The sequence below is a fragment of the Talpa occidentalis genome, unplaced genomic scaffold (genome assembly GCF_014898055.3).
Source record: "Talpa occidentalis isolate TD23 unplaced genomic scaffold, MPIMG_talOcc4v2.1 talOcc4.4, whole genome shotgun sequence".
In the NCBI taxonomy this organism is placed as follows: Eukaryota; Metazoa; Chordata; class Mammalia; order Eulipotyphla; family Talpidae; genus Talpa; species Talpa occidentalis.
The window spans coordinates 118,283,469-118,420,011 of NW_023604295.1; the positions used below are offsets into that span (position 1 = coordinate 118,283,469).

General features: G+C 40.0%; 5 protein-coding genes across 11 annotated transcripts in view; 4 read left to right on the forward strand and 1 right to left on the reverse strand.

Moving 5' to 3' along the window:
• Positions 1-12,660, forward strand: part of HOOK3 (hook microtubule tethering protein 3) — a 122,842-nt gene extending 110,182 nt beyond the window's left edge. For all 4 annotated transcript variants that reach the window (XM_054700941.1, XM_054700942.1, XM_037526172.2 and 1 more), the window contains 7 exons: positions 47-134; positions 3,803-3,837; positions 7,955-8,037; positions 8,941-9,041; positions 10,149-10,253; positions 10,403-10,474; positions 11,850-12,660. In XM_054700941.1, coding sequence (XP_054556916.1) covers positions 47-134; positions 3,803-3,837; positions 7,955-8,037; positions 8,941-9,041; positions 10,149-10,253; positions 10,403-10,474; positions 11,850-11,990 — 625 coding nt within the window. In that variant the 3' untranslated portion in view covers positions 11,991-12,660. The remainder of the gene's footprint in view (positions 1-46; positions 135-3,802; positions 3,838-7,954; positions 8,038-8,940; positions 9,042-10,148; positions 10,254-10,402; positions 10,475-11,849) is intronic.
• Positions 12,661-24,298: 11,638 nt separating this feature from the next.
• On the forward strand, positions 24,299-46,705 carry FNTA (farnesyltransferase, CAAX box, alpha). 2 transcript variants are annotated; one of them, XM_037526180.2, is made up of 9 exons: positions 24,299-24,518; positions 26,625-26,710; positions 32,728-32,842; positions 36,278-36,382; positions 39,836-39,962; positions 41,371-41,519; positions 44,736-44,798; positions 45,624-45,795; positions 46,075-46,705. In XM_037526180.2, exons 1-9 carry the CDS (start codon positions 24,322-24,324, stop codon positions 46,195-46,197), a joined length of 1,137 nt encoding a protein of 378 aa, XP_037382077.1. In that variant the 5' UTR covers positions 24,299-24,321; the 3' UTR covers positions 46,198-46,705. The 2 variants fall into 2 exon arrangements, with proteins under 2 accessions (XP_037382077.1, XP_054556920.1); XM_054700945.1 differs by lacking the exon at positions 24,299-24,518 and adding an exon at positions 24,845-24,995.
• A 4,375-nt stretch (positions 46,706-51,080) lies between these two features.
• POMK (protein O-mannose kinase) lies at positions 51,081-64,114 on the forward strand. The gene is made up of 4 exons (XM_037526182.2): positions 51,081-51,123; positions 58,618-58,712; positions 59,689-59,991; positions 61,364-64,114. Exons 3-4 carry the CDS (start codon positions 59,710-59,712, stop codon positions 62,132-62,134), a joined length of 1,053 nt encoding a protein of 350 aa, XP_037382079.1. The 5' UTR covers positions 51,081-51,123; positions 58,618-58,712; positions 59,689-59,709; the 3' UTR covers positions 62,135-64,114.
• Positions 64,115-66,921: 2,807 nt separating this feature from the next.
• HGSNAT (heparan-alpha-glucosaminide N-acetyltransferase) lies at positions 66,922-94,357 on the forward strand (the record flags this gene model as incomplete). Its single annotated transcript, XM_037526679.2, has 18 exons — positions 66,922-67,039; positions 70,177-70,292; positions 71,261-71,397; positions 71,619-71,740; positions 73,103-73,172; positions 77,005-77,074; positions 77,735-77,841; positions 79,324-79,400; positions 80,130-80,160; positions 82,443-82,603; positions 83,743-83,858; positions 84,491-84,612; positions 84,949-85,075; positions 86,478-86,564; positions 87,311-87,388; positions 88,035-88,105; positions 88,200-88,312; positions 89,465-94,357. Coding segments are annotated over 18 exons (1,905 nt in total), but the record flags the coding sequence as incomplete, so codon positions are not given.
• A 2,965-nt stretch (positions 94,358-97,322) lies between these two features.
• Positions 97,323-121,644, reverse strand: INTS10 (integrator complex subunit 10). Of its 3 annotated transcripts, XM_037526185.2 has the most exons (18): positions 121,438-121,644; positions 120,827-120,894; positions 119,540-119,643; positions 118,700-118,839; positions 116,872-116,953; positions 116,263-116,403; positions 115,688-115,859; positions 115,086-115,255; positions 114,477-114,610; positions 113,364-113,517; positions 111,507-111,589; positions 108,786-108,938; positions 106,849-106,957; positions 105,108-105,187; positions 103,843-104,005; positions 102,845-102,938; positions 99,871-99,948; positions 97,332-97,721 (listed from the first exon to the last, which is right to left on the reverse strand). In XM_037526185.2, the coding sequence occupies exons 1-18, from the start codon at positions 121,564-121,566 to the stop codon at positions 97,565-97,567; spliced, it is 2,211 nt and encodes a 736-aa protein (XP_037382082.1). In that variant the 5' UTR covers positions 121,567-121,644; the 3' UTR covers positions 97,332-97,564. The 3 variants fall into 3 exon arrangements, with proteins under 3 accessions (XP_037382080.1, XP_037382081.1, XP_037382082.1); XM_037526183.2 differs by lacking the exon at positions 99,871-99,948 and having other exon boundaries at positions 97,323-97,721; XM_037526184.1 differs by lacking the exon at positions 99,871-99,948 and having other exon boundaries at positions 97,323-97,721; positions 120,827-120,986; positions 121,438-121,475.
• Between the last annotated feature and the right edge of the window lie 14,899 nt (positions 121,645-136,543).

Here is a 136,543-nt window from a genome sequence, read left to right on the forward strand (position 1 = left end):
GAAGTTAAGTCAGAACTTGGAAAATAAATATACATTTGATTTCTAGGTTGGTGAATCAGAGACTTTTAGAAGTACAATCACAAGTTGAAGAACTGCAAAAGTCTTTACAGGATCAAGGCTCAAAAGCAGAAGATGTAAGTTTTAATACGTCCCAACCACCATCCAACAGTTTTACAATGTCAAGAAAACCTTTAACTTTTGTTTTTTACATGATGATCTCTATGAAAATAGTATATAATTATATTGGTTATAGAAAAGAAACTGTTTTCCTTTTACTAACATTCCTTATTAAAAGCGCCAATCTTTTTAAGATTCACTCTGCCAAGAATTAAAAGTTCATATGTAGCTATCAGGTAATGAATTAATTGAGGCTTTATATTTTAAAATCTTCAATTTAATAGTATTCAAAGTATAGGGTTTTCCCCTCTGATCAAAAAAAAAAATTGGATTTACATTTGTAGGACCTCCTGCTCTCTGTGTAAATAGAGCGTATTCTGTACATGCACTTGATAGTATACGGTAGAGCTATGACTATACAGTGCTCAAAAATAATGTAAAGAGGGGGGAAAGCCTAAATTTTAGTAACTGCACATTGCTTCATCCAGTTGAGTTATTTCTGTTTTTCCTATTGCCATTTGATACAAATCCTTTGAGTGTAAACCTGTTTGGTTTGGTTGTTCCCATTGAGGGAGTTGTTTGTTCCCATTGATAGAGTTGTTTGTTTCCATTGATAGAATAATTTTGGAAATCAACTTTAAAACATCACAATACATGCAATGTCATCCAGCCTTATTAACATAAATGGGAATAAAAGCAAAAGCAATCAATAAAGGGTATTCAAACCAGAATATTACTTAAAATCTGAGCATAGTACATAAAACAACACATCAATGACCTAATTTTATGAGTTTCTTAAATGTATATTGAGCTTATATTGATCAGGAGCATGTTCTTTCTAAGACTGGTGGTTTTACAGTCCTTTAAATTAATGTTTTGGTAGTCCATCTTAGATTCCCAATTCCTAAATCGGTCACCAACATTTAAACTACTTTATTCCCTTATGACAACGCAACTAGTTTGAAATGTCATGGTTATTGTTTTAAACATGCTTTTATCTTGAATTCAAAAATACAAAGAGAAAAAAGAAAACCCTCATTAGTTTGTTAAGGTATTAGTAAGCTTGACTGAAGTTGTCTAAGACCAAAAGGGGTAATAGTCCTTAGTTTAGTGAAATCACTACATCCCTTACTCTGCAGCTCATGTAAGCTTCATTTTGGTTTATAAAAGTTGGAAGGAAATGTTTTTTGCTTTGTTATGGTAGAGAGGAGGGGAGGGTGAGTGGTACATAGAAAATAAAACTGATACAATACAGTACCAGCTCACACTTAGTGTTATGGCAATAACCATTGTACTTACTTCTCATACTAGTATTTAAAAATATGTAAAGGGATTTATCCTATGAAAAATAAAATTTATTCTGTAAAAAATAATCTGATTTAAATATTATTGTTAATTCTAATTAAATATGCCGTGTGCCATTACATGCTTTAGAAATGAGGTGCCAAATTTATACAGGACTATTTGCATAATTTAGTCAATTTATTTGACTGTGCAAATAGTAATGATATGTCTTACACTAAAATCTTGGAAATTATCTCAGAGTTCCTTTCTACATATAGAAATATTCAGATAGAAACTTCCCTATTCTAAAGATATGCCTCAGACATAGCTAGTGTGGTAACAAAGATGGAGTTCTTTCTCCAAGCACATTTTTGATGTTCTTGTCTTTTCTCTTTCACTAACCTACAGTGTTGCACCTCAGGAATATGTAATATGTAGAACAACCTGCCAAATGGAACTGGTCCCCTCTGCAGAACAACATAATTTCTGCCTATTTCTGTTAACAATCCACAGTCCTTTCATGTGATCTTAGTCAGAGTAGGATGGTTTGCACATTTTTTTTTATTATTTTTATGTCATTTATTTTTAGCATGGAAGCAGAAAAGCATTGTTATATCCAGTGATATGGATAATTTGGGCTAGCCACAGTATATTAAACTCCAGAGAACGAGACAGAATGAGGAGACCATACATAGAAGAAAGAAAAATGTACATTTTTGAAAAAAAAATTGCATATCTTTTACTTCTATTCATGAATTACTAAATCGTTCCTTCTATTGGCTGCTGTGTTTGCTTCATACTAATATGTCCTCTCTGTCTCTTGGCATGGGTTCTGCTCAAGGCTATTGTAAGTATGGCTTCCTATTCATTTCTTTATAGTGAGCAGTTTTTTTTTTTTAATTTGCACATTGCTGCCATCATCTTTTTTAATTATAAGAATTTTATGCAACATGAACATACCAATCTACTTGGATTATAGGTTTATGTCCATTATAACTAATATACTTAAAGGATATAAAAAAACAAATACAGCTAAAAAGAATTATGCTCTTTTTTTTTCCTCCATCTCATTCCTGCTCTGTCCCGTTATTACAATTAGTTCATTTTTGACAAAATAATTTAAAACTTGCTTCCTGTCACACTTGAGCCTCCTCCTGCCACAAACTTTGTGGTGACAGTCTTCAGTGGGAGAGCATTGTAGCACAGGAAGCGTGGAAGTGGAGATCATGCGCAGAATTTGAACGCTGGCAGACCTATGGTTTAATTTTGGATCTGCTGCTGAATGTCCCCTCAACCCCACCTCCTTCAGCCATCAGATGGGCTAATGCTACTCAGTATTGAGCAGTTGGCATGAGACAATGTCTATGACGTTCTGTAGTGTGGTGGCTGGTATATTAAGTAATTATTGTATTTTGAATTATTTCGAAGTTAAAATTAATTTTGCTAGTGCCTAACATAAGTATAAAGTCAAAGTTCAGATATTTAAAAAGTATTCATATTATCCTTTTACTAGAAAATTAAAGGGATCGTTTTTTGTTTTTTGAGGAAAGCACTGATAGAGGACATTGTGGTCCACTGATATGTAGTTGTCATGCTGAACAAAGAAATATTGAAATACTGCTGAGCTATGTTAGAATTAACTTGAATAAACAATAATGTGATCATCAATAAGATGACTGAAAATCAAAGAATTAGTATGAGGACATTTTTCATATCAATGATATTGAGCTGTAAGACTTTTAATTCAGTGTCATTCAATTAATTAATCATTTACTTCAAAATGAAATGTTTCATAAAATTCATTAATGATATGTACCCTATGAGTATAAGTTTTATGAAACCTAGTTGTCTTGTATAGAATATCATTATTATTTATGTTTATTTTAGAGCAAATCTGATCTTTTCAGGAGACTTTTTTTTCAATGCTCAGAGCTGCATTCTTCAGCATATTAAATTCTTTACACATAACATTTGTCATATTCTCATATCATCAAATAAATTATTTACAAGCTGTGCATACTCAAAAATCTCTAAGTTAAGCATATATTGAAAATGAGTCCCGATTTCATTATGATACAAGGAAAACAATATAGTAGATAAAAATTGTCTTAGGAAAGTCTGTTTTTATTAGCATTCTACCTACCTCTTGAGTCCAGGTCTATACATAAATGACTTTAATTCATTTCCTTGACTATATATAGAAAATTCAAATATGCAGCTTTTGGGTATTTTTTACTGATTAGATACTCTTCCTTATGAAAGAAATGAACTCAGATACATTGTGTGTTTGAGCTTTTGTACTAGAGAACTTATTGAGGATGCTCTCCCCATTAGTTATTACTATTAATTTTTAATAACTAAAATATTATGTAATAATCTATTTTTTATTTTCCATTTTCAGTCTGTTCTTCTAAAAAAGAAGCTGGAAGAACATCTGTAAGTATAAAAATTAATTTCATTCTTATATTACCTGGTGAAACAAGTGTTTTATGTTAAGTGGCTACAGAGTTTCTAGGCAATGGCATGGGTAATCCTAAAGAAATCAAACTTAAGATATTTTAGGGTCTCCCCTGGTGGCACAGGCCGTTGAGCGCCGCACTGTGAAGCTGTCTGCAGCCTCTGCAGCACCTGTTCCATCCTGGCCAGCCAGTGAGGGTCCCACATGGCGAAGCAGACCTCGCCTGTCTCGCCCACTGCTCCCCTCAGCAGTGTATTTCATCAGTCTGCCTGTTCTGTTCCCTGCTCTGACTCTGGTGAATCCTCTCACCCTCCCATGCATCTGGCTGGTACCCCAGTTCTTGTATAAATAAATAAATAAATCTTTTTTTTAAAAAATCAAACAAGATATTTTAATAGTGTCTAAAAAGTCATCTCCACTCAAGGCCCTCAAAGCAAAACAATTACTTATTTAGAACTATTTTCTCAAATGGGATTCCAGGGTTTTGTATCTTCACGATGGGAGTTTGAGACACAAGATCAGGCATCAGGGACTTTTTTCTATAAAATGCCCGACAGAATTAGGCTTGTAAGCCAGGGTCTGTGTCACACCAGTCAGCTCTGTGATTGTCACTTGGAAGCAGCTATCAGTTATACATAGACTGATGTGACTGTGTTCTAATAAAACTAAATACAAAAACAAGCATCATGGTGAATTTGACCCATAGATTGTAGTTTGCCAGCTCTTAAGCATGACCAGCTGAATCTTCCTTTTTAAATAAAATTTTTAAAAAGTGTTACACAGCTTGGGGCCTCCCCGGTGGCGCAGCGGTTGAGCACTGGGTTGCGAAGCCGCCCGCAGCCTCTGCAGCGCCGGTTCGATCCCCGGCTGCTCCCGGGCCTCCGGAGGAGGGTCCCACATGGTGCGCAGACCTCTCCTGCCGCCCGCTGCTCCCCTCAGCAGTGTACTTCGGTCCTTCTGCCTGCTCTGCCCCCTGCTCTGGCTCTGGTGAATTCTCTCACCCTCCCGCCCTTCTGACTGTACCCAGTGCTTGTATAAATGAATGAATAAATAAATAAATAAAATACAAAAAAAAAAAAAAAGTGTTACACAGCTTGTCAGTAGCAGATTTTTGAACACTTCTTTGAATTGCAAACATCTGAACATGACTTTAATCTAGAAGATGAAACTTCTAAATATTACATATTTTCTCATGAAAAAAAAATCTTCATCTTTATGTTTAGCTGAGTTGACTATATGAGGAATGTTTTGGATTTTTTTTTTTTGCAACCAGTAACAACTTTAATCTCTCCTAACACTTTCTAGCAAACTGTTGGACATATTCAATGCATATGAAATATAGGGTGACCATGAATTGCTAGCCTGTTAAAATATTATAGTGTTACACTGTAGTGAACCAGACATCCTTAGTATTACAGAGATCATTTTGTCTTGTTTTTCTGTGATTGGAAAGAAATTCTGTTGTCTGACAGTTTGCCCCACTCTATCCATTTTTTTAATGTGGAAAAAGTGAGATAACACCTACTAACTGACCCTTGCTGACAAGTCTAACAGTGAGCAGAGTTTTAATGTATTAGAAGAACAGAAAATGTTTCCTACAGCCATTGTGCATTTACCTCAAACTGGAATTCAGTCCTGAATTTGGTCTCTGTAGGATACTGTATTTCACAAAACTGACTATTACTATGTGTTCAATCTTATACATGGTAAAAAAAAAAAAAATCTTAACTAAAACTAATTTATTCATGAAAATGAAGCCTGTATTCACTTGCTGTCATTGCCACAACAAATTACAACAGCAGGGTAGCTAAAGACAGAAATTTATTCTCCAATAGTTCTTAAGACTGTAAAACTGGTTCTTCCCAAAGATTCTCAGGGATAATCTATTCCCTATATCTCTTCTAACTTGGGCTGCGAGCAACCCTTAATGCTCCTTGGCTCGTAGCTACTTTGTTCCACACTATTCAAATGACCTTCTTCTTTCATTATGGCTTCCTTACAAAGATTCCAGTTACTGGATTTAAGGCCCACTCTAATTAGATCTACAAACACTATATTTCTAAATAATGTCTCATTCACAGTTACTGGGACTTAGTACTGCAACATATCTTTTTTGGGAGTCACAATTCTCAACCCACAATTGGGCCCATAGACATCTCAAAAGATGATTATTCACATCTAAGTTTACAACTAAAGTGAACACCATCTTACATCAAATAGGTAAAATTTCAGAAACTGTCATACTAAGTATTGCCAAACATGTTGAATAGTGATGTTTTTAATCCATTACAGTTGTAAGAGCTTACTTAGTAAATTTGAGTGTGTCCATACTCTGTGACCCACTGGTACCACTCTCCCCTATAATTACGCTAGGTTCCTAGAGGTGCTGTTGTCCACATAGTATGAGAAGACTTATGTGTTTGTAATCACAGAAAGATAGAAATAGTACAAATACCACCAGCTATAAAATGATAATGTGTGGTATAGTCTAACAGTAGAACACTATATAGTGGTAAAAATGTATAAACGAGGGCTAACCTATCAACATATGTGATGCTAACGAACATAATGTTAAGTAAAAAATTGAAGTCATGGAACAATGTGTTTAATATAATTAATGTATTGAATAAAAATTGAGCACAATTAAGCAATATTATTCTTTAGGATGCATACAAAGATCCATTACAAAAATCACAAGAATGAGTAAGATTCTGGGTCTTCATTACCTCCGGGAAAGGGGATAGAAACACATAGCACTTTCTAGGATAGTTAATTTCATGACATATTTTCTCAATGGGCTTAGATTTTCTTATTCTTTAAACTGTGTAAATTTATTTTGTGTGTATGCATACCTTCAGAAATGAATTTGTTGAAAAGGAAAAAGATACATTAAAATATTATGCATAAAAAGACCAGAAATAAGACATTAAAAGGATCTACTTTCTCTTTAGTCATTTTTTTCTTTTCCAATTTTTTCCAGCCTTATTTCCCCCGCATATTACAGAATGCCATACTAAATAAATATATTAGGAGAAATACACAAATTATGTAAATAGCAGAGGAAAAATTATGTTCAGTTAATGCATTTTTATACATTGTATTGGAATGTAATTTATATACAGTGAAGTGCCCAAAATCTAAGTTCCTAAGCCTACAACTTGATGAATGTTTTCCTGCATACATAAGTAACTCAGAATAGTTCTAGCAACCCACCAAAATTCCTCAGTCCTCCTTCTGTTGATTGATTGCATCCCCAAAGCTGACCTCTGTCACCTTTCATTAGGTTTGATACTTCTCGACTTCAAATAGAATCAGGCAGTATTATCCTTCAGTGTCTGAATTCCCTTTATTGAACATATTTCTGTAAAATCTAGCCATGTGGTTGTATGTATCGATTTAATCTTTATTTTCGGTGTCTAGTGTTCTTTCTTATTTTTGGAATTTTTTTTTGTTAAAGATTTATTTTTTATTTATTCATGAATGTAAGAGCTGGGGTGTAGGCCAGAGGTACAGGGGTGGGGAGGGATGAGAGGATTTACCAGAGACAGAGTGGGAACCGAGTAGATCTACTGAAATACACTGCTGAGGGGAGAAGCTGGTGAGACAGGAGAGATTTGCTGCTCCATGTGGGTTAGCTCCATGGCTGGGGACGAAACTCTTGGATGCAGTGGCTGCTGATAGCTTCATAGTACTGAGGCTTAACAACCCTTGCGCCACCAGGGAGGCCCTTTTTTAGAACTTTTACTTTCTTTGCAATAAGATTTTGCATTATGCATTATAAACCCTCTGCAAAGTTTTTAATTTTTATAATATCCCATTCCTAGAACAGAAAATAAAAATCATTAAGCTTGTTTATCCTCTTGTGCATGTTTATGTAAAAGAAATGACTGCTGATATTTCAGGCTGAGGTTTTATCTCTGATTTTTAATTATTTTAGAAAAATATTAAATTTATGTTGGGATTAGTCTTTTTATCTTTGTTTCATAGCATTTGTATTTTATGCAATTCTAAGAATAAACAACTTAGCTCTTTCATTTGAAGTGGAAAAAATGCAAAACTGTAGTCAGTGACACAGTGTTACATATTTTCTCACAGGGAGAAGCTGCATGAAGCCAATAATGAATTGCAGAAGAAGAGAGCTATTATCGAAGACCTCGAACCAAGATTTAACAACAGCTGTGAGTTATCCTAATTAGCATAGTTCTAAATTGGTTATCACAGTGATAATGAATTTAAATAAAATTGGTTTTTTTAGAAGTAGGCCCTGTTACATATTCTAGCAATGAAAGAATTTGCCTTATTTATAGGAAATGTATATAATCATTTTTACAGTATTTGTAAAATTTCTGGTTATAGTTGTTTTTCTCTCAACTGTGAATGTGAATGAATACTTTATGAAATTGTTTTCATAAAGTAGTTCCATATAAAGTTAGCTAAATTCCTCTAATAATATTTATACATATAAGTAACTTGAATTCATTTTTTTGGTGTTGAGTTGGGAGCAAGACATAGACTTATACCTTTTTTGTAGTGTTTTATAGTAAAATATACTTAACATACAAATGACCACTTTCATTTCTAAGTACACAGTGCAGCGGCATTAAGTACATCCACATTGTTGTGCAACCACCGTCCATCTCCAGAACTTTTTCATCATCCCAAACTGAAACTCAGCACCAATAAACAGTAACTCCTCACTCTCACTTCCCTCCCCATCGTATCATAGCCACTGCCTTACTTTCTCTGTGACTTTGACTATTCTCAGTAACTCATATAAGTGGAATCATATGATATTCATCCTTTTATGTCTGTCTTCTTTCATTCAGCGTGATGTTTTTCATTTTCATTTAGTGTAATACCTCTACCTTGTATCATGTATCAGAAAAAGCTGAACATTGGCTTATATGCATATCCCATGGCTTCTTCCTCCATGGATACTTTTTATTTTGTACATTTCCATACTCAAGTTTTTGTTTATAAGGAAAACTTTATTTATGTATTTATTATTTTGTCAGTTAAAAGGTTTTAAAAGTTGCTATAATCTTTAAAAATATATTTTTTTTTTACTGTCTCATCTGTAGCCTTAAAAATCGAAGAATTGCAAGAAGCTTTACGGAAGAAAGAAGAGGAAATGAAACAAATGGAAGAGCGATATAAAAAATACTTAGAGAAAGCCAAAAGTGTAAGTATGAATTTGTGGGCAACTCACTCCACTTTCTGATCATGTTTTACTGATGTCCCAAGATATGGTGTGTATCTAGTGACTTTTGATGCAGAGTTATCAGGAGAACAACTAGCAAGAGGAAAATTAGACCTCCCTGTTGGTTCCCAGGAAAATGAGATTATTGGAACAAGTTAAAGAGTACCTTTAGGAAGTCATCAGATAAAGCCAGAATTTGGGATAAAAGTCACTCTTAATGAAAAACAAAAATTGTCAATGAAGTGTGGGGGAGCACAAGAATCTGTTCAAATTTAAGGAACCTGAAGAGACCTAAGTGCCAAATTCAGTGTGTTAATCTTTGAGTTCTGGATTGGGGGCAAAAGAGGAGATTATAGAAGACATTTTGGAGATACCTCTAGAAAGGTGGATTTGGACTGAATAGTGGTGATTTATAGCATTGTCTGTTTTCTTGTAGATAATGATATTGTCACTATATGTGATTGTCCTTAGTATCAGGAGATGCATGTTGAAATACTTAAGGGTTGATATTATAAGGACTGCTGAATATTAAAATAGTCTATTGTGTGTGTACATGGGGATATCTGTGTGTAGAACTCCAATGTAGCAGTGGAGCATTTGGTGAATCGGGATTAAAGGATTCTATTATTCTTTTCTTTCAAGTTTCCTACAGATTTCATCCTTTTTTGATAGTAAAAGTACTGGTACTAAAAACCAAAATGACCCTTCCCAGAAGACCTTTAGTTGACCAGAGAGAATTGCATCACATGCCCATGCCTCCACCAAGCCATGGGGAGAGGGAGTGGGGTCACAATGAAAGACTTGTAAGCCATCTGGACCTCCAAGTACAAGTCTGGTCAGAGGCAAAGTGCTCACTGAACTGAATACGAGAAAAGGAAAAGGAAAGACAGTGATATGATTTATTAATATTAAGCCAGAATTACTTCTATAATTGATTCTTTCACATTTTATATAATTAAAATTTGCAACAATTGAATGTTATTTCATATATTCAAATTTTAAATTATCCTTTTTAAGAACTGTTTCCATAAATTGTATGTTCTTTTAAGTTTGAGGCTTTTAATTTTTTTCTATTATTACTTTTCACAGGTTATCCGTACTTTAGACCCTAAACAGAATCAAGGAGCAGCACCAGAAATACAGGCTCTTAAAAATCAACTCCAGGAACGAGATCGACTGTTCCATTCATTAGAGGTGGCTGTCTTTACTATATGATGTTTGATTTTTGATTCTTTCCTAGGAAACTTGCTATAAAGAATTGTACCTATGAATTTAGATAGTTAATTATGGTTATTTTATAGATATTGAATTGTTTTTCACCCTTATATGTGCTTGTTTTTTAGAAAGAATATGAGAAAACGAAGAGTCAACGAGAAATGGAAGAGAAATACATTGTTAGTGCCTGGTACAATATGGTAAGAAAATAACACTTCAAAAGCTATTTCAAAGTGCAATGAATATGTATTATCATACTCCTTTTACTATAAAAGTAATTCCACCAAATGAATCTGAAAGTAATTGCTATTTTAACTCACACTAACAAAACCTTAATGCTAACTTTACAACTAAAAGCAGACCTAAGAACCACCATAAATAGGATTGTTGCATTTTGAACTCATTATTATTCCTAGAGGTTAGAAAGATAAGTGGCATTTTAATTTTTCACTGGAACCACTTTATTATAGGGGAAAGAGACTTCAATAACACCTAAACACAAACGCAGTAGCTTTTATTTTGTGGGACTATTCCAGTGCCTTTTGGGAGTAGGTAGTTATAATGAGGATGATTTAATTCTCTCTTGGGATTTGAAAAATGCTCATGGTATTAGATCCTGAACCACTAAAGATTTTGAAATGGAATTTTCCAACAACAACAAAAAAAAAGCCTTAAAAGTATTGCAGGGGAAAATGAATTAGCAACTTTCTGGGTTTCAGTAAGGTTGTCTACCTATGAAAAGCAGTGGATTTTGAAGAATGTTGTACTTTCTTTGCTATTTTTTTTTCCCTAGATTTTTTTTGCCTTATTCTTAGTTCTTCTTAGTAAGACCTAAGGGGAAATGTGTCAGAACGACACACTTTACTGTACCTAATCATTCTCAGTGTTTCTCTGGCTGGGTTCTTCGGCTGAATTATTAAATCATTACCAGAACCACTTTTTCCTGATCTACTTATAGACTTGTCCTTGTTTTAGTGCCTCCCCCAGCCCAGGTGTCTTCCCTCCAGTTAAGGTGCTCTGGGCCCTGCAACTGAGGTTCCTCTCACCTATAAGCTAGTAGGCCATCCTTCTCCAGTCTTCAAGAAAGACCCCTTGCCCTCAGTTGGGCCCTCTGTTGTGGGATGTCAGGAAGTGTTCTTAATTTGTTTGAGAATGCAAGTCTGCCTGAGGTGAAGAAAAACAGCGTAGTGGTATGTATTTCATGTAGTGTGGTGTTCCACATTAAGAAACAAGTGCTTTTGTGTTTTCCCTTTGCAAATAAATGTCTTGAATCAACTGCTACCAATCAATTGCACTTTTTTCTTGGAAAATCACTACACTTGATTGAATGGGAAGTGTGTAATATATGCCAAAATATATTTCCAGTTACTGTAAATTCAGAAAATTTAACTAATTTTTCCAAAGGAAGATTTGGAGTGGTTGGATCTAAATGTCAAGATTTTAATCTGTAATGAGCAGTATTAACATTCTAAATTGTGCCTTATGTTGCGGTATAATAAATTCTGCATGATGAAACTCTCTTTTATGAGAATGTTCCACTGGTTTTTTGTTGATTACTTTTTTTTTCTGTTATAGGGAATGACTCTGCACAAAAGGGCAGCTGAAGATAGGCTTGCTAGTACAGGTTCAGGGCAGTCATTTCTGGCTAGGCAAAGACAGGCAACCAGCGCAAGAAGATCATACCCGGGCCATGTCCAACCAGCCACAGCAAGGTAGACAAGTCTTGCCATTAGAACAAATCACCCTGCATTCAAAGCATACTTCTGTTACATATAACATTTCAGGAAATTCAGCCAGCTTTTATTTTGTCTCTACTTTATGTTAATATTTAGTTGTTTCTCCTTGAGGACTTTTTCTCTCCCTTATCTATAATGTTTTCATTCTTGATCATTTATTGTGTAGTCTTTTCAGTTCCTTTTAATGTGCCAAAAATTTTTAAATGCCCAATTAAAAGTGTTGTATGATAGTGTAGTACTTTTCTTTGTATGAAAATGTCCTTTCCCCATTGGTGTAGGCTTTGTAATGAATTAGATTTTCTGCCAATAATTGGTATACAATTTATATTCTTTATTGTGCCTCTGTGTTATCATGCTTTATAAGAATGTCTTTGTTTAAAGGAAATTAATCTTTTTATGATGTATTAATCTGTGTTTTCAATTGTTTTCCAAATGCACTTCAAATAACTTGCATATTTACTATATAAAATGGTTGGCAAGTATACTTTTTGCAAAGACAAATACATTGGCTGAGGTGCTAATCAAATCTTACCTGAGGCACCTGATAGACTTACTTAGAGGGGAAAAATGAGTTTTCACATTGTTTTATAGGAAATTAAATTTGTCTGAAAATTTGGACTTTTTTAACATCATCAATACATAGAATTTCATTATTTCCTGCTAGTTTGCTGGTAGAAGTGAATGCATTGTTTATTTTGAGGGGAAATTAACAGAAGAAAAAATAAGGCAGTGCATTAATTTTTTTATTGTTTTGCAGTATCACTGTAATTGATCAAATTCTAGCAATGTGGCTGACATTAATAACTTCAGTTGCCTGTCACATAAAAGATTTACTTTCCCATACTTAAAAGTAACAGTCTTCTTACCTTTTGGGCAACTACCTTGTTGACTTGCATCTTACTTATTTTACTTTTTCTTTAATATAATCCCTTCTATTTCCCAATAATTCCTAACAGTTAACATCCTAATATTAGTCTTTAAGATCGTTAAGTAACTTCTTGTATGTGATGTTCTGACATATCTCTTTTACATTTTTTTCCTAATTCTATGTGTTAGACCAAGAATTTGTTACTGAATAGAATCTCTTGGGTATTTGGTTGCCTCAAAGTGCTTAGATTTGTTGACAGATTGTAAACCATGTTTATGTATATTAATGAATGACTGTCAAGTAAAGTAACGATCATAAAGCACTTTGACTATATTAGGTGCTATATAAATGCAAAATATTATTCATTGGAAAATGAAATGCCTCTGCCTAACTTTCCATATTGTCTAAGCATATGGTTTCATATTATTTAAGTGTCCCTCCACCTTTTTTCTTAACACCAGTACCCATTTTTTAAAGTAGAAATTACTAAAATTATAGGTCAGTTTTTGTTTGGTTTTGTTTTTACATAGGTCACTTAAAATGAGGGTTTTATTTCATGTACTTGCTATTTGAAAGTTCAAATTTCTTTTAATTCCTTATATTAAATACAAATGAGTAACTTTAAAACAACTTAAAATTAGGAATTATCAGAAACTATATTCAAGTATTTTAGTCCTACTACCCTTTTTATAAGAACACTTACCTAAAAATTAGTAAAGTTTTCATTTGTCCTCAGAAACCATACTTGAAGAAAAGTATTAGAATATACACATAAATGACTCTGCATTGTGCTAATTTTTTACATTATATACAGAGAAGTCTGAGTGCACTGTGAATGCTTCTACCTGATAAAATCAAAGCAGGAAGAATTAGTAATAATGGAGAAAACCATGTGAGTAGAATGTGTTGTGGGGTTTTAGGAGGCTAAGCGGACCTAATCAACATGGAAAGTCTTGACAATGAAGATTAAAAACTATTTAAGATAGTTATTATTCCCACCCCCTTATTTTACAAATAGCGTAAGGATTGAACTATTTTAAAACAGGGCATGAACACTAACTTTGGTAAAGGTAAAATTGTTGGGGAGTTATACCCACAGAATAAAATAGATGAAACTCAGAATTTATGAACCACTCATTAAATGGATTATAACCCATGAGATGAGTGGTTTTAAGTTTAGTTCTCTGGTTACCACTCCAGTTCTGGTCTCCTACCCACCCATCTATTTAGACACATTTCCCTAAGTGGGTTGGAAAGGCACCAGGCTTTTGGAAGGTTTGCTTCTGATTCTTCTTTAGCATCTGTTGCGTGCCCTTATTTTAGTGTTTACATTCATAATCTCCATTCTCTTTTCTTATACCTTTAAAGTTCAGTATATTATTTTCATTACATAGAAAAAATTGTATCCCTGAACACTATGATTTTTTTTTTAACCAGGAATAAAATTTAGCTGAAACAATGACAACTGTTTCCCTTGTCCACATTTGGACAGGATTTATGAAATTTTATTTCTCCAGCAAAGATTAATAATTTCTCGGGAGGTTTATGATAAAGATAATATCCTTGTGCTGTATTTTCATAAATTCCTTGTACACAGTAGCTTCATGAAGCCACAGTTCTCTTAAACAGTGGAGCTAATCCTGGCATCAGCAATGGAGTAAGTACAGTGTTAAATTCGAGTTAGGTCGAGGTGAGCCATCACCCCAGTGTCTGGATTCTTATAAACAAAAAAGCTAACTGTCTATTTCCCTTCTAACCAGGGTAAGACAATACAAAGTAAACAGCTAAAAAAATATTAAAGCATAGCATTTATGTTCTGCAGTATATGTTTAAGAAGTTTGAAATGGGGAAAAGAAGACAGCAAATATAGTAGTTTACCATAAATAAAATAAGAACAATGCAATTGTGAGTATCTTAACAGAACATTCAAAAACTTGATCATATCTTTTTATCAATTCTCTACTTAACTTGATAAAAACTAAGAAAAAGAAGTCCCTAAATAAAGGACCCACAATCCAAAATTGATCCAGATTGAATTATTTCTGTTAGATAACCATAGCCTGGGAAAAATTGGCTTCATGGGTTTTAGATTATAATAAGGATAATATTGTCCTCTCATTTTGTTGAGATTTTATTATTTTATTTATATAATAAAAATTCAGTAGTACAGAATTAGGCTGAATGTTACCCAGTCAGAAACATCAGCCTGTATATTTCATTATTCCTCACAAAAGCATGAAAAATTAGTGCTGCACAAATAGACTGGAGTAACTGACAAAGTGAAGAGGAGTTAGATTGAAAGGAGGCAGATTTTATTTATGAACTACTTTACTCACATCTCCTCTACAATAGCTTTGTTTATTATAATTAACTAATGATATAAAATACTCATTTGTGTCTATTCTCAAAGCAGCTTTCAATCCTTTCAAGGTAGCACCATGCTAAAAAACTTGAAAATATCCCAATATAAGAGTTATCTTGATGATTTTTTAAGTTTTGTTCACTCTGTGCATTTAATCTCTGATTGTCCAGATCTCAGGTTCCAGGATTATTATAATTATCCCCAGTTGGAACAATGTGAGATGTATCTGAGAAAACATCAAGAACCCACGGCTAGTGTAAACCTAGCTAGTTTATAGCCACAGGGATAAGAACTTTGCTCCTAAAGTGAGATGAAAGTGCTTGGCATCTTGCTTTTGTTAAGGGCAAAATAACAACAGTTGAGATAAAATTGTTTTTGTTGCCTATATTTAGAAAAAAATTTTGATTTTCTATCCTTATGAAGGAACTCTGCATAGAAGAGACTGCCAATTGATGTAGCATTGTCCTTAACAGTGAAGGCCCAGAGATACCCTAAAGTAGCATGAAAGAGTATACTGCACAAAATAAAATGGGATATTAAAATATTCAAAAAATTATTTTAGTATATCTTTTATTTTTCCCTTTTTATAAGTTAAAAGGGTTTCTATTCAATAAAGATAATATCCTTTCCTGTAGACCCAACTGCCAGAATGGCAGTTTATTTTGATAGCTGTAAAACCCAGTTGCATTACATTTAGAAAGCATTTGAAAGCTTATTCTTTGAAACTATAAATGATTCAAATATATCATCAAGTTTTTATATAAGGAAAGGTATTCTCAATTTATGTGTCGTCCAGTTTTTTACTTTCTATAAAGCATATTTAAATAATAATTGGTAGATGTTCCTTTTATTGAAATTTGGAAAATATTTTTTGCCTAATTTCAGCACAATAATTTTGTTCTAAAGTTTTGTTCAGTTCTCAGAAGCCTAAAAATAATGAAATAATTTGCTGCTGATACAGCTGATCTGTACCTCTCCAAACCCCCCAAAATTCTGAAAGTATTAATATTTAGCTTCCTTTTTATAAAATGAAGGACCAACAAATGTGATGACATACCTGCCTATGTTCTTGGGAGGTATATACTGATCATTTTGTTTTCAAATAGCCTTTTATTAAATCCAGTTCACATGTATTATCATCATGAATATAAAAATTTTTAAAACATAATGTTTCTATTATCTTGAAACATGAGTATACTTAGGATTCTTTTAATTGCACTGAAAATGACAGAGAAGGGACATTAGCTTATTAGAGAACAGGACATATGAACCTAATTGCAGCAAGTATATGAGTTTTTGCAATTTTGAAGGGTAATGTTTCCTGGTACTTACATATCAGCAATTATGTGTTGTCTAATTTCACTGTTTTTGTGTTTTTTATTTACTGACTAGATTTGTATGTCATATATAAATGAGCGTAGAAATCTGAGAAAGTAGCAGAAGCCTGTTAAAGCAAATCCATTCCTAGAGAGTAGGATGGATTATCAGGATAAGAAATGACCTAATTATAAATACTCAGAAATAAATATTCAGATAGATAGAACTGTTAATACAATTCAAGCTCAATCTATCTTAACAAGCATTCCTAAATCAGTAGATTAAACAAAATTTTGTCTGTTACATGATCATTCAGGACAAACACTAAACAAACACATAATTTATGTTTTAATTGTCCTTCCCTTCAGTGGGCATTCACTAGGCCAACAGTATTAGTTTTCTGGATGTACTACTTTATCTGATTTAGAAACCATAGGCCCAATTTTCTGTTCACCTTAATAACACATAGTAACTCAACACAAAATTTTGTTTAAAATGGAAGCAAGAATGGACTTAAAAAAAAAAAAAAACATTCAAAAAGAGCCTTTATGTACCTAAGACATTACTGCCAGGCCCTGATTTAGATGCTTTCAGTCTGAGGGTGAACTCATCAAAGAAGGTATCCTTAGCCTCAAAATTTTAGGTCCACAGGGCTAACAAATATCAAATTATATTTACTCAGAGCTTAAAGGGAGAATTAAATATGAGAAGAGCAATCTCAAAGTAAGAAGAAAAAAACTACCAAAGCATGCTGAGGCTTTATTTTATGGGTGAGACTTCTAAGCAGGCATTATCACTTTGGAGATCTCTGAATTGATGAAGTAAAAATAGTGTAGTAATTGTATTATAAAATTAATAAAAGGGATTTGTGTTTATTCTTAGTGTATTTGTCAACCTACAGGTAGTGATTACATACATTTTAGTGTGTGTTTTATATATGTTACTATTAAAACAAATATATTGGTATTATTTACTATTGTTTCTAATCACTATGCATTATTTATACTTTACTGAAGATTCACAGCACTTTACTAATATTATTTCCCCTCTACCTTTCTGTGGCATTTCTTACTAATATCTTTTCCACTAGCATTCTTTTCCTTATTTTGGAGCACTCCTTAAGAAAAACATAAAATACCACCAAAATGAATGAATTTTGTATTCTTCCTGAATTTTTTAAAGTAAGAGCTTAAGTTTTAAGTCTAAAATTCTATCAGACACTGGGTTGGGGCCACTGGGCAATATTTACAGTTTGTATTTCACATTAGTAAAACTTTTTAATATTTATGAAGCCAAGTTCTCTCAAATGCAAACACTTTAGAAACTTGTTTCCTTGAGTTGTATTCATAAAAACTGAACAACCTTCTGGTTAATCAGATGTTCTTATCGTTGATTTGCCTGTCTCCTAAAATACAAATCTACGACCTGTCCTTAATAGTTTTTTCATCATTGCATATACCCAAAGACAGGAGTGCAGTGATGGAAAATACACAGTAAAAATGGCAGAATACTATAGAAATATTCCTACTTCTACTATAAAAGTTATGCTATAAGAATTTGACCATTTTCTCAAGTACAAATACAGCTAAGTTTAGACTCCGACCTTTGAGGGAAGAGTTGTTTTTGTCCTCCCAAGATTAAAAAAGGAAACATACTCATACACAGACTAACACACACAAAATATAATGTTTTAAATACCTACTAATTTGTTGTTGAATGGATAAATCTCCTTGTAAATGTCCATTATCCCTTGGCTTAGTAAGAGTAGATTCTTGACCTGAATTACCCAATTCCATAGCCGCTAGCCACATGTGGCAATTTAAATGAAATTTCAAATTCAGTTCCCTGGTCACTTTATCTTCAATTTAAGTTCTCAGTAGTCACAGAGAGGCAGTGGTTACCACATAGGACAGCACAGAAATAGAACATTATAATCATCACAGAAAATGCTTTTGACAGTACTATAATGCCCGAGAAGAAAGTAAGGCATTTGATTAATATGTAACTCTTGGGTCTTAACACCATGGTTGAAGAAAGCTATTTTTTCCTTAAAGACCTTGGAAAAATCAAAACCCTATTCTTTGAATTTAATTTTCAACATATTTTTTTAAATAGATTCTCATTTCATAAATCGTAACTTAGTATCTTTGGTTTTTTTCCTTTTATGTAGTCTTTTAAAATTGAGAAGACATAATTGTCTAAAATTTAGCAACAGAAACTGATGAATGTTAAATTTATTTTAAAATGAAAGTTTATAAACATTCTATTGCTTTTAAATCTATATAATAATAAAATTTGCCACAATTTTATTTCTCCATTTAAAAATTTCTCCATAAAATTTCATTTGATTATCTTCTACCATAAACGTACATCAAGATCCAAATAATGTATTTGGTTTTCTTCAGTTTCCTGCTCTTAATAACTTGGATTCTATATCAAGTTTCATGTATGAAGCAGTTTATTCCAGTGATTTAGTTAATAAAACATTTTTTAATATTTGTTAATTTACATGGCCTGTTGCTAAAGTGCTTAACTAAAATGATCTATACCTTTGTATCATTGAATTTATTAATGAAAATAAGGGATGAATCATAATTCTTTGAATCAGCTTGGTACTTGATAAAAGTGTCCTTTTTGGAAGTCATGATGCTGTCCTCTTCCTCTTTAAACTTTTTAAATCAAACAGACTTGATCCAGTTGTTTCAAATTCCACACAAATTATGATGAAATTCTTGTTGTCATTCAAGATGCATGTCTTAATGATTATGATTTATATTATTTTGTTGGTGCCCTATTTTATATGTGGTCTAGAAGAAGACTATTATTTAAGGGAAATTTTCACTGTGCTTGAAATAAGAAAATAGCATTTTGGTATAAATACAGAAAATGACTATACACAAATGCCAATCAATGATTTGGAGTCTTTTAATATTTTTAATAGCCTTAGTTATTTAAAATTCAGACGCACTAAAATGTCATTGCTGTCACTAACTTTGCTGTTTGCAGGTTATATATAAATCAGAATGCTTTGTCTTCTAAAAGAATAATTTCTAGGTTGATTTTGTTTTGCAGTTTTCATGTGCTGACAATTGCCCCACCATTTAGAACACCCAATTTTTAGGTTGTGTAATGAATAGCAAAATCCAAGCATGTTTAATAATTTAATGGTTTGCCTTATTTTGACTAATTCCATCAAAGATTTGGGGATTGAAAGAGGCTTTTTTTTTTCCTATGGTATTTTTTTAAACTTTTCAGATGAGCTGGAAAACACCTTAGTACATTGGAGTTGGAGTTGTATTGATTATACAGTCCCAGCTCTAAAGCCTTATACTCATGTCTTAAGTATTATTGATTGTTCTGTGAATTGTTGTCAGTTCGTATTTGACTTTGTAGTTATCTACCTTCATTTTAACCTTGCAAAAAGGATATTGCTAAGTATGTTCTTATTTCTGGTTGTCTATTGAATTTATAGTTTCACAATTTTATTCTTTATCATTATAATATGTAAATGAAATCCACTTAAGACTAAATTTCTCACTTTACAAATGGAATCAATACAGATTTAGCAACATTGTACATAATGGCATACAAGCTTTTTTCCACCTGTTTACTGAATTAACGGTCCAACTGCTATATGTGTTAGATTGGTGAATTTTCTCATTGTTTTTCTGAGGTGAGTTACTTATTAGACAGCCTCAGTAAGAAATTTTCACTAAAATCATAAAAACATAGTCCAAGAAAACACCAGAAGACAGGTTTTTGATTGTTTTGAAATCTTGTATTTCCTTTTGATATCACTAATTCATTTTACGACTGCCAACTTGTTATGGTATTATATGTATTTGTTTATATGTATGCATATAATATATGTATATGTATATGAAGAATAAAATTAAGATTTGGTCAAACTATATTTTCCCATTCAAGTACAAAAATGTTTTCAAGGCTGCAAAAAGTGTACAGTTGTTAAACAAGTTGTAAATAAAGACTTATATAAAATTCAACTTAGATTTTATTTCCTGCTCTTAAATATATGTGATGTACATATATTTAATAATTGTCTAATCATATGCATTTTTTTTCAAAGATTTATTTATTTATGCATACAAGACTAGGGTGTAAGCCAGAGGTGCGGGAGTGGGGGTAAGAGGATTCACCAGGGAGAGTGGGGAGCAGATCAGGCAGATCCACCGAAATACACTGCTGAGGGGAGCAGTGGGCCAGATGGGAGAGGTCTGCTGTGCCATGTGGGTTGCTTCCTGGCAGCCCTAGCAGTAGCTTGACAGCGCTATCTTTAACCCCTGCACCACCAGGGAGGCCCTATTCACATTCCTTTGGCACTTTCTGTCCTGTCCTATCAACTGAAAGGTTTTGCCACTGATTATTGTAAATTGGTAATATTTTATTTGAGTTTCTTTGCAGAACCTATGACAGATTTTGTTTTGCTTTAGGCTGGTACTTAATATTTACACATTGATTGTCCAGAGTTCTTGGGGATAAAAGTTAAATATGACTTCTCTCTTAACAGTTATCATACCGCAGATTAATCTCATATGGACAGTACAGCAGAACCAATGGCATTTACTTTCCTGAACAATATAAAATATTACTGTTAATGCATCCTATTTAGGCAACATAAGTTCCTTTCCTGCTAGATCCTAACAGTTTACTCTTTTCCCTGCCTTACCATAAACATTATTGAAATATGGTATCTTCAGTAGTATGTAAAGGATAGTAGCAATGTGGAAATTAATTATATTAAAGCAATCAACTTGGTAATTCCAAAATAAAGCTAGCAAAATAAAAGAACTAGTATGCACATAACCAAAATACTGCCCATTTAAAAGAGCATCTAATGTAACATTTTAATGTCAGAAAGACAAATTAAGTCTTCACTCCCTAGCATGGAGATAGCCATATTTAAGTTTAGCATTAATGGAATTGCACAGACATTTAATATTCAACAAAGGAGAAGGGAATTAAATGTTTCTGCCTTAAAGGATTTGTGTTATCAAATGGGGCAAACAGTAAAAAGTTCCAAAGAGAAGCCAGCTTGTGTACATTTAAGTTACTGTTCTGGTTATTGCTGCATCACACACCATTCCAGAATGAAATGACTTCAAACAACAATATATTACCTCTCACAGGTCTAGAGACAGACTCAGTGGCTCTCAGTCAGGGTCCCTCATTCAGCTGCAGTTAGATGGTGGCCCAGACAAGAGTCTCTTGAAGGCTGTTTTCTCTTGGGTCTGTACCCAGACCAATGTGATGGAACACTTGAGCACTGATTAGCTTCTTTCCAGACAGCCTGCTGACCAGGTTGGATAATCTCACAAACTGGAGCCTTAGGGCAGATGGACTTACATGCGGCTAGTTTCCTCCAGCACAGTTCTGAGAAATACAAGTGAAAGCTTGAAAGCTTCTGGGACCCAATCTCAGAAGCTACACAGTATCATTTCTCATTTATTTGCCAAATTAAATTTGACAAAGTTAACCTCTAGGGTTGGCCCAATACACCTCTCTGTGGAATAACCAAGTGACCACAGCTGCCATTGTTATGGATTCAAAAAGAAGGAAGATTTCTGCTGTGACGATCATACTTTAAAGTAAAGATGTCTCATTTTCTAATCCCTGTTATAGCCACCTTCATAGTGATGCACAATGATCAGGTACATAACTTCAATGAGAAAAAACCCTGAGATATATACCACATCAAATGCCCTTAAATTTGAAGCCACAAATACTTCTGCTTCCTTAACAGGCATCTTCTTGTGTGTAACATTACTATAAAATGTTTATATTCTATTCTGGGACTATATTTTAAGGATTCCCAAATATGAGACTCTGTGTAATGATAACTGTTCATGTTGCCAAAGTCCTCCATTTGTACAAGTTGAGTTCTCCTAAAAGAACACATTTCTAGAGATTTTCACCCCCCCTTCACATAGTTATTCCCCCTCTACTAAATCCCATGAAGCTAGCAAAATAAAAGAACTAGTATGCACATAACCAAAATAGTGCCCATTTAAAAGAGCATCTAATGTAACATTTTAATGTCAGAAAGACATTAAATGTCAGATAGGCTGCTGTCCTTCATGTCTTCAATGTGTATTTATTGTGTTATTGTTAATTTTTAAACTGCATTAAAATTCTGTTTACTATTGAAAAAATAATCAGCAAAAACAAAATTCCCTTCTCCCTACCCCTTACCCTCTTCGCCTCTAGTAACCTCAGTTTAATTATCAGTTTACACTACATTATTTTTATTTTATTTTGTCTGTACATCTGCTTTCTTCCTTATATCCCCCATATATGTGAGATATCTAATATTTGTTTTTATCGTTCTTGATAACTTTGCATAATCCCTTCAATATCCTTATGCTTTGCTGCAAATGGCAAAATTTCATCTTTCCCAGCCTTATAGCTAAATAGAATTCCATTCTACTTATAAGCCACATCATCTTTACTCAGTAATCTATCAGTAGGCACTTAACTTGCTTCCGTATCTCGGCGATTGTAATAATGCCATGGTAAACATTGAGAAGTGTATAATTTTTTGAGATGATGATTTCATGTTCTTCAGACACCAGAAGTAGGACTGCTGGATTGTATGGAATTTCTACTTTTTGGCTTTTTAAGAAAGGTTCAGTCCACTTTCCAAAATAACTGCACTAACTTATATCCCATAAACTGCCTATTTCCAAAGTGTACAATTTCATCATTTTTAAACTTGTGATGGATCCATCCAAGAAATCAAAATAACGCTCATCTGTCACCCCAAAAAGCTTTTTCTTGAATTCTGACACACTCTCCCATGTGCTCTTTACCCATTACCATTTCTAGACAACCACTCCACTTCAGATGGATAAGTAAATGACTTTTAGGAAAGATGAAAGTGTCCTAAGAGGAATGGATGGGATATACAGTTTGAGGAATGGGAATGGGTGGGATATACAGTTTGAGGATTGGATTTATGACAAACGAGTTCCTTTTGGAGGATCAATCTTTGATAAGGGAAAATCAGAATAAGCTGCTCCCTATGTTTCCTGATTTTCAAGTGCCTACACTTCAATATAATACACTAAAGTTGCAACTGTGGGTGGCAGAGTCAGCTACCCTTCCCTAGAGTATTATTACTCCATGACTGCATACTCTATAGCCTGAGCAAGCCTGGCATGTAATAGGTGATCAATAAATATTTGTTAAACGAATGTTCACCTTTCCTATTACATATACACATACTATATAACTAGAACTTTAATTACAAAAGACAGCCCTGAATTCCTTTAAGTCTGCGCTTGAAACTCAGTATCCAATCCAAAAAGAGGGGAAAATTGTACAACATAAGGCCCTTAAAATGTCAATGCAGCGCACTGGTGGTTAGCTCCCTGCAGGTGGCCAGAGGAAGGGGTTGGGCTTTGAGTTGTGTGTCGGCTGCCCTGGTCCACAGGAGGTGCCAACTTCCCTCTGAAGTGATGCTGTAACACTAGCACGAGCTCCAAGCATCAAATGCCCCAAGGCATTTGAAAAAGCCCACAGAGGAGATGACCTAAGAGGAATCCGCGCGCCCTCGAAAGACCCGGGCGCACCCGGCCGTGGAAGAGCGTCTACGCAGCGTGCGTAGATCAGCACGCGGCCTGGGCCTCTCTGGCCCGCGTCTCTATGGTAGGAAGGGGAGAAAACCGGAAGCGGGTGGCCGGTGGGGGCAGGGCGCGAGGGGCGTGGCGCTGGAGGGGCGGGGCCTCCGCTGCGGACCTTGGCGAGATGGCGGCCACCGAGGGGGTCGGGGAGGCTGCGCAGGGCGGCGAGGCTGGTCAGCCGGAGTCGCCACCGCCCCAGCCGCACCCCCCGCCGCCCCAGCAGCTGCAGGAGGAAGAGATGGCCGAGGCCGGAGAGGTGGCGGCGTCCCCAATGGACGACGGGTTTCTGAGTCTGGACTCGCCCACCTATGTCCTGTACAGGTAACGCCCACGGCAGGGCCGCCTCGCGGGGCCCCCACCCCCAGGCTGGGGCTCCGGCCGGGCGGCTGCCGGCGACCCGGGCTCTGGCCTCGGCGGGTCTGGCAGAAGTTTGCGCGGCCTCGCTGCCCCGGCCGACCGCGGGGCGCGCGCTGCGGGGTCTCGGGGCCCCTCGGGGGCCTCCCCGGGCTTTGGAGTTGCGGTTCCGGGAACTGGACGGTCACCGAGGGGCAGAGACGAGTCTGGACCCGGCAGCACCGGCGCCGGGGCGGCGTGGCCGACCCGGGGGCTCTCCCGCTCTCTCCCGTGCTCCCACTAGGCTGGCCTGCTAATGAATCGGACGGCGTGCGAGACGTTTAGGTGGAGTTTCGATAGTCTTGGCAGGAAGTGATTGTTTAAATAAGGTCCAAATTTACTCAGTTTTTAAAATCAAATTTTATTGCTGTACTCTTCGTTGGACTGGCTCACTTTGAAAATGAGGTAAAAGGACCTCTCATAGTTTGTTCTGCTGACATGGAGAGAGCTGGGAGTAGATCTTTCAGGACCCGAACATGTTCATTTAGTGCTTTAATGCCTAGCAAGTGCCTGGCACCGAGTTCAGGCTGTAAGGCTGAAACAGTGTTTGTTCCTTAAACTCTCTTACACAGCCTTCTGTCGTCACGTACGTCAATACAAGTGCTGTGTAGTGATGGGTGTTGCTGTAACTAACTTTCTTGACTTTTCTCCCCATCTTTGCCAGCACTTTGTCCCATCCCATCAGTTCTTTACTTTCTGATAGTAATGCTGAGTCTCAGCTCCGCTTGGACTTGCAGAGACTCTTGGGAAGTCCTGTGTCTTATTTTATCCTTCTGTAGTTCTAGGTAAACCCATTAGATGGCTTATTTCCCTGTTATGAATGAGTGAAAATCACTTTCCAGATTTTGTTTTTGGATAATGTTTTACTGATTTAAACTGGTTGTGATGGCCCATGGACCCTCAAACCTCCTTTCTGAGTTGCAAGATACTCAAGATTCTGCAGTTAACCATGTCTGATTTCCCCATGACCACATGACAGCCTTGCCTTTTTTATGTCACTCCCCCAGGTTCTAGGTCTCAAATTTCAGCTAATTGTTTTCCCCTTTTTCCTATGTATGTACACAATTTCAGGATTGTCTGAATACCACAGAATTTCTGCTGTCAATAGCTGGTCAGTATAGAAAACTAAAAAGTGGGTGAAAGGGAAAACTTGTAAGTAAATAAGTGGTTAAAATAAATCTGATCACACTTGGCAGTTCATACCAGAATGATTTTAGGCATCCATTGTTGTCACAGTAATGTTATTATTTATTTTTGTAATGTTATTTTAGCGTTGATATTAAATGCTTGTTCTAAAATTTATTATGCTATGTTATATATATGTAGCATACATATTTAAGCATTGTAATATAGTAGTATGTTTACTATATGCTAGTATATGTATATTAGTATATATGTAGCATATTTACTATATCTTATATGCTTATTTTTATGTACATTTTAAGTGCTTAACATGTTATTTAATCCTTTCAACAGACTTTTAAGGTTGGTTGGTAATATTATCATCTCCATTTTACAAATGGAGAAATTGAGGTCCAGAGAGGTTCACTAACTTTCTCAAGGTCACACAGTCAGTAAGTGGTAGAGCCAGTATTACAACTCAGACAGTTGTCATATTCCAGACCCTTCTCTCTATGACCACCTGGGCCACCATTCAATATATAGTAAACTAATAATATTTGCTTTGGTTTTAAAATGTCAGTTCCTAGTAAATTGTTAGTTAAAACTTTTTAATGCTAACTCCAGAGGCTGATTTTTAATTGACCTTAAATTATTAACTAATTTTTGGAAGATTATTCAATCTTTAAAAGTTTAACATGTAGAGCAAAATGGCAAAACTTGATCATGAAGAATCGAGCCATGATTATATTCAAATATTGATAATTTGCTAGTATTAGTCTAATTATTGCCATTTTTAAAAGTACCAGAGTTCTTTTTTTCTTAAGTATTTGAATAGAATTACTGAAACATACATACACATATATATGTCAATATGTGTGTGTATATTTATATTTATATTTTCCCTCTCCCCAGGGATAGAGCAGAATGGGCTGATATAGATCCAGTGCCGCAGAATGATGGCCCTAATCCAGTGGTCCAGATCATTTACAGTGAAAAATGTAAGTTAATTTTTATTAAGAAAAGATCTGTTAGTCAAATTTAGTGGCAGAGTTGAAATTCACAATTATGAGGCAAGATGGATCACAGATTTTTGTCTAATAAAGATCTGAGTGACTTAAATAAGTGACTGTTGTTTTGTCATTTATTTTCATGGTTGAAAGTTTTCTTTGTTCAAAGAATGGGCATATTTTAAGTATAAGTAATGAATGTTACATTATACAACACAACAGGTACTATTTGATTTAGTTCATTTACATGTTAAATACAGTATCATTGAGTTAATGTTATATTTAAAATATACTTTGGTTAATGAAATGTGAACATTTTGAAATATATTGTGGCAGTATGGTATTAGGATCAGTTGGAATACATTTACTGGTACTAAAATGAGTGGATTCTTTTCTTTGACAAAGTATCATTCTTTCATAAGGAATGTGATAATGCTTTGTAAATTGAAGGTCATTCAAATGTTAATTGTTAGTTCTTCTAGGAAAGGATAAATGAATAAAATGGAATACTTGTGCTGTAACTTTGTGTATGTGTGTATATATATGTGTATTTATTTCAGTTAAGATTTTATTATCCAAGATCATTCCTTTTTATAAAAGCATTTATTGTTTTCTATGATTATGAAATATGAAAATGGAACTGGTACAGAAATAGATTAATGAGGAATTTAAAAATTTATCATTAGTATAAATGGGAACTTAATGAAAAGAGCAGGTGATTAAACGGGCATTTCATCTCTGTATGAAAAAGATGGATTGATCAAATAAATTTTGCAATGATTGGCTGTGCATTTGGATATAAGCAGAATTATATTCCCATTTCATACCTTGCATGAAAAGAAATTACAGATGAAATAAAGTTCTAAAACCATTCTGTACACATGCTCAGATCAAATGTAAGAGGGTATTTTTTCATCCTTGAGGCAAAGAAGGTATTAGGCAAGCTGTAAAACTCAGAATTAATTAAGGAAAATATCAGAAGATATAACTTCTGATATAAAAAGGCAAAGCTTCCTCACTCTGAGAGATACTGTGTGTGAAGAAAATTCACTCAAAGAGATAGACTATCTGTGATAAGATATTAGCCTCAATAATGATCAGAGAAATGAAAGCTATAACTTTTTCAAATTCATAAAATACTTATAACAAATATATTGAAGAAACTGATAAAATCCACATTTCTCTTGGGATTAAAAATAATTTAATAAAACCTTTTTTGCAGAGTCAGAGAAATCAACATTTTAAATTCTTACATACTTTGTATTAGAAGCCACAAAGAAATAGAGAAGTAAGACTTACTGATCAGAGATTGATAGTTGAATATGTCAAATTTATAATGTATGCAATAGATAACATGAGGAGAAAGTAAAAAGGCTAGTAGTAATACAGAAGAAGATACCACATAACAGAGGATTGTTATTCAGGAAGTTGTAAGGAATCCCTACAGAAAGTTAAGCATACAAACTAGTAAAAAGTATACAAAGCCAGTTCACAGAAGAGAAACTTCCACTGACTATTAAATAGGAGGGAAATCCCATTATCATTAGGAATGGAAGATACACAAATTAAAATGGTAATGCCATTTTCCACCCATGAATTAAATAGCAAAGTTTTAAAAACTGTCTTATGAGTCAGGTATTAGGATATATGAACAGATCCATACATTTCATAAATGTAGCAATTTTGGAAATTATGTCTGGTAAAACTGGGAAGTGTTTGCATATCTTAAAACCTTGAAATGCCTGGGGCCTCCCTGGTGGCATAAGGGGTTAAGATGCAACCTGTGAGGCTATACACAGCCACTAAAGCACGAGTTCAATCCCCAGCCAGGGAGCAACCCACATGGAGCAGCAGACCTCTCCTGTCTTGCTCACTGCTCCCTTCGGCAGTGTGTTTCCATCGATCTACCTGTTCTATTCCCTACTCTGTCTCTGGTGAATCCTCTCACCCACCATGCCTCTGGCCTGTACCCCAGTTCTTGTATGCATAAATAAATAAATCTTTTTAAAAAACCAAAACCTTGAATTGCTGCTTCTAATGATACGTTCTGGGTTCTCTCTGGCATATAGGATCGAAGAAATGTACTAGGAGGTTAAGCAACAGAGTTCAGAGCCACTTCATGTGGTCAAATTATAACTTCATCATTTTACTGACTCTGTAATCTTGGATAAATTATTTATTCTTTGTATTTCTGTTCCATCCCACGTAATTAAGTGAGTGAGTTACACACAAAATAATAGGACAGTGTCTGACTCACAGTAAGTACTGTATGTGTTGCTGTTACAATTTGCAGCATTTTTTTGAAAAAGCAAAATGTAGGAAACCATCTCTACATCCCATCCATGTTATAGGGAATGGATAAATAAAATGTATCCTTGTCATACAATTGAATACTGTATATCCATTTAGAGGCCCTAGAGCTGTTATAACATGGACTGATATCAGAAATAATGTTGAGTGAAAAAACGCACATAGAAACTTTGAAGGTGACAGAATATTGAATTTGTAATTTTAAGTCAAAGGATATTTTAATAAGATAACTATAGAAGAGGCTAATGAATGTCAAATTCTATTTATATAATCCCAAATTCATTTATGATCCTGTAGATTTGAAATCTATAGCTCTAAGGGTGAGTATTTTATTTCCATTTGTTGAATTCTATTCTGCAAGAAAAAAATAACATTGACATGTAAATTATACTACATTATAGAATAGTGAAAGAAGAGTAATGTAGATGTATATATACTGGCACAAAAGACCGTATCATTGAAGGGGAAAATACTAAAATAAAAAGCAGTATGAATAATAGTTATACCTAAGCACATATACATTTATGTGCTTGGGAAAAATGCCTGGAAAGACACATTGAACTAATAACAGCATTACCCTTGACAGATCCAGTGCTTTGGGGAGTGGCATGGAAATGGGAGAAATTTCATGTGTTTTTTATTGTGTACCCTGTTTACATAGAACATAGATTTCTCTTTAATAAAAAATGGTTTTTGGAGTAATACGTGCTCATTATAGAAAATTCAGGATGTTAAAGAAGAGTCTTACCATCCAGAAATAATAACCAGTTAACATTTGATCTTTCCACTTACTCCTCTGCAATTACTTTTGGACAGTGTTGGTTTCATACCACATATGTGCATAGGTGTATTTGTTTCCTATAAATAGGTGTGTGTGCTTATAAAATAATGTGTATATACATTGTAGAGTTGACACATAAGCATTTTGTTATAAATTTTAAATTATTTGGAGACTTAGTTCTTGATGACTTCATACTATTCCCTAGTCAGTTGCCATTTATGTTTCTAAGTTTTACTCTGTATGAATTAAATTCAACTTTTTATAGGGATTATTTAGAAATTGGTGACCTTTATATGTCTCAGAATTTGTGAAAAGCTATAATATTCATATTCTCATTAGATTATTTCACTTTTGGGTCTGTCTCATGCACTCACAAAAATATATTTACATGTTTATGTATATATAAATCTTAATGAAAAGTCATTGAAATGAAAGTGATTTTTTATAAAACAAAATTTTGAAAACAATCCACTTTGCCAATAGTAGCAGAAAGGGTAATCAAACTAGGTTATTATTTTTTTAATTATTTTTAACATCATTGTTCTTTTTTTTTTTTTTTAAGAGGCATGTCTTATTTATTTATTTATTTATTATTTGTTTGTTTGTTTGGTTTATACATGCACTGGGTACAGTCAGAAGCGCGGGAGGGTGAGAGAATTCACCAGAGCAGGGAGCAGAGCAGGCAGAAGGACCGAAGTACACTGCTGAGGGGAGCAGCGGGCGGCAGGAGAGGTCTGCACACCATGTGGGACCCTCCTCTGGTGGCCGGGGAGCAGCCGGGGATCGAACCGGCGCCGCAGAGGCCGCGGGTAGCTTCACAACCCAGCGCTCAACCGCTGCGCCACCGGGGAGGCCCCATCATTGTTCATTTTTAAACAATATTTGCCAAACTATTATTGACATTGTTTTCATGCATACTGATCTGTGAATGGTGTCAGTACTGGAAAATTATATGCTTAAGAAAAATAGCATATCCACATAAACTTTTAGTCATGGAAGTATTTAAGATACTTAATGTATAGGGAGCTTTGTTTGTGTGTGATAGTCTGTTTCAGGTCATAATCTGTTCTCTACATTAATCTGTGCTATGTTATGAAGGCATTTCAGCTGCAGTGTCTACCAGTTCATTATGATTGGTAGCATGGCCTTTGGTGTCAGGCTAGATTTAAGTTTATCTTGTCTCCAGGATACACTGGACTATTGTGAAATTGTGAATCTGAGTCTCATTTTCTATTGCAGAAAATGAAATAAAACTGATTAACAGTTGCAGTGGTCTAAATTTTCACTTAAGAGATTGGCAAAGGTCAGAAATTTTGATGCTATGTCGGCGGTGATGTGGAAAAAGGTGTTTTGATACTTCTTCCAGGGACTGTATATTGATCTTTTTTTGAAAGGATAATTTGGCAGTGCCTTTCAGCAGCCACAATGGGTATAATATTGATCCAATATTTCCACTTGGAGGAATTTATCCTAGAGATATGCTTTGTTTATACTGGTGCACAAAAACATACAATGATATTCAGGTATGCAAAAGAATGAAAACAATGTAAACATTGATTCATAGGAGATGAGTCAAATAAAGTCAGGGTACCCATATATTGAAATGCTATGCACCTATATGAAAAATGTGGTAAACTTTGTCTTCTTTCCAAATCTTTTCCTCAGACTAGTGTATTCATAAATAAATATGATTTCAACTAAGCAAACAACATGTTGCTCTGTGCCTTATTTTTTCACTTAACGTATTTTATCATTTGTTCCACATTATTATATAACGGAGCATGCTCCTTAGTATTAGCTGCATAGTATGTCAATGTGTGGATGGACCAAAGTGCATTTAACCCATTCTTTACTAATGGCAAAATCTGTTTTTTCCCAATTTTTTTGTTTCTTATGTATCCAAATACTGCAGTAAATTTTCTTGGATGCTTTGGGCATGTATGGGTGTGTATATGTGTATATATCTATATATCTATTTTTTTAAAGATTTATTTATTTATACAAGAACCGGGGTGCAGGCCAGATACGCAGGAGAGTGAGAGGATTCACCAAAGACAGAGCGGGGAACAGAACAGGCAGACTGACGAAATACATTGCTGAGGGGAGCAGCAGGCAAGACAGGAGAGGTCTGCTTCGCCATGTGGGACCCTCACTGGCCAGCCAGGATCGAACCGGCACTGCAGAGGCTGCGTACAGCTTCACAGCATGGTGTATGGGTGTATATTTTTACTAGAAGTAGAATTGTTGGCTTAAAAGTATGTAGATTTTCATTTTTAGTAGATATTACCAAGTGGTTTTCCACAGGGGTTTGCACTAGTACAAGTGAAAAAAGCGAGGCTTGGAATAGGAGTGTGATATGACCTCATTCATTTTTGAAAAATGGGAGGATGGAATTAGAACACAAATTTGTATATGCATACAGTATGCACTTATGTGTATATTAATGTATATGCATAGAGTGTATCAGTTAGTAGTGCTTGTTTCTGGGGAGGAGGTGAGAATTAGTGGAATGAAAATTTAGTATGTACCTTTTTATACTATTCTTAATTTTCTACCACTTTGTCAATTAAAAAACTGAACAAAATAAAAATTGAGAAAAACAACTGAGGGAATACATTTGACAGTGTACTCTTGATTTTACTTTAATGCATAGGTCTTTCGGAGTTCTAGAATCTGACATAACCCCTGTGTACGTACACATACATGAGTGTTAAGCTCAGTTGCAGATAGAGAGTGGCTATGATTCTATAGCACTATGATGGAGGCAATCATGCAGTTACTTGACTTTATGTTGTCTATTATTATAAGTGATACACATGTAATGAAATGTCTTTCCTCATAGGGTAAAAGAGTATTTTATAGTGCTAGTTTTAAACAAGAAAAATTGTCCTAATGCAGTTGTGTGCTCTGTCTCCAGTTAGAGATGTTTATGATTATTTCCGGGCTGTTCTGCAGCGTGATGAAAGAAGTGAACGAGCTTTTAAACTAACCAGAGATGCTATTGAGTTAAATGCAGCCAATTATACAGTGTGGTACGTAATACACATCGTTAATACTCCCTGTTTAAATGTCTCATGTTTAGTATGAATGGTTTTTCTTTTTACTTACTGAAGTAAAATTTAATTTTTATAAAATTTAATTTTATCATATTAACAACTCATGTTTAACTTTTAAATGTGTTTAAAAGTCAGACCTTGAATGAAAAATAGCAATTTCTACCCCATTTCTTCTCATGCACCAGAGCCCCATTCCTCAGAGTTAATAGCTCTTTGCTGTTTTTTCTTTAATTAGCCTCTATATTCTAAATAATATGCTTGTGTTTTTATTTTACCCTCTTAGATATTAGCTATTCCTTCTATGGAAGCTACAGAGTTCATTCTCCACTACATAATCTCCATCACAGTTTTTACTTAAATAATCAGGTTATGCCAACCAACCCTCATTTTATAGAGAGAGAGAGAGTGTGTGTGTGTGTGTGTGTGTGTGTGTGTGTGTGTGTGTGTGTTACTATATAAAGGGTGTGTATAGTAGTACATGCCCTTTAACAGTTTTCTTTGTGCCAGTGACTAATTAGTATTCCAGACTCTGATGTATGTAAAATGTCTCATTATTGGTGTACACAAGGGTAATCCTTCAGTTTGTTTTTTTCCCTTCTTCATCAAGTTTGTAACTGCACATCTATTTAGTCTTTACCTCTTCCATATGTGAGATTCACTGTTCACTAGATCCAGCGGCTTTCTCTTTCTTGATTTCCTCTTCATTTTGAGAGACTACATTCTTGAGTAGAAGAAAACTTCTAAAAGGCTTTCTGGGAAATCAGTTTTGAAATTTTACACATTTAGAAGTGTCTTTAGTTAACCTCTCAACTATATTAATAGAATTCAAAATTGAAATTGTTTTCCTTCAGAATTTTAAATCTTTTTCTGTTTCTTTAGCCGATAGTGAGATGACTCCAATTCCTTAAGTTAAACCATTCTTTAGGTTTGGGGACATTTTCTATGTTTTTTTATAGTTTCATCTCTTTTTACTCTTGTTTTCTCATTCTGGAATGCCTTATAGTTGCACATTGTACCTCTTTTTTTTTTAATTTACCCTTTTTTTAAAGATTTACTTATTTATACATACAAGAACTGGGGTACAGGCCAGAGTTTTGGGGGGGTGAGAGGATTCACCAGGAACAGAGTGGGGATCAGAACAGGCAGATCAACTGAAATACACTGCTGAGAAGAACAGTGGGCAAGTCAGGAGAGGTCTGCTGTGCCATGTGGGTAGCTCTCTGGCCAGGGAGCAAACTTGTGCTGCAGTGGCTGTGGCGAGCCTCACAGATTGCGTCCTAACCCCTTGCACCACCAGGGAGGCCCTGCACATTGTACCTCCTTTTTTTTTTTTACAGATTTATTTATTTATTTCTACAAGCACTGGGTACAGTCAGAAGCGCGGGAGGGTGAGAGAACTCACCAGAGCCAGAGCAGGGAACAGAACAGGCAGATGGACCGAAATACACTGCTGAGGGGAGCAGCGGGCAGCAGGAGAGGTCTGGGCACCATGTGGGACCCTCGCCTGGCGGCCGGGGATCGAACTGGCACTGCAAAGGCTGCAGACAGCTTTGCAGCCCAGCGCTTAACCGCTGTGCCACCAGGGGAGGCCCTGCACATTGTACCTCTTAAGTAGCCTTTTCTTATTTTTATTACTTTGTCCTTTTAAGATATTTCCTCAACTTTCAACTATTCTGTTGATATTCATTTTTGATTTTAAGAATTTTTTTGGTTCTCTGAATATTCTTCTTAAATAGCATCTTTTAAAAATTTCATAGATGTGATATATTTTCATTATTCTATCTGTTTTGGTCATTTTCTTTTGCGTAAATATTTTTCTCAAATAATTGGTAATACTTGGCTCTCCTTTCATATTGATACTGGAGTCAAGAAAAAGCCTGATTGGAAGCTTTCAGTGTTGCAGGACTTGTCAGCGAGAGGGCTTCATTGTGAGCTTGGTGAGTGGCGATATTGCTGTTTTTGTGTGAAATCTTCACATGTCAGTATTTCTAGGTCTTTTCTCTTAGTTACTTCATTGCTCCAAAGAGGAGTTGTCTGATTATTGCCTGAGAAGTACACATTTGACTGAGACAGTTTTTTTGGGGGGAGGAACATGGTGTCAGACAGAAAGATTGGGGAATGGGACTATCACTGTTTAGTAAATCAGTGTTTTAAATTCTTTTTTTTTTTTTCTCCCATCATTTCCTCACCCTTCCACTGTGTCAGGTATTCCTTTCTGGTTCTGATTTTCTCCCAGAGAATAAAGCTAGTATCTCTTGCTCAAGTCACGAAATGCTGTGTCTCTGCCTGGGTTAAAGGTGGGATCTTGACCACTAAGGAGTCCCCCACTCTTGACTCCAAATTTTGGAACACCCCCAATGCCTGTTTTCTCTGTTAACAGATTTTTAGACATTTTCTTTTCTAAGTCACTTAAAAGTCTTACCATATTTCATAATTTTGTTCATCTTTTCCAATTGTTATAGTATCCGCTTGTCCCCAGTTCTCTTTGTTGTTACGGATTTCTGTCACTTCTTATTCCTTACCAGTGTTGTTCCTTCTTATTCCTTACTGGGGAGTGAGGATAAACTTATTTAATCTACCCTGTTTAACTGGAATTCTTAATAGGGTCGTCATTTTATGCCTTTAATGTATCCTAATTTTTAAGAAGTTCCTGACTATATAGCACAAAGCAACTTGGCATGCATTTTTCAAATTTCCTAAGTTTGCTGTTTATTTTTTTTTTAAGTAGTATACTTGAAGTCATTGACCATATAAACCAAACTGTTTGCATGTACATGTTCTATGAAGCATAATCTTCTGTAAATTACTAATAATAAGAGAAATATATTGTTATTTCTTCTATTTAGCATTTCATTTTAAAGCCGCTCTAGAACTGTTTCTCTCATATATTGAGTTGAAATTTTGAAGTAAAAAATAGACCACAATTAATCATGTCTTTAGGGAAAAGTTTTTTTTTTTAGTGATTTGACTATACCTATGAAGAAATTAAAAGAGAAACTTGTCTAATTTATAAGTAGTCTTTTTGTGGTGGTTTGAAAAGTAAAATATTTGATAATGTCTGTAATAGAATTAATTATATGAATAACGTATCGAAGAAAATAAACTATACCATACAGGGTTAGAGGTGTTGTCTTTGATTCTCGTATTATAGAACACTAGCCAGAGTATTATCTGAAAATAATTATGAGTTGTCTTTTCTTCTATCTCACATTTGTTGCTTTTCATCACTTTTACTTCAAAACACTTGATTCTTCTAATCACCAGATAGTTGTATGACTTTGGACAACCATAAGCAGTTAAATTGCTAAATTATTGGTTATATGGAATACCTGCCAAAAAAGGTATATGTTGTTGTAGCTTTTTTTGCTAATGCAGTATAATGACATTTTGAATGCTTCATGTTCGTTGTAGGCATTTTCGGAGAGTTCTCTTAAAGTCTCTTCAAAAGGACCTGCATGAGGAAATGAACTACATCACTGCAATAATTGAGGAACAGCCTAAGAATTATCAAGTTTGGTAAGATGAAAATAGGATGTATGCTGTAATATTTACGCTAATAATATTTGCCAAAGGTGATGAGATTCCAAGGAATCGTTTTGTAATTGTAGTACTGTGCGTTGCAACTAGTATTATCTATCTCATAGGGTTGTTAGGAGAATTAGATAATTTTATGTTTAGTGCTTGAAATGATACCTGATCCTAGCTGATACTCAAATGTTAGCTGACACTAAATTTAAAGTTTCACCATGAGCACTATAATACTGCTAGAGTCAGAAAAAAATTTTTAAGGATGGGGAAGTTGAACATAGTGGGAATAAAGAAGTTATAGAGCAGGCAAACAGATAACAAATAGGAAGAAAATAGAGTTTAAACAGTACCTGGCATATAGTGAGCACCCCACAAATGGTGCTTTGGCTGCTGTTATTGTGGTGGTGGAGGAGGTTAGTAGGTGGTATTTGTGTTGGAGTGAAGGGAGGAAGGAGGTGGAGACATTGGTCTTGGTGGTGGTAGTGATGAAAGCAGTAGAGAAAGGGTGGTGTACATCAAGCTCTCTGCTTTGTGTACCACTGACTGCTCACAATGCAGGCATTACTACTATTGTATTTTTTTCTAATGTAATTACCAACACATACCAGCCCTATTTTATGTGTCTTAAGATTTAAGGATAATTTCTGAGAGGAAGGACTTCTGTGACAAAATATTTTGGGGAGAGGCATGAAAGAGCATTATACATTCAGAGAACTGTATATAATTCCATGTGATTCAAGTATATTGGGGGAGTAATGGGATAATTATAAAGGGCCTTAGGAATATTGCTAAGAGGAGTGGACTTGATATTAGTGGCAATGGAAAGCTATTGACAGTTTTTAATTGAGGAAGTAACTTGATGAGATTTGTGTCTCATAAGGTTTAAGCTGGCTGCAGGCTGCAGAAGAGACTGGAGTAGGTTCACAAGGCTGTGAGCCATTGCAGTGGGGTAAGTTAGGAGAGTGGAGTGGGCCTATGTTTATTGCAGCACTGTGTACGTAGCCAAGATATGGACACAACCCAGATGCCCCCAAATAGATGAATGGATCAAAAAGTTGTGGTATATTTATATAATAGAACATTACTCAGCAATCAAAAAAATAAATAAATAAACTCATGCTATTTGTGGCTACATGGATGAACTGGAAAGGATTATGCTAGCTGAAATTAGTCAGAAGGAAAAAAGATAAATAGTGGATGATCTCACTTATATGTAGAATATAGAGAAACCAAATGAAATGTCAAGAAAAAGTCAAAGACTAGCAAGCCGACCGTAGAACTGAGGCATATAGCAAAGGAGGTGGCAGGAAGGGGGCAAAATAAGGGAGGGAAGAACACAAGGAAATATGGTGATAGTTCACGGGTGATAACGGTGGCAGGAGAACTGTGGGGATTACAATGATGTAAGAAAAAAATAAAAACTTTTAAAAAGGAGTGGATGGGCGGGCGGTATAAGAGAGAAGGGTAAGTTTGTGAGGGTTTTTAGAGCAAGAAGCAACAGATTTTGAAGTTTAATTTATTGAGAGGGTGTTGGAAGGAAGCTTGACTTTGGGTAAATGGTAGTGACGATTACTTGGGGGGTCTTGGGAAACAAAGTAGCACATTTCTGGGGAAAGAAGGATGGATTCGGTATTGGACAAGTGGAATTGATGTGCTTGTGGAAAACCTATGGAAAGCTTTGCAGTAAGTAGTTAATAATGTTTATCTGGAATTGTAATCATAGCTGTACATGAGGATGCTCAGGGAGAATCAGAGGTGAAGATAGAACACTGGTAAGCATCAGTTAAGAAGCAGAGAAGTAATGAGAATGACTGGAAGGAAGCGAAGTTATTATTACAGAAACTAAGAGTTTCAAGAAGAAAGAAATGGATGACAGTATCAACTATGCCAAGGGGTCGGGGAAAGAGAGGACTAAAAGATGACATGTGGGTTTGTTAACTAAGTGGTTGTTAGTGAGTGATCTTGGTGTGAGTAGTCCTCCCACGTGGCAGTGGGTTGAATCATATGTAGGAGATGAAGCTTGGCTGTTGAGGAAAGAAACATTGCAAGCAGCTAGTTAGGGCTAAGTTTTTTTTTTATTTTGTTCTTCTAAAGTAAAGTGCTTGTGGCGAGGAGAGACTATTAACAGAAAAAGAGAGATTGAGTGTCTGGAGAGAAGTGGGGGTTAAGATTTGCTTGGGAAGGGCTCCAAAATATAGGTCAGTCTTAGAAGAAAGAACACACACCAAAATGAGAACAGATGTTGAGTTTCTGAAGTAATTGATTACTTTTTTATTCTCACTGTGAAAACTTATGCTGTAAGATAAATCCCTGTATTTAATACTCTTTAAATCACAGTACACCAGAGAGAGTTTCTTAGAATTTTGTGCAAAGAAGTCAGCTTGACAGCCAGAGGACCTAATTCTTAAGTTTTTCCAAAATTAAAGAGTTTTCCAACGATTTGGAAAAATAAAATATTACCAGTATTCACTTACTTGGAAGATTTCTGAAATTATTTGGAAATATTTCCCCCTAGAATCTTCTTCTTGGTACTACCATGCTTTCTTAATATTCTACAAAAAGATTTTTAAATTTTCTATGCATATAGAATAGGTCATTCATTACATGTTAAATTTCTCCCCTATTTCCCATCACCTCCACTCACTTTTAGGATAATCAATGCTAACAGATTTTTTTTTTTAACCACTTGATTGAGATACAATTCACATACCATGTTATTCAGCTAGTTAAACAATTCGGTGGTTTTCATATATTTACAGTTATGTATAGCCATCACCACAATGAATTTTAGAACATTTTCACTAACAGAATTTTACAGATGTTTCAGCCAAAGAAAATAATAGAAAAAGAACCCAATTGAAAACTCTGTTGAAAAAAGAAGAAAACTCTCTAGAAGTGTTTTCCAGCTGCAGAAAACCCCTCTTTTTACAATCTTGCAACTTGTCATACTTAACTTACCAGAATGAAAGTGAATTCAGTTTTGCCCACTAACTGGTGGAACGAGCCAGTTGCTTGTTTGTAACACTTCTGACAGCCTGTTTATAAGCAGAGGAGCATCTATACTTGATAAAATCATATCCCATTTCCTATAGTCACATTATGCCATCTGGAAATGTTTCATCATTATTTGACAGAATTTTGTGTTTGTCAAAAGATTACATACTTTCAGGTTTAAAAGTAGTTTGAATAAATTTTTAAGCCCTAAGTATCCAATTTAATTTTACATACAAATCAATGTTTTGTGTTCCTCATCTCTTACTTGGTATCTTGCGTTATTTTTTCTTACTGTTACTTTTGTGTTATCATTTCTCCCCACTAGAGCCTGGAGATTAGAGATGATTATTTCTTGAGTGTTTCCTACATCACCTAGTACAACACATGTAGCTGGTACTTTACATGGGAAAATTAACGCAAAACTTCTCTCTTTTTCACTGGCTTTAGGCATCATAGGCGAGTATTAGTGGAATGGCTAAAAGATCCATCTCAGGAGCTTGAGTTTATTGCTGATATTCTTAATCAGGACGCAAAGAATTACCATGCCTGGCAACATCGACAATGGGTTATTCAGGTATTGCCTTTCAACTCTTACCAAGGTTTTTCAGATTTTTATTTTTTAACTGAATTAAATAATTAAAATTACTATTAAATTATGAGTATACTACTGAAAAAAACAGATATGTCATTCTATGCAATATGTAAGGATTAAGAATTATTAAGAAGCTTAATTAAAACCTGACATCTTTCATGTTGCCTCTGTAATTTCTTTGGAAATGCTTGTGAGTTACTTCATCTTAATGAAAATAATAGTAACTTTTAAATATTTTTCATTTGAATTGTGTCGTATCTAATATTTATTACCAAATTGAGTAGAAAAGTAGTTGTAAGCTTTTAATGCAACTGTGTTATTTTAATTAATAAGGCCAAATTACATATTAAAGTTTTTGTGTACATAAACTTTAGGATATGATTTTACAGTAACTTTCAAGTATTCTATTTCTGCCCATTTGTTAAAATTTTATGCTAACTGCTGAATAGAAAAAAATAGTTCTAACTCCCACTCTGGACATTCTGTTTATTCTGGAAAACAATTCTAGTGTTGTTTCCTGTGAATTATTTCCAGTAATTGTTACTTTTTGTACTTTTCATTATACCAGGAGCAATTCACCAAAAATGTTTTTACTTAAAAATGTACACTTTTCCAAATTTAATGGAAAGGATACATTTTCTAAAACTATTATTTTTAATGAAATTCTACTTGGTTTGCTGATTATCAGATAAGAACTATAGCGCCATTTATTTTTTCATAGTTAACATCCCTTTTGCAGCATTTCTGAGTTTTGACCATTCTCTTTTTTCAAGTTGTCTTTATTGCTCCTCTACTTTCCATAATTTTTATTGAAACAACTTTATAATGTAAAAATTTATTCCTTAATCCAGTTATGTATATTTCTGTACATGTGTTCTGTACATGCAGTTTTATCATATATATGCTTTTTAAGCGTCCCTTTTACTTAATATGTATTGATATCAAATCATGCCAAATTAATATACTATAATTAATCATTTTCTTTTGCTGAGTTAGAGTTTTGCCTTTTAAATTTTCACCATGAACAGTGCATAAATACTTAGACATTATTTTTTGTATTTGATCTTCGTCCTTTAGAATAAATCTTGGGTCAATAATGTAAACATGCTTTTTGGTATCTAATTTGCTTTTTAAGGAGATGGTACTGAATTACAAACTACCTTGGCTACTCTCTCTTCCTGATTTTTCTCCTTCCTCATGACCGTTCTTGTCTTTGATGATTCTCCCCCACCCCATTTCTTTGATCTGCATCTCTTAACTTTCCTTCAAATATGTGAAGAATGTCATGTCTTTAGTTCTGCTTATGTATCTTTGTGAAGTTTTATTTTTACTGTTCATAAATAATGGAGCATTTCTAGTTGGAGGTTTTTTTTGTTTTGTTTTTATTTAGGAATTTAAACTTTGGGATAATGAGCTGCAATATGTAGACCAGCTTCTCAAAGAGGATGTGAGAAATAACTCTGTCTGGAACCAAAGATACTTCGTAATTTCTAACACCACTGGCTACAATGATCGTGCTGTATTGGAAAGAGAAGTCCAGTTAGTATTTTCCTTCATTTGTCCACTCACAAAATGAGTATTTGTATAGCTGCTAGATCTCAGGCATTGAAAGTACAGCAAAGATCAAGACTGCCCTAGTCCTACCTTCATGGAACAAATAGGTCAGAATACTTAGGTGAAACAGAAGGTGATAAATTTACAAATAATCTAGTATGCCTCTACTTTGTAATGTCTTAAGTTTCTTGAAATACTGTTGCTACTAGCGATTGAGATGAAATCAGATTGCATTGTATCTAGAAACTTTACTTTAAAATATCTCATTAAATTTTGTGCATTTTAGATAATAGTGTCCACTCTAGTGGGGGTTTGGGGCCAGGTAAGTTTCTGTTGTAGGGGACTGTGCTGTGCACTAGCAGCATTCCTGATCTTTATGTGCCGTATATGTATATATTAGTAGTGTTCCCTGCCCCATATGTGACAGAGAAATTTCCCCTTACATTGCCCCAAATCACCTCCAATTGAAAACTAGTGCTCTAGCATACAAAAAGCTATTATAAGAGCTAGAAATTTCCGAATTTGCATGAATTTCTATTTTTGAATTTCTATAACCATACACCTTAATAACTGTTTCTTTTCTGACTTTGTCTATTTTGTCACAGTGTCTGTTTTATAGTTTGAACATGTTTATTGCTACTATAATCTGATGAGATCACAGTCATAATTGGAATTTTAAAAGTTGGGGTTTTTTAAAAAGATTTATTTATTTATTTATGCATACAGAACTGAGGTATAGGCTGGAGGTGCGAGGGGTGAGAGGACTTACCAGAGACAAAGTGGGGAGCAGAACAGGCAGATTGACTGAAATACACTGCTGAGGGGAGCAGCGGGCAAGTCAGGAAATGTCTGCTGGGCCATGTGGGAAGCTCCCTGACTGGGGATTGAACTCGTGCTACAGCAGCTACAGACAGTTTCGTAGGTTGCATCTTAACTGCTTGCACCACCAGGGAGGCCCCTAAAAGTTGTTTTTTAACACCTTCTGAGAAGAGCTGATTTTTATGATACTTCTGCTTCTCATCTCCCTTTCCCTTATTTCTACTTGGATTGGGGTGACTCGCTCTTTCATCTGTTTTAGAATTCCGGTGATTTAAATTATTACAAGTCTGCAGTGTAGGGTTCTTCATTAATCCTGCTCCGGACTTCTTTCTGGAGCAGCTGCATACCTGTCTAGCATACCTTATGCTTCCTTTTTACTGCTCTACTCTCCAAAGCTGCACTATTATGGTCGCTGCTAGCCACATATGGCTGCTTAAATTCAAATTAATTAAAATTACATAAAATTGAAAATTCTTTTCCTCAATTGCACTAGTCATATTCTAAGTGTTTAGTTACCTACATGTAGCTAGTGAAGACCATATTGGATAGCACAGATGAAGAATTTTTATGTCATCATAGGAAGTTCAGTTGAATAGTATTGCTCTAACAATGAACTTAGTGAAATAATTGTAATATTCTAAAATGTAAATGCTGGAACTTATGTAGAGAAAATTCAGACTTGATTTTAGCATTCACTCTTACTTGTTACTTGCTTTTCTTTTAGAATTGGTAGTCTGTTTTGAGAATTAGAAAAAGTACTCTGAAAGAAAGCAATGCATTTGTCCTTTGAAAGTTCAATAGTTTTCTTGCTAAAAGGTAGAATGTTTCAAGTCCTACTCTGAATTAATCTAATTAATAATTAAAGATTTCAAATATTATGTATTCCTTATTTACTGAAGCATACTTCATTAAATTAGGTATAATAAAATATTAAAAATTTTAGTTTTAAGTGGTGACAATTACCAAATCATGAAAATTATTATAAAAGTGTTACATAAGCTAGTTTAGATTCTAAGTTGTCAAAGTTAAAATTTAATATCAAAAAAATAAAATTAAGAAGAGTTTTAAACATTGCGATGTCAGGAATTTTTATTTAATTCTCATCACATCTTTGTCAGATACCTGACAAAGAACTTGAGTTCTGTAATATGCTAGGAGCACATGGAAAATGACTGATGGACTAAGATTTGAAGTTGAGTGGTCTCACCTTAAAATCCATGCCCTAATACTAAAATGGAAAATGCTTTCGTGCGCATGTGTGTAAATAAGTTTTTTTAAGTATTGCCCAAATGAAGCATCTTCTTATTGTTACAAATTACTGAAGACATTAGGTTATATAAAAGTAGTTTGGAAATAGTCTTTTCATAATGCTGACTGAGTCTGTTACTCAAAAATGCTACTATAAATGCACTGCAGCAAAACCAAGATTACTAGATTTTAGTCTGTGACTCACTTATTTGACCAAATATATAGGGAAACAGTTCTGTAATCCCTGGGATGTATTGTAATTGGATGTGAATTGCAGGTAATCATCTGGTTAAGGGATCTGGCTGGGAATCACATAACTTACTAGTATCTTGTTTTAGAATTATTAGAAATATGTGTCCTGGCTTTTTATTTTTATTCTTTGTCTATATAATTTCCATTGTGTTTATTTTTTTTAAGATATGTTTTATTTATTTATGCATACAAGAACTGGGGTGCAGGCCAGAGGTGCAGGGGTGAGAGGATTCACCAGAGGCAGAGTGGAAAGAAGAACAGGCAGATTAATGAATGAAAACACATTGCTGAGAGGAGCAGTGGGCAAGACAGGAGAGCTCAGGGAGAACAGGAGAGTCAGCTAACTATGTGCGTTAGCTCTCTGGCCTGATCAAACTCACGATGCAGTGGCTGGCAATAGCTTGATAGTGCTGAGACTTTAACCCCTGCACCACCAGGGAGACCCCATGCTGTTTGTTTTTTACTGTAGATTTTAAGATTATGTAATTCTTTTTCAATGACTAAGGATTTGTTGGGCATAGTAGATCTTAGACTTTTCCCAATGTTACTTTACCAATGAAAAGAAAGACGTCTCCTTTTAACAAGGGGAAGCCTAAATTAAAGAAAATCTCTCACATTAATTTCTTATTGTGAATTGAGCCTTTAGATTAGTTAAGTCAGTTGCATGCAGTTATAGAGGAGGGCAGGACCTATGTAAGAACTGACAACTGCAGACTTGAAGGGTTCTCTAATTTAGACATACCTAGCAGGTACCAAAGTCCACTAAGAGAACAGAGTGAAAGCCTATGTCCAAGCTGTGTAAGATCTTATTACAACATCTCTTATTTTTGCACGATTCCTTTAAAACAATATTGAGATCTACTTGTGGTCTTTTTCTTACAGATACACTCTGGAAATGATCAAACTAGTACCACATAATGAAAGTGCATGGAACTATTTGAAAGGGTAAGAGATGGTTTTTCGTGTTTTGTATAAAAAACAACCACCTAATATTATGATGTGTTAAGGAATATGTTCCATAATCAGAACCCAAAAGGATACTGAGAAATTTTTCATTTAAGAGCAGAAGTAGATCAGTGTTATGGTAAAACTCAAGAACAATGCTCTCTACCCTTCTCTTCACCCACGCACATACCAACACAATTTTTAGAATAGTCCATGCATACAGCTTTAATTGTGATTATGAATTCTGTAGTTTTTATGTAAAAGAATGGCATACATATTTTCTGTTCAGCTCAGCAACACAGTATGACAAGACAGATCCTTTACAAGCAGATTGCACAAATATGTGGCAGATCTTTCTGTTTTCATAACTAATGACTCCTGTTATAAGTCTCATTCTTTGAATGAAAAAAGTTTCAGTTACCTGGGCACTCACATAACTAGGCTCCGTGTCATTCTTTACAGGCTCCAAGAGCACAAAGTATAGAGTCCAGTTGCATGTGGAGATGGGTTGGGGGTGCTTAATATCTGGAGAGCTAAAGGGATAAATAAAGAATCATTCAAGAAGAAATGGGAATATTTCCCCTGTTTTTTCCTTCTCTCTTTAATTTTAAGATGGTTTATTTTCTGCTTTAATTTTATATGGTACAAAATTTGAATTTAATTAATTTTACTTAATTATTTGTGATAGTGCTCACAAATGAAGATTTCATTTCAACTCGACTCCTTTCCTTGCTTATCTTACTTTTGCTTATCTTACTAGGGTCATTTTTTTCTCGATCTGTTTTTATTCTCTTGGCAAAATTGAGGGTAATTTTTATTTTTTAGGATTTTACAGGATCTTGGTCTTTCTAAATATCCCAATCTGTTAAATCAATTACTTGATTTACAACCAAGCCACAGTTCCCCTTATCTAATTGCCTTTCTCGTGGATATCTATGAAGATATGCTAGAAAACCAATGTGACAACAAGGAGGACATTCTCAATAAAGCATTAGAGGTAAGCTGGGGGCACTCGGTACTTTTCTTTTTGGTATCAGAATTAGGTCTACAAAGTACCACTAATATTCATTCCTCTTTTCAGCATAGTTACAGAATCCACTGCAGGGCCCTTTCTGCTGTTGGGCAACACCTGTGTCACTAGTGAACTTAGTGTACAGCTTTAGCAGTGTATCTCATTTGAATATGTTCTAAGTTAAAGTGTATTTGGCTGCAATGCTTTTGCCCTAGAAATTGAATTACACATTTTATTTAACGAATTTTTGTTTTTCATTTTCAGTTATGTGAAATCCTAGCTAAAGAAAAGGACACTATAAGAAAGGAATATTGGAGATATATTGGGAGATCCCTTCAAAGCAAACACAGCACAGAAAGTGATCCACCAACAAATGTACAGCAATAACACCATCTAGAAGAATTTGATGAAATGCTCTTTTTTTTTAAGAGACTCTAATGCAGGAGTTTAAAGCTAGAGTGACCATTCCTTTTGCCTGTGGTGTAAAACATGCATTACACAGGTACTGCTTTTTAACAGAACTAAGTGTGATGCTCCTTGGGTGCTGCTGCTATTCAGCAAGTTCTAAGTAACTTGGTTCTTTCAAAGCGAAGTTATTTGTGGAGAGGGAGAGGAAACAGAAAATCCCGTAAAGAAACTTTTGTAGTCTTATCAAAAGTTACTCTAAACCCTTAGTATCACCTTCTTCCTAAATAATATGTGTGTCAGGATTTGCAGCAATAATGATTGCAGGTAACTTGTATGTAATGGACGTGAGGTAACTTAAATTTCGGTTCAGTAAGCGGGGAATGCTATAGTTATATTAGAGCTGCTAAGCGACACTCACAGTATCTTGCTATCACTGTAACCAACTAATGCCAAAAGAATGGTTTTATAATAAAATTATAGTTGTATCCTAAAACAATGCCACAGTAGTTTGATTTTTTAAAAAAAATAACATTTAACTATATACAAGGGACATTATGTCAGCCTAGAAAAGAAATTGAAGAAGAAAACATTATAAAAATGTAGAAACCAGAAACATAATGATTTAAGGGAAATGTTATTAAAATGTGAATTGGTCAGTTCTTAACTACAAGCAACAAAATGCACTCAAAATAGTTTTAAACTAAGCTCTCCTACCCACCTGTGACTGCAGGGACTCTGTTTTTCTAATAATCCTGTGCTGTTAAAATGTAAAAAAAAAGTTTAAGCCCACAGGATTTATTAAAGTGTGTGTGTGTGTGTATTATGTGTGTGTATATATATACCATATATACACATAATATATATTATGAACTGTATATATACATTATATATATAATGTATATATGTGTACACACACACACACATACATATATACAGTTCACTGAAAATTGCCTGCGCTTCTAAATCCCAAAACCACACTATAGGACTGTAGGCTGTTGCCTGTGCTGGGATCAGGAAACCTGCTGAAGGGGACACTGCCGCTTTTAGGACTGTTCATCTCTGCCGTGATCCTTGTGAGCTCAATTGCTTCCCTGTCCACATGAAGCTGCTCCAAACCAAAGATGCAATTTAAATGCATCCTCTTAGAACCTAAATGAAAGGAATGTGGGAAGCGTAGTTCATAGCTTCCCAGCCTCTAATTCAGGAAGATGTGCTAGGAGTTGAAGTGCTGAAAAGTTAGTCACTGTACCTGCACATAGTTCAGTCTCATTTTATTGATAAAGAATTTTTGCTCATTGTTCAAAGCACCACACTACAACTAAAGAAATTATATAGTCATCTCAAGAATTTAGGAAATACCAACATTTTAATACTTCTGAACAAAAAGTATTTTGGGGGTATTTTTAGCATTTTACAAGTTAGTTTTTGTTGTTTATATACTCCAGAAATCTATGATTTTCTACTTAAAATTTTCATAAAGTTCCATGCCTGTGTAGACAATTTTAAAGTCCATAAGGAATAAAAACTATATAGAGAAGTTTGCGTAAGGTAGCATTTATCCTCAGAAATAGCCTCATGCGTTCCAAAATTCAGGACTGGAGTCAAGACTGCTGACTTGACAAAACTAATAGAGACTGTTTAATCACAAAAAGCACAATGAAAATTTACTAATTTACATTGAGAAATACATAATTGAAATATGTAATTGTAGTGTGTTTCAACCCAGCCACTAAGCATTTTCTGCCTGAAGTCTAGATGGCAATTCACTTATCAGAAGTTTGCTTAGTAAGCATAGAATCAGGTGAGGACCTCTCAAATATTTTAGTCTAATAATCCTAATAAGGGCATCTCCTGACAGGTAGCTGGATACATAGACCCAGCAGCACACTTCTTTCATTGGGCCAGCGATTGAAAGTATCTGTGGAGGTCTGTCAGTTCAAAGCTTTTTGCCTAATATTACCACCACTGTGCTGTTACTTACAATGTTGGTGCAAAAACAATGGTGTAAAAACTGCTGGTGTCTTAGCACAAATCAAGGCAGTGGTATTCAGTAGTTATTGTATTCCTCACTGTCACGCATTCACTGGCAAATGTCCCTGATGATCATTAGTTACATACTTTATTCACAACACTGGGTCTGTCTTAATGTATTCGTGTGACTGAATGAAGTATACATGAAGCATCTCTTTTTGGTTGTCTTGAAGAAAGCATTTGTGCAATTATGTAAGTTATGGGCAGAATGGACTGCTTTTCATGAACACCATATTTATTTGAACAAACAACTGTTAAGCTGGTTATTCATACTTGGATGACTGATACATTTTCTCAAAAACAAAGTGAGTTTGTCACTTCAAGGACAGCAATTGTTGCCAATGACAAAATTTGATGTTTCAAATGAAATTTTAAGATTTCAAGGGATATCTCTGTAATTAACCAATCAATATTTTCCAGATGACCAATCCATGATTTTATGGTAGCAGATATGGATAGTCGGTTCATGTCACAGGATATAACAGTACAGGAAGTTCATTGAGAAGGTTGTAGAATTCATACTGCAATTAAACTTTGAGAACCTACCACTTGTCAAATATTGGTGTAGTATCAAAGAAGAAAATCCACAACTTAGGAAAAGGCTATATTCCCTTTCCAACTGTATATCTGTGAGTATGAGTCTGGATTTTCATCGTATAGTTTCAACCAAAATACTATGTTGCAAGAGAATGAATAGAGAAGCAAATGTCATAATCTAGAGGTGTTCTATTAAGTTGGAGTGAAGAAACTTGCAAAAATGTTTTAAAATGACATTTTTCTGTTTGGGGGGGAAATATTTCATAATGTAATTTTTGTTAACATGTAATGGGTTTATTGCTTTATTAATGAATTAATAAAAGTTTAAATTTCAGATATGGTAAATACCAATAGCTACTACCTAAATAAAGAAAAGATGGAGTTAAAGTATTACAATGGACTACTACTCAGGTATAAGAAAAGATGAATTTTTGCCATTTACAACAACATGAATGGAAATGGAAGGGATTTTTTTTTTACACCATGATCACATACGCACACTCTATAAGCAACCCAGCCAGCTATTTTGCTCATTACCCAGAAAACCAAACTCTGAACCATGAGAATGGAGGATGTCTTTTCACAAAGAAGTTATTCAAGATAGTCACCAACATAGTTTTGGTGACATTAACACCCTATACTAGCTCCCTGATTGATGAGTGCTGGGATTATGTAAGTGGGGGAGGAATGTGAGGATGTACAGGACATGAAGGGAGTGAGGGTCTGCTAATTCCCAGGGTGCTGAAAATTGACTTACATCACTTAACAAGAATTCTCTGTGCCCCTCTGAGGTTGACAGTAACATCAAGGACAAACATCTGGGTTTTTCAGGCTGAAAACCCCTCCAAAACACCCCTGAATGCCCTTTGCCTCCTCCACCTGGAGGGAATTATTCTAAGTGAAGTAAGTTGGAAAGAGAAAGACAAATGTGGGATGATCACACTCATGTGAAATATAGAGAAAACACAGGAACTGACACAACTAAACCAAAATAATGACTAGAAATATGACTGCAGAGTTGAGGTCACTAGAGGAGGAGGGAGGCTGGGGGAACACAGGAGGCGGCCCAGTGGTCTATGCTGAAGAACTGCATGCTTGGGTGGTAGGGATGGGTTGGTAACACATCTGTCAAGCTGTGAACCTATTCCTAAATCCTGTACAGTAGGTAGTAGCATTCTTTGGGCTATTTGCCAAAATTGCAGGCCAATAACTGCTGGTTATTTTAATTTTCATTGTTTGGATTAGCTGCAATGGATTAATTTTTAAACCACATTGTTCTCTTGATTCCAAACTTGGAAAATGTGTTAATGTGGAAGAAGATAACACTTGTAATTTTGATAAAATGCTATTGAGGGCCTCCCAGGTGGCACACTGGGTTAAGTCAGCACTGAAGCTATCCTCAGTTCAATCCCCAGCCACACTGCGCAACAGACCTCTCCTGCCTCGCCAGCTGCTCCCCGCAGCAGTGTATTTCAGTGGATCTGCCTGTTCTGCTCCCCACTCTTGTCTTTGGGAAAACCTCGCCCGCCCCCCCCCCACACACACACCTCTGCCCTACACCCCAGCTCTTGAATGCAGCATAAATAATAAATCTTTAAAAAATAACAAAAATAAAATGATATCTTAAGCCAGACTTGATGTTGCAACTCCCCACCCCTCATTTTCCACCAGATACAAATGCCTGCATATGTTGGGGTCGTGTTTAGCAACTTCCATTCCCTTTTCCAAATAGTACTCCGCCTTTGGGGCGGGTTGGAGAATTTCTTGCCGGCAGGTTGGAGAAACTCCACTCAATTTTCCACTTCTGGGCTAAGCTAAATGAGTTTCCCTTCTCCTAGAAAGCGATTCTCACCTTCAGCGGCATCAGCAACACCCGGAGCCCTTGACAGATTGCTGGACCCCATCCCAGGTTTGGGATGGGAGCCGACAATATGCATTTCTAACAATTTCCCTGGAGATTTTGAGCAGTATCCCAGAAGCATCCAGTATCGGGCCCTTGGACCACACTTCGGAAACCACCGTTTTGCAATGACTGGGAGCTCTTTGAAGGGCGTATGTCTTACAGCTCCTCTTCACCGCACCCCGCACCAGGCTGGGTGTCCGGACTAAAGCAATAGTATGTCAACACCTCGTCGTGCTCACACTGTCGGAGAGACGAGGCCGGAGCGCAGGACCGGCGTCCGCACCTGGGCGGGAACCCCGACGCGCTCAACCTCGGCGTCCAGCTCCGGGTGCGCGGCGGGAAGCGGACACCAGGGGGCAGCCTCGCGCTCGCGCTGGGGGGCTCGTTTCCGGCCGCGCCGGCGCAGGAGGCCGCATGCCGGGCGGAGGCCGCAGGTAAGCGGGCCGGGTGGGGGCGAGGGAGCCGGGGGTCGGGGCGGTGGGCACGCCGAGGCCGAAGGCAAGACACCGCGGGGTGGGCGGGCACGGAAGGGCTCTCGATCTCCTGCGGGGTCCGCCCCTGGCCCAGCCCGTCCTGCCCCGCAAAGCCCAAACCCGGGCCCGGGCCGTGCCAGGCGGGCAGTCTAACCCGAGGGCCCTCCGGCCCGGCCCCGGGCGGCCAGCAGCCGGCTCGCCCCCCGCGCCGTCCGCGCCCCGACAAATGCCCGACGCTGCCGGCACAGGCTTGAGCCCCTTCCCTGCGTTGATTCTGCCCCGGCTGCATGGTGCCCGCGCTGCCCCTGGGTGATGTGCCAGGCATGGGAGTAACCGTGTGCTGCTATTTTAGAAAGCAGGTCTTAGCTGTTTGATTTAGCCTTTTATATAGTCTTGTCTTCCCCATCATTTACCATTACTATTGAACCTTAAGGCTAAGTAAGCGTCCGAAATATTTTAAATAGTTATCTTAATGTTCCTTGTGCTCTGCTGACCCTAATCTCTTTCTTCCTTAGTGTAGAAAATATTTTGTGAATGAGAATTTGGAAATGGTTTTGTACCATTGTTTTTCTTTTTCCTTTTTAAAAGTCAACTGTGAATATAGAGCTGTGGTTTCGTGTGTGTGTGTGTGTGTGTGTGTGGTGTGTGTGTGTGTGTTTTGTTCCACTTACCAGCTTCCCTCTCAGTGTCAGAAACTCCTTGTGTCTAAGCAGTACCCGAATTTCTCCTACCCAATTGGCACCATCAGTTATTCTTTCAGTTGCAGGGTATTTTTCAGAACCAGTAATTTTCAGTGTCTTCTTGCTCATTTCTGGGCAAAAAAATTCTTTCCTTCACACAGCCTTATCTCAGGTTCTGGGTAACCTACCAGATAGAGACTTTTAAAAGAAAGAAGCCAAATTGGTATTAGGGTAGACTACAGCTTTCTTGAAGAATAGTCACTCTCAGTGTCCACTTCCCACCTCCTCTAGGTCCAATTCAGTCCAATCCCTGAGAGTTGCAGAATTTAGAGAAAGAATGTGCATTTGAGACCAGAAAACTTTGTTCCTCTGTGTACAGCTTAGTAACCCCTCCCCCTTGTGTTTCTTATCTGTGAAATGGCAATAATAGCGATTATATCTGACTCACAGAATTGGTGTGAGGTTGACATTGCATAAAAAAATTAGCTGTTTTCGGATGAGTGTTTTTTTCTGAGAGGATTCAGAAGAGGATGTGAGGACTTAGGGGTAGATGAAAGGCTACTAGGACATACACAGTGACATCAACAAGAAATACATTCAGGGATTGTTGGTTAATGATGAGGGTCTGATATGAATTTCTAGACTCCTATAGGATTTTGTACCTGATGTTGACAGGTAAAAACGCTATATGCTTCAGGCCCTCTACAACCTGAATACACTTTTGTGGTAGGATCAGCAGGACATTAGAGACAGAGGATTTAAAGGTTGAAAGGATGAAACATGGGACTTGGACTGGTAAAATCAGACTGGAGGAAGATGTGGAGACAGTGTTGGGGTGCAGGTCATGAAGAAGAAGAGCAGATTTGGGGTGAGCACAGGAGAGAGGAAGCAACATGTGAGGCTGGCTTCATGAAGATGGGAAGTCCTGAGATAGGCTGTCCACAAAATTTTGCTACCTGCTATTGGCTGGCCACAGGGATCCAGGGGTGCACAAAGCAGAAAGGCAGCCTGAGGAACTCACAGTCGGAAGAAGGACACCTGGGCATCCCAGAAAGGTGCCCCCACAGAGAGAGGAAGCCCAGACTGGACTGTGAGGTACAGAAGGTTAGGAGAGGTGCATAGAGGCTGGATCTCAGGGCCTTATAGCAGTTTGGAATTTATCTCGAAGGTTAAATGTTTTTAAGCAAGGAATGATTAAATTTGTGCTTTAGAAAGATCACCCTCCCTGTACGAGAAACTCCAGCACAAGCACAAGGAAGTGTGTATAAAACTCGTTGTTCAGTTGTCATACAAACAATTGAGAATGATGAACTAGAGTTTCTTGTATGCATAAACCTTGAAAACAATATTTAGCTGCTACAAAAAGCAAGTTGCAAAAGGATAGATATTTTACAAGTTACTTATATAAAACTTAAAAGACAAATACTTTATGTATTATTATTTATGGGCACATACTGAGGTGGTGAAAATACAAAGCATGTATGGGCGTTCTATACATCAGTAGTTCTTAAACTTCACCTGGAACACTTGTTAAAACACACATTTCTGGGCCCCGCATCAGAGTTTCTGAATCAGTACATCTGAACTCAAAAATTTGCATTTCTCACAAGTTCCCAGGAACTGCTGCTTCAGGTCCAAGGACCACAGTTTGGGAACTACTGACCTACACCAACTTCAGGATGGTGATTCCTTCTTGCGAGGGAGCGGAACAGGACTTGGAGAACCAAAAGGGGCTTCAACTATATTTGCAGTATTTTATTTAAGAATCCTTAAAAATACGATACTTTGTGACTTGACAAAGCTAGACGGGTGGTCATGATTTTTGGTTTTCTCTATGCTTAAAACATTTTAGGAAAGATATAACCTATTTTCTGTGTGGAGAATGGATTGGGAGAGGAAGAAGTAGGAGACCATGTGGGCAATGGTTGCAGCAGCCCAGGTAGGAGACACTGGTGGCTTAGAGCTGGGTGGCATGACATGGAAGTGAGGATGTAGGTGACAGAATTGACTGGGTAGTGACTGGCTTAGAGATTAAGGGAGAAAGAAATTAAGTTACCTGTTCTGTGGCTTGAGCAAAGGGTGGATTGTGTGCCTGTCAGAAAGAACCCTGGGGAGGTGCATGCTGAGGGCAAGAGTGAGACATTGGGGACACCACAGACCTTGAAGAGCCCCTGAGTGAGGTATAGACAAAAGATCTCGAAATCCCTTTGTTTACATGATCAATGCCTTGTGCACAGATGCAGTTACATAGAGCATGTGTGGGATGCAAAGAGGACCTGTAACAGACCAGAATATTATCATAACCTAAAGCAGGACTTGGCCTGCTCCTCATCACCCCCCATTTTTGTGATAGCAGTTATGAGCTAAGCATGCTTTTTACCTTTTTAAATGTTAGGGGACAGAATCAAAAGAATAGTCTTTAGTGATACTTGAGAACTTTAGAAAATTCATATTTCAGTGACCATAAATGAAGTTTTATTGGAACATAGCCACACTGTGTGGGCTGCGCTCACTCTGATGGCTGAGTTGAATGGACACACAGGACGTGGCCCTCACCGCTTTGCACAGCACTGCGCTTGGGTCACGGTGTGGTCATGACTCTGTTTCAACTTTGGATCCTTAAATATTTACTCCCTGGCCCTTTACAGAAAAAAGTTTGCAGGTCCCTGACCTAAGGTCTAAGTTGAGACATACTTGGAATATTATAGAAAAGAAATGGCAGTTACTTTCTCTAGTTCTTTGAGAGCCCCCTCTAAGGGTAGGTCCTGGTGGAGGTCGCTCAGGGCCTGAGTGGTGAAGATAGTCATAGTGTCACATAGTGTCGTTTGAAGTCCTTGAAGATGACAGGTGGGATGAGCAGGAGAGAATACAGAGTAAGGGCTGGTGTCTTCCTGAGAAAGTTGAGCAGCACTCAGATTGATGACCGTGACTGGGACGACCTCAGGGGTGGCGTGAGCAGAAGATCATTTCAAGAAAAGAGGGATGTTGCGTGAAGTTGGGGCAATTCAATGGAGCCAGGGTTTACCGAGCAGCTCTTCATATATATTAGAGTTTACTTATTTATCTATTTATGCATATAAGAACTGGAGTGTAGGCCAGAGGTACGGGGGTAAAGTGGGTGAGAAGGTTCACCAGAGACAGAGTGGGGAGCAGAACAAGCAGATCTACTGAAACACACTGCTGAGGGGAGCAGCGGGCGAGGCAGAAGTCATGTGGGTCACCTCCCTGACCAGGCATCAAACTCATGCTGCAGTGGCTGGCCATAGCTTGATAGTGCTGAGACTTAACCCCTGTGCCCCCCTTACCAAGCACCTCTTAATGACAACAGAGGTAAACACAGCAGCATGTTTTCTTTTATTAGTTACCTTGACTTACAGAAGATTCCGGTATTTCTAACATCTCCTGCTCATAGGAGGCAGCTATTGAGCTGACTGTCACCTGCAGCCTCAGTGGCCTGGGTCACTAGAAGAAAAGAGTTGTCACTCACAGAGATCATGAAAACCAAAAAGTGGGTGTTCGGGAGGGGAGGGAGATATTGAGTTTGGGAAGTATTTTTGTTGTTCTTTTAAGTTGAGAGATAATTCACATACCATAAAATTTGCTGTTTTAAAGGGTCAAATTCAGTGACTTTTAGTATATTCACAGGTTGCATAGCCATCTCTGCTATCTAATTTTAGAACATTTTCATCCAAAAAGAAATCCTAAACACACTAACAGCTACTCCCCTCTTTTCCATTCACCCCTGGCAACCACCAGCCTGCTTTCTGTCTCTGTGGATGTGCCTGTTCAGGACATTTCATATCAGTGGAATCATATGTCATATAGCCTTTTGTCTCTGACCTATTCCGCTTAGCCTGTTTTCTAGGTTCATCCATATTATAACATGTATTATTAATACTTTATTTTTATAGCTGAATAATCAGTTTAATTGGGTGCATCACATTTTATTCATTCATCAGTTGATGAGCATTTGGGTTATTTCTACTATTTGGCTGTTATGAGTAATACTTATGAACATATACATGTACAGGTGTTGTTATGTATGTATGTTTTCCATTTTCTTGGATATATACTAGGCAGTAGAATTAGTGGGTCATGTGGTAACTCTATTTTTAACCTATGAGAAACTTCCAGGCTTTTCCCAGTGGCTGAATCATTTCACATCGCCACCAGCCATTTATGAGGGTTCCTGTTTCTCCACATCCTTGTCAACACTTGTTATTATCTGATTTTTTTGTTCTAGTCATCCTAGTAGGTGTGAGATAGGTTCTCATGGTTATTGACCATTTTTATGTTTTCCTTGGAAAAATGTCTGTTCAAGTCCTTTACCCATTTTAAAAGTGTCATTTGTCTCTTTACTCTTAAGTAGAAATATTATATTTGAGTTGTCCATTAGACACCCAAATAGGGACATCAGGGAAGTGACTAGAGTTCTGAGGCAGCTGGGATTGGAGTTTTACATCCAGAGCCATCAGCAGGTGGAGATGGAGAGTCATGGCTGGGTGAGATCACACGGGGAGGGGGAGTGGAGAGGGTTAGATGAGGCTGAACTACTCCAGCATTGATAGGCAGCATGGAGGAGCCACTGGAATGCAGGCTCCTGGGAGCCACGTCAAGAAGTTGTTTCAAGGAGTAGGAAGTGATCAACCATGCCACATGCTGCTGAGAGGTCAAAACTGGGGCTGCAAGTAGACTGTTGTATTTAACAATTGGAGATGACCTTGACATGGTCAACCTGGGACGAGTGGAGTGAGTTTGAGAGAGATGAGTTCAGGAGAAAGATGGAGACGGAATATAGCCTTTTAAGGAGTTTACCAAAAAGGGAAAATAGAAATAGAACAATAGCTGGATGGGAAAGTGGGGTGAAAAATGATGGGAGAAGTCAGGGTCTCTGGTTGTGACCAGGAGGAGAGGAAAGGACTGCTGGCGTGTCGGGAGCAGGTAGGGGGGTGGCAGTCTGCCTGGTTGGGGAATGGGTTGTGGGGCCAGTTTGCTCAGAGTCCTCCCAGGATAGAAGGGAGAGGGGCCCATAGCATTGCTCTCTCAGATTGTTTTTTAGGAAAATGGGAAACAAAACCATCAACTGAGAGTGAGGTAGTGGAGGGGATACAAGTTTGAAGAAGGGGGACTTAGACCATAAACCTCTCAGGATCTTGGAGCCATTGCAGCCAGCAAGACCACACAGTGGAAGAACCATTGGAGGAAAAAAGAGAGCTCTTTTAGACTTTGGGGACGTTGGAGTTTAGGCAGGATTGGAATGAGGCTGTGTTTTGATGGGCTCCAAGCCAAGTGGGGTTGCTTGTATAGTGGTCACGATTCAGTCTGGACCACAAAGTGGACCCCAGGGTCCAGATTCCTAGAGACTGTGGCTCACATAGATGTGCAGTGTTGTCTCCAGAACCTGCTCGACTGCAGCACTGCCCCAGCTTGGAAATAGAGGCAGTTTCTCTGTGTCAGTGACTCAGCTCTGCTAGGCAAGAGCAGAGACTTCATTCTTCTTTACAGGACTTAAAATTTCTGATAGTCACATTTCAGAGAACAGTTTCTCGGTGAGTGAGAAAGCTGTCGTCATTCAGCGGCAGAGGTGGTTTGACACTTCACAGTGTCTAGAGCAGCTGGGGCTGGAGAAGCATCGCATGTTAAGTGCAGGCTGAAAGATGAGTGGCTGGGAGATAGTGATAAAGGAACCAGACTGAGACCAAAATTGAGGCCCTGGGAAAATGGGGTCTGGGCTAGACCAGCTGACAGGGCTTCAGCGATGGCCACTGCGCTACAGGAAGACTTCCCTGCAGCTGCTGCCTGTCCTGGGCTCAGAGCCTGAGGGACACTTGGTGCTCGGAGGGCCCCTGGAGAAGATGGATCATTTGTTATTGTTTTAAGTTAAGGTAACATTAGTTGACGACACTGTATAGGCTTCGGGTATACAGTCTCACCACGCCCACGACCAAATGCCTGGTCACCATCCACGCTAGCCAGCTGGCCTTGCCTGTCCCTCACCCACTCTGGCAATCACCTGCCCGTTTATCAGCCTTAAGGATTTGTTTTTGTTTTGTTTTGTTCCATTGCTCTCTTTCTTTCTATTTCACGAATGAGTGAAATCAGGAGGTGTTTGTTCTCTGGCTTGTTTCACTTATCATAATCCCCTGGAGGTCTTTGACTAAGTAATATTCTGTCCTGTCTATGTTTTGTAAATAGCGCCACAATGAGCATCTCAAGTTACTTGAAATAATTTTTTTTTTTTTTTTTGATGGCAGGAGATAATTTATGCGATGTGCCTGGCACTCAGCAGGGTTCTAACCCCACCTGGGATGGGGAAGGACTTCTAAACAAAGCATCTCAGCAAGGACAGAGAGAGTTAAAAATTTACATATTTCAAGAAATAACATACATGCAATTAAAGGCTAACCAACTAAAAAACAAAGATTTTCAACAAGTATAACAAAAGGGGTTAATATCCTTGTTATATACCGAGCGCTCTGACAAATCATTAAGATAACACTAACACTACTTGAAATAACTTTTTAAGTTCATTTTCATGTTCTTCAGGTACTACCCAGGAGCAGGATTCTTGGATCACAGGGTAGATCAATTTTTACTTTTTTGAGAAACCTCCATACTCTTTCCCACAGTGACTGCACCAACTCACATTCTTACCAACAGTGCAAGGGTTCCTTTGCCGCACACCCTCAGAAGGCAGGTCATCTGCATTGTTGCCTTTTGCCTGTGTGCAGAGTTCTGATTATTCAACTAATCTCCTTTTTGGACTTTTTGACAGAGAACTTTCAGACCTGTGCCTCAGACCAACCAGAGCTCTGACTGCCCCACGGTCTGCACAGAGACCTGAGTGAGAGGAGACAACGCTCCTGGAAGGTAACCTGTTTGTCACAAATGTCTCAGACACGGGAAGCACAGGGTCAGCCGGTCACTCTTGTCCCCCACGCATCCCTGCGCTGCCATTCAGCCAGCACACACCGGCCGTCTCCCTCATCCAAGTGTTTGATGCACTTTGCTTTGATTCTTAAATAGCCGCTGCCTCGAGTGCCCAGTGTCCCAGCTCCTTCTCCAGCCCTTTCCCCTTCTGACCCTTCTACCATCCCACAATTAGTGCCTGTCTCTGCCACAGGCCTCACAGCTGCTCCAGGGCTGGAGTCAGAGCCATCCTGTTGGTGAGTGACCACACCTCATCGGTGGTCACCTAGGGTGAGGATGGCCTCTCTGCCATCCTCTCACCATTCTCGCCATCGTCATTCTAGCTCCTGTGCTCATCAGCTCTCATCCTGGACTATTTACTGGTCTCCTACCTGCTCTCCCAGCCTATCCTCTTTGTCCCGATGCACCTTTCATACCTGCTGAAGAATATCCTTTGCTTCTTCAAAATGTTTAGAAGTATCTTCCAAGAAGAACCTCAAGCCCTCATCCTGGCTTTAGAGGCCCGATTGCTCCTGCCTCCACCCACCACTCTAGCTGATCTCCATCTGCTCTTTATCCATCTTCTGCGCCGACCCCACTGGACCAATAGATTCAGTTTGCTAACTACTCACTGAACTTCTGTCTACAAAATGTAGACTGCTGTGGGAAAGACAGAGAGGCACAGACCTCCCTTCCAATCAAATTTAAAGTAGTTAGACCCAGGCTGTAGTTTGTAATAAAAAATGATTATAGGCACAGCTAACAGCATGTTAATAGTGTGAGCCCGGTATTCATGCCTCCTTTTATCCCCACAATGACGCTTAAGCACATCAGCGGCATGAGAGGGCCTGTTGCCTTCAGTCCTTCCTCATCAAAATACCTAATAGAAAGCAAAGTAGACTCTGTTGTGATTTCTTGTTGCATCTTGACATTGTAGGAAATCACAGAGAATGACAACATGGAGCAGAAACCCCAGGATGGTAGAAAGGGCCCCCCTCACCGGGAAGTGCCCCCCATTGTGGGCCTGCTGCTTGCCATGGCCCTCATGAATGTGCTCCTCTACCTTTGCCTGGATCGGTTCTTCATCTCCCCTCGACGTTCTGCAGTGGACCTGGATCACTGTCCCCAGGGATACTTCCGAATGGGGCAGATGAAAAACTGCTCTCCTTGGCTGACCTGTGAGGAGCTAAGGACAGAAGTGAGGCAGCTCAAGCATGTGGGGGAAGGCGCCGTGAAGAAAGTGAGTTGTGCTTTACTTCTGCCTTATCGTCAGGATGGTAACAGGTGGACTGTGGGAAAGCAGCTTCGTGTTATGTTTTAAGAGCCATTGAAATATGTCCACCTTAAGCCCAGTAATCTCCATCTGGAACTTTATTCTAATAAAATAATCCAGTGGCAGGAAAACAGCCAAATGCATAAAGGAGGACTTTTCTTTGTCATTTATAGTAATGAAAAGCTAGAAACGATAACTAGGGGGGATGGTTAATTACTTTATGGTCCGGGGGAGCAGGTGGGAATACAGGCAAGAGGAGGCCCAGTGGACTGTGGTGGGGGTTTTAGTACTTTGGTGGTGGGTGTAGTTTGATAACATACATTTGAAGAAGTATAACCTGCCCTCCTAAAACAGGTAGTGTTGTTAACTAGTGTTCCTTCAAATAAATGAAAATAATAATTAAAAACTGTAAAAAGAAAGTTAATGTCCAATCCCTTGATAGAATATGCTTCACCCATCGAGTTATAAGTGTGGAGTTCTCTGCAGCAATATGAAAAAAATCATCATCCTACTTGTGATTTACTATGGTACCCGGTGGCGCAACGGTTGAGCGCTGGGCTGCGAAGCTGGCCGCAGCCTCTGCAGCACCAGTTCAATCCCCGGCCACTGGCGAGGGTCCCACATGGCGCGACAGACCTTTCCTGCGGCGCCCGCTGCTCCCCTCAGCAGTGTGTTTCATCAGTCTGCCTATTCTGTTCCCCGCTCTGGCTCTGGTGAATCCTCTCACACCCTCCGGCGCTTCTGACTGTACCCAGTGCTTGAATGAATGAATGAATGAATGAATGAATAAATAAATAAATAAATAAATAAATAAATAAATAAATAAATAAATAAATAAATAAGAAAAAGAAAATTAATGAGCAGATGAGTGTGTGATGGGCTGACTGGGCTCCACCTCTATGTAGGGTTTTCTAAATCTTGACTCCCTCTCCCTCCTACTGCTCCAATCTCCTTCTCCACACTTTCTTTTCCCCTTTGTGGAACTTGGAGGCTGTTTGCCACTCTGGCTTTTCACATGTATTCCCCTCTGGGAATACTCTCCTGCACCATTGCCACCTGCAAGCTCCCATCATCCTGTAAGACCAACTCCTGGGAGCCTTCCAGCACCTTGCAAATGGCCCGCAGCATCCTGACCAGAGTTGGTCCCTCTCAGCCCTCCTTCTGCCCAGGGCCCTCGAATTCTGTGTCAAGTATTGGCTTTATAACTAGAGTCACTGCAGGGCTGGGTCTATGTTATTCATTTCTGTGTCCTCTGTATGCAATGACTGTTGAGTTATTTTCCAGCTTAATAACAAGGGTGAAAGCTTCCGCTTTGATGTTCCCTGTGCCTGTGTTTCAGGTCTTTCTGTCTGAGTGGAAGGAACGCAAAGTTGCTCTGTCACGGCTCACCAGCCTGGAGATGAAAGATGATTTCCTCCATGGTCTGCAGATGCTGAAATCCCTACAGAGTAAACATGTCGTTACGCTGGTTGGCTACTGTGAGGAAGACAACACTATTCTTACTGAATATCACCCCTTAGGTTCCTTGAGCAACCTGGAAGAGACCCTAAACCTTTCAAAGTACCAGAATGTGAACACCTGGCAGCACAGGCTACAGCTGGCCATGGACTATGTGGGTATCATTGACTACCTACACCATAGCCCACTGGGCACGCGGGTCATGTGCGACTCCAGCGACCTGGCCAAGACGCTGTCTCAGTACCTGCTGACCAGTAACCTCAGCATTGTGGCCAACGACCTGGACGCCCTGCCCCTGGTGAACCACAGCTCCGGGACGCGGGTCAAGTGTGGCCACAGGCAGCTGCATGGGGACTTCGTGGCCCCAGAGCAGCTGTGGCCCTATGGAGAGGACGTGCCTTTTCAGGATGATCTCATGCCCTCCTATGACGAGAAGGTCGACATCTGGAAGATTCCAGATGTCTCCAGTTTCCTTTTGGGGCATGTGGAAGGGAGTGATATGGTCCGGTTCCATTTGTTTGACATTCACAAGGCATGTAAGAACCAGTCGCCCACAGAAAGGCCTACTGCCCGGGATGTCCTGGATACTTACCAGAGGGTCTTAAATTCACTCAGAGACACCCTGATGTCTCAGACAAGAGAAATGCTATGAAAACCCATTGCATCAGTGAAGAACAAGGATGGGGTTTCAGGAGCAAATGGAATAGATACAGCAATTCTGCTCCAGCAGTGAGTTTTTGCTGTTCAATCATGTGGTTCTTTTTCCACATGTGGATTTGAGCAAATTCTACCTCTCCTGGCCAACTGGACAGAAGGTGCTAAACATGAGAAGCTCGGCTTGAAGTCTGGCTTCAGTTTCTAAAGCAGATTACTCCGGGTGAAGATGCAGAGGAGCAGCTATCTACCAGCTACCAGCTGTCTGAAGGAAGTAACAAAAATACTACTATGGAAAGGCTTCACCTACCCTAATAACAGAATTCACAATCTGCATACATTGGTGTATAAAGGGGCTTTCTAAATGACAGTATGTGAAAGAAACGTGTAGTAGTTCTCCAAAGAACGTTGTGCTCCCTCATTTATTTTAGATGGTAATCAATGTATCTAGGTCTTGGGATTTTTGTGGGCTATCAGTGAGGACTGTCTTTACTGTTTAAATAATTGTTCTGTGACCTCCCCTGCTATCCTCTTTCCAGTAAGCTGGAGGAGAACTCTTGACAGTCTGCTCTCTGAAATTTTGGGTGGATAGGGATATTTAAAAACAGCAAGTGTGAGGAAAAGTATATCTATGTGACTGCATACTTTCCTTCCTGCTGGGTTTTCTGTGTCCAAAATGAATCGTTGTGAACATTTTACATCAACGGTGTCACTCATTGCTGGAAAGTGTCAATCTCGTCCAATTAAGTTGCATGATTGAATCCTTCAGAGAGCTCCTTCAGCTGTGTCAACATCATCCTCCGTGCAGGGGATGATCGCTTTAGGGCATACTAACCAGCACTGAGAAGGTGGTGAAAGCAGACATTCAGGGGCAGAGATGCTCTGCCTTCCCCTGAGCTTGAGCAGGGTCAGAATCACGGAATCACAGGAACGGGCCCACCCCAGGGTGTCTGACTCAGGAGGTCTGGATGGAGTTTGAGACTTTGCATTTCTAACTGGTTCCCAGGTGATGCTGGGACCACATTTGGAGAAACACTGCCCTAAACTTTATCAGGAGGTACTACAGGCAGCAGGATAGGACAGTGTTATCAGTATTATTCCCTATGCCACTGCCTGGGGTTATTGGTCTTGTGGCTAATCAGAGACTATGTGTGTCCAGTTATTTCAGTTGTCCTTTTTTATATTAAAATTCTGCCACAGTGCATTAGGATAGTGGTAATCAAAAGGATGTGGAGAATTGGAGCCCACATGCATTACTGTGGGTTTGTGAAATGGGGCAGCTGCTCTGGAAAACAGTCTGGCAGCTCCTCCAAGATTAAAAAAGAGTTACCATATGAGCCAGCATTTCTACTCTTATCTGTGCCAAAGAAAATTGAAAACATGTCCACACAAAAGCTTATAGCTACACCTTTCTCAATAGACGAAAGATGGAAATAACCCAGATGTTGATGGCTGGTGAGTGGATAAAGAAAATGTCATATATCTATTCAGTAAGCTATTATTCAGTCCTGAAAAGGAATGAGTGTTGATACATGTTGCAATATGAATGAACCTGGAAAACATGCTAAGTGATAGAAGCCACAAAAGACCACATGATTACATTTATATGAAATGTACAGAATAGGCAAATTTCATAGAACTAGAAAACTGATTAGTGGTTTCCAGGGACTGGCAAAGGGGCGCTTGCTAATGGGCACAGAGTTTCTTTTTGGACTGATGAAAATGTTTGAAATTGTAAAGTGGTAATAGTTGCACAATTCTGTGATTATACTAAGTAATACTGAGTTGTGTAAAAGGGGCAAATTGTATGGAATGTGAATTATATCTCAATAAAACTGGGGGAAAAACCCCACCTCTGTGGCAAGGCCTTGTATCCCTTACTCCCTTATCATTCAGCACAGGTAGTTACTGTGTGGAGCTGCTGTCATTCTTGTTTGAGGTTTTCCTTAGATTTTATTTTATTTTTTTAAGATTTATTTATTTATACAAGCACTGGGTACAGTCAGAAGCGCAGGAGGATGAGAGAATTCACCAGAGCCATAGCAGAGAGCAGAGCAGGCAGAAGGACCGAAGTACACTGTTGAGGGGAGCAGCGGGCGGCAGGAGAGGTCTGCGCACCTTGCCAGACCCTCCCCAGCGGCGGCCGGGGTTCGAACCAGCGCTGCAGAGGCTGCAGGCAGCTTCGCAGCCCAGTGCTCAACTGCTGCGCCACCGGTGAGGCTTTCCTTAGATTTTAGACTTTGCATTGGAGCAAGAGTATCAGCTTCAAACTAATTTGTTTTTAAATATTGACACAAACTAAAATAAATGCCATGATGTGGGGAAAGGACAATACTAAGCTCAGAAGACCTGAGTTACAATCCTAACTCTGTCTAATTCATCACATGGCCCCCAAACAAACCAGCTTTTAAAATGAGAGTTTTGGTGGGAATTGTTGCCAACTTGCTCTTTGCCCTTCTAACTTCTGTCTGATGCTTCTAATTCCTGGGCCAGACAAGCCGGCCTCAGTTTCCCTCAGCCAATAAAAGGAAACAGTTTGAGGAAAAGGAAAGTGGTTTAATTTGTTGACAAATGAGGAGGGCAGCAGACCCAAGTCTGAAAGACAACTGTCCTCTTTGGCAGAGTGCAGGGGTATTTATACAAAGGAAAGGGGAAGATGGGCAAGGGTCAGCAAAGGGAACCGTGAAGAGGTCAGGCCAAAGATGGGTGTGCCCAGCTTGCTCTTTTCAACTCCTTGGAATGCAAGAAGACAAACCTGTCAAACAAGGGGGGAATTGCAAGAAATATAGGAAAGACAAACTTGTTAATGCCTATCTGAGAGTCAGGTCATAAATAAAGCAAATTTGTCAAATAAGGGGGAAATTGCAAGAGATGGGGGAAGACAAATTTGTTAATTCTTATCAGAGAGATCTGTCATTTGTAATTGCATGGGGTGGGGGGTTCGAACTCCTGCTGCAGTGGCTGGCAATAGCTTGATAGTGCTGTCTTTAACCCCTGCACCACCGGGAAGGCCCCATGGCAAATTTATTAAGGAAAAAAAAAAAAAAAAAGGAAAGAGAGACCCGCATAGACACAGATGGACAGTCCTAAAAGGCAAGATCTGCGAACTGCCAAAGAAAGGGCTATTCTTTTATAGTTTTTCTGATAAAATCACTGTGGAACTTACCACCTTGGGGTAAAGTTGAGTTGGTCTTCTATGACTGATAATCCCCCCTGCTTCCTCTGGCTGATGAGCTCTTCTGACCCCACCTCAGATTCCTTCCCTAAACCGTATAGTTTAAGTTTCCTTAATCATCCCTACCCCCACTTCTGGGGCTCCTCTGTGTGAGTGCTCCAAGCTAAATTTTTCCACTCTAAGCTTCCATCAGTAGGATCTTCCAGCAGATAACTAAGGGGCGGAACTGCGAGATCACTATGCCTGGCCTTCAACATCATCAGGGGCTGGCAAAGCTCTCTTCAGAGTGGTGGCATTGTAACAGGGTGGTCCCCAGGAAAGGGGGAGGTTCCAGGTTCCTGCCCCACCCAAGGGAGGGTGGAGCTGAGCAGGAAGAGGAGAAGCTGCAGAAGAGACTGAGGAAGGAAGGAAGCAGAATGGAGCCAGGAGACCTGGAGGAGGCGCATGGAGCCTAGAGACACATGAAGAAACTGCGCTTGTCTTTTGGTCGTGGACTGGGTGACACAGATGTGGGTGAGACCCGTGGGGAGGTGACAATGGCAGCTTTTATCTTGATGTTGATTTTGCTCTTTTCCTTCCGGGCTTGTCTGGTTGTTTCTGACCCTTTTCTGTGGGTCCCCACAGGAAGATGCTTTAGACTTGTGGCAGACTTTGGGGCCTTGCTCTGGGCCAATCTCATATGGATGGACTTTTACCCACGAGGGGATGGGTAACTTTGGGTGCTTCATTTAAAAACTAGACTCTTTGCCTTACCTGTATTGTTTCCTAGTTTTATTAAAGTTCCTTCCCATTAAAGTCTCCTATGTTTTGTGTTGATGTGGTGGATGGCAGAACCCATTTAGAATAGGCAGGTTTGCGGGGCTTGGGCTGCCCCTCTCCCTGTCCTATAACAGATTTGGCGCCCAACGTGATTTAGGACAGAGCCATCCGTGGTTAGTCAGCCCCATGGGGAAATTGGGCTTCCCTATGGCACTGGCTACCATAAGCGCAAATGTACCCCTCTCCCTGTCCTATAACAGCATCTCTCCCACTGGAGACGGGGGCCTTGGGGGCCGGGGCTGCCTGCTGCGGTTACCATGGCATCTCCCACGGCAGGCAGAGGACACAAACACTCCCTTGCATGAACGGCTACATGCAAGAATTTAGCAGAATATGGCTCCGTGGGGAGTGGAAAGGGACAGGGAAACAGTGAGTTCCCCTGTCTCTTTTCTGGAAGTTTCTCTCCCAGTACAAAGAAACACGCGGAACGCGAGAGACCCCGGCCCCTCGCGGCGCTCCCCGGCCTGGGCCAGCGCGGCCCGGCCCTCGGACCCTCCCGCGCGCCCGCCCCCGCCCCCGCCCCCGCCCCCGCCCCCGCCCCGCCCCCCCCCGCCCCCGCCCCGGCCCCGGCCCCGGCCCCGGCCCCGGCCCCCGCCGCGGCTCCCCCGCCCAGCGCGCTGACTCAGGCGGCGCGGGTGACGGCAGCGGCCGGGGAGGCGATGACGGGCGCGCGGCCGCGAGGCGCGGGGAGGCGCAGGACCCGGGAGCGCGGCCGCGGCGGCGGGGCGGCGGCCGGGGCGGCGCGGGGGCAGACGCGGCAGCCCGGGGCGGCGGCGGGCGGCATGAGCGGGGCGCGGGGCGCGGGCCCGGCGCTGGCCGCGCTGCTGCTGGCCACGTCCGTGCTGAGCGCCGCGCTGCTGGCCCCGGGGGGCCCCCAGGACCCGGGCGCCGAGGCCGCGCCGGCGCGAGGTGAGTGCGCGCCGCGCCCCGCACCAAGGCGCCCTCCCCGGCCCGGGCCTGCGGGGCGGGCGGGCGCGCGGCGCGTCCGGGCCGCGGCCGGGACCGTCCCCTCCCCCGGGGCGCGGCGCCGCCCCCTCCCGGGGCCGGACGCGCGGCCGGCGGGCCTCGGGAAACACTGCTCCCCGGAACTGGAGCTGGGGGAGCCTGGGCCGGGGATCCCGGTGTGAGCCCGTGTGGCCGCGGGCGCCGGCGCCGCGGGGGCGGCATCGTGGGACAAGGGTGGCGGGCGCAGGGGCGGGGTCGACCCCCACATTCAGACGGCACCCCCCCCCCCAAACGGGAGAGCGCGCCGCCGAGCTGGCCGGGAGGGAGGGGACCCCGGACGCTGCGAGGGCCCGGGGCAGGGCAGCCCGCGCCCTCCCCGCGCGTCCGCCCCGGGGCCCTGGGGCCCCTGGTGTCTTCGGCGACTTTTGTTCAAATAGTAAACTGTGTTTGTGGGGGGACCTGTTACTCCGCCGGGGCTAAGCTAAATGAGACGGGCTGGCCAAGAAAGGGGTGCATCCAACACCCGTCCCCCTAGTCTGCGGTGTGGAGGGACTTCTGTGCAAATAAAGCCCGAGCCTCAAAGACCCTGAAGACTTGCTGCTGGTAAACTCGGGGTGGGAGAGCTGGGGCGCAGAACTCTGCCCTACCGGGTGTTTGGAATTGCGGGGCGCCGAGCATACCAGCCCCAGCACACAGCTGGAAAGGCGAGGCCCGCCCGGCCCTGGGGTAACACTCCCGAGCCAAGGCGGACATGGAATGAGAAATGTGCAGGCGGCGCCGGAGGGCGCTGATTGCTGGAGGTCGTGGTTAAAACTGAAGTGCTGGGGCCTCCCGGGTGGCGCAGGCGGTTGAGCGCAGCTCTGTGAGGCTGTCCGCAGCTGCTGTGGCGCGGGTTCGATCCCCCGCAGGCCAGGGAGCAACCCACAGGGCGCAGCAGACCTCTCCTGTCTCAGCAGTGTGTTCGGTCTGTCTGCCTGTTCTGCTCCCTGCTCTGTCTCTGGTGAATCCTCTCAATCCCCCACCCTACCCTCCCCCGCGCCTCTGGCCTGTATCCTACAGTGACCAGTAGGATTGTTGAGGCGGTGGAGTGCTGGCACCCTGCGGTTTGTGGAGTAGCCGCCGAATGAGCTTCGCGGCCTGGCTGGGGTGTTTGGGGTGGGGTAGGGCGGGGTGATTCTAATGCGCAGCTGGGAGGAGCAGCACTCTGCTCCTCCAGGGTTACCCTAACTTGCCGGTCTCCGAACTCACCCGGGGAAATGGTAAAAATATCAGGGCCATCCTCTAGTCCCTTGGAACGAGGATCCCAGAACCCAGAAAGTGAGAGTTGCAAGTCCCTCCCCAGGGAGTGATTTGCTCTGGAAGGTAGGATCGAGCTTTCTAGAGCTGCGAATTGTTTTGGGGGGAGGACTTATCACCCGGACGGTGAGAGCCGTCTACACCTTTTGCCTCTCATCCCATCCCATTGTCAGAATATGGAGATCAGGACCTCAGTGTGTGTAGCTCAAACAGCCCTTCCTCCTTAACCAAAATCTTGTAGGGCGAGGCCAAAATGAATTTCAAAAAAAAATCTTAGTTGATTAATTTCGGTGTCCTACTTCCACACCTCCAACTATCTGCTGCCTCCTGTGCTAGTGCACACTCCCTTCCTGTTCATAATTAAGGAGCAGACCCCAAGGGATTACATAATCTGTCCCCTCACAGCTTGTCACTTACCGATCAGGTAAAAGCCTCTTTTTTTTTTTTTTTTTTTTTTTTGGTATGTTAGCGTCAGTAATGAAAATTGTTTGAGGACAAAGGTGTTTTGTAAATAGTAATTCCATGTAGTGAGGGAGCACACAAAAGTATTCTTACACTCTCCCCCCCAGAACCTTCAGGAAGCTGTGTTGAGAGGATAACCAGGCTTTTAGTGCCACCTGGAGTCCAGGTTTGGGCTGGACAGCCTCTTACTTAGAATGCGGTGATAGGAGGACTCATTTACTTGAAAAGAGAAACTTTAAGTAGCATATGTCTTTAAAAATGTGCCTATCAAAGATACTCATGAGCAAAGGAATAAAACTAGGAATTTAATATTTGGAAATGAAATACAAGGCTAATGATATATAAATAGCACAGTTACTCAGGCAGTACTGAAAGGTGGCTTTGTTTCATTTTCTCACCAAGACACAGTAGACAGGAAGAGAAGGAAGGAATTGTTCTGCTGGATGCAATGCTCCTTGACCATTGCCCTGCTATTTCTAAAGCCAGCTGTATCAGAAACCCACAGCTTTTAAAAAATATATATTTATTTATGCATATAAGAACTGGGGTACCGACCAGAGATGCGGGGGGTGAGAGGATTCACCAGAGACAGAGTGGGGAACAGAACAGGCAGAGTGACTGAAATACACTGCTGAGGGGAGCAGCGAGCGAGTCAGAGGTCTGCAGCACCGTGTGGGTAGCTCCCTGACCGGCCAGGGGATCGAACTCATGCTATAGAGGCTGTGGATAGCTTCATAGTACTGTGCTTAATTAACCCTTTGCACCACCAGGGAGGCCCCAGAATCCCACAACTTTTTCTTGAAATTGAGCATCAGGTTTAATTTAGATGTCATGTTGGCGGCTGAGGAAAGTTGGGGCTTTGGAATCACAAATATTCAGTGATTTCACAGGCCAGTTCTGTGGCCATGGGCAGTTCTCTAATCCTTGTGAGCCTTCATTTCTTCTGCTGTAAAATGGAGAAAATAACTTGCTCATGAGGTTGGCGTATTATCAAATGGAAGAAGATACATGGAAACTAAGTTCATTGCACTTCACACCTTCATACAGGATCATAAAGTCTTTACACCTTTCTGTTCCCTGCTGGATGTGAACCGTGTTGACCAAACTCTCGGTGTCATAGAGGCAGCAGTGCCAAAGGGGACCTGTGTGTGTGGTGTGTGTGTGTTTGTATTCTTGCACATTCGTGTATACATAAAGGGATGAGAGACCCCGGAAACCCTCGTGTGCACCCATTTGACAAGCATGCCTGTCAAGCCATGGCGCACAGGTGTACTTTGCCTCCTAACATCTCCATCAGGTGACTTGTTCTTTTAATTTTCAATTGTTTTTCTAATTCCCACCAGACTTAAACACAAAAAGGCATGTAGAGCTGAAGATGGACCAGGCTTTGCTGCTCATTCACAACGAACTACCCCGGACAGACTTGACCGTCTACTGGGCTTCTGAACGCTGTTACCATGTAGGTGTTATGTTCCTGCTCACAGGTCTGTTTGCTTTGGGGCTGGCATGCTGTGACTCTTAATGCTGTTGTACCTGAAACCATTCACATGGTGACTTTAGTTTTATAGATAGAGGAACAAATAGGCTATGTAAATTGTTGTCAATATATCAAGGGTACTTTATATATTCTGCATAAATAATTCCATAATTCGTATGAAAAAGTAAATAAGCAAGAGACTCAAAAGATGGCTACAAAGAACAGGCACCATGGAAACTTGCTGTACCAGATAACAGTTATTACAAAGCATGGGCCTCCCTGGTGGCGCAGGGGGTTAAGCACCGCACTATGAAGCAATCCACAGCCTCTGTAGCATAAGTTCGATCCCCAGCAGCCAGGAGCAGTCCACATTGCGCAGCAGACCTCTCCTGTCTCACCCATTGCTCCCCTCAGCGGTGTATTTCAGTCAGTCTGCCTTTTCTATTCCCCATTCTGTCTCTTGTGAATTCTCTCACCCCCCATACCTCTGGCCTGTACCCCAGTTCTTGTATGCATAAATAAATAAATCTTTTTTTAAAAAATTGTAAATAGGGCCTCCCCTGGTGGCGCAGCGGTTGAGCACTGGGTTGGGAGGCTGCCCGCAGCCTCTGCAGCGCCAGTTCGATCCCCGGCCACCGGGAAGGGTTCTACAAAAACAAAGAAAAAAACAAAAAAATTGTAAAAAAGCAAATTGCATAGGATCATGGAAATTCATTTGTGGAGTAAAATTAAGTAAAACAATAGAATGCAAGGTGTGTGATGTATTTCATAATTATGCAAAAAATTTACCTATGAGTAAAGATTGCACAGTTCCATAGTGACACACATGAGCAAATTTTGTCTAAGTTACTGAATTTAAGTTTTTTGAACTATGAAGGAAAAGTCACCTCAGGATGTTCATGTCCTCCAACAACCAGCAGACATTTAAACACAAGTGCTTCATTTCCCAGTGCCTGCTTCAGGTACTCGTCAGCGTCGGCCCGGACGGAAACCCCAACAAGCAGAGCACCGCAGCCGTGGCCGTGAGCACCCAGCACGCAACCATCCTGCAGCTTAATGACACCTTAGAAGAAAAAGAAGTTTGTAGGTTTGTCCTTGCTTTAATGTGACTGAACTAAAGCCTGCATTTTCTCTCTACTTTTCCCCCTTATTTAGTTGATGGGTATATCTTTTCTTCCCTTACAAATATTTCTCTGTATCTTTATGGGTCTATACTGGGAATGTAGATCTCTCAGCCTTGAGGACATTACCAAAATCCAGCTCTGTGTTTCCTAACTCATTTTTCTTTATTTTCCCTATTCTTTATAGACTAGAATACAAATTTGGAGAATTTGGAAACTATTCTCTCTTGGTAAAGCACGTCAAAAATGCAGCCAATGAAATTACTTGTGACTTAGTTGTCAATGAGAATCCAGCTGACAGTAATCTTCGTAAGTACATGCTCTTTGTTGATTTTTTTACACTTGTGCTTTTAGAAGTTTTGGCGTTTGAGCACTGTTTGCAGTACTTTCTGTGATTTAAAACCTGGATTGTACTTTCTTTCATTTAGTTTTATATAATGCATTTATTGTCTGCCAAGACAGTTTTGTGATGTGTAAAAAAGTTATGTATCAACATATTCTGATAATTGTTAATTTGTTTAATTATGAAGCAGAAATAAGCCAAAAAAGTAAATGCAGTGGAAGGAAACTAGAAATAGGACAGCTGACTATCAAGTGTCTTTGCTTGTGTTAGGATTTGGGGTACAGCCTTTCCAGTATGTGTCTCATGTTAATAGTCCAAATGTCTTCTTAGATTAAGAAGGGGCCATTCATTCTCTTATAACTCTACTGAAGAAAATCTGTCACCCTGAGCCCTCCATTAGATAAGATGCTAAATATCTGGGGCATTAGTAAGCGCTGTTCACAGTGAAGCTGTTGAAGGCTGTATGGTCATATCAAAAGAACATAATAGCCAATATGTCAGTACCAACATTTAAACTTTTTTTTTTAAAGATTTATTTATTTATACAAGAACTGGGGTGCGGGAAGGTAAGAGGATCCACCAGAGACAGAGCAGGGAGCAGAACAGGCAGACTGACTGAAACACACTGCTGAGGGGAGCAGCGGGCAAGACAGGAGAGGTCTGCTGAGCCATGTGGGTTTCTCCGTGGCCAGCTGGGATCAAACCCACGCTGCAGAGGCTGCCAACAGCTTCACAGTGTGACAGCTTCGCAGTGTGGCGCTCAACCTCCTGCGCCACCAGGAGGCCCCAACATTTAAACATTAAAAAGAATAGTGGATGTTTGATATTTGTCATAATGAAAATTAGCACTCCTCTTTTACAAAGTATTCTCCAATGTTTACCGAAAATTTAGCATAAAAATATAGGCTTGGGCCTCCCCGGTGGGTTGAGCAGTGGGTTGCTCTGCTGCCCACAGCCTCTGCGCCGGTTAGATCCCTGCCCCAGTTCGATCCCCGCATGGCGCGCAGACCTCTCCTGCCGCCCGCTGCTCCCCTCAGCAGTGTACTCGGTCCTTCTGCCTGCTCTGCTCCTGGCTCTGGCTCTGGTGAATTCTCTCACCCTCCCGCGCTTCTGACTGTACCCAATGCTTGAATGAATGAATGAATGAATGAATGAATAAATAAATAAATAAATAAATAAATCTTTAGGGAAAAAAGAATATAGGCTTGTTCCTCATTTGTTCCCATTTTTATTGTTTGCACATTTCATTTAGACATCAATGTAATGATGTGAAAGCTTGGATGCTTACAGTGCCATATTTGGTGATGACATGTTCTTTTATTTTATAGCTGTGACTATTGCATGCCTTATTGGTCTGGCACTCATCATTGGGATAGCCTTTCTAAGGTTCTTGTTGAGGTAAGCGGATATTAGGGGAGGGACAATTGGAGAAAGTAGAATATAGAAACTGTATATTTAGAAAAGGGTGGTTTGGGCCCCTCCCATGAGCAAAATGGATGCATTTTGTGTCCACTGTGTGCAGTCCGGACTAGGTATTGGGGATTCAGTGCAGATTAAGAGTCGGTCTCTGACTCAGGGAAATGGTGACCAGTTTGAATGGATCTTGACCTTCTGTCCCTCCACATGACTAACAAGTAGAGTAAAATGTTTGAGAAATCATTATTTCCTGAGATAATTCCATGTTTTGCTTCATAGTAAGGGAAAGTGGCCTCTGGTAATTTTAGTAGGCAGCTGCCCTGTTGGATTCTCTTACCCTTCTTGTGCTCTAACCCCCAAGGCCAACCCTCTGGTCCCACTTCCCAGCTCCTGCCAGCCCTGGAACCGGGACATGGAGGATGAGGGAGGTACCTGGGAGCTCAGTGTCTGCTTCCTTCCCAGGTTAAGGTTAGGCATCTCAGAGAGTAATTCCTTCTTTGCAGAAGTTCTTAGAGAATGAGTAAAAAAGAAAAAGAAGGTAAAATAGATCCAGGCCTTGTAAATCACCGTTCACAGGAAAAGTCATGTTTTAAAAGGAGAAAAGATTGATTGGATTTTCATATGCTCACCCTTTGAGGTTCTCCAGAAGGCCCACATGATTTTGCTGGTGAGCAGTGGATTCAGTTGACCAAGCTTCTAGGTCTGCTAGCTTGGAGAGAGCCTGCAACTTTGGGGAGTTTATGCACTTTGATCTGAAGCTTTTATTTATGCTAGAAATAATTTAATTCTCTGTAGGAGAAATGCAATGGTATATAAGGCAGAAGAACTTATTACTGCTCAGAAGCAGATGTTGAACCTAACTGCTATTTAGATACCCAGTATAAGCCCAGAGGAGTTTCATTTCTTTGAGTTAAGGTATTACCTTGTCAGTCCTTTGATAAGATGCAAATGCTGTTCCAGTTTGTTAGGGGGTTTTCCTTTGGTGCTTTAAATATGAATGGACCTATTACATCAGGGTTTTAAATAATTGATAGCTGATAGCCGGCTCTTACAAAAAGGAAAAAATCCACCTTATCTCACTGTGGAGTTGAAACTGTTTTTTGCAGCTCATGGGCAGAAATGGTATTGTTGGCAAGGCAGGAGGCCCTTTGTGTTCCCTTATGACCTTGAAAGTCAAGGGAAGTCAGGTTTGTCTGAACCAGAAAATAATAGGAAAAAGTTTTTAGAGTGAAGCATTTCTTTTCTTTTCACCTGAGTAACAAGCATGTACAAGAAAATCAAGTGCTTTTTAAAAAAAATTTTTTCAGACACAAACTCTGGTGAAGCTTTTTAAACACTTTAAATTATTAAATATTTTCTATCTCCCTTCTTAGTGAACTCTGTTTTAATGGTTTTCATGTGATGGTGCTGTTATTAGTGCTGAATAAACTACAAATGGGAATTAAGTTGCAGGAGGGGAAAAAAAGAAGAAATTAAAAATGTATGCATTGGATATATGGATCATATTTGGATACTGATTCAAACAATTAAACTATAAAAGGAACCCTTATGAGCCAGGGAAATTGGATTGACTATTGTTTGCTGGGAAATATGGGGATATTGGCTAGAATTGCCAGGCAGAAAGAATTTGCCAGAGACAGAATTCAAGACAGGAAAGGTAGATTCACTGAACATCCTGCAAAGAGGACGTGGCTAGAAAGGGTCTGCAAGGCAAGAAGGGCTTGAGGTTCTCTTTTATACTCTGTTTTTGTGGACTTTCTTATTTGGGTGCCTGTTGCCAGTTATCTACTGGGATGTCTGGTCTTGGGCTTTGACCTTTGACACATAATGTGTTCTGAGACTGCTTCCCCATTCCTGGAGCTCAGCTGGTCCTGGTCAAAGTGATGGTGGGTCTTATGGCCTGGTTTCCATGACAGCCTTATCATTCCCTTTATTCAAGCCTCTCAGACTTGCCCATTAGGGAAGGAGGGCTTAGCTTTTAACCTTATTATCAATAGATGATATCCCAACAACTATTTGATGATATTAAGGCATTATTGATAATACCTTAAAATGTGATAATGGTATGTTGATTATTTTTTAAAATAAAGAGAGTCCCTATGTTTAGAGATATATAGTAAATGAAATATGGATGAAATGACATGGTATCTGGGCCTTTTTAAAAAATAATCAACCCAAGGCAGGGAAAAGGGCAGTGGATGGACTTATAGATGAAGTTAGACTGTAGATATTTATTGACGCTGTGTAATGGACCCATGAGATTTATAATCCTAGTCTGTTTACTCCTGCACATGCTTGAGAAAAAGGAAAAGAAGAAAAAGACAATACAGTGAATAATTTGAATGTGCAAGGTTCACACAAAATGTGGGTAGTTTGTTTTTGCCAGTCTAAAATTGAATATTTTGAAAGTTTTTTTCCCAAGGAGAAATCACATTTTAAAGAAAAAAGTTCATATATTTATCTTTTGTTAATCACGTAAATCAATTAATATCATTATACCACCTTCTTGCACGAAAGCAGCCATCTAGAAAAAAGAACATTAGCTATTTGAATTACCTCAAAGTTACTTTCGAACTTCTAAGAGTGCATATTGGAATTTTTCTTTTTATTTAGTAGAATCTCGGTGTTGGGTTTTGCTTTTTGTGTTTAATAGTTCATATTCATATTTCTTTGTAATGAAATTCCCCACATTCTCATTAGTTAATAGCTGTATCTTGGCCTGTGACACAGGTTAAGCTGTCATGTATTGTTTCATTATTCCTACATTAAGTGCACTTTGGTTGTTTGTGATTTTTCCATATTCTTTTTTTTTTTTTTAAAGATTTATTTATTTATACAAGCACTGGGTACAGTCAGAAGCGCGGCAGGTGAGAGAATTCACCAGAGCCACAGTAGGGAACAGAACAGGCAGACTTGACGAAATGCACTGCTGAGGGGAGCAGCGGGCGCGGCAGGAGAGGTCTGTCGTGCCATGTGGGAGCCTTGCCGGCGGCCGGGGACCGAACCAGTGCTGCAGAAGCTGCAGGCAGCCTCACAGCCCAGCGCTCAACTGCTGCGCCACCAGGGGAGGCCCTAACTTTTTTTTTTTAAAGATTTATTTTTTTATACAAGAACCGGGGTACGGGCCAGATGCATGGGAGGGTGAGAGGATTCACAGAGACAGAGTGGGGAACAGAACAGGGAGACTGACTGAAATACACTGCTGAGGGGAGCAGCAGGCGAGACAGGCCAGGTCTGCCGCGCCATGTGGGTTCCTCCTCTGCCGGCAAAGATCGAATCGGCACTGCAGAGGCTATAGACAGTTTCACAGCGCTGTGCTCAACCGCCTGCGCCACCAGGAGAGGCCCCTTCCCTATTCTAACTTTTAAGACTATTATTAATAAGAATTCCAACCACACAGAATAGTGAATTCACCCGGCCTTCGGAACGACTCTTTAATGTAGGCGCTCTCATTATTCTTTTTTATTGTTCAGGGAACTGTATTGTAAGGGCCAAGCATTTATAAGTACTGTTGCTATGAACTTAGATTCTCTTTTTGTTTGGTTAAGAAACAATCTTTGAGGGCCTCCCCTGGTGGCATAGCGGTTGAGCGCTGGGTTGCGAGGCTGCCCATAGCCTCTGCAGTGCCAGTTCGATCCCCGGACACCAGGGAGGGTCCCACAAAAAAAAAGAAACAATCTTTGAAATATTTAATTCTTTGACTTGTATAGAAAATGAACTTTAAATCATTTTTTTTCACTATGTTAGCCTAGCCCATCATTTTGAAAATTCTGCCAAAGAAAATAAATTAACCAAGCCTTTTATTTATTCACAGTTTGGATGACTTTAATAATTGGATTTCTAAAGCCATACATTCCCGGGAAACTGATCGTCTCATCAATTCTGTGAGTTAATAAAACACATCATGTGTGTCATCTGGATAGTTTTCAAGACTTACTGTTTATAATTCCTTTTACTCTTTATTATCTGGCTTAATTAATCTCACTGATACTGTGATGGCCAGATCATGGGTCCTGTATTCTTAATAAAAAATAGTCTTCCTTGAGTTCCCTTCTCTCTCTCCAGTGAGGCTGGAATGATGCACGGTGATGTGTGGTGCGGACACTGTTGACTCCAGCTAGTTAAATAGAGGGTATCAAGATTAAAACAAGAGAATAAAGGACATCAATATTTAATCTACAAATGTGGTGATCTATGTGATGATTAATCTATTAACTATGTGTTAATAAATTCATTTATGTCCATTCCTGCACATATTGCTGTACACTTATACCTGATTGCACTTGGGGACCAATTCTTTGTGGTTTTTTATCAGCATGGCCACTGCAAATAGAGAGAAATAGAGAGAAAACCAAATAGAGAAAAACCAAATAGAGAGAAAAACCAAAGGTCTAGTGGGATCTTTTGAAAAGGGAATTAAAGTATTGTTCAGAATAAGATCTTGAGCATTCTACTCTGTTAATTCCTTTCCAAAAAAGGGGAAAGATGACATTTACTCCCTAGCATTCTGAATCATCATGCCTCTCTCTCCCTGCTTTCTGAAGGAGCTGGGATCTCCAAGCAGGGCAGGTGCTCTCGGTGGTGATGTCCAACCAGAAGCATGGCGCCCACCTCCCGCGCCCCGCCTCCGCTGTGTGGACACTTTCAGGGGGTAAGTGGGGCTCCCTTCTGCACAGTAGCACAGGTAGTCTAGGATGATAGGATTGCACATAAACACATTTGCAACACACTTTGCTTTACGTATTTTTTACTCTCTAGGTTAGAAAGGATTTCTTGGTGTAGAAATAACTCAGCCTAACTTGAACACTGTTAAAACATCCAAGAGAATATGTTGCTAGAGAGGAGTAGCGGGACAGAGTCAGACCACTTTCCACTGTGCATGGGCTCTGAGTTTAGGTCATTCACATCTGAGCAGGTAGCTGTACTTGGGACTACAGTGTGCACCCCGAGTCCAGTTGAGAAAATGTGCCAGAAGAAACACCATCACCTAGAAGGTCACAAAACAGCTTGATTATCAGGCCCCCTTGATGGTAAATCCAGAGACAAATGGTAAATCATTATTCTATAGCTCTGGAAGAAGAATAAAAGCCAGGGCCAAACTCTGAACATAAAGTCTAAAGTTACCTGGCTGAAAATAAATATATGGGTGTCAGGTCTTCCATTTCTACTCACCAAGGCCTTCAAAACTCTTGTGATAACCATCCGTCCCATTTTGTCCCAGCCTCATCAGAGCTCTCTCTGAGGGCACCTGGGCCATATATTTGAAGCTAAGTAATAGTTACTATAATGGTAATAATAGCAATAACAGCAATAAGAATTGCTAACAATTTCTGAGTTCACACCATGTGTCAGGTCTAACTTGTCTTAATTTATGTAACCTCTTAACAATCCTATGAAGTATATATGTCTAATATACCCATTTTATAGATGAAGACACAGAGCCACCACATTGATTAACTTGCTCAGTGTGACTCGGACTAAGTGGTATGGCCAGGACTTAATTCCAGGCGATTGCCCCATAAACATACTTAAGTCTTACTCCCCAAATTCTACAGAACTAACGTCAGACAACAGCACTTTGAGAATCAGTATTATGGCATTCCTCTTTCTGTTTCTCATGGCCATTCTTGGAGATAAGATGTATACAGGTAGGTGGAAATTAATGCTTATTAAGTGCATAAATTGCGTCAAGCACAGGGTAGGTGCTATCCTATACATTATTCTCTTTACTAGTCCCAGCAACTCCATATGTAAAATATGTCCCCTCTTGTACCGAGAGGCACATTGAGGTAACTGGAACAGTTTTGCCCCAGGTCTTATGACTGCTACAAGAGAAGGACTCTTCTACTACAGTTCTTTTATTGTGGCAGCTAAATCACTAGTATAAAATTGAGTGTTGCAATTGTGTTGCTCTTTTCAAGTTACATAGTTTAGTGCTGCCAGTATTAATTTGGCTTAAGACAGCATGTTGGAGATGTTGGTAACAGAAGAACTTTACTGTGAGGTCCTAATTTTAGTGATTAGAAATAATAGTTGGTTTTCATGCTTCATCAGTGCCAGGACTGTGAGTACAGTCGTGCTGCTCCTTGTCACTTGTGCAAGCCTCAAAAGTGTGCTCTTTTTTGCTTTACAGGATGGCGCTAATCATCATGGTTTTTGTTAATTATGGTGGAGGAAAATATTGGTACTTCAAACACGCAAGCTGGAATGGTAAGCTATTTCCTAAAGGTAGCATTGCTTATGTAGTCCCTCCTGCCTCCCGAAAACTGAGGTCAGGGAAGTCACTTAGCACCCACCCTCAGGAGCTCCAGAGATGAGGCCCCACCAGCTGTCTCCCGAGCAGTTGAGTTTCTGACCCATAGAACGACCTTTGATTATTTTTTTAGCCCTTTTGTTTTGTTCTGTCTTTTGTGTGTGGTGACTGTCATGCTTCTCTATAATAACGCGTAGATGCCAAAACACTCTGCTGGAGGTTTGTGGGACTCTGCAGAAGATGCTCAGAGTTTAGTGTAAATGACCCTTGTTATATTCAAGATATGCCTTCCGTCAGTCACTTAGGCAGTCACCTTTTACGACTCAAGGTCCTCCTTGTTGCCAGTAAACTGGGTTGGTCTGAGTAGTGCTGAGTAATGGCTGTGAATCGGGCTTGGCTCTAATGAATTTTGAATAGCACTGCTTAAACTTACCAAACGGGTCCACATATTTGTAGTGTGGTTCTCCTGTGCCCAGTTGTGTTCTTGAGAAGTGCCACAGACCCACTGACTGGTTGCCGCGTCCCTGGGGAGGGTCTGTGTGTTTTATTTCAGTGTTTTCTCATGAACTCTCTGTGTGAGTTTACTTTCCATATATGTCAGCGCATATGGAAACTTTCTAGGTTGAGGAAGTATTTACATTCTAAAGGCGTTTTCCTTAATGTTTGTGTCTGTGTTGCTTCTGCAGGACTGACAGTGGCTGACCTTGTGTTCCCATGGTGAGTTAGTTTCTACCACGGCTCTTCTGTAGATCATGTCAGTTTTTTTATTTTTCAGTTGATGCTGCAGCCTTTCTCTGAGACCTCTCTCTGAGTTCTGGACTGCAGGCCTCTGTCACTCATGAGTGTGAGTGTCACTCTGCTGTTATGAGGTCTTCCCAAAAGTTGTGTCAGTGAATGATTCTTATACTTGGCATCATGTTTGTCTAAGGCCTGTACTTTTAAAAGATGAGTGATTTTTGAAGGAAACATTGTGTTAGCATAGATAGGATATATAAGACCCTAGAATCTTGTCGGAAGTTAAGTCCTGAATATGTAGTTAAATTCCACTAATCCTGAAAATAAGTAAAAAGTCATATTCCCTAAAAGAAATGTAGGATGTTGGTATCAGGGAACGCTGAGCGCCATATAACAGGGCAATGATAGCAATAAAATAAAGTTTAAAGTAATAACAGAGGGCTTCCTGGTGGTGCAGGGGTTAAGTCTCAGTGCTATCAGGTATTGCCAGCCCCTGTGGCATGAGTTGGGTCCCTGGCCAGGGATCTAACCCACATGGTGCAGCAGACCTCTCCTGTCTCACCCGCTGCTCCTCGCAACAGTGTATTTCAGTAGATCCGCCTGTTCTTCTCCCTCCTCTGTCTCTGGTGAATCCTCTCACCCCCTGTACCTCTGGCCTACACCCCAGTTCTTGTATGCATAAATAAATAAAAATAAATCTTTAAAAAAATTAAAGGGGCCTCCCCGGTGGCGCAGCGGTTGAGTGCTGGCTTGCAAAGCTGCCTGCAGCCTCTGCAGCGCCGGTTTGATCCCCGGCTGCTCCCCGGCCACCAGAGGAGGGTCCCACATGGCGCGCAGACCTCTCCTGCCGCCCGCTGCTCCCCTCAGCAGTGTACTTCAGTCCTTCTGCCTGCTCTGCTCCCCGCTCTGGCTCTGGTGAATTCTCTCACCCTCCCGCGCTTCTGACTGTACCCAGTGCTTGTATAAATAAATAAGTAAATCTTAAAAAAAAAAAAAAGAATATTAAAAAAAAATTAAAGTAATAGTGGAGTGTCTGCTAATAGTAGTGCTTCACATCATCATGGCTTGTTAATCTTGTTAAGGGACCTGACTTCCCTCTATATTGTGGGCTGCATCTTCCTGTGATGCTTGAGTGACTTTGCTCCATCATTAGGAGGAAGTAGTGGCCATAACGCCTTTGGCCAAACGTCTTGCATTTCACTAATAACATGAACTGAGGGTTCTTTTGGGATTGGAGGATTTTTTGGTATTTGATGTATTTGGGAAGGAATAAATTTTACATGCCTGCAGACCTGGCAATTATTTGAGTATTCTCTGCAGGAAAGTGGCTTGGTTCCCTTACAGGAAAGTGGCTTGGTTCCAGTTCCTGTTCCTACAAACTATTATCTGATTAGGTGACCCCAAGAAAGGAAGCCGAGGGTGAGGGGGGCAAGGGGGAGGGGCACCAAGGATGCAGTAGAAGCAAACTTTCATGTGTTAAAGCCTCTCCCCAGATTATTAGAAAAATTTACTATTCTGATTTTAAAAGTTAGTTTGGGATAGTAGAAGAAAGGAAAGAAATGTATGGTTCAGACAAAATCAGAGAAAATAATCTTTAATTTTTTTTTTTCAGTAGCAAGAGTGAATTTAGAAATCATTGAAATGTGTTTCTCAGGGAATTTGAGGGCCCACTAGTGAATGTTGAGCTCTTAGGGATGTAGCATCTTCACCATCTCGATAACTGAACAGGACAGTTGTCCTGGACATTTCAAGTTTTCCTTTCAGAGAGGACTTGGAGGAGCCTTGTCAGAGACGCCACAACCCAAAAGGGCTGCTTTCTGATCCTTCCTCCCTATTAACCTTAGGTTATATCAGAAATCGGCTGCTTTAAAAAACTCACATATTTCAGGCCTCCCTGGTGGCCTAAGGGTTAAGTCTCAGCGCTATCACTGCTAAGGCCTGAGTTCTATCCCCAGCCGGGGAGCTAACCCACATGGCGTAGCAGACCTCTCCTGTCTTCCCGCTGCTCCCCTCAGCAGTGTATTTCAATAGATCTGCCTGTTCTGCTCCCCACTCTGTCTCTGGAGAATCTTCTCACACACACACACACCCCATACACACCTCTTGCCTACACCCTAGTTCTTCTACACCAAAAAAGAAAAAAAAAAAAGAGAAAAGAAAATCACATGTTGCTTTTCTTACAGTAGATTGTCTAATATATTCATGGACATATGGACCAAAAACATTGGAAATGGTCACTTAGTAATAGATTTTTTTTCCCTTAGGTTTGTATTTATTATGGGAACCTCGATTTTTCTATCACTGACTTCCATACTGCAGCGGGGGTGTTCAAAATTCAGATTGCTGGGAAAAATTGCGTGGAGGAGTACCCTGTTATTCTGTATAGGAATTGTCATCGTGAACCCCAATTACTGCCTTGGTCCATGTGAGTATTTTCCACTGTTAGTATATATTCAGATTGAAATATAGAAACTACATGTTATAATTTGAAAGAAATATAATTCTGCCAGCATATATTCCTCCTGTAACAAGAACAGTTATTAGAAAAATGTATATGATGCTTATAACATTTTGGGATTATTTTAATACCTTGGAATTTGGAGCTGGGAGCAGCCTCCAAGAGCACACAAACCCTCCTATTGTATAAACCAAGACTCTGAGGCCAGGAGAGATTGAAGTGTTTTCTCTGGAATAGCTGGACCAGGTTGCCTGGTTCTCAGACCCTGTCTTCTTGCCACTTTGGTTCTGTCAGCTTTCATTATAAGGCCTGTGTGGGAGTTTAAGAATCCACCTTTGTCATCCCATGCGTGGCAGCTGGCTTGCTGGCAGGAAATGACATCTTTGCCATAGATTTAGCAATGTGACAGCAAAGTTGAGGAAAGAATGTAAGCCCTATGCTTGGTGCTAGCATCTGAATCAGGGAAGGTGGTGCTCTCTGTCCTCAAGGATCTTATAGGTTCACTATCAAAAGGGGCCATAAATCTAGACATTAGCCAAATGAATTCCACTGACTCTAGGCCTTAGGATGAGGTAGAAGTGATTTCCAGTTGGAATCATAAGGGAAGGTGTTACATGAAGTTAATCAACGGATCTCCAGAAATGGGCCACTGCTTCCAGAGGGTGCGTCATAGGATTCATCATAGACTTACATTCTCCTGGCAATATAGTCACATAGCCTGTAGAGCAGGGGGAGTCTGCTAGTGCCCTGTGCCAGGTCTGCGTGTTCCTGTTCTCTGTGAGAGATAAATCTGTGCTCCTAACAGGAGAGGGCCAGGAGATGAACTTGAGGACCAGGGTAGTTCCTGCTTTATTCCCACACTCCAGGGAAACACCCAACTGGCCAGCTCTTTGCTGTGAGTTTGAGCCAAGTCCCTTCTCCTGAGTGGGATTGTCCTGTTCTTGGAAGTTGGATTTCAACCATGTCTCCTGACATAGGTCTTTCCATCACCAGGAACTTAACAAGAACTTAATATAGGTATATCTTCCCTTTAGAAAAAAAATCATGCTGACTTGGTGGTGTGAAATGAGCCACGCCAACACTTTCCCTGATTGCACTTTCTGCAGTGTCTTGGGATAAGGTCCGGATCCCTGGCGTGCTCCAGCGGTTGGGGGTGACTTACTTTGTGGTTGCTGTGTTGGAGCTCCTGTTTGCTGAACCTGTACCTGAAAACTGTGCCTTGGTGAGAAATCCTGTTTTTTAAAAAAGAGAGAGGGGAAATCATTGTACAGTTTTAGAACTTCCTTTAGTTTTGAGTGTAGTAAGCACTTCAGTAGATTCTTCAACTCTGAATAATGATACTATGTGCATTTGTATAAAAGGTTTTGTGTGAACTCTTGGCTATGGGAATAGAATCCCTTCTAGTCTCTCTTATATTTTACTATGGCATTTCACAGAGCAGGTGCCTCTGGACCCATCACCTCATATGAAATAAGCATGATTGTATTTTCATATTCCTAGTCACAGAGGCCAAAAGACAAATCCTGGGAATTTCTGCAGTACACAGACTGCGTATTATTCCCATTCTTCCTGCACTTAGTTCATGCCTGCTTTTTTTTTTTTTTTAAAGATTTATTTATTTATGCATACAAGAACTGGGGTGCAGGCCAGAGGTGTGGGAGAGTGAGAGGATTCACCAGAGACAGAGTGGGGAACAGTACAGGCAGATTGACTGAAATGCACTGCTGAGAGAGTGGTCTGCTGCGCTGTCTGGGGATTGAACTCATGCTGCAGATGGCTTCTTAGGTTGCATCTTAACCCCTTGTGCCTCAGGGAGGCCCTAGTTCATGCATGCTTTTTGTGCCCTTCACTCAGGAGAGAAGCTGCTCTTTTCTTCGAGACCTCGTGTCAAGCTGGCCCCAGTGGCTCTTCATTCTGACGCTAGAAAGCATCTGGCTGGGTGTGACCTTCTTCTTACCAGTGCCTGGGTGCCCCACGTAAGCAAACCTGCATAGCAGTCCCTGTGTGGTCACTTCCTGTCACCTGAGAAGTCCATCTCTTGCTCCTCTTGTGGTGCTTGGTGTTAGCAGAGGGGTTTGGTGTGTGTCCAGAGAGATGATGCCTTGGGCTTTTCTCAGGGTCAGTTTGAGTGGAAGTTGGGGCCCCCACTGTAATTTGTGGGGAGCAGTGAAGTGATGAGAGAGCTGGTGAGAGCACATGCCCTGGGGGTGGCTAAGGCTGCTGGTCAGGGCTCATGTTGGGCACCAGGGAAAGCACATTCCTGGATCCCTTCCCGAATCTTGTCGGCTAAGTCCTGTTTTTCACTTCCCCAGCGGTTACCTTGGCCCGGGTGGCATTGGCGATTGGGGCAAGTACCCGAATTGTACCGGAGGGGCTGCTGGCTACCTTGACCGCGTGCTGCTGGGAGACGATCACCTTTACCAGCATCCTTCTTCAGCTGTGAGTGGGCTGGCTGGTCCCTGAAGCCAGACACCTAGGAGCTCTGAACGAGAGAAGGAGAGGGCTGGCAGGATCTAAACTGTCCATTTGATAACTAGGATGGGAACTAAGTTTTATTTGAGAAGTTGGCTGGCTTCAGTCACTTTACTGTTCATTATGGGACAGGGTGGAAATGCCAGTTTGGGCTTTATTTATTTATTTTTAAAAATTATTTATTTATTTATTTATACAAGCACTGGGTAGTCAGAAGCGCGGGAGGGTGAGAGAATTCACCAGAGCCAGAGCGGGGAGCAGAGCAGGCAGAAGGACCAAAGCACACTGCTGAGGGGAGCAGCAGGCGGCAGGAGAGGTCTGTGCGCTACGTGGGACCCTCCTCCGGTGGCCCAGGGAGTGGCTGGGAAGCAGCCGGGGATCGAACTGGCGCTGCAGAGGCTGCTGGCAGCTTCGCAACACAACGCTCAACCACTGCGCCACCGGGGAGGCCCCAGTTTGGGCTTTAAAATGAAAATGCCTCCTAGAGCTCTTCCTCAGGCCCCAGAGTGACTCCCTGCAGTGCACTCTGATGGGATCTGTGTGGGCAGCTGGCCAGAATTCTGGGCTCAACATCTGTTGGAAGCAGGCCTGGTGGTAGAGGCGGCGGAGAGCAATGTGATCTCACATACCCTGATCTCACGGGCTGGGGGTGGGAAGGCTGCAGAGTTGTTCTGAATTGGGGTGCTGGATGGGGCCCTTTATATCCCCTATTGGATGTGGACCACCTCCAGCAAGGGGCCGTGGCTCCTGGGATCGGGGGGAGGGGCAGCTCTTCAGTCAAGGGCAAATCCAGAAAAGGGACTTGGCTAGCACTGTTAGCCACTGAAACTGCCAGCCTCAGGGGATGGACATTTTTGTCCTGCAAGGGATGTGATGGGGGATCTGGACGGTACACTCCAGCCTCCACTACATTATATTTCCACAAGTCTAGAGTTTCTGCAATGGTGTGTATTTTATAATAAATAAGATATATGTTAAATTGTTATTTGTCATAAAAGAAAATAGGACATTGTTAATGATATACTAGGATTAACCAAAAAGAATAAACCTAGGTGTTATGAAGGAGACATGCATAGTATTTATCAGTGTATGTCATGCTGCTGGGCCCAGGCCAGCACTGTCCCCCAAGCCAGCTGATATCAAAGTGACTGTGCTCATCCCTGGGCTCTGGGGCACCTGTCTCAAATCTCAAGTCTCACTTCCTTGGCCAGAGATATTTTAATTCTAGAAGGCAACAATGAATTTCTTTAATTAAAAAAAAAAAAGAGTTGAATACTGGCATGTATTCAAGTTTGCATTTAATCTAGGATATGTTTGTATTTATTCTGTTATCTGTGAGTGACAGACCTTCTTGTTCTATTTTGTCAAGGTGCTTTATCATACTGAGGTGACCTATGACCCAGAAGGAATCCTAGGGACCATCAACTCCATTGTGATGGCATTTTTAGGAGTACAGGTCAGTTCATCCATTAGGACACATTTTTTTCCTGATACTTTGTTGTTATCAGTTCATCACTAGTTCAAAATGATTTCATTAAAATAAGTAATTAGAGGTATGTTTTCTGTGTATTACAGGGCTAATAAAATCTGTTTATAATATTGTCAAGACTTGAAGTTGCTAAAATTCAGCACATCCAAATAATTAGGACTAATTCCTATGGTCTCAGAAAACATTCCCGTTGTCTATATGACTTATCTTACTGCTGCCAGACTGGGCCTCTTGCCGACTCTCTTGAGCCGGTCTCTTGTTACTTTTGGAGAGAAAAATGACTTAATGGTGTTCCTTAGCTCCCCGTCCTCCATGGGACAGAGACTGTGCCTGGCAGTGATATCTACAAACCTACCTGCAGACCTTACTGCCCTGCTCACCCGCCAGCCTCTCGGAGTGACCTGCAGCACCTCGGGTGCCATGTTCGCTTACTCTGCCTCTGTGCTTGCTGCTCCATTCTACCCAGCACTCCCTGCTTTGTACTCAGCCTCAGCTTGACGGCACCCGCTTCCAGGACGCCCCCTCCTCCTGGGTCCCATGTCATTCTCAGTCTCCACTGGCCAAGAGCAGAGGTGATGTTCATTCTTTTGAAATCCCAGAGTCTGCAGTCTGCCTAGCAGAGGAGTCTAGGGAGCGATTTGGACAGTAGATGAACATGAAATGACAGTCCATCATAGGTGACTGTCTCAGTGACATTGTGTTTTCTTCTCCAGGCAGGAAAAATACTCTTATATTACAAGGATCGAACCAAAGATATCCTCATCAGATTCACCGCCTGGTGTTGTGTTCTAGTAAGTAACTGACATTCCTTACGGAAATGCCTTCTCTTCTCATATATATATATATTTTAAAAAAGATCATGTTTAGCATCACTGGGATAGCAGCTGTCACACTTCACAACAGGCAGCATTCGTCACTTGCATAATAGAGAGGAATACATCCTTACCTTAACACCTAAATTCCCAGGTTTATTTTCACAAGAAAATGTTTTTATGAATAAGACCACGTTGCCATCTGGCAGTCAGTAGTATGGAGAAATGGACCTGCATGTGGGTTCTGCAGGGCACCGTGCCTGAAAGTCCAGGCAAATCATGACAGGTTTCCAAATGTCAGTTTCCAGAGTGACAGGTGACAAAAGGGGTTGTAAAATTGACTGCTCATCTTACTCCTGACCTTGTAATCCTTCCATCAGGATTCATTGTGCCCTGTTAATTATTTCACCTTCAACTCAGAGGAATAAGGAAAAGATGGTATTTTTTGGGAAAATGTTTTTAGTTACACATCGTAAAAATATTTTCCCAGTTAAAAGAATAAAATTAAGGTGCAATTTTCAGCCCTCCCAAAGCAATTAAATAACTAGTGTTTTTTGGTCTTGAAACAGAATTGTTTTTTGAGTTGATATATACAATAATAGCTCATCCTTCTTCCGCAATATAGGGGCTTATTTCTGCTGCTTTGACAAAAGTTTCTGAAAATGAAGGCTTTATTCCAGTAAACAAAAACCTCTGGTAAGTACAGTAACAGTGTCATGTGACGACCTTTCCATGGCACTGAGGTCGTGCTCCTCAGGGGACCTGAAACACTTCACTCAACTCCTTCCAGGTCCATTTCGTACGTCACCACACTGAGCTCGTTTGCCTTCTTCATCCTGCTCGTGCTGTACCCCATCGTGGATGTGAAGGGACTGTGGATGGGAGCTCCATTTTTTTACCCAGGCAAGTGCCCCCTGACCCCAGACAGAGTTGATGGTGGCGACAGATGGACCACACAGGGGCTGAGAGGTTGTGCCCAGACTGGGGTCTCAAACCACGCTTGGGTGGCCTGTTTCTAAGACACAGATGGAGGGAAAAAGCAGGCAGACCTTACTGCTCCTTGCCACACAGGACATCTCTGGCCTGTTCCAAAGTAGTTCACCCCATTTTTACCCATTTAGATTGTGGGGGCATAAAGGAATTCCCTTTGTTTTTTCAGGCAATTCCAAATGGTGGGGGATCAGAACCATCCAAGGCATGTCACCCAACTTCTAAAGCTTCAGAAGTTGAGCCATACTTTCTGTTTTGAATATTTTTTTCATTGAAATAACGTTGTATTATAACATTATATAAGTTTCAGGTGTGCGTCATTATAAAACATCGGTATAAGTTCATATGCTTTTTTACCATTTATGGGTAAAAAATATTCAGAGATGATTATCCAGAGACAAATGGAATGGTTTAGATGCAATTCCACCTGAAGACTGAGAACTAGACCAGATTTCAGTGACTATCTTCAGCCCTCTGATTCCAGTGTTTCTAGTAGTAGTTACATTCTTTGGATCTCAAGTTTTCTGTCTAGAAGATTTAAGCTAATAAATTTGGCTTTCCCTTCAGCTTTAGTATCAAGAATTAGATACTAAATTTTTACAGAATGAGTATGCTCTAATAATTTCATGACAGACTTATACTTTCATAACTAAGGGCTGCATGGACTATTTTGGATAGTAGGCAGTACTAGAAGTGTGTGCTCTTTGTTTTTTCATTGAACTAAAGTCAGATTTCAAGAATTCATTAAGGCCTCCCTGGTGGCACAGGTGGTTGAGCGCAGTGCTGTGAAGGTGTCCACAGCCTCTGCAGCGCGGGTTCAATCCCTGCCGGCCAGGGAGATATGCACATAGAGCTGCAGACCTCTCCTGTCTCACCCGCTGCTCCCCTCAGCAGTGTATTTCACTCAGTCTGCCTGTTCTGTCCCCTGCTCTGTCTGTGGTGAATCCTCTCACCCTCCCGTGCATCTGGCTGTACCCCTGTTCTTTCATGCGTAAATAAATAAAACTTTAAAAAAAAAAGAATTCATGAGATGATCAGAAAAAGCTGACCATCTGTGTCTTGCAGGAATGAATTCTATTCTGGTGTATGTCGGCCATGAGGTGTTTCAGAACTACTTTCCCTTCCAGTGGAAGCTGGGGATCACCCAATCCCACAAGGAGCACCTCACTCAGAACATCGTTGCCACAGCCCTCTGGGTGCTCATCGCCTACATTCTCTATAAAAAGAAGGTTTTCTGGAAAATCTGATAGCTCCAGCTGAACTGTGTTGCTGGCAGACCGACTGCTGGGTCTGGGGGAGTGTTGAGGCAGCCTTCGGTAGGGGGAATCATTCATTATAATTGACAGGATGTGTGATTTCCAGACTCTTGGGGCAGACTGGGTTGCTGTGACATGGCTGCCAACACTGCCTGTGTATTTGGGACTTACGTATTTGGAATATAATTGTTTTTTTTTCTCCATCGTCTCTGTAAATGAATGTATTTGAATTCCCTTGGGCATTTTGTTTCTGTGATGGATAAAATGATCTAAGATTTGATTCCTACTGTTTTCCTGCAGACTGCCTTTCCACATGTATACACGCCAAACGGGAAAACCAGAATTTCCATTGTGGCTGACTATAAAGTTTATTCAATGTGATGTGAAGTAACATGGTATATATATTTTGGTTACTTGCAGATACAGTTTCAAGAAAGTAACAATAATTGGCTTTTAAAATTTATTTGCATATATATATTTACATCATTTTTCATTTTTTTACAATGTTTGCTTTCTTTTCTCAGGTGTAGTCCCCATCTAATTTCCACCACTAGTTCCCTGTGCACCATCACCATAGTCCTTTGTGCTTATCCCTCCCACATTTTGATCCCTCTTCCTTCCTCTCCCCTGCAGAATGTCTCCAATTTATAGTTGTCTACTTATTTCTGTTTTGTTTTATTATGTTTCTTTAATTGTTATTATTTTTTAATCATTGGCTTTTTAGATATACAAGGCGCTAATGGGTCCAAAAATTGCCTTTCTCGCATAAGCCATTTTCTCCTTTTCCCCACTTAAATAAAAGTTAAAAATATAGATGTGCTATTCCCGGCCACTTGTTTAGCTATCTATGTACCTACGTATCTTTGTACTTGTCTACCTACCTATTATTTTTCTGTATTATATGGTAGCCAGGCACCTGAGGACACAGCCTCGGAAGAGAGAAAAGCAGAGTCTGGCTCACAGCCCCCACCTCGCCGTCCCTTGCTTAGCAAGGCCCCTGGCCTGGGTGGACCTCAGTTTCCTCATCTGTAAAACAGAGGAGATGGAGATGACCATGTAGGTTCTTTCCAGCTCAGTCTCAGTGAGGTGGGAGCAACCAGTAACTTTTCTGAAATCCTTAGAAAAATAACTGTTACAGAAAAGTCTTCAAAATAAGTGATGATGAAAAGTTAAAGAAACTCTCATTGGAGTAACCTTTTCAGAATGACCCTCCACAGTGGAGGCGCCTGCTCCCATCACAAAACTGAAGGAATAGTTTCTCAGGAGTGAAGATAGAACACACGCAGAGAAACAGCACTTTTCATATGATGCATCATCATACTTAATGAATTTTCTGTGAGAATTCTGTATTTTAGGAACATGTGCCGCTAGGTTGTTTCTTAGACCACTCTTCCACCAAGGCAGGGGCTGTCTTGGTGATTCCATGGCTTCAGCTCTTGCCACTGCATGGTGCCTGTCTAGTCCGTGTGCGGCATGGCCTCTGCCCTGGCTCTCAGACCAGGTAACTGCCTGCCTGGCCCTCCACCTGACGGCCGCCCGCATCAGGCTCACCTCTCCCCTCCTCTCTTCGCACAGTCAAACCTTTTTCTCTCTGGATTTCCCTAGTTCTGTCACTAGGTACAGCCCTGCTATCATGTCACCTCCTTTCTCCCCCATATTTTAGTTATTTTTCCAATATGGAAAGAAAAATTTTATTGAAATACAGAAAATAAAGACCTTCTGTATTTAGTCATTACCTAATCTTCTTAACCCTGTCTCCATCATCCACCTGGAACTTTGTCATTTTTGCTGTCACCACCTAGTTACTCTAGTTCAGGCTCCAATCACTCTTAACCTGGCCTACTATCAATGCCTCCTTCTGTGAAGTCACCAGATCCACCAGATTAAACTGTATCGGATCAAAACATCTCTGTAAAAAGCTTCCACTGAAGTTGACTGGCGTAGATAACCATCCTCAGTGGAGGATGTCTGTCCAGCTCTCCCCTGCTCCTACCCCCCACCCTGCAGCTCCAGTGCAGCTGGAGGCCTGCCATCTCTGTCACAGAGCTAGTAGTCATCCAGGATTTATTTTTTCGTTTTAATTTCCTTCCTATCCATATCTGACCTGTTATTTTTCACCCCCCTACTTCTAAGGCACCTTCTCTAATCTCATGTTCTCATCCAAAAATAATATATTCTTCCCCTGGGTTCTCTTATTTGTGTCAGTCTCATGGACTTTATAACTTACTGCCTTGTATGCAAGTTAATTGTGTGTATGTCTGATTTCCCACGCTTGTTAAAGGCAGGAATTAGGACTTGTTCATCTGCATACTCTTCGTGGCGCACAGTGCCTCGTAGTAGGCAGACACTAAATAAACATTTATTAAAGTAAAAATAGCGGTGGTGTTTTTGTTGTTAATATATATGTGCTGATAGAATTAGCATGTGAGTGCGCTGTGAAAATGTTCGTGGAGTGATACACATGGAGACAGACATCTCTCAGGAATGTCTCAGACATCACAGCTGTCTCATCTCGGTCTCTCCAAAGTTATCCAGCAGCATTTCTTAAATTGGGGAGTATACCAGTAGGAGGTGTTTTGAGCCACAGGGTATCCTGATTAGGCTGGATTATAAAGAAATCTTACATCGTTGCAACCCTCAGTGGAAGGAGAGGCATCCATGCTACAGGTGTGTCTCATAACTTTACTAGCCAGAAAACCCTCCCAGAAGCCTCTCAGCAACTTTCCCCCATGTCTTTGTGACTACCAGTGCCTCACTTGACTTGCAAAACCAGCAATGACAGGGAATGTGGCGTGACTAGTCTATGGCTGTGGGGGGGAAGTGCGACCTCCTTGAAGAGGCAGGAATGCTGGGGTTGAGTGACAAGTGGGAAGTGACTGTGATAGGGGTGAAGGATGTCCTGAGCAAACTCCATGCAGGCTTTGTGGACTCCACCCCCCATGACACTGGGAACTACAAATCCCATGATCACCAAAAGGGAGGTTGCAAGGACCCGAGGGTGGAGTTAAGCAACTAGGCTCTCAGGTTTGGATATTTAACTGGCCATATGGCTGGGGGTTGCCCCTTGGCCACGCTGTGTGCTAGGTTTTTGCCAGCTCACCAGGTCATTGGGATTCCAGGTCAGCGGAACAGGTAGGACACATTTACGAACTTATCTCACTGTTTTTCTCCCTGAGTTATTCATTTCCCACTTCCCCTTCCCTTGTAAATCAACCTTTCATCAACCTTTTGTTATGTCTGCAGTTTAGCATTAATAAGTCCCCTTTAAGCATGCGGGTGAGGTCCCACAGTCAGGCAACCCCATTTTATATTGGGGTTTGCCCTGTAACAGCTGCAGAGACCACTAATGAGGCCACAGCAAGTACATGGTGCATGGCATCTCACAGAGAGGTCAGGGTGGAATTTGAAAGTGGTAAAGCACTATTCTAGAGCAGGGGTGTAAACATTTGATATTAATTATTCATGTTTTTGTGCTTAAATCCCTAATTCCCGTTCATAGTTAAACTGCTATTATATTTTACCTTTTTTCACTTTGGTCAATAAAGAGTGTCTTCTATAAATACAGCAATCCAGTTTGTATCAAAGACTACCAGATTAGGTGAATTTCAACATCCTACTTTTAATTTTTCCATTACATTAAAATTGTTTTCCGCATAAATGTGACAAATGAACAGAAAATTTCTTGACATATCGAACTGCCTTTTGAAAGAGATGTGACAACTGTAAAAAATTGTATCTATTGGAAAAGACTAGGAGGAGATAGTTAAAAATACAGAATGGCAGCGTTTGAGATTTCTAACACACCTTTTGTTTAAATTTTGACATAAGCGGTAAAACGCATCGCCAGTGTTTATCTTAAGTTGTATATTTGTATAGGCTGTTTCACCAGGGTATCGAGCTGACATTTTTCTCTTTGTGATCAGTACATTGTTTCTCTTCTAGCTGCATGCAATTTAAATTCCAAGTTGATGGAAATGTGAGATGTTTTTCGTCTGATACTTGATTAAACCCTCAGTGTCAGTTGGCTTGTAAACTGGCACCTCCATCTATGCAAATCCTGCCACAGTTCTGTCCAGCTGACAACCTGTATCAGTTTGACAGATCACAAGTCATGGCTAGACAAAGTTAGACGCTACAAATTGGTGAGGGGAGGCTTTGTTCAGTAAGACGATTACAGCTGGCAAGAGGGTCCAGCTTGAAGTGAACTGGACTTCCTCCAAACAAAAGACCAGCTATCTGGGTTTTGTGGTTGGTGCTTCCATCTGGCAGGAGGCAGTGGTGCAAATAGGAGCAAGGCGATGTTTGCATTTCAGAGACAGTTCTGGGTCCTTTGAGCAAACAGCTTAAGGTGGTTGTTTTACAAGGATGGAGGTGGGAGTTCTAATTGGAAGCTTTCTAAAGTACCTGCTCTAAGAGGGTGCTTGGGATCCAAATGCAGACCAGCAATTCGGGCTGGAACACAGTAACTTCTGGCTGCATGTGGCTCTCTCAGGCAGGCCTTTTACGGGCACAGTGTATGTGCTAAGGTCACCTGGGGACAGGGCCTTAAACTGTCAGAAGGATGCTGGAGCTGGAGTTTGGTTGATGTTTTCAATGCAGAGGTTGGACAGAGTTGTCATCTGCCAGAATCTGCAGTCCTTTCTCTGCCTCTTCTGTGCAAATGGTCTGAGTCTCCACTTTATCCTGTAGTCCTTCCACTAACGTCATTAAATTAAAAAAAAAAAATGGTTGTTTCTTTTCATTTGGGTGTTAGAAAGTCTTATTTTCATGTGGGCTGCCACAATCACTGATCTGAGGAAGGTGCTGAAAAAGTAAAGAGATGAAAAATGAACAGTTTACATATTTGTAGGAAACATTGATAAATACTTTAAACTAGACAGGTGAAATAGTTTCTGAGATTAGATGTCTGTTAGTTAAATCACCTATTGATTTTATTTTTTTAAAAAAGATCTATTTATTTATGCACATAGGAGCTGGGGTGCAGGCCAGAGATGCAGGGGGTGAGAGGATCCACTAGAGACAGAGTGGGGAGCAGAACAGGCAGATCTACTGAAATACACTGCTAAGAGGAGCAGTGGGTGAGACAGGAGAGGTCTGCTGCGCCATTGGGTTTCTCCCTGGCCAGGGATCAAACTCGTGTTGCAGTGGCTGCAGATAGCTTCATAGTGCTGCGTCTTAACCTCTGGTGTCACTGGAGGCCCCAAACCACCTATTGATTTTAATTTCTCTCTTAATAGGGTCTTATTTAGAGACAATTTCTAAAACTTCTAGGCAAAATAGTCAGACAACTTCTCAGCTCTTTTATTCTTAAATAGCTCCAAGAAACATATGTTTACCTGATTGTAGGGTAAATAGCAACATGTCAGGCTTTTCTGCCCTCCTACCATTCGATTAGATGCATGCCTGATGGCAGACACCTGGAGGAGGGTGTGGGCATGCATGGGTGGGTATACTTGGGCTGAGACTGGCTTATCAGAACAGAACTACCAGAAGGATAACAAGTGAGAGAGCAAAAGGAGCTGAGAGAACAAGAGCAGAACCAGCAGAGAAGCAGAGGTCACAAGAGAATACCCGAGAGCGCAGAAGGAGTGGAGATTTGCTGGGAGCTCGAAAGCCTGCCAGCCTCCTGGTTGCTGCCCCCCCCCAACCCGCCCCACCTGGTAAACTGGTAAACTGCCATGTACCTGGTAAACTCAAAAGCCTGAAAGAAGCCACCGAGGGCTCTAGGATTCCTCCTTTACCCCGGCTGCTCGGGATGTAGAGATCCTGCCCTGCGCCCCTCCTGCCATTACACTGATATATTTCAGGAACAGCAAAAGAAAATATGCCTGAGAGCTGACATGGTTGCACATACATGCACGCTGCTCTTGGAAGCATTTCATATGAAGTTCACATTCAGCCTTTGTAACAACCTGAGGAAGGTACCATCATTTGTTTGCCCGACAACTATGCGATGAAGAGCTTTGCTACCAGATGCATGTCGTGGCAGGGGAGGAGCTCATGGCAGGCAATGAAGGAGGAAGTAAGATGGGCAGACCCGTTTAGTTAGAGTTACTAGCTGCCTGGCCTTGAGACAGCGTTTTGAAACATGCTAAAATAAAGGGCATTCTGGAGGCAGCCCCACACCATGAAGCAACACCTTTGTGGACCAAGGTCAGCCTCGTCTGCACATTCTGGGAACTAAACATCCTCCAGCCAAGGAGACCCTGGCGCTCAGACTCCATAGATGGCTGGAATCAACTAGACAAGGACCTGTCACGGAGTTCAGCCAGTTCAAGACAACAGATTACTAACCAACACACCCGCCCCCCTTTATTTCAAATAAAGTATATAATTCGATGCTTCTTGCCCCTCAGCAGCTACCCACTCGAGATCCCTCTCTGTTCAGAGAGCTTTCCTGTTCTCCTTATTTGACAATAAACATCTTGTTTTTGTCTTACTCTGGCCTCAATGTTGAATTCATTCCTCTGACGTAGACAAGGGCTGGGAAGGGCTGTTGAGGTCCCGCTCTCAGGCCTGGCCTGATTCATCAGTACTGCAGATGAGTCTAATTTTCCCACAGGGCTGACTCACTAGGAGTAGTTACTCTTTTCCAGTCAAGGAATAAGAAAATGGATACTGGGCAAATCTGAGGGGTGCCCAGTTGCCTTAAACTGTTGAAGAGAAACACCCATGTTGCCCAAACTAAGGGTCCATGGCACCTGTGCACATAAAGGCAAAGAAAGCAGACTCTTTGTGTTCAAAGATTTGATTGGTGAGAAGTTCAAAGGGGAGAGAGGAGAAAGGACTTCAAATAATAGACTTCCTTTCAAACTCTGAAATCAACAGTTCCCCAGCTGATGAGGCAGGACCCAGAGCTAAGCAGCCAGGTGACTAGTGAAGACACTAAGAGAACAAGTCCAGGGCACACAACGGCAGGAACCTTAAGCAAGGTCAGGCAGGTTCCAGACAGCTGGGACCAAAGGAGTGTCAAAATGAACCATATAAGCTGAACCCACAAGAAGGCCATGACAATGGTTTCCACTGTCTCTGCAGAGCCCACCTGCCAAAGTGCGCTGCCAAGACCAGACACCAGGAGCAGCCTCCCCATGTCTCTCATTCCTCTTCATTTTTCACCAATATATTCATTTTATTCCTTTCTCTTTCCCAGCAGCCCCCATTCAGGAAGTCTTGTTCATGGCATGCTGGGAGTTGTAGTTGAAGGCATCTGAGATGCTGGTAGCATGTAAGTGGGGGTGGGGAAAGTGGCGCCCATTCCCATTGCCATGGTGATGCTTTTCCCTTGCCATGGTAATTTATTCTGTAACAGCTTGAGGCCCAGAGAAAATGGCTCATTCCTGGTACATGGCAAGTAAAGGGCTGAGCAGAGCCAGGGTGGGAAGTTAGTCCTGGGCAGACTCCACCAATGGCCTAAGCACTCCCTTTCCTGGACTGTTCCCTAGACTTCCACCCACCCACCAGAAGGTTGCTCAAGTTCATTTTTTTAATAAAGTTTCTGGTATTAAAACTTTCCAGGTGAAAATGTCTAGCATCTAGTAATATATTGATATATAATATTTACCAGGGCCTAAGTATACAAAATAAAATCTTGAGAGCAGAGTGAATAATGCCTTTTAAAGTAAGGTGGACCTTGGCTCAGAAAATCCTAAGAATTAAAACAAACAAACAAATTCAGGATGACTTTTATTTACAAAACAGGTTCTTTTGTTTTACAAAAATTACAAAAAAAGATTCTTAAAAATAGAAATAGCTTCTCAGATTCTTGGGAAATAAAACTTTGAGCAACCAAGAGTTAGAATTCAGATGATCTTGTTTAGAGTTGTAACAGCAACATCTGTCAATGTGTCAGGTCCTCCCCCATGGTTACAGGGCTCTGAGCTGTCTCTGGTCTCTAGTGAAAAGGTCTCCATCAGGCCAGAGTCTGAAGGAGCAAGATCTTCTCATTGATGCAGAACCTGTGCAGCACCACCATCAAGTTCTCCCCACAGCGAGACACCTGGCGCTCCATGGCCAGGCGGAAGTCCTCCTTCACGCCCTTGCTGATGCCCCTCGTGACTGTGTGGTGCCTGAGGGCAGCGACAGGGAAACAGACAATACCAGGGTTAGCTCCAGCATCACTGCAGGGTTTCTGGGGTAGAGTAAAGCCTGCCTCAAATCTAAGTATAAGTAAGCAAAAAATTAACAACAGACAGAAGTCCTGCCCAACCTCCATTCTGCCCATTCCTTCTCTGAAAAGACTTCAAACTTGAGCACTATTTTCCCAACTCAATCAAAGGCACCTAAACTTTCAGTCAAATGCCACCTGCTATTCTATTACCCCTCTGCACGCTGACCTGATGCCTCCCTTTGCTGACTCTTGCATCAGTCAGCGACTTTGGGCTGAATGGGGCCAGATGACACTGGCCACACCGCTCATGTCAGGCCAGCTGAGTGCTGAGGAGGCAGCAGGGAGGCAGGATGATCCAGTCACCACACAGCTCGGGCCTTAGGCAGATGCACCATGAAAAAGCCAGAAAGGCTTGGTACCTGGGCACAGCTGCTGGGTGACAAGCACATCTCTCTCCCTGAAGCCAGCACAGGACAGTGCCTCTGAGGGCTTAGCCCACCCAGATTCACATCTGTATGAGAAATAGCAGGAGTTGGGGTCCTGAGACAAGTCTGGCTCAGGTGGGGAGAGAGAAGCAGAAATGTGGAAAAACAGGTGCATGCAAAAGCCCACTGAAGACCACATCTGGTCACGTGCTCAGGAGACCTGCACCACAGAGGGAGGGCCAATAGGAACACACGCATGGTTTCTAACTGTACCCCGTAAGGTGTGCTTTCAAGAAGGAAAACACAAAGGAAATCCCAGAGAACTGAAGACAGCAAAATGACGAAAGGAAAGAAAATCTAGCAAAATTCAATGGGTTTGGTTAAAAGAAAAGTTTTAACTGCTAATCCAATAATTTGGCAGAATTAGATAAATAGAAGTCACCTCTCTTCCCCACCCTTGCTGTCTAACTTCCCTTAGACACAGCCACAGGGATTTAAAATTAGATTTTTATGTATTGGTCAAAGTAAAATTGATGAAACCACATTAAAATGGTTGTTTTTTAAGACTTGAAATATCATACATAATAAGCACAACAGAAGTCATAAAGTTGCAATGCAAAAGAAGGAAAAAACCCCAGGCTTTGTTAACTAGCAAAGTGCTGCCAGCACACTCAACAATGCCCACGGTCATTTTAAAGAACTACATGGTAAAAACAGCAGTTCCCCAGGGGGAGAATGCAGTTTGTTCTTTGTGGGCATTTCTAGTGAAGTCTGGCTGTTAACTCAGGACAGTGTGTGTGAGTCCAAGGCCAGGGACCCACTGGGAAGAAAGGCAGACCTTTCTGCACTGTCCTGGGATACTGCTCTTCCGGATCCCAAACTGCAACCTCAAGTGGGAGTCTACTCTGACCAACTGAAAGTTACTGGTGTTTGCAGACAGTGCACTAGAGGGTGTTGATGGGTCAAAGTCAAATTTCCCCTGAATGCTAGTAAAAACAAAATAAAACGGTGTATCCCACTGCAAGTTCAGTGGTACTGTTTCCATATATAAAGAGCAAAAATAATTCAGTTCTATTTCTATCAGAGCTTCTACCCTTCTGCTAAGTTTGGATGAAAAAGAGAATCAGTTTGCTTTTGTATTAAAGAACAAGATAAATCAAGTAGTATATGTGGCATTCTAGACTACCAAATATTTTCAATTCAAAGAGGTAATGTCTGAGAAAAGTTTTCAGTGGCAGGAAAATAGTATGCTAATGCCTATTTAGATCGAAACTTCAACAGTGGTCGCCATTATGAAAATCAAGAATAAAGATTTACTTAAAAGAAACTTCAATATCCTTAAGTATTTAAGACCAAATGCCTTTTGCTTTATTGAGAGACTCGTGGTTTAATGCCTAATCTAATGCGCACTTGATCTAATACAGTTTTATATAAACTTCATTTTTTTTTTTCCAGATCCATAATGATTTTTAAATTGAACACAAAAAACACTGGCAACTTATGGAAAAAATTAAGAAATGTTACAATATTACAACCAGATGGTTTGCCAAGGAATGCAGAACAAATTAAGAAAATAAATAAAGCATGAAAAAGAGCACTGAGGAACAAAGAGCTGAAAACCATGGGCAGTAAAACATGTTGACAAAACAGCACACTATGAGCAGGTGTTTTTCCACTTGGTACCTGTCAGCAGTCTGTATGCTGGGCTGAAGCACAGGTAAGAATTCCTGCTGCAGCAACCCCATGGGAGGGCTAGAAGGCCTTTAAAAAACAGCAAACAGCAGCATTCAAACACCCACACCGACTCACCCTGAACTGCAAAACAACACTCCAGAGAAAAGGCACAGGACTGGAAGCAGACTGTACAGAAACCTTTGACCTCCACAAGCCCCCCGGCCACAACAGCGTCCCTCGGGAGGATGGGAGAAGCTGGTAGCCCCGCACAGCACAGCTGTGATTGCAGGTCCAGAGGCATCTGGCTTCCTGGTCCCCAAGCTCAGCCCACTTGAGATTTGGTTATAAAAAACAAACACTGAGGAAGAGGATGATGAAATGCAATTGAATGGCAGTGGGGGAGAGGGATCAACATTTGAGAAGACACATTCCAAATCCAGTCTCCTCATACTCCACTCTTCTCATTCCCACACCAGTTCCAGAATAACCCTGGTAACTTCTGGCAACCATCTTTGACAGGATGGAAGCCCCAGGCCCTTCAGAGGGGACTGCAAGGGCTGGTGATGTTTTTGATCAAGGAAGGTTAAGTCTGAATTTCAAAAAGTAATGAGAAAAGGAAGAAATGGGGAGAGGGGTGTGGGGGAGGGAGAATCTGGGACCCATGATTTGCAGAGTTCTGTAACAATAAAGATTTAGTACATTAGCAGGTGATCACCTCAGAATGTTATTAGCCAGGCTATTCAGAGCACAGGACAGTGTTTTCCTTTTTTCAGTCTGATGCATTTAAGATACTGCAAATATCAGCATAGAATATTTCTGTATTTGAAAAACACCAATGAGTAAGGAGCATGTGCCTCTGTGGCCCTGCCCCAGCGCCCTCAGTGTTGGTACTGTACCTGCCGGGGCCCAGAGGCACAACTACACAGACTCACAACCTTACCTGAGGGGAGGGGCTGCACACGCTCACAACACATCTGCCACTCAGCCGGAGGGCCACCCAAGGGCCTGCCATGGCTTCAGAGATTTGTTTAACCCCCAAAGGAAATGGAGTATAGCTAGTGTTACTTAAGAGCCTACATTACCTCAATTAGCAAGAGTTCTCTGTCTAAGCAGCTGGCCTCTCCTGCGCCAGTTTAGGCAAAAGTAATTAGAAAGGCAAGTCTCAATGAACTTTGAGACTCACACAGTGAAGACTGGGCTAATTCCTGCAAAGTAACAATGCCTATTCCTGCTTCCACGCTGATGGAACAGGTTTCCTAAGAGGCTTCTCAGGGGAGTTTGAATGGGGATCATGTGGTCATCCCTCAGAAACCTAGAGATGGATGTGGTGCATTGCTGCCTTGCCCTCACCAACCCTTACAACGATACTACCCAGGGTTTCAACACCCCTTTGCTCTCACTCTGCGTTCCAGAGCTGTGTGCATGGACCCATGTCACTTCACTGTTCAGTATAAACTCAATAAAAGCTAGTCAAAGAAGAAAGGCTGAGTATAATCAAAAGTTTGGGATTCATCTGTTGATGTTTTGACAATCAATTCTCTCACACTTCCATAAACTGCCAAGCTTTATCTAAGTGAGAACTGTCTGTAGGTTTAATCCCAACTAAATGGAGTTGGTTCCACCAAGGCCATCTCTATGGTCTGGTAGCTTGTGCAGTGAGAGTTAATGGGAATTAACTAAAAAGTTACTGAAGGTTTGTTTGAATATTTAGTCTCAAAACTTAGAAATCACATCACAAGGGGTTAGCTAGGCTCCCAAATCAAAGCTGATCTTTAATCTGTTAAGCACAGCTACAACCATACAATTACTTTTCCCCCCAGTTTTCATTCACAATCTTGGGGAGGTAAAAAAAAAGACATGGGAAGAGGAGCACGTTCAGTTCATCTTGTAAGTATCCTGATCACGGTCTTATAGTTGCTTTTTTTTTTAATGGAACATTTGTTCTTTTAAGTGTTCAAATATTTAATAACATTTACAAGATGAAGGAAGAAATTACACTTAATCTCCCCATTCTTTAGAATGGGTTCCACAAGACCCTACTCCTGACAGGACATAAAGGGATGTTTGCTACATACCAAACGGCTGAGCTTATTGAAATCCATAATGAACATTTCTCTCTTCCCTCTCTCAACATTTCTAAGACTCCACAAAGATAGAACAAGATGTGGATTTTTGCTTTCAACAATTGAAAACTCATTCATTTCACACTAAAGGGGAAAAGAAGAATGTTTTCAGCCTTAGCAACACTTGCTTCTCACTCAAGGTTCAGTCTCTTGCAGTGACTCTAACACTGACTTACAGACACGCTGAATAGGCAGGACGCAAAGGAGAAAGTATGAAAATAAAGCTACGCGTGGCAATTACAGCACAGAGGATATATCATCCAAACTACAATGAATACTGAAGGATAGAAGCAAGATTTATGAGCTATTTAAAAATCATAAATGGTCACTAACTCCATCGAAGTGTGGGAGGGCATGCCTGAGACCCAGCACCCCAACATCCTTTCTTGAGGCAGGTGTGTTCTTTCCGAAGACATAAATCTGGTTACTTTTCTTTGTGCAGCATAAGCAATGAAAGATGCTTAGGAGGGCTTCAATTAAATATTGAAACCCAAGCACCATTTATAGGTCAAATCAGTAGTTCTTCCTCATCAATTTTCCTAATCCAGGACAACTATATTTCATCATGGCTTTTCCTAATTAGAAGAACTCTGTCTAGTTAGAAATTTATAGAATCAGCCTGAAAATTTTGAGAAGATATCATGAACATTTGAGACCTTTGTATACCCAGATTTAACTAATATTTTATCAGAAATGTAGTTAAGAAAATGCCAAGAAGGTACCCAGAATCAAATTTACTCTCAGGAACAGAGATCAGTTTTAGATTCCTGTCTGTTCAATTTCTGAAGGGTATAGAAACTTACAAATATTCCCTACAAGCACACAAAAGGTGAGCCCTTGGCACAGGAGAGCACACTTACTTGATCAGCATTCCTTGATTGGGCAGTAACTCCAGATGAATTTTCCCGCCTTCCTGAGTTCTTAAGTAGGCAAATTCCTCTAGCATGTCAATATCTGCAGGCCAGATTCAGGCTAACCACATGTGAAAACAAGGAGCCAGGATCCTGGGTGAATATGGAACTTGGCTGTGACTTACAACTGACATACCACTGACAACTGCTGTCTGATACCAAAGCTAACGATTCTCACACCAACCAAACTACCTCACAAAGATAAATGCATTTTTCATGTAAGCAATAATTAAACATATTCTATATGTTTATAAGAGCAAAATCTTTTCCTTTATAAGAAATGAAAGAGGTGGTAAGGTGGCATATGCCTCCAAAAGAGTATAAATGATTGCTTAGCACTTGGACAAGGCTATCAGCTTCTTTGCAATTAAAAAAAAAATGTATTATGGTAAACAAGTAAGTATAAATACTCAAACAGATAGATAGTTTCAATCAATGGTAGAATTCCCCTAATACACAGTATAAAATACTAATTCCCCACTGATGAAAGTGACTGCTGTGGTGATGGTGGGTAGCACTGTTGGTGGGGATACAGCAGCCTTGGCAGCAGTGAATTGGAGCTCTAACATGGTGACCTCAGGGGCACCTGTGCCCTGAAGGAGACCACAAAGGCTTTTCCTGATAGACAAAGGCCAGTCAACTGTTCCACTCTGTGACACAATCACTTGGTCTATCAGGCCCCTGCAGGTTGTCACTTCAGGCATCCCAGAAGTCTGGGAAGTGGAAATGAAGTAGGACTGTGTGTGTTCCTAACTCCTTGCGTTACCTTTGCTGAAGCCTTTTGTGATTTTCATGAGACCAGTGGCCAAACTGCGTGGTGAGTCACCACATCATCCTTCTGTCCAAAGTAGCAAAAGCCATTATGCCTGGTCTTCCCTCCCCCACGAATGGTTTCTTCAAACTCTATAAAATCAGACTCTCTAATGCTTAGACAAGAAAAAGGATACTTGTAACGTAACTGAAAAAATTCTCATATTGGAAATTTCCTTGTTGGCAAATCTTGTTGACAGCTTTCAAGAAAAGATTCTCTCCCCGAGGCCACTCCTGCTGAAGCAATACAATCACGTGCCCCAGTGCCATGTCATCCCTGTTGTCCGTGAAGGCTCTAAGCTGCAAGACAAGGATTATGCGGGGAAGGGAGTTGCAGGGTGAACTAAAATACACTAAATACCACTTCCTGAAAAAAGTGCTGTGATGCGAAAATGTGTGACAAAAGTCATTAGAGTAAAAATGGAACGAGGAAGAAGCCAAATGTCACAACAGCCTCCTACAGAGGGTGGGGGCTAACCCAAGAAGCCTCTGGTCCCCTTGTGCTGGGAACTGGGCATGGCAGAGTGTTAACTCCAGCATCTTGATGGAATTTGGAAAACTGGGGAATTTTGGAAAGCCTGGGAGAAAAATCGAATAGTTCTATAATAACAGAGAACTGGGGATTTCTTTTAAGGGGACAGTTGAGAGTAGAGGAGAGAAGAGTTTGAGGGGCATATGGGATTGTGGAGAAAGAAAGGCAGTGGGGAATAAAGAAGGGAGCAGGAGTGTGAATGGAGGAACAGTTGAGAACAAAAGGAACAAAAGCCTAAAATCATATTTTAAATTGCTTCTGTCACCCCAAGTGATTCTGAAAATGAGTTAAGTTTAGGAATGACTGTCCTAAAGTGGAGACCCAATATCGCTGCTCTCTTGCTCATAAGCCTTTGGGAAGCAAAGAGGCATCTCAATTCCAAGGCTACAATCTGCAGTCAATGGCTGACGTTCTTTTAATAGTCTTTCAAGGGTCCCAGTTCTGGTGGCCTTTGTTGGTGTTGTCCAGGTGTCTGAAGTGCTTTCACTCATCCTATCTTTATGATAACCTCACCATCCCTCTATGAACCTAGCAGCATTTGTCTCCCCTTCTTCTGTAGCTAATACATTCTGATTTCAAAATTAATTAATTAATAAAATATTTACTGAACATGACTATAGGCAAGGTTATTTGCATATTTGTCCAGCTATCGTTTGTAACTTCTTCAGGAGGGGAATCATTTCCTATTCATCTTTGTCTACTGCAGCTGTTATTCAACAAATATTTGCTAATTCCTAAACCAACTGCTTTCCTCATGACAATCTACCCTTTAGGGCAACTGTTCACAGGGTTCTCCATTTAAGTCATTCTAGATCATCAGAACAATGGTTCAAGTTAAAATTCATTCATGCTAATCAACTTGATGCTTACCTTAAAACAAGCTAGCATTAAATGCAAGCAGTATGGCATGATAGCCTTGCTGGTACAGGGCAGAAGCTTCAGATCCGAACCTAAGCAAAGTACACAATGTGCTTGTTATTATTAAAGAAAAAAGCATATACATTTTTAAAGATTTATTTAACCAATGCATACAAGAACTGGGGTACAGGCCAGAGGTGCAGGAGGCAAAAGGATTCACCAGAGACAGAGTCGGGGACAGAACAGGCAGACCGGCTGAAATACACTGCTGAGGGGAGCAGCAGGTGAGACAGGAGAGGTCTGCTGCACCATGTGGGTAGCTCCCAGGCCAGGCCAGAGATAGAACTTGTGCTGCAGAGGCTGCAGACAGCCTCACAGTGCTGCACCTAACCCCTTGCACCATCAGGGAGGCCCATATTAAAGAAAATATTTTGGAAAAAAATGTTTAATATACTTTCCTAAGGGAAAAAAAGAGGATAAGCAACAGTCATGATTCAAAATACACTGAAGTCATGATTCTACTTAGTGATGTGAAACTGGCTTTTGAATGGTAAATGGATTTCATTCATCAGTCTTCTTTACTAAACTCAGTGTGTGTAGAACTGGGATATCCTCCCAAACTGATTGCTAGAATTTGTTAGTGAAGTCATTTGGGTTTAGAGTTTTCTTTGTGGGAGGGTTTTTGATAAGTTTAATTTCTTTGACAGATGTAGTAACATTCATATTTTTTTATTTTTTGTCAGTTTTGTTGTATTTTTCAAGAAATTTTCCATTTCATTCAAATTTTTTAATTTACTGGCATAGAGTTATTTATCGCTTATTCTCTTAATGTTCTTTTTCAATAGGATCTATTGTGTGACATTTCCATTTTTAATCCTGCTATTATTAGGGGTTTCTCAATCTCATTACTTTTTTTTTTTTTTTTTAAATACTCTTTTTTTTTTTATTTGTTTGTTTGTTTTGTTTATACAAGCACTGGGTACAGTCAGAAGCGCGGGAGGGTGAGAGAATTCACCAGAGCCAGAGCGGGGAGCAGAGCAGGCAGAAGGACCGAAGTACACTGCTGAGGGGAGCAGCGGGCGGCAGGAGAGGTCTGCGCGCCATGTGGGACCCTCCTCCGGTGGCCGGGGAGCAGCCGGGGATCGAACCGACGCCGCAGAGGCTGCGGGCAGCTTCGCAACCCAGCGCTCAACCGCTGTGCCACCGGGGAGGCCCTCAATCTCATTACTTTTATAAAAAATCAACTTGTGACTTTATTTTCTCTACTGTGTTGATTTTTGCTGTTAACATTATTTCCTGTCTTCTGCTTTTTGGGGGGTTTGTTTATATTTTTTCCCATGCTTTTAAGGTAGAAACTAGATAGGTGATAAGTCTTTCTTCCTTTTTCATATCAGCATTACTACTAAATTTATGTTGATTTTCAAGCAACATGCAACTTGACCTGTATCTCCAAAGAGCCCAAGAGTAATATGCTAAGAAATACTTCTTAACTAATGTATAAGTATTCCTAGAATAGGTCAAGCTAGGAGAAAGGAGTTCACTGACATAAAATGAAGACAACTTTAGAGGAGAGACAGATTTATAACTCCTTATGAAATCAGAGCCAAGGAAAAGGTTGGCAAGGGATGAATGTTTTACACAATTTGTCAAACCTTGCAGATGATGGGGGTTCTCATCAGGAACTATAAAAAATTTTCCAGTTTTGGACTCTGAAGTTATTTTTATAAAATAAAAATAAACCTTGTTACCATACCTTTCCTAAATTTGGGCTTTATTTTTGAGGGTTCTTCCTGTGACTTGCCTCCATCTTGAATGGGAAGTACCATGTAGCACATCAAATCGAGGACCTTTTCACATGTCATCTAAAGAGGAATGAAAGGAACTTTTCATTTTTGAAATGATTCATAATTTGAAGTTCTCTGAAACTGAAACCCAAAATAAACATAACACTAAAATACTTGTAGCATTTAACTGGGCAACATGGAAAGGTCTATATCTGTCTCAAGACTCTTCATGTGAGTGTTATGGTTTGCTTCTCAGTAAATATAAGATTAAATCTACAAACTAGGTGTTTTAGGGAACAAACTACCAAGGTGTTGAACAGCAAGTGGCATCCACAAGGAATATGTTCCTGTCTTGAAGACTTTGCTAAGTCTTTAAGGAGAAAAATTATCAAACTAGGACATATTTAAGAAAAACAAATGGTGCGATATAGAGCATAATTTAAAATAAAGTAGGAATACATGCACAGGCTAGACTAGCTGCAAAAGTTGCAGGCAGGACAGTCACCTTGATCTAAGCATTAAAGGGGAGGATTTGGGGAAGAAGGGAGGAAAGGGGGAAAGAAGGGGGGTTTGAAAGGGGAGAAAGATGTGGGAAGGGCTGTGTACTAGCGCAGGTGCTTGACTTGAGGGAAGGCAGGTTTACGCCACACACACCGGAAGGCACCTCTTACCCCACTGGTCTATCTGCCCAAATTCTAATGTTAACTATCTGATTTCACTGAGGGAGCATTTCCTACATGTCAGGGCATTCGCACTTTACAGACTAGAACTGGAGTCTTAAATACACATTCCAATCTTTTTCACGTCTTGACACATCCAGAAAATAATATTATAAGGCTGCTCAGAGTCGGCAGCAACTGTTTGGGGGTCTGCCTGGTGTAGGTTACAGATAACTGCTTGAGGGTTGAGCAGGTTGGTGGGTTGGCAATGAAAAACACATCCCTAGCCACAGGTTGGGAAGGTCTAGATTTCAGAGAGCTTGGACTCCAGTCACAGGAGGTAACTTGCTCAGGTTACTGAGCTAATGAGTGGCCAGAGCCAGGACTTGTATGCCACCTCCAGCTAATCTCTCCTGTAAATCTTTCCTAGAATACATGGGCCCCACCGAAAACACCCTTCCCTGAGTGCCTGTTATGCACATGTCTGAGGCATACCACTTAATATCTGCTTTTTAATTGTCTTACAAAAATACTTGCACTGTTCTCTCCATCTCACATTATTTGTGCTTGAAAGGCAGGTATCCCATATCCCCAACCCCTGATTGTACTCCCCACCCCCAGTACATGGCTTACCTCTTGGCACCAGAAAGTCAATACTTCAATTAAGTGGGAGGATGTCAGCAATATTTTAGATAGCAATGATCACAGTTACAGGGTTGCAAAAAAGATTACAGGCAAAAAATTCAATTAAAGCCATGGGCTAGTATGGCGGGAGTGGAAATAAAAGGCAATACACTGTAGCAGGTGCTGTGAGAGAATCGAAGGCTAACATGATGGGAGAAGCTTGACCCATCATGCTCTGCTCCTGCAAAACTCCTAGGAGGTGTCATTACTATGTAACAGAGAGAATCTAAGTTTGGATAAACTCATGCACATCCTCCATTTCCTATTTAGTAAAGGCCTCTTCAGTCTAGAACTGACTCCATTACATTTGGATTCTAATCAAGGGAATGAAAAACTGATCATCTTCTAACAATATGGCATAATGAACAGGAAGCTTAATTTGAAAGAATCTATAGTTAAAGAAAAAATTAAGTACAACAAAAATCATTCTAATTTTCCTGAGATTAGGCAGAAAGACCAAACTTTAAGTATGCTTGTCTTAAATTAAAAAGTCACTTTAGGAAAAGAAGCAAGATTCCAGGTAGCTGAATGTTTTTGAGGGTCCTATGCATGGCAATACTCACTCTGTACTCCCCTAGAGCAAAGTGGCAGGTCGCCAACTGGATGAGTGCCCTTTGATGCTCCAAAGTCCCCTGGCCTGTGATCTGTGGCTGAGGAAGCGATCCCTGGAGAGCTGCTAAATGATGCAGACTGGCTATTGCCTTTTTATATTGACCCTTAAAAAGACAGAACAGCAGAGAGGGAAAAAAACAGTTATTTAAAAAAACTCCAAGATTAATTAAATGAGTAGCAAACAACTACAAATAAGTTATTTCTACTTGATCATGTGACGAAGAAAAGGGAGACTCAGCAACAGAATCAAACCAAATATTTAAAGTTACAGGGTTTGGGATTTTGTGGTGGACCCATGGAGATTTGATGGTAATGAGGAATACCCAATTTAATGAAAGAAACGACTTTGAGATATTCATTATTACAATGGATAGAGATCAGATTAAAATGGCATGAGAGGAGGTCCCTTGCTTAGATCCTGGGAATATAATCTGAAATTTATTCAGAAGAGCAGTAAACCCAGAGTCCCATGACTTGGGTGAAACTGGAACACCTCCTGGGCATAGGAGACCAGCACAGACTACAGAGGAGATTCATGGTTCACTAAACATGAGGTGGGTGGAGAGAAATGCCTGGGCCAGGAGGCTGCCATACAAACTACCATTCGGAGTATTGCTCCTAGGCTGGCAGCCAGGGTGGAAAAAGCTGAGGCCCACACCCTTGAAAGAAAACATGTGGGATAGCTGGGGTCTTCCCAGTGGGCTGGATCCTCAGTGAAAATAAGGACAGTGTGCTGGACTGCGTGCCTCCTCCCCACCCCTCTGGAGTGGTACTGACCTCACGAAGTGCACTGATAGCACAAGTGCGGAGACTTGGGCCTGGAACCCTACAGAGGAGGGTTATTGGTGGTGCCACAGACACTAGCCAGTTCTCCACCCACCCTGCTCGGCACATCCCACCAACAACTGGACTTCTCTAAGACCCTCCCAAGCTCCTGACTCAGAAGCTACCAGATCATATCCCCTAAGGTATGGAAACTGAAAAGATTAAAGAAAAAAAAAAACAAAAAACTTAAAATCAAATAAAACCACAGTGCTGCCTGCTGGAGAAGAAGTAGTGTAAATCTCTAAGTCACTGCTACCAATATTTTAAAATAGGGAAATCAAAGCAGCAAAAAATGGGTAGACAAAAAAGTACAATACATGGCACTTTGAGACCTCAAAAGAATATGTCATCACAAGGAGAGAACAATTCTCCAGAATCCAACCACAAGACACAGAAGATTTTATCTTCCTATTAGATACAGAGTTTAAATTCCCACTGTAAACTCTAAGAAATGGAAGAGAATGTGGAAAAGCACGTCAAAGTGATATAAAAGAACTCTGAATAACTAATCAGATATAACGAAATTCAGAAGAACAAATAAATGTCATGAGAAATGAAATTAATGAACAGAAAATATTGATATTTTAACAAAATAATAGAGTTGCAGGACAGAGAAAGATCAATAGAGGAGATAAAAATTTCTGGAGAAATCTATGGAGGATGAAATTGGTGACCTCAAAGATAATAATGTACAAATCCAGGTGGAAGAAGAAAAAGACATATGAAGGGGAAAATAAGGAAGAAACACTTCAAGAAATACGTGACTCCATTAGGAAAGGCAACATTGGGACAATGGGCATTTCAGAAGGGGAAGAGAGAGAGAAGGGTACAGAGAATTTATTCAAATGTTAGAGGAAAATGTCTCAAACCTTTGAGTCCGTGAAGCTAAAACAACACCCAGTTATCTAACGTAATGAGACCTACACCAGACACGCACTTGTGAAACTACATACTTGTGAAATGGATAGGATTATGTTATGTGAAATAAATCAGGAAAAAGACCAATACATATGTTTTCACTCATATGTGGAACACAGAGAAATGAAACAAAGGGTGAGACAAAACCAAATAAAAAACATACCCTAAAAACTGAGGTTGCCTGATGGGGCGGGGGAGGGTGGACAATGTGTGGAGGGGGACGGGGTCCCATGGACTATGACGCAGGACTGTAGGGGCGTCGGGGGTGGGTATGGTGTGGTAACACACCTGAAGAGATATGATCCTCAATCACATACAGTATTGTAAACTGTTACCTCAATAAAAAAATAAAAGTCACATGATCTCACGGAGGTACTTTACAAATACAAAGATTTTTCTCTCGGGTTTTCATTTTTACAATTAACTGAAATTAACACAGCTCTTTGATAAAGTACCTTTTTGATACATCATTTCTTTATAAATCATTTACTGCTAATACCATGTCTCCTTTATGAAGGACGGAAGCCACAATTTACCCATTTTAATAGGGGAGGCTGGAAGTTCTCCATCTTATTAGTGAATTGTCTACTCTTCCCATCTGAGTTGTAAGGAGCTGGGAACAGCAGAGCAAGGCAGGTTTCCACCAGAGTGGAGAGAAGTATTCATCTTTTATTCCAAAGTTAAAATCTTACTTATGCAGAGGGGTGTGAGTGGACATACCAAAAGAAATACAAAAGATGGGATCTTGTCATTTTGGAGTTATTTTGAGGTGAAGTGTTCCATAATCCCTCAGAGGCAAAAGACAGGACGTCTGTCTGCAGAGCATGGACCAGACCACAGGGGAACATACACATCTTGTATCCTAAGACTGGTTCACAACAGTAATCATCCTGGACAGACATGGGTACCTACAGTCCACATTACTCTACCTGATAGATGATCATATCGGTGAGGAAGATTCTTAACCATAGCCAAGTATCTGTCTTCCATGTCAAACAAATTCTTGTAAATTCTGGGAATTCAAAAGCAAGTTTATTGTAAATATATCACACATAAATAGAAAAAAAACAACAACAAAAACTAAGAAACTCAGCAAGAGGGAACAATAGGCAGAGACAAATTACCAAAAAATGGATAGTCACTTCAGACCTTGATCTCTCAAACAATGGTTTAGAATTTCAACTAGATAGCAAAGCTAGAGCATAACATTTATCAGTAATTCTCAGGCAATGTTTTTATTAGGGAGCAACATTTATTAATCAAGTACCATGTGCCAGGAACTGTTCAAAATGCTTTTCACATACCACCTCATTTATCTTTTAAACTACTTTGCTTTCCCCAGAAAAAGGTCTTGCTTTATTTTCCATCCAGCTGAAATAATATACAGTGACAGTAAGAATTTTACTCATTTTTTAAAAGTCAGTTTATAACTGATGAAAAAATTTCCTCCAAAAGTGTGACTTAATACAGTTCTAGGTGAGACAAGGAGAAACTAATGACACTATATTTACTTTACAATTAAGATATGATGCACGTGGCCAAGGACTCTGTCTAGACATGTGCCAGATGGGATTGCTGTCTACAAGGAAAAGAACGGACTTTGATCCCAAAGTATAGCAACTGACACAAGTTGGTTAGCAAAGTGCTAGGAATTTTTACGTAATAGTGAAATATTTAGTACTTTAAATATTATACAGGAAAAATATCAAAGAGTTTCTTGTCTATACTGAAAAGAAATTAGGCTTTCGAAATATGTCAGAGAAAGGCAAATACCGGATGATTTTATTCAAATGTAGAATATAAAGAAACAAAGCAAAAACACAGACAAGACCAAATCAAAAGAAACCCCTGCAATCTGACTGCAGCTCTGGGGTGACCAGAGGGGAGAGTGTGAGATGGGAGTAACTGCGGGAGGGGACCCAATGGTCTGTGGTGGGTTACTAGTGCTTTGGTGGTAGGTGTGTTGCGTTTACATACATTTGAAAAAACGTGAACTTATTATCCCTAAAACATATACAGTAGTTGTAGACCAACATTATTTCAATATAAAAATAATTCAATAGAAAAACAAACAGGTTTTCTAGAGCATTTGGATTTTGAGTTTTCCAGGCAAGGAAGTTAATGCTGTTTACCTTTGTATTCTCAGTTACATGTGGCTTGAGTACACTACAAAGAATAGGACCCAACAACTAAAAACACAAATAAACGCAGCAAGGAAAAAAAGGCCAGCAATACTAGTATCTAAAAGACAAAAAATTCCTCTTCAAATTCTACCCCAAACCTGATTATAACGCCCTCAGAGTAGGAGCTACAAGGTACATGGTTACTTGACTATTAATAACCGATTAGGCCTCCCTGGTGGCACAAGGGGTTAAGCACCGCACTATGAAGCAATCCACAGCCTCTGCAGCATGTGTTTGATCCCCCAGCCTGCCAGGGAGCAACCCACATGGCGTAGCAGACCTCTCCTGTCTCTCCCGCTGCTCCCCTCAGCAGTGTATTTCAGTCAATCTGCCTGTTCTGTTCCCCACTCTGTCTCTGGTGAATCCTCTCACCCACCTGCATCTCTGGCCTGCACCCCAGCTCTTGTATGCATAAATAAATAAATGTTTAAAAAAAAATAACTGATTAGATAACCTGCTCAAACAGAATCTTATAAAACAGGAACTGCTATAATCAGCTTAATAACTATAAGTGACTGGACATTTCATGTAGAATGATTTCCTTTTTTAGCATAATGTTTCTATATAAAAAATGAAACAGAACCCATACCAGAACATTCTTACCCTTGTCAAGGAATTCTAGGGAATAGAGCAACTCCCAGCTCTCCCTGGCCAATTTGAAACTCTCTAACACCTCAATGGAGTTAGCAAGTTCTGCTTTATTAACCACAATATGACGATTCCTCCCTTTTACAGAACAGTCTTCATCATCTGAACTCTGTTTAGGGAACAGGGAGAACATGATTAAAGCGAGAAATAGTTAGAGATTGGAACATTAGTATGTTTATTGTAGCCCAATTCTGATTACTATGTGGATTTTATGTCAAAGGATACTATCATGGGTAGAATAAAAAAAAAATCTAAGTTTAACAATTTATCTTTAAAATGTAACAAATTTTTCACCTTTTCACTCTCATTCAAATTTTATTTTTTAAATTAAGTTTATACTTTTTTCATGAAAAATACTAAGCTTATGTTGACTTCAGAAGTAAAGCTATGGAGTTACAATTTCTAATAATTTAAAAATATATACATTTTATGAAAATGAAGAGTTTTACACTCAGAAATATAGTTTAAGTAGCACCTATTAGATAGCTTACTTTGTCCCCCCCAAATCTGTGATTAATTTGTTTCCAAATAATAGTGTGTTGTGTATAGAATAAAATTATTCTGAGTTCCCTAAGAAAAAATTCAGAGAAGTGACTATAGTAAACTTCAGTTGGTTATACATCACTTCAATGGCCACCCCTCTCTTTAGCTCTGCTTCCCCCTCATGCAGGGGATCCAGCCAGGAATTACAATTGTCTGCACTTAGCTTTGAACGCCCTCTGTGTTTCACAATAGAGGTTCCTACGTTTGCTCTTTGTCTGAAGTGAAGGCAAAGAGGGAGTGTACCTCAGAGAAAGGCAGCCGGAGCATAAGCTACTCAGTATGATCAGTTTTCCATACTGGCGGTCAAATACCGCCACTTAATTTTATTTTGCTGTTTCTTAAATTTGTTATTCCAAGGTTTTAATAATTCAATGACCCATATTAAATCCCTTCCCATTGATTTTTATCCCACTAAGATCATATAAAAAACATGTACAATTATTTTAGTTAAAGGCTCCATTATTTAAGATAAACTCAGAAAAATAGGCCCGGCTTCCCACTATCCACCGTATCTGAAAGGATTACCATGGTTTTTTCTCTTCCTTCAGCTAGTTTCCTCTTTTTATGTATGTGTTTATTACGATCAATTTCTATATCACCATATACATTTGACACATCCTCAAGAAGAACCAGTGGAACCTGGCTTGGGGCATTAGGACCTACAAATGGGAAGAGAACACCAACACGTAAAAATGCAGAATATTTAACATCAGGAGGTAGTTAAATCAACAGCTGTATGAAAATATAGATCATTTAAAAAGATATTCAGAGTGATCCCAACTAGGCAAACAAATAGGTATACCTGTGTAAGGAAATAAGAGCTGTGTTATATTGGAAGGACTGTGGGTGATTTCTTAGTTTTCTAATTTTCTAGAATGTATACACATATATATTAAGAATCCTTGTTTATTGTGAAATCTATGACTTTCTCAAAATAGAGGCATTTAATTAACCATTTGATATAGAAATTCTTAATGAAAATGTACTTATATAAAAACCACCAATAACTAAAAAAGCACTAACATTAACTTGCAGTTATTAGTATACAAGAAGAATATTAAGGTAAACATTTTTGTCTTCCTCACCACCCCTACTAAGGCCAGTATACTGGGACACTAATATTCTTAAACCAACCTTGAAAGAGAGATGGTTGTATGCTGTTGACATACTGGAATGCATTCTTAAAGAAGACCAACATAGTGGAATAAACCACTTGGTTTTTATATTTTGCATGTGCTTCATTATCAAAGTTGTTCATGTATCTGCAAAGATCCTTCATTCTATGCAGGATATCACCATAGCTTCTGAAAGATGAAAGATGACAAAAAGTACTCTGTGATTTTTAGCAAAAAGTCTAAAGAAAAGTCCCAATAAACAATACATGTACTAAGTTATTTTTGACCGTATCCATATGATCCAGAAATTCCTCCTGTATCAGAGCAGTGCTCAGACCAATATTTCAAGACATAAACATGCCAAGTAGCTTTTCTTTTCTCTGAATGCCAAGGCGTGCTAGTGCTTCAAAACTCAACATTGTCTTAAAAGCACATACTTTAGTTAAGAATCTTTTAATAAAGTGAGCAACCACCTTGTTGACATATGTACCAAGTGTTATAGAATTTGCCCAAAGAGAAGTATACCTATGCCATGCTTTAAAGTTTGTTTTTTAACAAGGATCCTGAGATGATGCAACCAAAAGGTTAATAAGGCAATTCTAGAAACAAAGAATTTTTTACCGTCTTCCTTTATCCATCTGCCATTCACATCTCATTCCAACAACATTCAAAATTTTAAACAATCTCTCCCAGGGGTCCACAATCTGGGACGATTTTTCAGTCAGCCCTTCTATTATGTACTTCTGAGAGCTACGTTTGCTAGGTGACATTAAATCAGATGTTTCTTGGGTACCTGAGACATGAGAAAAAATGGCCTACAATTAATACTACTTACTATTTATGTGGCACTTGATAGAATCTCAAAGAAAGTCTGACTCCCCCTTCAAAAGACAAGAGCACAGAACCATCAGTGGCCACTGGTATCAGTAGAATGTGACTTTTGAGCTATAGTACATACGTGAAGGCAAGAGCACTCATGTTACAGCTCAGCAAACTGACTGTTTTTATCAAGGGGTAAAACTGGTTCCAGAAAAGTCTCATCTCTTCACTGCAGTATTTTTTTTCTAGGAACCATCTTTTAGAAACACCATCAAACTGGCATGTATCCACATAAGATATAGGCACAATGAGGGTTTTCTGAGTTTGAAATTTTACTAAAATCTGTCTAAAGAAAATTGCAGGACATTCAAATTTACCTTGGTGCTGACTCTCTATTTGAGTAGATCTGGTGACGTAATTGATGTAAAATTCAGCTGCTTTGTTCAAGTACTTATATAGTAAATTGGCAGGCAATCGAACATCATGGTTGTTAATTATTAGAGGAAGGACGTCACAAACTGTTGAAGAGAAAAAATAAGAAAAAACAATAGTTGTCTATCTACCCCAGGGTTATGGCAAAAACAAAATTAATTTTAGAGTTCATAAATGCAGTATCTAAAATCCACAGGAAAAAATCCTTTATGGCACATTTATTTAAAGATTACAGTATAAAGGGACACCAGTGAGTAGGATGAGCAAGGAAACGCACACAGATTCTCCAGTATGGTTTAGGGACTAATTCTTACACTGGGTAGTAACTGAGATGTGTACTATTATGCTTCATACTCAAACATATGGTTACACATATTCTAATGGCGGTATCACATAGTACATAATTAAAAACTTAGAGGTTGTTCAAAATGCATTATAGACTGAAGAAATTAACAAGGATCTAAGTTCTATAATACAAAAAATTCCTTTGCTTTCTACAAATGACCTTAATCTACTTATCACTATGAATTCATAAAAAATACAATTTTTCTTACCAAACAATTTTCTAAAGCAGTTAACAGGAGATTCTTGTTCTTCAATAGTTTCAGCCTCTAATAATGCCTCCCCAAGGCCAACCTGTTTCAAAATGCAATCATCCAAGTGTATTATAGTTTAAGAGATCAGAATGATAAGAAACAGGATAATTTTTATTCGCCAAATAGTAAGTATAAACAAACTTCCCCAAGAAACAAATATTTATATTTTAAAGATTAGAAAACAAAAGGGTGCATCAATAGCAGAGCCCAGAAGGGAACCTCAAATTCACCTTACCACAGACGACTACTTTGCTTTGGTTATTCTTCTCTGAAGTAGCCAAAGTAAAATGCTAACAAAATATCTACAAATGCTAAAAGAAAACATTGGAACTACACTTAAACTAACAACAGAGTTGTAAAGAGTTTCTAAGAAGCGTGGAAATTTACTTTCTACATCAAGGTAATCATCACTTTCAAGAGTTGTCAGTAGCAGCCTTACAGCCTAGGTTAGGTCAGATGGAAATGTTCATGTTTTAGGCCCCTCTTTCTGTTCCTGTTGGCCTAGCACAGTACACAGTCAATCAAGACAGTTACATTATTCTTCCTGTGGTCACACTGGGATGCATGGGATGAACAATGTGAGCCCACATAGCACAGAAAGTTAAAAGTCACAGTAATGAACAAAAAGTGTGCTGGGTTGAATAATATCCCCCTCAAAATTCACGTGCACTCAGAACGTCATTCGTATATATTTTATTTTATAAAAAGTTAAGGTTTTCGTTGATCCCCAGCCACCGGCGAGGGTCCCACACACACACACAAAAAAAAAAAAAAAAACAAAAAAAAACCAAACAGGTATTATTAAAAAAAAAAAAAAAAGTTAAGGTTTTCGTAGATACAATTAGTTAAGGTGAGGTCATACTGGATTAGGGTGAGCCATAAGTTAATGATTGGTGTTCTGAGAAGGTCAAGGAAAGTCACAAGGACACAGACACACATGGACGAGGGCCACATGGCAAGGGAGACAGAAACTGGAATGATGTGACTATAAGCCAAGGAAATGAAAAAGATTGCCAGTGACCATGGGAGCCAGGAAGAGTTAGGAAGGATTCTTCCCTAGAACCTACAGAGAGGGCATGGCCTTGTTCACACAGAGCTTTTGGATTTCTAGCTTCCATAATTGTGAGAGAATAAATTTCTGTTGCTTAAAGCCAGCCAGTTTCTGGCTCTTTGTACAGCAACCCTGGGAAACGAACATGGGGAGTTACAGAGAAGGTTAACTGAGGCCAGAAGTCAAAGAAGACAGTATGGGAAAGAATAAGTAATAGAGTCTGGTTAAGGACTTGAATCCTGACTCTCCCACTTACTGGCCATGAGAAGTTACTAAAATTTAAAACTCAGTTTCCTCATCTGTAAAGTAGGGTATTATCTACTACATTTAACAGTATCTGTCAGTAGCACTCAATAATTATTACAGATATAAGGAAAGGGTAGGAGTTTAGGAAAAACAGGGTCCACAGGGCTGAAGCACATGAAAAATATGTCTGTTCAAACCATCAACCATGGTTCTTCATTTAATTCAAATACATTGTGCAATCCAATGGGATACAAGTATTTTTTAAAACTTTACCAACTGCAAATAAACAGCACTGTGAGAGCTTAGTGACTGTTTCCTTAAACTGATAAGACTTCTACCAGCAATATAGCTTTCTGACAAAGTTTTCTTGTTTTAAGTTCAATCTTATTGGAGGCTCCTCAGAATTTCTGCTTCACTATAGCTCCTAAACATACTGATGAATCTCTTACTCAATTTTATTTTTTCTGAAGAAAAAGACTTAAATCTTACCCCATGTTGCACTACTGTTTCAGGGAAGCGTCTCAAAAGCAGAAGCAGCATTTCTGAACGTTCCAATGTGTTGAAGCATTGCTCTGTCACCTTCAGTAACATTTCACACTGGACCCGACCAGGAAGAGTTTCAAATAAACCTGTACACAACACATTTCACTTTAAAAAGTATCTTTAGAAAAAGAATAATGAAGAAAAAAAAATGAAAGACATATACAGAACAGTGAATGCTATGTAAAAAAATCACTGGTTTCACTTACAACCTGGAAGGATTTTGGGTCAGATGGTATTAGGCACAAGATGTTTTGTTGAATGACCATAATTATTTGTAGGCCTTATTGGGCCCAGAAGATGAGACTGATTATGTGAAGGGACAATAATGCCTGTTGCTGACTGAGAAAAAAAAGCGGGTACTTGTTTAAGTTGTAATGGACTAAGCCATTGCTTTTTACCCAGAATTTGAAACCTCTGATTGGTTATAGCAACTGACATAGAGTGGAGGTTAAGAAGAAAGGTTATAAATTACTGAAAGTTTCTCTCCGTTTTTGTGGAAATCTGCCTCATCTACAGATGCTTTGATTACTATAGAACCTGTTAAAAATACATATCAGTTCCTTGGGCTAAGAGAAAAATCCACATCCTTTAAGCAAATCCAAAGGGTTCTAAGCAAATGATCAAGGGACCAAGTGACATCATTTGAACAGACTAAAGTGTCAAGAACAAAATTATACATGGGAACCAAAGCCACAGATGTCGTGACTTTTCATGAAATAACTACATATGACTCGATAGTCCAGAGATGCTAATTTATATGCCATTAAGTTATTACTCAATTCTTACTTCTTAAAAACTGGGTTTGTTTATCCTGTGAATCGTTCCTTAGTGCTGATGTAATAATGCTGATTTCTCTCCATACCACCGGCTGATCTGGGAAATTCACAAACCTATTTTTAAAATGAAAATCAAATTAAAATGTCAGATTCTATGTAGTATCCAAAAAAGAAAGAACATAGCATTGGGAGAAAAACATACTTTTCTTTATTCCGAGTGAATACATAAATGTACGAAAATAAAAATATAAAAATAAAAGCTACTTAAATAAAATGAGTACTCATCAAACGCTTTATGGTTTTTTTAAGTGAAAAGACATGTGATCAAAATATGTAAGCACCCCTAATATCAACAAGAATGAGAAAACTACCCAAAAGAAAAAAAATGGGCAAAGGCAAATCACAGAAATAATATAAATAACCAAAGAGAACATTTGAAAAGACAGTGGACACAAATTTAAAAAAATAGCATGATACCATCTTTTCCTATCACACTGGCATACAGACAGAAAAAGTGGTAATTTCAATGTTAGCAAAGTTGTGGGAAACTGGGCACTGTTATACCCGGTTAGTGGAAATGTAAAATGCCATGGAATGTAAAGTGTATTTTCTGGAGAGTAATCTGATTGAGGGTCAAAATGTAAAATATGCATACTCTTTGACTAGGAAAACCTATGTCTAAGAAAAACACCAAGACACAGATACGAAGTTCTCAATATAATGTCAAATGATTGAGCTATCTAAATGTTCACCAACAAAAGAAATGCTCTTATGAAATGCTATGCAGACATGAAAAGATCTCTATATACTGACATGCAGAGGGATCTGTTACAGTGGGTGACAAAAGCAAGCTGCAGATTGAGTAGTATAAGCTCAGTTTTGTAATCCCTCACCACGAAAACCTGATATGTATTGTATATATAAATATACACACACAATAACATACATATATACTATATGTACACATACACACACGAAGCTTAACTTTGAGTTTAGGAGAGATTTCACTTTAATTTTCTATATTTAGGTATTGTTTGAACTTTTGCGAGGATTTCCAAAATAAAATAAATTATTGGATGGAAAAGTTTTAACAACAATAAAACATTAAGACGACTTCTTTGCAGAAGGCAAGGCAACAATTCAATGAAGGGGCAAGCTCAGGACTAAGTCAGCTTTTAAGATATCCGAGATGGAGATGAACTTGAAGCTCTTCACCCAACTCCCACTTCCACTGATATAAACAAAACCTCACTGAGGTCCAGCGCGAGAAAAGCTGGAGGCCAGCGTCCCCACTCACATGTCGTACAGCAGTCTCCCGGCGGTGGCAGTCCGCTCGGCGTTCCTTTCGATGGTGTACATCTCATACTGCAACACAGAGGACACGCACGGTCACCACCTCCGCCGGGGCTGGTCCCAGCTCATCGCCAGCAGCGGTGGCCCCCGAGGGAATGGAGGGCCTGTGAGTAAAGCATCACCTGCTGACACAGCGCTTCGGGGCTCGGGGGTGTGACCCTCAGGTTCACCTACAACCCTTCCGCTCCCGGGATCAGTGGAATAACGTTTCAAAGGTGGCAGGAGCGGAACAAATATATGGCTGCCATTTCGATGAATGAACTAGCGAATGGCTTTCCTAGGGGCGATCACGAGTTGTCCAGGCCACACAACACCGTGCACACCCCACGCCTCTAGCCACCTGGGCCCCAAGGTGCTGGGTGCGCTCGGGAGAGGCTTATGGAAGGTGCAGGAGATCGGGCTGGGGGGGGGGGCAGGTAGAAATAAGTGGAACAGGACAGGGACGGCCGAGCAGAGGCGATCGGCCCCAGAGCGGGGTGCAGCGGCCGCCAGGGCCACGGCGCTGCGAGGTGCTCACATCCCCCGGCAGGCGGCCGCAGCATCGCCTGACCTCACCTGGATATTAAAGTCGGCAGGGTAGAGGCTGCGGGCGGTGATCAGCCAAGCCTTGGCTGCCCATAGGTCCTGCTGGACCAGCTCCCGGGCTCGCTGCACCAGGAACTCGCAGTCACCCTGCGCGGACATGACCCCGGAGGTGTCGCGACCCCGGCCTGAGCTCGCCGGACCTTCCGGCTCCGTAGACGCCGCGACCACGGCGGGGGAGGCTACTGCGCATGTCTGGGGATGCAGGGCCGCCGAGAGTGCCTAGGGCCGGTTTTCCGGGTTTTGCGAGCAGCCGCCACCGGGGGGCGCTAGGCTGCAGCCACGTCCCTTCCTCCTCTGATGAACGCACAGGGTTTTGACGCCAGCTCTTCCAGATCACCGCCAAAATACGGAGAAGTGGATTCCTGCTCTCGCGGGTTCCAGCGTGACCCTGGTGACGCCTGGGAGCATGCGCGGGATCGTGCTGTCGCCGGGCGCTGCGTCTGTGTTTCCCAGCGCCCCGCGCGCGCGCCAATATTTTGGAGCCCGGGGGATACTGGCGGTGCCGGGAGCCCGCGGTCCCCGGGTACCTCCCGGCCCTGGTACCCGGAGCAAAGTTGGGGAGCAGCTAGAGATGCAAAGGCCGAACGCGGTCGGCCAGGCGGTGGGAGGGAACCCCCTGCCCTGGGCTGGTGGAATAACACCCCCGGGGTCACTGTTGGGGATGAACCGAGCAAAACCGAGGTTTTCGAGCAAAACCAAGGGCAGTGGTAGTGAGTGGCTAGCGTTTGTTGCTTTTTGTATTTCCTAAGTACGTCCACCTTTTATTGTTCCCACCTCTTCGCTGGTTTCGCCAACATTTACTGAGCACTCGAGGTAATGAGTACTTAACAAGGTGCATTGCTGCTTGCTGTGGGAGCTGCAAACATGATTTTCCCCGTCCCAGCAAGGGCTTTACAGTGTTAGAGACGTGTGACCTATGAGCTCCTACAGGAGCAGGGTTATGTTCACCAAAGCCCCAGATTCGTTTTCCTTTTGAGAGGAAAATAAAATTATTTCCCTGCATTGTGAAGAGAGGCCACACTTAGCAGGAGGAAAGAATGTACCAAAGGTGGCTTCAACTAGATTTACAGTCCAAGTTCTGTATACAAAAACATTAGCAATGTCTAGCACTACTGATAGGTTTCCATTTAAAATAGGGGATTAATAACGAAGAATATGTAAAATGGAAATGATCTCTGAAAAATAGCGTCCCAAAAGTGATGTAATAAGATTGCTGAACTAATTTAAAAGGTGATAGTCATGTATTGCTTTTTTTCATTTTATATATTTTTTAACATTTTTCATTTTTGCACAATGTATGCATTTTCATCTTGGTTATAGTCCCCATACAATTCCCATCACGTTATTTTGACCCTAATTCTTCTTCCCCCAGACCCCTCAGTGTGTCTCTGGTCATTATTTTACCTTAAAAAAAACCCAAGAGCTTAGTATTCAAAACTGATCTGTTTGTAAAAACAAAAAATTAGTATGTATATGTCTACATTTAAAAGTTTTAAATATGAATATGTACATTTTTATTTACAGTTATACATACAGTATATGCTGATTTGTTTTAATAATTTATAAAAATAAAAATTTAAAGCTAGTGGTGCATTAGAGTACTAGTTTTAGAGATAAGTACCAAAGAAGGCCAGGCACAAAAGAATATTATGTAACGCTCCAGGGCTATCAAATTCATTTATGTCTCAGATCTTTAATTTTGCTTATGATACCATTAAAATGGTAATTTCAATATTGTCTCTTGTACTTGGATTTTATTTGCTTTTGTCATGTATCCTCAATGATATCGTTAGCTACGATTCACTAGTTAATCTCACTAATTGTATGAAAGATTGGTTGTATTGGCACTCGAGGAAGCATTTTGGTTCCAAGGCTGCTGTTTAATATCTCCTAATTATACACAGGAATTGCCTAATTGTGCAGTGGCTCTGTGGGCCAGGATTCCTCCATGATAAAATTCTTTTGGCTTTGTAGAAAACTAAAAGAAGGTAGGAAGTTGACAGTATCAGGATAGTTTTTATGTTACGTAGTACAGGTCATTAAAGCAGATTGCTGGCTTAAATGTTTTTCATTATTTTATTGATTATATAAATACATACTTTTATAATAAACCATTATGTAAGGATTTTCACTTGGCAAAAATTACTGGAATTTGGAATTACCAAAACTACACTTGTTCCTAAGTCATTAGTTCTCTAGTGTTTTATTGAGTAACAATTGTAAATTAAAAATTTACATCTAGGGCTTCCCCAGCGGCACAAGGGATTAAGCGCAGGGCTGTGAAGCTGTCTGCAGCCTCTGCAGCGAGGGTTTGATTCCTGGCCAGCTAGGGAGATACCCACATAGCAAGCACACCTCTCCTGCCTCTCCTGCTGTTCTCAGCAGTGTATTTCATCAGTCTGCCTGTTCTGTTCCCCACTCTGTCTCTGGTGAATTCTCTCACCCTCCCGCCCCTTTGGCCTGTACCCCAGTTCTTGTGTAAATAAATAAATCTTTAAAAAAATTTTACATCTAAGTGCTAAATAACGGAACTCTGGATTTATGTTAGATGCCAACCAATTGGGATTGCCTCAGACTTCTTTCCATAATACAACATAAAATTGGTGACTTTTCTAGCTAACATCTTAATTTTGAAGTCTCCCGCTAAATATTTCTAGGATGTCATGTTGGCATTTCAAAGAACAGAAGGGAAGTACCTTACCAAGTACCTTACATCTTTGGCCTCTCCGCTGTGATCTTGAGAGAGTCTAAGCACCTGGCTCATGTTTTTCATGACAACTTTATTAAGAAATTAATTTGTTGAGATGTAACTTAGTATAAAACTCACTTGTTTTTAAGTTTACATATTTGTCAGGGTTCTCCAGAGAAACAGAGTAGATATATGTTACTAATATAATGTGTGCATGTTTGTAGGGTAAAGAAAATGTCAGGCTTTTCTGCCCTCCCGCCATCAGGATAGATGATGGATCCTTATCCTGAGTGCATGCCTGATGGTGGGCACCTGGAATAGGGTGTGGGCATAGGTAGATGGGATTCAGCTGAGCTAAGACTGTGCTTTTTTTTTTAAGGGCGGCGTCATGGGGACGCCAGCAGAAGCCGAAGCCGAAAGAGAAGCCGAGAAGCAGCAGAACGAATGCTAGAGAGCCCATTTAGAGTGAAGACTTGCTGGGGGCTGGGAGGCCTGCCAGCCTCCCAGCCCCCCAGCCAGCACCCCTGCCTGCCATATGCCTGGTGAACCCCAATAAAAGACCTGCAAAAAACCACTGAGGACTCTGACTCCTCCTTTACCCGGTCTGCATGGGATCAGAAAACCTGCACTGTGTCCTGTCCTGCCTTTACAATGTTATATTCTTTTTTAGAGAGAGACAGGTTTGATTTAAGGATTTAGCTCATGTAATTGGGGCTAGCAAGACTGAAATTTGTAGGGCAGGTCAGTAGGCTGGAAACAGATGGAGGTTGGTGCTGTTGTCTTAAGTCAGAATTTCTTTTCCTGGAAACCTCAGTTTTTGATCTTCAGGCCTTTTTTTTTTTTTTTTTTAAGATTTATTTATTTATGCATACAAGTGCTGGGGTATAGGCCAGAGGTGTGGAGGTGAGAGGATTCACCAGAGGCACACTGACTGAAATACACTGCTGAGGGGAGCAGCAGGTGAGTCAGGAGAGGTCTGCTGCGCCATGTGGATGGAACTTGTGCTGCAGTGGCTGCGGATTGCTTCATAGGTTGCGACTTAACCCCTTGCACCACCAGGGAGGCCCTCTTCAGGACTTTCAAATGATCGCAGAAAGCTCACCTACCTTATTGAAAGGAAATCCCCTTTACTTCAAGTCAGCTGATTGTAGATGCTAACCATACCTATTAAATACCTTCACAGCAACATCTAGAGTTAGTGTTTGATTAAATTGCTGGATAATATAGCCCAGCCAAGTTGACAGAGAATACTATCATCACAGTACACAAGTCAATAGTTTTATAGTCTTTTTGCTTACTAAAGTTGTACCAACATCACCACAACAACCTGATTTCCAACACCTTAAACACTTTCCCCCTTGGATTTTTCTTTTTTTAAGATTTATTTTTATTTATGCATACAAGAACTTAAGTATAGGTCAGAGGTGGAGGATGAGAATATTCACCAGAGACGGTTGGGAGCAGAACTGGTGGATCTACTGAAATACACTGCTGAAAGGACCAGCGGGTGAGGCAGGAGACGTCTGCTTTACCATGTGAGTTAGCTCCCTGGTCAGGGATCAAACTCAGAACACAGTGGCTAGTGATAGCTTGATAGTGCTGAGACTAAACCCTGCACCACCAGGCCCCGAATTTTTCTTCTTATGTCTCTTTTTTTGTCATCAAGGTCCATGACAACTTTTAGTTCATATAAGATGACCATCTTCCTGACACAAGTTTCTTTGACTCATTTTACTGATTTGTATTAAACTCGATTGCCTTTTCACCTGTTCTACTTCACAGTCTTAAAATTCACAAATACAACCTCTTAACTTCCCTGCTCTCAAGTCCATCATTGGTTCTTAGCAACTTCTTCATTTCTTCTCTCCCTGACTTCAGCTTCATAGATCTCTATCCCCTTGACACCTACGTTTCTCCAAGTGTATCTCCCTCCTCCTGGCCTCACTCCTTTCTACTCAGACTAGAAACCTGTGCTTGGGACACTCAGTAGGTTCAATGTCCTTGCCTTCTCATCCTACCACTGTAGCCTTTAAATTACTGACTCTGGATCCATCATTTAGTACATTTGCCTGAATGTTGTGACTAACTTGAAATAGGTGCAGTAAATATATTATTATGGAAGTGGCTGAGTTCTGTTGGAGAAGTGCATCCAAAGGTGCAGATTGGTGTTGCAACAAATTTCATGTTTTAGTATCAACTGTTCCACCACCAACTATTTCCCATCTTTGTCTTTTTTCTCAAGTGCCTATATTGTTCACTTTGAGTGGATGATTTGGACTTTTACTGAGAAGATTGAGGCCTCAAGCCTTCAACTCCTTCTGTTTTGGATACCGTGGCCCTATTTACCTTTCAAGACTGAACATCTGATCATGTATGTATTCTTAGAATTCTTTGGTGCTTTCCAATTGTACAGATACTTGGCTTGTAGCTACCTCTCTGCCTTATCTTTTGCTCCCATCTTGATCCATAATGACTATAATGCATATAAAAGCCAAGATGCATCTGGCTTTTTTAAGCACGAACCACCAGGTGAGTTATGTGATTCTTTTTTTTTAAGATTTATTTATTTAGGGCCTCTCCGGTGGCGCAGCGGTTGAGCGCTGGGTTGCGAAGCTGCCCGTGGCCTCTGTGGCGCTGGTTCGATCCCCGGCTGCTCCCTGGCCACCGGAGGAGGGTCCCACATGGCGCGCAGACCTCTCCTGCCGCCCGCTGCTCCCCTCAGCAGTGTACTTCGCTCCTTCTGCCTGCTCTGCTCCCCGCTCTGGCTCTGGTGAGTTCTCTCGCCCTCCCGCGCTTCTGACTGTACCCAGTGCATGTATAAACAAAACAAACAAACAAACAAACAAATAAATAAAACATGCCTCTATTTAAAAAAAAAAAAAAGATTTATTTATTTATGCATATAAGAACTGGGGTACAGGCCAGAGGTGGGGGGCAGTGAAAGGATTCACCAGAGACAGAGTGGGGAACAGAGTAGGCAGATTGACTGAAATACACTACAACAGGCAAGTCAGGAGAGGTCTGCTATGCCATGTGGGTAGCTCCCTGACTGGGGATCGAACTCATGCTGCAGTGGCTGCGGATAGCTTCATAGGTTGCACCTTAATCTTAATCTTCATAATTAATCTTAATACAGAAAAAAACTGACAATATATTGCATAATGTCAACAATGAAGATTTTTTTAGTGACTCAACCCCTATGGCAAGGTAATTAAAAACAAAAATACTTAAAAACTTGGGATTACCTCAAGTTAAAAATCTTCTATACACCAAAAGAAAATACATGATTAAATAGATACCCTATTCAATGGAAGAAAACATTTACATAATATATAACTGATAAGGGACAAATATCAAAGATATATTTTAAAAATTTATACAATTCAATAATAAAGAAAACAAATAACCCAATTAATAAATTGGAAGCAAATATGAACAGACAATTCACTAAAAAGGATATCCAGAAAGCCAAAAGACATGAAAAAAAATGGTTATTGTCACCTTTAATCGAGAGGTGCATATTAGAACAATGATTCCGTTTCACATCCATGAGAAAGACACACATTAAAAAGATCTCCCACAAGAAGTGCTGGAGAGGATGTGGTAAAAAGGGGACCCATTACATTGTTGGTGGGAATATAAACTGGTGCAGTCACTATAGAAAGCAATCTGGAATTACCTTAAAAAACTAAAATATAAAAGGAGACACCAATTGACTCCGCAATCCTATTCTTGGGTGTGTATATACATATATATAGATAGATAGATAGATATAGATATATGTATATATCTGTATCTATATATATATATCCACAGACTATGAAATCATTGCCAAGACCCACTTATGTTCCACAGTATTCACAGCAGCATTATTTATAATAGCTAGGACATGGAAACAGCTTAAATGTCCATCTGTGGATGATTAGATAAAGGAGATGTGCTAAATCCACACTATAGAGTATTATATACCCATGAGAAAGGATGAAATGTAGCCATTTTCAACAAATGAAGGGGATTTGAGAGAATTATGTATAGCAAAGTAGTCCACAATAAAAAAAAGCACTGAACTTCTACGTAACAGACAGTGCAACAACAAAAAACACTTTCCAAAACTAGTGGGCATAATAAACATCCTGAGGGCTCTGAGGTGAAAAGGGAGGGAGAGGGAATGGGACAAGGGGACACAAGGGATGGTGGTGGTGGTGGGGAAACAAATACACATGCTCGAAAATGGAAAAAAAAAAAAGAGATCCCATAATAAAATAAAAAAATCCCCTCTAAGCTTCATCTAGAGGAGAATGAAACAATGGCTGCCTGCTTCTGTGTCTGCACCTCCATAATCAGAAGTCTCATTTAATGTTCAGATCACAAGCCCCAATATTTGGAGGACAAAGTCCTTATTGCCTACTCTGGCTCCTGCAAGCCACTAAGGGACACTGGTGCAGTTGCCTGCCATTGGGCTGGGATGAGTGGGTGACAGTGTAGTGTACTATGCTGAAATGGATCAAAATCAACCACAATTTGCCAGGCACATCTTCCCTTTAGAAGCTACAAGCCTTTGAATTGAATATAGAATTCTTAAATAATTACGTAAGATGGATTTTTCTAGTACCATGTTGTCCAGGCGGAGAGAGAAATTCCTGGCACTCCTACACTGCCATCTTCCCTGACATTTTAGGGGTATTTAGTCTTTCATTCAGGTACTGTTCATTTTAACTTCTTGGTGTCAAAATTCTAATTTAGCAGTTATGAAAACTCACTGCATCTTGCTATATGGAATATAAAATTATTGAGAGTCATAGCTGGAAACTAATTTTTAATAATATTTAAGGGCTTTAAGCTGTACTCCAGATTATGCAAGGGCTTGCCTAGTACCTTGGCCATATGAAACTACATTTGTGTGTATAAATAAGATCTGGAGCGTAACAAAGCAGTGGAGAAAGGATTGGGATCCTGGGGAATTGTAGTTTAGACACTATTATAAAATCATTTGATTTTCCACTATGATAGCAGTAAGAAGGTAGTATAAATTCAGATGAAATGGTTTATATTGTATGTGATAGCAAACATTGTAGAACAGCGTACTCTACCTGAACCCACAATGAGGAAAGAATATACCACCCCAAAGTTTATGTTCGTCTGGTGTTAGGCATTCATCAGACTTTTAAGTCTGTTTTCCTTGACTCCCTGCATCATCTACATATTATTGTGCATTTCATCATTTTCATTTCATAAGGGCTTGATTTATTTCTCCAATTAGAAAGCAAGATCTTTAAGGTCAAGCCTTATGTTTTAATTCCCTTTTTTTTTTTAAGCTGTCTGCTCTTGGGGTCAGTTGTTATTCAATATTTGCTAATTTTTCAGAGCATGAGAAATGTAAGACCTTTTAACTTGTGATTTGTCAGGATGTAAATACTTTTATTTTAAAAAAGAAACTATCACATTAATAGTTCTGATAGGAATGAAAACAGAAATTCTTGATATAGGAGTATGATTGCCCTAAATATGGCTCAAACTTCTACCATAATTTTGTTTCTGCAGGATCCTGTTTGGCATATTAATAATTCATTGATATGTATATGGGTTGATAACATGATGTATTAAATTTGGTTCTAAGGCATTAAACAAAATAAATGAAACCATTGCAAATTGGAAAAGGGCATGATTATTCAATTTTAGCTTTAAAACACCTTGCAGTAGATTGAGAGTTACTGCTATTAATCATCCAAATATCCCATAAATTTAACACTTCAGCATATAAACTTTATTCCCTAGACAGTATGTTTGGCAAAAACCCATTGTTTTTATTCATTAGAATTGTGCAACACAGTGTTTTGAAAATAATACATAATCATTACAGGAAATTAGAGAAGTGTAGAAAAGCACAAGGAAGAGAATATAAATCACTCATAATTCCACCACACAGAAATAACTATTATTATCATGATGGAATGGCTAGGCAGTATTTTCTTTTCAAATTTCCTCCCCTTAATAGTCTATATTTTATGAGAAAGATAAACAATCCAATAGGAAAAAAAGGGCAAAAGATTAGAACAGGCATTTCATAAAGCACTATGTCTAAATGGTCAATAAATCCATTAGTGATAAAGAAAATGCAAATTAAAAGAAGATATTGTATATAACCATACAATTATTAGAATTAAGAAAGACTGACCATACCTGGTATTAGTAAGCTGTGGGACAATAGGAACTCCCCTACTGCTGATGAGCATGTCAGTTGGTTACAGATAATTTGGAAAACTGATTTTTTTTTTACTAAACAAAGCATCCACATATCATTTTTCGCCTAGGAATGCCAAACCTAAATGTTTACTCAGCAGAATTGCATGTTTCTATTTAATAAAATACATATAGAAGAATATTCCTAGTAATAATAGACCCAAATGTCCTTCAAGAGGAGAGTGAATAAATAAATTATGGTACATTCATGTAATCATTTGAAAGGCTTTCCCTGCTGCAGTATACAGTAACAAAAAACTAGTACGGTGTACAGAAAAAGGATGTGGAAAAGGTCAAACATAGTGTGCACATGCCATGTAATTCCATTTATGCAAAGTCTGAAGACAGAACTACACCATTTATTATATATACACAGGTGGGAAAACTATAAAGAAAAGAAAGGAAGTTACTGCAGTCATGTCGGAGTGTGGCTTATTTGGGGAGCAGGGAAGGAGTAAAGATTAAGAGGTGGCAGGAGTACTCTTCCAATGCTTGAGTGGTTCTGTTTCTGGATCTGGGTGATGATTACAAGATATTCACTTTGATATAGTACCTATATAATGTTTCTTTGGTGTACTGCCATTTATGTGTGTTATACTGAACAATAAAAGTTTGTAAAGAACAAAAGTATTGGATTAGACATTGTTTTTAAATTTATTTTTTGCAAAACAATATCATATACATTTCCAAAAACACTAACCATTCTACTTTTTATAGTTACACAGTAATTCTTTGAATTGATTATTTAAGGAGTTTATTATTGACATGTAGTTGTTTCTAGTTATTTTATAAATATAAATATGGTTTCTTGAACATTTTTGTAAACAATATTTTCAGATGTTCATTAAGGTTTCAATAGAGAAAATGGGTAAGAGATTAAATCAGGCATTTCATAAAGCACTATGTCTAAATGGACAATAAAGCCATTAGTGATAAGGAAAATACAAATTAAAATGGGAAGATATTGCTATATAACCATACAACTATTAGAATTAAGAAAGACTGACCATACCCCTTAAATTCTTAAAAGTGGAGTTATTCTGTTTTAGATTCTACTTGGATGATTATTGTTTATATGTTTTAGAGCTCTTTTCAGTCATTATTTCAAGAAGCATTGGCTTTCTTTTTATTTTTTAAATTATTAAATTTATTTATTTGCTTACATTGTTAATTTTGGTACAGTATTTGATTTCTTCCTCAGGTGTTGCATTTTTTAAAATTTGTTTCATTTTGGGTTTTAGTTGGAAATAGTATTTCAAGATAATAATCTAGGTCTGCTAGATTCTACTTGGATGATTATTGTTTATATGTCTCTTCAGTGTATCAACCTAGGAATTACACTTATTTATCCATCTCTATTTATCTATCACATATGTTCCACTTGAAATTTCTATTTACAAAAGTAGAATTTTTACTTAATCTTCTATATGATGATATTTCCTTTTTCCACTCTTAATACTCTGCTCAGACCCCAACTCCCCATGAGGGGCGGGACCATGCTTCTCTGACACATCATATCTGGCTGCAAATATCACCCCTCATACCCCTATCTACTCCTCACCCTGTCAGCCTCTGACATCCTGCACACTTGGTGCCCTACCGCCACACCCCTCACACTCACCCACACCATGCCTGACCCTTGTAAAGATCTAATGACTCATGGACCAAATTGCTCAATAAGGGAAAAGATGAGATGAGAAAGGCAACGAGGACAACATAATATACATTTTAAAATATATATGTAAAATATATATCATAAACTACATATATTATTAATAAATATTTATTACTATTCCTATGGGTGTATACCCTCAAACAACATCTATCTTATTTGCTTGTCCCCCGTCCCTGGTGACCACCATTTTACTCTCTTTTATACAGGCTTGGCTTTTTAAGATTCCATATAGAAATGATATCATGCAATATTTACCTTTCTCTGACTTACCTCACTTAGTATAATGTGCCCCAGATCCATGTGTGCTGTTGCAAATGGCAGGATATCTTCCTTTCTCACGGCTAAATGTCTCTATTTTCTTTTCCCTTCCCCCCTTTCCTCTAAGTCTTCATCTCCTTTTCTATTTTTCAAGGGGAGACAAATTCACATAATCAATTTTCATAATGGGAAAACAATTGGAAATTTTATTTTTAAACATTTAAAAAGGCCCCTGATTAAACCCAAACTTTGTTTTTCCTGTGCAGAGGGAAATGCAAAAAAAAAAAAAAAAATGTTTTTTAGGATGATCTGAAAGTAATTATTTAACTAAAATACTTCTTTTTTTGAAGCTAGTGTACCCAGATAAAAAAAGCTGCATGTTTTATCTGTGAATTGTTTGAGTCTGAGGATATCTTTCTTTCAATTGCTAACTGATAGTGCTAACATTTTCCCATGTGGCTTATTGATTCACTAGAAATCATTCAGTAGGCAGAGCAATGTGGAAAAAGTAGGGAAAAAAAAAAGAAAAAAGATTGATCTTTTTTATACACTTAAGGTCTAATAAAAAGTTAACATTTCTAATTTCATCAAGTTCAGTTGACTTAAAACTAGCCAAAAAGCAAATCCACAAAAAGCAATCTCTACTTAAATTTCCACTTCACGGACACTGGTGGGTTGTGGAAGGGTGATTGTAATTGACCTGTTTTATGAAGTTACATGCAAATGCTTTGTAATGTGTCTTTATACTAACACAGCCTGTAATTAATATTAGTTACCTACGATTGTGCAAGGGTTTGTTTTCTTGACTGAGTTATGTCTGGTAGAATTAATTTCTCATCTTACACGTGACTGTTGCAAACAGACTCCACTTAGAAGGATTTGTCCCATGAAGTCATACACTTTCCTCTTTGGAGCTTTCACCAGTGGGTGTTTTATTTCTTTGTATTAGTGATTTTGGCCCCAGGAAGCTTTTTCCCTCTCTGGTTTCTGAGTAAACTCGCTGGGTCTCCTTAGATTCCAGCTGCAGAGATTTTTGGCCTGTCAAAAAGCCTTTCATATAACTTGTAAAGGGAACCAACTGTGCAATACTCTTGGCTTTAGACTTAATATTTTTCTAGTTCTTTTGTTTGTACTGATTTTCGTCCTCATGTCCACTGACATTATTTTAATGGGCCATTTTCAGGGAGATTAATTATACCCTTGGCACATCTGCTTCTCCATTTGAACATTTTCTTTCTGTGACAGGATTGGAAAATCATAGAAAACAGTTCTTACAGCTGCCTCAGTTACCAAGACAACAAAACGAAGAAATAACTGGCTACTTCCCCCCTCCCTTTTACAGAACTACCTCCCCAATACTGTAATCTCCATCCTAACAGTAGGGTATCTGTTTGAGATTACTAGCTGAGTCATTACTGAATTTTGTGTGCCCTGAGTGCAGCGTGAGATCAGAGCTGTTTTTTTTGGTCTTCAAGTTTTCTTTTGAAGTATTTTTAAAATTACATGGTTAATATATTTATATATGTTTAGTGGGCCTCCCCGGTGGTGCAGTGGTTGAGCGCTGGGTTGCAAAGCTGCCCGCAGCCTCTGCAGCGCCGGTTGGATTCCCGGCTGCTCCCCGGCCACCGGGTGAGGGTCCCACAGGGCGCGCAGACCTCTCCTGCCGCCCGCTGCTCCCCTCAGCAGTGTACTTCAGTCCTTCTGCCTGCTCTGCTCCCCGCTCTGGCTCTGGTGAATTCTCTCACCCTCCCGTGCTTCTGACTGTACCCAGTGCTTGTATAAATAAATAAATCTTTAAAAAAAAAAAAAAAGAAAAAAGAAAAAAAGTTCATACTGTTAAAAAAACCACAAAATATATATTTATATATGTTTAGTATAAGGATGGCAACCTTGGGCCTCCCACGTGGTGCAGCGGGTTGAGTGCAGCACTGTGAAATTGTCCGCAGCCTTTGCAGCGCAGGTTCGATTCATGGCCGGCCTGGAAGAAACCCACATGGTAAGGCAGAACTCTCCTTCTCGCCCGCTGCTCCCCTCAGCAGTGACTTCTGTCCATCTGCCTGTTCTCCCTGCTCTGTCTCTGGTGAATTCTCTTACCCTCCCCTGCCTCCGACATGTACTCCAGTTCTTGTATAAATAAATAAAAATCTTTTTAAAAAAGGATGGAAAACTTTATAGAATATAGCATGTAAAAAGTGTAAATCCCACTTAACTTGACTAATACTAACATACCATAGTGAATACGATTTAGTAAATTGGCTCAGAGTGAATTTGAAAATGCTAATGTATTCAGATCAGTAAAAACCACATGTTAAATATATGTTAAAAATAAAAAACTTTTAAACCTTTTCAAATTTCAAACTCTTTCAAATGTGCTTCTTGTATGAAATTTAGGGAAAAAAATAGATGAGCAATGAAGAATATGTAAATCACAGTCTTACTTCCACTAACATCTAGTTTTGAACGCTATTTGAAAGGATTAGTTTTTATTTAAAATAGTACATGTTCAGGCCTCCCTGGTGGCGCAGGCAGTTCAGCGCAGCGCTATGAAGCTGTCTGCAGCTTCTGCAGTGCCGGATCCATCCCCGCCGGCCTCGGAGCAACCCACATAGTGGGCAGACCTCTCCTGTTGCGCCCGCTGCTCCCCTCAGCAGTGTATTTCGTCAGTCTGCCTGTTCTGTTCCCTGCTCTGTCTCTGGTGAATCCTCTCACCCTCCTGTGCATCTGGCCTGTACCCCGGCTCTTGTATCAATAAAATAAATCTTAAAAAAAAAAGGTACATGTTCATTAAATAAAAATAACTTAAGGAGGTCTCCCTGGTGTGTGCAAGGGGTTAAGTCACAGCACTATGAAGCTATCTGCAGCCACTGCAACACGAGTCCAATCCCCGGCCAGGGAGCTATCCACATGGCACAGCAGACCTCGCCTGTCTCGCCTACTGCTCCCCTCAGCAGTTTATTTCAGTAGATCCACCTGTTCTGTTCCCCACTCTGTCTCTGGTGAATCCTCTCATCCCCCTCCACACTTCTGGCCTGTACCCCAGTTCTTGTATACATAAAGTAAATAAATCCTTAAATTTTTACTTAAATAAATACATTTAAAATTTATTTATTATTTATTTAAATGAAATTTTATTGACTTACCATTCATTTGCAAAACTATATAATTTGGGGATACAGCTTCACACCTCTAAATGTGTATGTGCTTCACTTACCCACCACTGACATTTACACTATCAAATTGACCCCCTCTGTTCATTGCCCCCACCCCCTGCCCATCTCTACTGGTAACCACCATATTTTTCAAGGTATCTAAAAGTTATTTTTGTTTTGCTTTGTCAGTATGTTTGCTTTGGTTATTTATATTCCACAGCATTTTTTTTTCATGTGTATGTGGAACATCTATATGTCTCCTTTAAAAAAAAAAATTTATTTATTTATGCATAGAAGAGCTGGAGTACAGGCCAGAGGTGTAGGGGAGGGTTGAGAGGATTCACTAGAGACAGAGTGGGGAGCAGAACAGGCAGACTGACTGAAATACACTGCTGAGGGGAGCTGCGGGCAAGTCAGGAGAGGTCTGCTGCGCCATGTGGATTAGCAACCTGGCTGGCCGGGGATCAAACTCATGCTGCAGAGGTTGCGGACAGCTTCATAGGTTGCCCTCTTAACCCCTTGTGCCAGCAGGGAGGCCCTCTATATGTCTCCTTTGAGAGGTGTCCATTCTTCTCTAAAAGCTGACCCATTATACAGATGAAGAAGCTAAGAACCTGCCTAGCCTCTGTTTCACATATATAACTAAGAACTATTATTAAAGAAAGTTGTACCTATTTTCTTCTCCCAATCTTTGTAAATATGCCCTTTTAAGTATGGATAGAGGTTCTCTTGTTTTCTAATAAAGAGTCACATCTTTTTCTTTTAAAAAAAGGTTAAGTGCCTAAATGTTGCTATCTAAATGTTTTAAAGGAATGCTGTGTGATGGAATATCTAGCTAAATAACATTAGTTACTGAACTATGGGTCAAGAGATTTTAAAATTTTAGTTTATCAATTAAAAACTTTATTTCACTTCAGTTTCTATTTTTGCCTAATTGAACAGTTAACATCTAAAAAAACTGTTTTTTTTTAATTCACCATTTTAAGTGTACAATTCAGTGTCATTAGATATATTCACTATGTTTTTTTTGTTAAAGATTTATTTATTTATGCATACAAGAACTGG

Bases quoted from the DNA above. Each gene is read 5' to 3' on its own strand.
- FNTA (XM_037526180.2), top strand. From the start codon at position 24,322: ATGGCGGCCACCGAGGGGGTCGGGGAGGCTGCGCAGGGCGGCGAGGCT. The intron at 24,519-26,624 runs GTAACGCCCACG...CCCTCTCCCCAG, and splicing joins CCCACCTATGTCCTGTACAG to GGATAGAGCAGAATGGGCTG. The intron at 45,796-46,074 runs GTAAGCTGGGGG...TTTCATTTTCAG, and splicing joins TTCTCAATAAAGCATTAGAG to TTATGTGAAATCCTAGCTAA.
- POMK (XM_037526182.2), top strand. From the start codon at position 59,710: ATGGAGCAGAAACCCCAGGATGGTAGAAAGGGCCCCCCTCACCGGGAA. The intron at 59,992-61,363 runs GTGAGTTGTGCT...CCTGTGTTTCAG, and splicing joins GGGAAGGCGCCGTGAAGAAA to GTCTTTCTGTCTGAGTGGAA.
- INTS10 (XM_037526185.2), bottom strand. From the start codon at position 121,566: ATGTCCGCGCAGGGTGACTGCGAGTTCCTGGTGCAGCGAGCCCGGGAG. The intron at 119,644-120,826 runs GTGAGTGGGGAC...TTTTAAAAATAG, and splicing joins GGGAGACTGCTGTACGACAT to GTTTGTGAATTTCCCAGATC. The intron at 97,722-99,870 runs GTACCAAGTGGA...CGCTGCCCTCAG, and splicing joins AGCATACAGACTGCTGACAG to GCACCACACAGTCACGAGGG.